Source organism: Callionymus lyra, chromosome 19 (assembly GCF_982586985.1).
Source record: "Callionymus lyra chromosome 19, fCalLyr1.hap1.1, whole genome shotgun sequence".
Lineage (NCBI taxonomy): Eukaryota > Metazoa > Chordata > Actinopteri > Syngnathiformes > Callionymidae > Callionymus > Callionymus lyra.
Genome location: NC_141836.1, coordinates 15,738,275 through 15,880,636, shown reverse-complemented (window position 1 = coordinate 15,880,636; position 142,362 = coordinate 15,738,275). Strand labels below are relative to the sequence as shown.

Here is a 142,362-nt window from a genome sequence, read left to right as displayed (position 1 = left end):
TACTGCAATAAAGCACACGCATATCACCCTTAATTCTGTCCTATTATTATATTATATTGCACATTCCCCCTGTATAATATTGTGGTAAGAGTTTTTTATGGCATTGAGGATGGTTATTGCTGTCGGGTAAATAAACATGACTAACATCGCTAGCATCTGTGCAACCAGGATGGTCTTGTCAAGTCAATTGTAAGTAGCCTGCCGGATGATTAACCTGACAACAAAGTAGATTTTAGTTGATATTCTGACCAGCTTTTAAGATAATAATAAGATATACTAAGTTAACAATCCGTCTTTGAATTAAAGTGAAAAGGCATGTTGAGTGAAATTTCATGGAAAGAAAACCAAAGATGACAGTACAGTACATTTTTAAAAACGTTTTTTAAGCTTTTTGCCTGTTGCTTGATCAAGTTTGACACCACTGGTGTAGTTGATGACAGTCTTTCTTGGCATTGTCCTGGTGTCAGGTGCTAGTTTGTGTATAATATTTGTATTCCACTAGTAAAGACCAGAAATTGAAAGAGAAGTGCAAACGAGCAAGATCGAGTCTAACCCACTGGCTTCATCTGTGACCTCTTAATTATATATTTGCAAAATCCTTTTCAACTCGTATGATTCCGAGCACTCTGGAGTGAGTACGAAAGGATTCCATTTGGCTGTCTCATAAATTCAGCTCAGCGCAGCTCAAGCTGACGAGTTGAGCACTGAAAATGCTTACCTTTCAAAATAAAACCCTGTGTTCTTAAGGCAATGTGATTTTATTTTGCCAATGTTCTTTACCTTTTTGGTTTGTAGTTGCAGTTTTGCTGAGCCAAGATCAAATTGCATCTTTTGGACTGTTTTTCACTGCTATGTGATGAGTTCTTTGTCACCCATGAGATCCAAACTCTTCTTTTTGCCAGTTCGAATCAGTATTGACTTAACTTAAACCATTGGCATGACCTTAAATATGAATTAATATTATTTTCACATACTCTGTTAGCACAATTCTAGAGTAGCGCTCATGCGTGACTCTACAATTCACATCTGCTCAGGAAAAGATAAAATTATCCATAATAAGGCCCACTATGAAAGATGAGGGAAGTGTCTGGAAATTGAGTGACCAGACGTAGTGTACGAACATCCACCATTCAGGAGCGACCTTGTAATCAAAGAGTGTTGAAAAGCAATTAACTAGGACAATTATGGCAGGCTTACTCCAGCAGTCTGTCAGCGAAGGGTGATTAATTGATGGAGAAGTGCTTGGAGGTCCACATTTGCCCTCTAGAAGTTCCATCTCATTGTCACCGAACTGACCCCAATCTTAATATTTATTTCAGCTGATAAGGCCAGTGTTTCTTTGTGGGGGAGAAAAAAGACTGGCCTCTTGATTTCCTTTTTTTTGCACCAGGAAGAAGTTAAAGTGTTGCACCCGAAAGCAGAGGAATGAACAGGCTTTATAGTCCATATTTTTGTTTGTTTTTTTGTCTTTTATCTGGAGCGTGATTTACTTGGTCAACACAATACCAGCTGGCTCGTCTGGCACATGCAGTCACCATGGAGAGACTCAGCACCGCCCCTGCTCAGCTACAAGGATCATCACAGCATGTATTACACATATATAATCGAGTTTTGCACCATATTCAAACACACTTAAGCTCCCTCCCCCCCTTTCTTTCTTTCTTCCTGCATTTCCCCTCATCCATCAATAATTTAAAAAAGATGTAGTCGCTTCTTCTTCATTATGGTGGAGTGAGAGCCAGTGGAAGTAAACAGTTTCTCAATTTGTCTTCCAGTTTTGGATTAATTATTCCAAGTGTTTCCATTCAGAAGTGTGCAGCGCTTTGACTAGTTATCAGCGAGGAGCAGCCCTGCTGCCGTCGCAGTCGGCATCACGCTTAGTCAACAGTGAACAAAACCATGTCAGTCGCACGCACATGAACAGACAGCATGAAGAGACGCCGTTCTCAATTGGGTTACACATGTGACCTAAAAACATTGTGTTCACTCTTTGAATAACTCTTGGTCAGTCAGTGCTTTCTCTGCTATTTGGAACTTGGTATTTGTTTATTTAGCGCTTTCCAAATCTAGGTGCAAACATTTGTTTAATTGTGTAGTTCTGGACTGCCATGTTGAATGTGTTTAGTTTCCTCTGCGAAGGAGGTTATATTTTAGATAAAAATATATAATATTATCTTTGTTTGTATTACTTCTGAAAGCAACAGACTAGCTTGGTGGAATGTGTTAGCCTCCGATTCATGCACAGATTAACCCGAACTAAAGCTGTGTTTCTCATTGGTTCTTACATATTTTGCATACCTGTTTTCAGCCATTTTGTTGATGGTCCTAACGCCAATATGTAGATGTTTTCATGGGGGCTCAGCCACCTTTGCAATTTAATTTTAAAATGAAAAGTTCTGACGAATTAGATTATCGAACTAATTTATTGCTTTAAATGAATCGCTTTATCACTGGACTGTTGCGAAGATTGTAACTGTGTTGCTAACTAGCATTAGCATTCATTTCGTATTCAATAAATTTAGCAGTAGCAAATCATTTCAGAAACGACAATCACATTTGGTAATCTTCCAGAATTGGGATGAATATAAAAAACAAAATGTGTATTTGGGGCTCAAGCCACCATTACCTCGGGCACCTATAGACATCTCTGGGTGAAGGTGGCCCGAAAACAAATGTTTGTAATATCCCTTGTGTTCAGTATTGGGATGAATATATCCACATTTACAGGAATGGAAAATGCCTCATTAAATACTTAATAAATGATCTTATAAATTGAAATTTTTGGCCGAACAAATCCGGTGTCGTTTGATATGGATCAGGACTCTTTCATCCACAGAAATAATAAAGCTTTGAGGGGCCTTGAATTATTATCCAGCAGAAACATCACTTGATCAGAACAAAAGAAAAGGGCAACTAATGTCAAAACTTTAGTCTTCCTCTCCAAGATGCAGTAAGTCTCTCATCATGACGATGTTTTTAACTTATTTATAAACTTTATAAAGTTCTCCCCCGTCTGAAATCTCTCACGTTATAATGGTCTTCAATCCTCATCCATCCAGTTGTAATCACGCCCTGCTTTGTTTACACAACGAGTCCGTTGGAGGTGGAGACTTAAGGGATTGATGACACACGGTGACAAACCCAGACGCTTGATCAATCACAGCAGAGTGGGCGTGGTTATGGTAATCGATATTTAATCCCCATAAAAAACGTTTTCCAGCACTTGTAAATATTTCAATGAAAGGAGAGAGAAAGGAGAGGTCCAAAATCTATTTACACGACACTTAAATCAAAACAGTCTTTGAGATGCATAATTGATCCGTTATTGTCTTAAAACTATATCTCTTATTTTATAACGTAAAGCAACAGTATGATAAATGTGTTCCACAGTTTATAACTTGAGATTGTTACTGTTCGTTTGGAGGTATATTGGGAAATGTAAGTATAATATCTAGGTTAAGACATCGTACAAATCAGGGCCTCATCTTCCGCCATCATTTCTTGATTTGAAAAAAAAAGAAGAAGAGCTGAGCCAAAAGGGCAACCCTCAACCTTTTAAGAACAGGAACGCATTTGTCTTCCAATCTGTCATTTACACACAGTCCTGTTGTTTTCAATTTGGCGATTTCTATCTTGACTTTTCACACCTGATGAAAGTTTCCACGTCGACACGGATCCCTCTCCGACTAATTACACCAATTAACCTCCTCCTGGAACAATCGAAAGCCGCTCGCTCGCTCCTCCGGCTTCAACCCCGGAAGGTGCACGGCGACGGCGGGCGCTTGCACGACTGATCCCTTCCCAGATACCCCGAAAAAAAGGGACACGCGGCGTTTCATACCATTAGCATAAACAAATTAGGGCATCGCTCCCTCGTTAGACGGAATATGTCTCATTAGTGCTCCAGCTGAACAAACCTCCTGATCAGACCTCACCGTCTCCCTTTGAAGCCGGCGAAAAGGAGTCTATTTTTTAATTAAGCGCATTTGCATTTGCTAATCAGAATCTAATTATTCCCGAGCAGAAGATGTTTCGTCGCACTGACTGCAGACATTTTTATTGCTGCATGGGATGTTGTAAAAAAAAGAAGAGGCGACTCTAGAAAGTACTGTGTCCAAAAAAAAAGATTTATTAAAGTGATGGTTCGACCCAAATTCAAATCGTTTTCTATTCTCCCTTATGTCAACTAAGGTTTGGGATTATTTTAATCTGTACATTTTTAGAGGTATAGGCATCCATTTTGATGCAGCAACTGGATTTCAGTCGTCGTATTCGTCAAAAAGGAGACATTTAAAAACGTCAAAATACCTCCATACTGCTCGTCTGTAACGTCCATCTTGTATTGAAGCCTCGACATGAGAAAAATTTCCGGAAAAAAATGAAATAAGTCTATATTTTAAGTTTGTTTGTAGCCGAAGTTCTTTCTTGATTCAAACACATTGCAGGTGATTTAGACTGCTAGCCTAGCTTAGTAGCTTCCCCTAAAAATAAGCTTAAAATACAGATGTATTAAAACAATTTCTGAACAATTCCTATTATCGAGGCTTCAATTACGACATGGACATTACAGACAAATAGTATGGAGGTATTTGGATGTTTTTTAGTTTGTCTTTTTGGACCAAGATGATGACGAACACTGAGCACTCATCGCAACATTACGAGTGCTGTGTCGCAAATTGCGCACTTCTCTAAGTGCACTGCTTTACAGTACACCGTAAGACGGTGCACTTCCTTGTGCAGTTCTCAAATTTCGTCAGGGTAGTACTGTCTCAAATCAAAAACTGTTGCTACACGCTTACCGAAAATGACTCGACAGCTTCTTTTTCTACTACTTACTTTCTTACTTACTTTGCAACCAGCCGATGGAACCCTATCACCGACACTTGACGGCGCTTTTTCGCCAATTGAAACTAGTTATTAAGTTCTCTTTAATTTTGTTATTACTGATGTTGTGTTGTCTTGCGGTAGAATTGCGGAAGTGACTTAGCTTCCGATTAGCGCTACTACGTCACTAAGATGGCAGCCATTCAGGGTGGAAAGTGTCACTCAATTTTCTGGCCATTTGAGTGCTCATTGCGAACTATATTTTCGCAAACTGCTCATCGGGACGCACTTGTTTACTCAAAATATTAAGTGTAAGTGCAAAAGTGTGCAATTTGGGACACACCCATGGACATACTTTTTTTTGCCTATAACTCTGTGAAAGAGAGTGAAATGAACTGAGATTGAAACAGCCCCTCTTTGTTAATCTGTACCTTTGTGAAATTGCCAACTCCAAATAAAGATGAAAAAAAAGAAGCAGTCAGATGCTTGTGTGTAAAAATAAACCTTCCATCTGGTGCTCAGTTGATGACACAGCCTCCTTTTGAGGTGGTGTCCAATGGAAATACTTCAAAATGAAAACAATTACCGGCTTTTTAAAGCATCTTCATTAAGCTATATAGTACATTTAAGTGTGGATGTCAAAATCGAGCGATGAATAGTGAAGAAAATTGAATGTCGTGGCTACCGTTTTGTGATGTATGATTGGTGACGTGACGGTGACACGGCAAATACAGTCCCCCATGTGTACGAGTGCACGAGTGTAAGCTACCGAGGTGTGATATCGTCAATTAAATAACCCTCCCACACGGCATCTGGCGCTTTTTCTCTCAGGCCTTCTGTCTCCTTCCGCAAATGTTGCTCACTCCACGCACGTTTTATTTTATGACAGTCGAATCTATTTTATTCCCCCATGAAAACAATAAAAACTCCTAGTTCCCTCTCTCTCTTCCCCGTCTGCTACTACTTCTTATCGTGAAATGGTGCAGGTGTCAAACTATTTGCTAAGAACTCCATTATAAGATCAAACGGGCTGAAGGAAGTTTTTTTTCTTCTGTGAAGCAGGATCCAATTATAAGTTGGGCCGAAGTGAACTAACTAGAAATCTAATTTGAGCATTTTCAGTTTGATGTGCGGACGAGCGTGACGATGGGGGAAAAAAAAAAAAACACACAGATCGGATCCGGGGCCGTCTTACCTGATTTCCCCGCTTCCGGGATTCTGGCTGGAAAAAAATCTGAATCTAGGTCAGCGTGTGCATAATTAAAAACTACTGCGTGTTGGAATAGAACCCGCCATTTTCTCCATCTTTACTACCGGCAAGTCCTAAAAAACTGATAACTTTAATCCAATTTTAGATGCTATCTGAATATTCCAAAAGATTTGAGGGAAAAATATATTATTATCGGGCGTGTTGACAAAAAAAAAGAAGAAATAAGATGAGCGCCTTCAACAAAATGAGGGCATTTTTTTCCATCACACAGCAGTTCAGCGCAGGAGGATGACGAGCGTGACACCAGTGTGTGGGAAATAAGTCGGGATTTTGACGGGAGTTTGCGCTTTGTTGTCGAAACACTCCCGGATAATGATATGCATCTCTCATCCCTGCTCCCCACCCCGTTCCCTGCGAGCGAAAAGAGACGATAACGAGGGAGTAGACGGCCTCAAACTTCACAGAGAGGAGACGGCAGCGCAATCTCTGTCAAACTGTGTCATCTCACCCCCCCCTCTCTCCGTCTCGTACCCGAGACGCTTCTTCAAACTCACTCGTGCGCTGATCAAGAAGGAGACACTTGGAACTCAAACATGTGTGTGCGCAACCTGGAGTAAAAACAGATTTTTTTTAGAGAAAGGGAAGTTTGTAATTAAAGGCATTGGACGGGGGGGAGTGGAGGGTTGTACAGATTCAACATCAGTTACATGGTGGAATCCAGAGTTTATCTTTTACATGACTCGAGGCTTCCTATATGGAGCATTCTACGAAACTAGCGCCTTTTAGTTTTATTTCATCCTTCACAAAAGTATTTTAAAAGATCTATAAAAGAACTATTCAAGTGTTTAAAATTATATAAAGCACAAGAAAATAATTGAAAATATAAATATTGTATTTCAAAGCAACATAATGTAACATTTGGAGATAAAAATATAACATTTCAAAGCCACATTTTAATACTAATTATTACATTTTTGGGTTTAGGTTTTAACAGCCATGACCCATGTAGTATAACTATCTAGCTATTATTATTTTCAATTCTATAATCTAGGTTTCTGTGCAATATCATTGTATCATACTGTGACAAGCACTTTACAATTTTATTTATTTAGCTTTTTTAACCATTTGCATTAATTGCCTTGTTTTTTTTATGTGTAACCTTTAACACAGGGTCACTGCTAAGTTTTGTTGTACATTGTGCAATGACATAAAAGATTTCTAACTTTACTGAGAGTTCTGTGTCATGTGACCATGTGTCGGAGACAGTTATTTCAAATAAAATACAGAGATACTTTTTCAACTTACAAAAATGAGATCCGTCATCTTGTACACGCAGTAAAATGGCATGATTGAAACGGAGATATCTTTGGCATTGCAGTTACACTTTTCCGACACTAGGGCGGAGATGGAAGCACTATTGATGAACAACAGATTGGGTCTTTAAGTCGTTTAGACGAAAAACATGGAAAATGTATTCATGTCCAGAGAATACACACCATGGCGTTCATTTTAACAAAGTTTTCATCAATTTCTTATCTTTTTTTTTATAAAAGGAGAGTGCGATCTTACCATTTTACATGCCAAACCAGAAACTGTTATTTCTTTGGCTAATTAAAACAGTTTCACTGACAGTGGATGACATCTCTTAACCATCTCAGGAGCCAGGGTCTCAAGCAGGAAACCCACTTCCTTTGTTTGGTAGCCAAGATTACCACCCCTACCACCATATTTCTAAACATACACTAATGGTAACTTTAAACCTAAGTATACACCTGCTAGCTAAGCTTAGTAATAACATTACTAGCTGCTTTTATTCAGATGGTAAAAGTCGTAATGAGTCATAAATATAACAGTTGAGTCAAAATAAATGGGATTATATTAACGTGAATTTCTGCCTGAGTTGAAAATTTTATGTGAGTTAAAAATAAATAAATTAAAATGGAACTGATTTCATAGAATAGGGTGTGAAATATAATCTGATTAATTGTGAAATTGTACTACTTTACTGTTGAATAACTGCGTCATAGTCATCCACAATAATCCTGTATTGCACTGCAAAGATCGAAGCTATTATAAAATAGCCTTTTTTTTATGTTGACGCCTTTATCGTAACCGTATACTCTCTTAGAATCAAAACCTTAAATGGGGTCACGGCAATATTCTTCACGCCATGCAAAATTTCAAGATCCCAAAACGACATCCATCCAACCCTGCACACGTGTGCGTGAGTCGTCCAGCCCTTGCATGGCCTCACACATGTATGTTGCAACGAAGTCCGACAGCAACCCACCACCCTCCAGAGCATCACGCTCTGACGGATGATAATAGGAACTGACGCAGGGGTGTCCCCCGAGGGGTGGTGGTTGGGTGAGGAGGGGGGGAGGGAGTGAGGGGTGACATGGCCAGGAAGGGAGTCGGTAGAAGGGTGTGCATGTGTGTGTTGGAGAGCGGGGAGTCATCATTCTAATCCTCTCGCGGAGCTGAAGTGAAAGAACAGGCACTGAACCACCCAATGAATAAGTAAAGGACTCGGCCCCCTCCGCTCCTTCCTCTCCAGCCCGGAGCTGTGCACAGGAGCACTTAAAACCATTTTAACAAGAGAGTCACTTCATTAAATATGGACTTCCTCTTCAAAAAAGAAGAGCCTAGAGAAGGGAATCTCATACGGTATATGATAAAATACAGAGTGTATGAAAAAGAGGATGAATTAAGAGGGTGTAGCATGAGAAAACAAAAGCATAGAGAGTTGAACAGAAGACACTTAAGGTTAGAACTCAGTTGTAAACCTTGATTATAACTGATCCGGAAACGGCATCTTCAACCTTTTTTTTCCTGATCTTAAATGTTAACTTTCGTCCGTCTTAGATATTAAATTGGTTTTCAAAAATGACTAAATTCAATTGAGATTATGATGCTAAGAAAAAGAGATGAACTGCTCACTTATTCACAAATTGTGATTTATTTTAATCGTCCTGGTTTCGTCTCAGCCATCATTGACAGCAGTTACCTCAACAAGACAGCAGGGGTCAGTAGCTTTCCAGCTCTGGTTCTCAAAAAGTATGCTCGAAGAAGAATTGCACAACAGTTATATGGACAGTGTAAGGAATCCTAAAAAAAATAAAAAACATTTTTAAGTTTATTTGAAATCAGAAGATTACAAAGAAAGGCAGAAACTCTTGTTGCTTTGATAACATGTCTCTAGAGTTTATAATCCATGCATTTGTGTCTTCTCGTTTGGACTATTGCTAGAGTTTTTTTTGTGTCTAAACAAGGGGCTGTCTTGCCTGCAGTTAATACAAATCTCTGCAGCGAGAATTCTGAGCTGCTCTAGTAGGAGAACTCTCATTTCCCCGATCCTTAAAACTCTTCACTGGCTGTCAGTTTCTTTCAGGATCAATTTTAAAATTCTGGTTCTTACTTTCAGATCTATTCATGGTCAGGCTCCTCATTACATCAGTGACCCTGGTCTAGCCATACAGCCCTTTTAAAAAAATATTCTAAATGGAATTATTATATTGTGAATGTTAAACAGGTGATTAACCTTAAACACTTGCAAACATAAAGAGAAACTAGTTTCCCTCCGACCTGCACATATATCTTCCACTGTTACAGATCTAAGATGCATTCATTTTAGTGAAAACTCTGTTGCACCTTTAAGAAGTTAAGACACTTCATACTCATTTTTCTTTTGGTTAATCTGGACTAAGGTTTAAGAGCGGTAAGTGTGATAACATGCAAGATGTAGACAGTAGGCAACATCTGGGTTGGAGTGAAATAGGATAAAATGGCACTTTATATCGCTGAATGGTTGTGTATGGCATTGCAGTTACACTATTCCAACACACATGACAACTCATGTTAGAAAACAATGGATTAGGCCTTTAAGTTGTTTTGACCAAAAACATGGTCAATGTATTCAGAAATTCAAAGTTTTCATCAATTTCTTTTACACTATTCTGCTATTATATTTTTCTTTTCAAACAAAAGTATTATTCCTATTTAAAATCCGCCTTTTAAACCCATCATACCATTTTACATACCACACCTTAACTCTTATGTTTTGGCCAATACAAAGAAACTGTTTCACAGACAATGTTTAACGTCACTTAACCATTGCCGGAGCCAGGGTCTCAAGCAGCAAACCCCCCTCCTCTGCTTGGTAGCCAAGCTTACCACCCCTTAACACATTTAAGGGTAAAGTAAGAGTAACTTTAAGTTTAATGACACACTTGAGCTGGATGTTACCTCCCCATAAATGTCTCTTGGGTCAAATTAAATGGGATCATATTAAATTAATTATTCCACTAAAAGCCATTTTCCTTTTATTTTGCTATTTTATGATCATCATTTGGAAAATTTAGTCTGAAATTCTTTCTGTTGACAAAATGATTTAAAATCAGATGTACATATTTATTGAAGTGTTCTATATAATATTGAGAATAAGACGAGGAAGAGATTTTGCTGGTTTTACACACCTTTATTTAAAATTAAGAAGGTTTTGAAAGTTTGGTTTTTCTCTTGCATGGCTTCTCATTGCTGCTGCTTCCTTCAGAACGAGTTAAAGAAATGAAAAAAATATATATAATACAATCACTAAAACAAACACTGTATACAGTTAACAAAATAATGCAAGTTTTAGGGTTGCTAGCTAAAATTGTCAAAGTGTTTTAAACTGCTAAGCTAACATGGCTCCTTGTCAATTCTCTGGTTAGCTCTCGTCCCAGCTGTCCAGGTTAGAGAAGTTTTTATTTCAGCGAATACAATGTTTAGTTGAAATTGTTTCATTGTTAAGCAAAGTGGAATTAGCTCATTGGTCGTACAGAAGTGCATCTCTCGCAATCACACCACAACTCCTTCTCTGTATGACGCTCATGGAAATGGAGACGAAAATATAAAAAAGACAAAACAACCAAAAGATGGTCCGGGCTGAAAGTTGTAAATTCGTCATTTGAAAGAATTCTAATGATCTATATGCTTGAAGAACATTCCCTGTCGGATGACTCATCTCATGAGATTCGACGGCTCCATATTTCCACGACGATCAACAAGACTCTTATCTTAAGTGAAATAGTTTGAAAACTCGCTGTTGCACATTTTGCGCTCGATCTGCTATGATTTTGATTGAAGATTCTGAGCTGCGGCACCTTTTGAAGGGGCGAAAGAGACTCCAAAATGGGTCAGAGTAAAAATATCTTCAACAATTATTCATAGGACCCCGCCTATCTCCACCATACCTCCACTCAGTGTGGAGGGGGAAAAAATCTGCATTGCACTGCAGTATGAGAGAATCAGTCGATGAGTCTTTTCGCATTGATTCTAATCATTGATTCTAATTAAATGTATGATCATTTATTAGTTTGCTGGTGATAATTCCCCCCCATCTTGGGACACTTTTAACATCCCGTTAAACTGATTAAAACAGCCGACCGCGTCGAGAATCTAGGGATGGACGCCGAGTTCTGATTGGCGGAGCAAGAATCGAGAATCCAGCGAAAGGAGACGAGCATCATGGTTGCCAAGTCCCTCTGGGTCCACACTGTAAATCCACACATTAATCAGAGTCGGCAGCGCGAGATCAAAGAAGTGGGTTCCATCATCTCTCTGAGCAATACTTTGATCTGGGTGTGAGTTTTGCTGCATTGGTGTGTGGATGTGAGAACCAGAATTAGGCATGCTAGTAACAAACCTTAGAGCATCTCCGCACACAAAATAAGTACGATTTCTTTATTTGGTAATAATAATGCAATTAAGAGATAAATGATGACACCAAACAAGAGTCGAACTTACGAAAATAAGCCACACCAGAGGCTTCCTTTTGCTCTAAGTTAAAGATGCAAATATTCTTTTAATTATTTAACTTCTATCACAGGACTAACTAAAATGGGTTTTAATGTAACGGGTGAACCCTGCTAAGAGTTTCCATTCAAAAGACTTCATTCGTGATGCTCTCCCATGTCTCCCATCTCTTGTCAACTTGGCTTTCACCTGTCGTCCCACAAGACAATTCTCTCACCTGCTGTCTTCACCCGAGCGCTCTGTGAAATGAGATTCCATAACGTAACGGCATACATTTGCAAGACTTTTCTCTCAAAACCATACAAAAGTGTACGTAGCACTTGTAGCCCGAGGATGACACATGCAACCTTTCTTCTGTATCTTTCTCCTGCATCCTTTCTCTCAGTACTCACAAGGTTTAAATGAAGAATAAAACTGAACTAATGTGAATTAATTTACAGTTTTATTGAGTTCTTTATATTCACGATTCATTGTTGATTTGGACCTTTGATTTATTTTCCTATTTACCCTTTTAAGTGTTTCTGTATCAACAGTTTAAGTACATTTAAATCCCCTTTTTTTGTGTGTATTTTATGTCGCAAAGAAGAAAAAAAAAAGGAAAACGTATCCTTGATTTTACATCTATGGGCTCTACAGGACAGAATCATTACTTATAACAGACTTGATTTAATTATAATTTAATTCTGTCATTTATAAAACTTTTTTTTTTAGTAAATGCCTGTTGTTCAAACGAGTGAGTGATCAGGTGTGTTCACAAAATAAGAAAGAAAAAAAAAAAAGAGTTTGAACTAAAGTTAAAACGTGTTGTTTTTTCGCACTGATCTTATTCTTAACCGTCCTGTGATGTCACAGATGATACAGTGTCTGTAGTTGATTTTTGACTTAACGACTTATTTTTATTCAATTAAATGCGAGTAAAAAACATATATTCTTACCCAATCATTTAATTTGACGTTGCTTCTTTCCTTTGAAGTGAGGGCGACACAATTGAGCTATAACCGTTATTTTTATATACAGTATATGTGTCGGCATAAAGAACATTATGTTAGAAAAAACTATTGAACCAGCAATATCCAGCTTTTATGTCTCCGGGTAGTAAAATGCAATTTAAGACGTGCCTGTTCATGGTTCAAAAACGGAACGCGACTGACACTTTGTGGGCATATGGTGCCACTGCACCTTCACAAACGCACTTTTAAAAAGCTGCTGTCGCTGAGCCTTTAGTTGCCATGGCGACACGTGTCCTCAGCACAATGTTTCAAAAGCCTCGAGTACCATCAAGTGATATTAAGACACTTGTGTGTTGCTGCTCCATGACATCAGATGTAAAAGAAAACGTTTTTAATCAGAGAGTCTGGAATTGAAGACAGTTTTTGATTTTATAATATGAAAACTTGTTTGAACTTGTTTACTTGGATGTGGAATTAATTACTTTGCACAGATATATCAGTCTGAAAAATAAAAAGATATAAAAATGAAGTATAAAATAAAGTAGATAAAAGCCTTTATATGTAACATTGAACACATTGTTTCTGTCTCCCTCTAGTGTTTTAACAGTGAAACTGCAACGCCATTGCTTCTGGTTTGGCCTTTTTAGATTTTCAGTGGTACTGCTTTACCACCACAGAGGTACTCTCGTCCTTTACCGAGTCCCCTTTTTCCATCAAGTTTCCCCCGATTTAGTTTCACATTTATAACCTAATATCAAGAAAAAACATGACGAACAGCAAAACATCAAAAGGAATCTTCACCGTATTGACATGCAGGTGATTTTTGGATGGCTTAATGTATATATTGATATCAATTTTGAGCCAAGTATATCTACTTATACCTAGTAGTATTACATATTCTGCTTCATCAATCTCTTCCGATGCTTTATCAGTCTTCTACCGTAACTTTTGTGGACACAAAAAGAGAGTTCTGACGAGCCAAAGAGAGCTACAGTGATGCACACTCGAGTCCAGCTTTTGTCGTCGGCTCTCTCTTCACCTTGTCTATTACTGTGGAAACTGCATTCACTCAATACGTGTGATTATCAATATCTACTTTTGCCATGGCAACAGGCTCTTATTTTGTTTTCGTTATAACACGTTCTGTTCAACCAGAGACCCGCACTGCTCTGGACAACAGTCGATATTTGACTACGAGAGCAACACCCTCGGTTCTTCACGATGATGTTTTTGAGTCATCGTAATTGAAACAAGGCTTGTTTGACATGAAAGTGAATATCTTCCATATTCAAGCACTATATGTTATATTTAAAAAAGAACAGTCTACAAAAGAAAACACCTATTTGAGGATTAATTCCACTAAATAATGATAATAAAAGTTAATTTCCTGATTTCAGACTCATCCTTGTTATTGCATGTTGTTTTATAATCTGTTTATATGGTGTCCTGAAAGGCGCTTTATAAATAAAATGAACTATTATTATTATTATTCTCCCATTAATGCTGTGTCATCTGCCAATACAACAGCTCGTCGTGGGATAAAACAAACAAACAAAAACAGCATAATGCTGTATACAAATTGTTTTCAATTTTGTTTAAAATAATAATGGTTACAATTACAGCCAATTCCACTCCAAAAAGTCAAAGACTAAATTTCCAATTTTTCCTTTTTTCAATATATGGAGATATTTTTGCTATAAAACCTTTTTTAATAAATAAAATAAATAATATAAGATAGGGATTGTATCTACTTTAATTGTAGTTTGCCAATTGTAATAGTCATCAACACTAAATCAAATAAAAAATACCATGATAAAATGAGTGGATTTAAAGGAAAATAAATCGATTTCGCTAACAATTTAATAAATAAATAATAATAATAATTATAAAAGATGATTTGAAAGTGCATTGATTTTATTTGGCCGCGTGATGGCGCCATTGCACAAGTAAAACGTCTCCAAGCGTCAACCGTCTTTTGAAAGTGAGCGTTTAGAAAACATTTAGAGTTGTGTTTACAGGGTTATTGAAAGTGTATATTCCTCGAGACAAAGTGGTCAAAATCAGTGTTTCCTGATGATCCACAGATGTTTTTCACGTGGTTCTGCTGGAGAACAAAATCTAGTTTAGTCCAAATACAAATAGTTCGTTGACAAGCAGAATATCTTTGCCTTCGTGTATTTTCATTTTGATCAGATAAACTTAGGAGGGAAACTATAGATTTTCTAGATTGTTTTATTTAAAAAAGGTGATCATCATGTTCTGTGTTACAATCATGAATTATTTATGTACGAGTGGTTTATAGAGCATCAGATAAAAATACTGATTTAAGTTATTTTTCTTATCTAAAGATACTCCGAAGGATGATCAAAAGACAAATTCTGGATAAATAAACACAGAATCAAAAGTCAGTGATAGTATCTTGAATACAGGAATTCTGTTGGAAGCTTGGTCGTCTTTGAGAGACTCGGATCAAAACAAGTTGATCTCGAGCAGGAAATTGTCAGGATGAGGCTGATAGTTACTTGAATGAAGCTCTGAGTGGATCAGACTAGCTCACAAAATAAATTGTCTCATCAATTATAGTTTATTTCATCTACTCTTTGTCCCAGCTAGCAAGTGAGACACTGTACCATCAGAAAACAATCATCCCTTTAAAACCTCTTATATGTAGTTTCTTGATTTTGATGTTAAACCCAGGATTTCTACCTTTACCTGGCTCGATAAATGTCTACCAACACACTTGTCATTTTCATGAGTTCATTAACTTCTAATCTTTCCTTTCTCCAACACATTTTTCATGAGCTGATCCTCTGATAAACTAATTTCTAGATTAGTATTTGTATATTTCCTTCCTATATTTATGACACATATCATGGCAGGGCATCACTCCGACCATATCTGCACTCTCTTCTTCACCTTTTGAAAAAAGTTCATTTTCCCCATCCCTCCTTCAGTCAACATTAATGGGTGCTCCTGTTTTTTTTTTCTCCAATAATAACAATACATAATAAAATGTTCTGCTTGGACATAATAGATTTCACTATACTGTCCTATGACACGATCTGCACTATATTCTTTACCTCTTTGAAGGAGAGTGCAGATAAACAATCTTTTCTCAATGAAAAAACAACCTAAACAACAAAATATAAACAGGATTATCTCATACCTTTGCTCACCTAATGGAATTACAGTGAATTGTTTTTGTAAGAAGAAGATGAAACGTTCCTGATGTTGTTTCTGATTCAAGCTGCTTAACTTTATTATAGTTTTGTTGTTTAAAGGCGTCTGCTTATTTTCTTTGTGGTGCAAACCTTTGCCTGAACTCGTTGTCACATCACTTCAACCATGTGTATGCAGTCTTGAGTGTGTGTGTGTGACACTGACTCTTTGTCTCTATTTTAGTGTTTTCCATCTCCAGGACATCAACGTTCGTCAAAGGTAAGCTATCTTTATTTTTTCCTCTCCCACACGTGGCTGAGTGAGAGATGCAATTTTGTCTAAAAAACGTTGTAACGTGGGTCTATAAAAGTAGTATATAATTGTAATTTTGCTGGTGACACAAACTTAGACCTGCGCTCTCGAACCAGTTAATTAAAAGGCTCCTGTGATTGGACGCCTAGGATAATCCCACTGGGGGCCTCTCTCTGCTACTAACTTGTGAGCTCAACACATCCCAGTCACAATCTGCCCCCAAGGCAAAAAGGGAGGACGGAAGACGCCAGAGGAGGCCGGCTATAGCAGGGAGAGAAGGCTCCTCAAAACCCAGAACAATTACACAAGTGTTTCTGGACGTGGGCTATGTGCGCAACAAGGGGGAGCAGCGAGCAGAGGAGGTGAGCGCTTGTTCAGTTCTTCAAGAGTCAGAGGAAAAAAGGGAGTGAAGGAGACACCACAACAAAAAACAAACTCTCTCATCCCGAGGAAACAAAAAAAAAAGAAGAAAAGTCTTCTGGAAAAATGAATGTCAATGAAGAGAACCTGCTCAAGTCCATCAGCAACGACGCGCTCCTGGACCTGACGCAGCGCTACGGACAGTCCGCGTTCGGGTTCGGCGCTGGCCATGGTCCTGGAGGTCCCGGCCGCTTCCAGCTGACGCCCGCCGCCGACTTCCTCTCCGGACCCACGGCCAAGTCGAACGAGAGCGGCGGGGAGCACACGAGCGACGACGAGGACGGCTTCGACTCGCTGGAGTCCAGGAAACGGGGCTCGTCGTTTGGGGACGACAAGCCCGGGGGCCCCCTGGCCAAGAAGTCCAAGGAGCAGCGCTCCCTGCGGCTCAGCATCAACGCCAGGGAGAGGCGGAGGATGCACGACCTGAACGACGCCCTGGACGGGCTCCGAGCCGTGATCCCGTACGCGCACAGCCCCTCGGTGAGAAAACTCTCTAAAATCGCGACCCTGCTCCTCGCCAAGAACTATATCCTCATGCAGGCGCAGGCTCTGGAGGAGATGAGGCGGCTGGTCGCGTATCTGAACCAGGGACAGACCACCATCACGTCGCCCATCCCGACCGCCCTGGCGCCCTTTGGCCAGGCGGCCGTGTACCCGTTCTCCGGTTCGGCGCTCGCCACCTGCGCCGACAAGTGTTCCACTTACTCCGGGACACCGTCCAGCATCTTCAAACACTGCAACGACAAGCCTTGATTCCACTTCTCACCCGAACTTTTTTTCAAATTTATTTTTATTTTTTCATTTTTAATCCAGCTCTGGTGTCGGTCTCTCTCTCCTTTTACCATCCATCTGTGGAAAATAGACTTATGCGTAAGTTTAAGTTGCGATATTTTGTCAACCAAAATCTTGGGCCATTAAAAAAAAGGAAATTAAGTCAAACTAAGTTTTTTGTTTTGTTTTTTTGCTTGAACATTTATTTAGTTTTAATTTGTTATCTATGCAACATTCAACAACTTAAATTGATGGCTGAAGTCTTGCACATCACACATGATTGTATTGTACAACTTGCTAACAGATTTAAGAATGGCCTGGAAAACAAAACACACAAAAAAAAACCCTGGAGATGTTGCAACGTGGATTTCATATATTGTTTATATGTCTTTATAATTAAAAAACACACATATCTATGCTTCGACTGGCTTTGCTTTATTTATTTATTTTTTAAATCCTTTATCAATATTTTTGCCCTTGTCGCCTTGACTTGTAAAGATGGGTCGGAACAAGCTCGGTGGAGCTGGTGGGGTCAGTTTGGCACGGTTGCTGAGGGGAAGGGCACGCAAGTAACCCCCCCAGGGCAACCCAGGACCTGTCTCTGGGTATTTGGGTGATTGCAGACTCTTACACCCTGGATCTCCATTAACACGATTTCAACCGCTGTCTTTAAAGCTCCTCTAAATTTACTGAACGTTACAAGGCCACTGTTCTTTTTACAGGTTTGATTTTTGTTTTTTAAGGGGACACTTGTTTTTTTTTGTCTGTGTACAAATTAACTGAATATTCAAAACACTAAAAATGTTTGATCAAAAGCTACATTTTAGAGTGAATCTGTTGAAAAAAATGTCCAGCACGCTTTAGTCACAAATGTGATGGTGTAGAAGTGACTGTTTAAAATAAATGAATCTGCAGCATTTGTGATGATTCATAGAATTAAACACATATAATATCCAAATGTAAAGTCTCCTGCATGTTATTATTAATTAACTAATTTCCTTTTTTTTTAATTGGTATTATCAGAGAAACAACAAACAACAATATTTAATTTACTCACTATTTTTCAAGATTTTCTTAACACAAACAATATCAGTGAATGTGTGTTTTATGCAACTTTAAAACAAAAATATTGTCAGCGACGGTTCCAAAAATAACAGATTCTGTCTGCACCTCTTTGTGTTCTATAGTAAAAGGTGGATATAATATGTAATAGCCCTAAACTTAATCTGTATTCTAAGTTATGTGGAGTAATTGTCATTAATTCAAATTTGGAAAAGAGATCCTTACTAGCTGCATTTAAATCAATATTTAAAAAATTTGGACACGTTTAAAAATACAGTGATTTCTGCGACAAAATAAATGATCACGTAAATACAAGCGTTTCATTTTTGGAATTCATATAACCTTAAATGACAATTACAATAATTTGTTAAATCATTTAACATGGAATATCATGATAGAATTTAATCATAGAATCACTTTTCCTTTCAAGAATCTATAAGTTTGATATAAGTGTGTTATAAAAGAAAAAAAAACGAACATATGTTTAGTGTTACACTGGTTAACAATATTATTTAAAACTAATAATAATAGTGTTTTTGAACTCTTTAAATATAATTTATATTGTCGTACCTAACCTGTTGTGTCTTGAGATAACTCTGTTATGATATGACACTTAAAATCAAATCAAAATATGTGTATAAGTCGCTCAAATCTTTAAAGAAATTCCTTAATAGATTTCTTCAGGCACTGATGTCAAACTAATACGCGGCAGACCGTCTAAGAAAGTGGATAAGTGTCTCCCTCTCTTACTATTTAGCCATGTGACACAACAACAGGCCACCCATGGCATCTTAAATGGGTCCTCTGATGATACATGTCTTGTCTGAGACCCCCTGAGACAGTCGGGGCAGTGGGGATGAAATGTGACAAATGCTCCTCATGATGTGAAGGCTGCGGCGCTGTGTTCCATCAGTCTGCGCTGCGCCTAATTGCCATAAATGAGATGGTTGCCTTTTTGCACAGACGGATGGGTGGTCACTCTCCCCTCCCTATAGGGCCCCTAATGTTGAGCTGGTGAAATATATGTTTTATTGTTGCCCCTTATTATCTTAATGGCCATCATGTGCAGGGTGGCACGGTGTCAGTTGTGACTTGGCCGCTCTGATTCTGCTGCGAGTATTTATGGACCTTTTAGCCTACCAGCAGTAACTAATGAATTGTACCGAACGCCATCATTTGTCTTTATCTTTTTAGAATGTTCAGCATTTTATTGCTTGGACGTAGATTAACAAGACAAATGGGGATACATACCCGGATTAAAGTGACTGCAAATACAGATCTTGCTACCATTCAAATATAAAACAAATAAATTAACCTTATATATGAATAAATGTATCGAGCCTCCCATAAACAAGTGCTGGGTTGTGGAATGCTCAACGATATTTTCATTTTTAAATGATAAAACATTATAATTTGAAGTAGTTGCTCCAAAAATGTGTATGTATTTTTAAATGCCAGTCTCACACTTTAACACACCTTCCCACGATCTGGCTTTTACCAAGACACTGTTAACTTAAAGTGACATCAAAGACGGCAGCGTACATCGCTCAAAGTTCAGCCAGAGCCAAGGTCTGATGCAGAGAAGTTTGAATAGAATTTCAATCTCTACTTTTTGTGGTTGGATGATGGCAGTTATGATTGAAAGATCAACCACTTCACACATATTTAGGAAACTTTTTCTAAAATAAAAATTTAAGTTTTATCAAATGTAATATTTACTAGAAGGACATTTAAACTGACTGGTAAACTAGCTTAGCTAGTTTATAATGGTAGTATTTAATAATGTTACACCTTGTAACACTTAACATCGTATATAATAAGATTTAAATTCTGTAAATCTCCAATTCAATAACAAACCTTCTTTTGGTCGTATCTTTCTGATTTTAAATCAAAGGTATTTTTTTTAGTTATAAATAGATACAGTTTTTCTGGAAAAAGGGCTGCATCTCGTCTGTTATGTGGTGAAAAGACAAATTCATCTGCTCTCCTTAAGATGAAATCTGGTCAGAAATGAATATAAATATTTAGTACCTGCTCGTGCAGGTGGCGTTGATGGTACTATTCACCGGGACTATTTTTTCCATCACAAAAGTTCTAATAGAATATCAACTTATTGCACAAAGAGATGAAGACATAAAACCTCTGTGTCGATGCCAACGGAGCTCATCGCTTCACACGTCTCCGCTTTTCGCCTTTAAAGCCATCTGGAAGCTTTTTTCAATTAAAAAACATGCAGGATTGTGCGACGAAAACTGGACCCGATTGTTATTAATGACTAATAATTACAGACGATTCTAATTGATTTCATCTCGTCGTGTGGCTGTTAACACGCTCCGAGGTTGCGGCGGATTTTTCTTAAGAAGGCTCTCACCCTGTGGTTCAGAAGTCTGGACCGACTGTGTGATGTCTGTAAACATTTGTGTTTTCTCTCGGTAGGATACAAAGAGAGTGATTTCATTAGCATGGCTCAGAGCTTTGAGGTATGTTTGTGCGCTTTTTCTTCCAAACCGATGGTATAGTACTAAAACCATATGCCCTTAAGTGCGTACCTCGGCCTAATGCTTCTGACAGCGCTGCTTTCTCTAATTAAGTTCTCTCCGAGTGCGAGCGTTTGTGTCTGATGCACATTGTAGCTCTCCACCTCGCACACAGTCTCTCCGCGCACACGTACTGTACTTACAGAGGCCTGGAAGGAAAATGAACACGCTTCAGCTATGATTAAGTTTACCGCGGGAGACCGAGGGGGCAAAACATTTTTTTTTTATTGTTCAAAATTGCTCACGCAAGCATGCTAGCGACTTTAAGATGCCAGGTGACATAAGACAGGAAGTTGTTTAGATTTGAGATAGAGGGGGGTGTTTCGTACTAAAGGAGCCCCTAAATTTCTCTGCTTTTGATGACATCATAATTCCTCGACCCTGCAGCCCCACCTTGTCAGAAGCAATGAGCTGGTTCGTCAGTCGCTTGCAAGCAGCCATGTGATGCTGTGTGAAGTCGCTGCAAGTGTATTAAAGAGGCTGTCGTGCTCATCAGTGATGAGGAAGGGGAACGACGGAGCACATGGACCACTTATACACATACAAGGAGGCCAAATGGGGTCTTGAAGGAGACTAGTTGATAGTGTTGGAGAACTGGGGACCAGTCTTCTGTTCAAGTGGAGACCAATAGAGGAAAAAATTGTTATAAGAAAAGTATTAAATACATTTCCTAAAATAAAATGTTGCATTTATGTATAAGCATAATTGGTAAAAATATATTTTATTTTATATCTATCGGGGTTCTTAAACTATATACAGTCTTGGTCTCAAATATTCTTCAGTCTTGATAAGGTCTTGGTCTTGCTTGGTTTGTTCTTGACCACAAAATTATGATCTTGTAGAAGAAGGTGGTGCTCTAGTTGTCGTTCTTTAGGGTCTCGGTATAGAATGCATTCATGTTCCTGATTGGACGAACTTGGGATTTCTGTTGAAGAGTCCAGAATAATAGAGAAAACATGGTTCAAAGAAAGTGTTAAATACCTTTCCTAAAACAAAATGTTGCATTAACTTATATATACTGCATATATACCATCTCTGTCTCAATAATACCTCGAGACTGGACAAACGAGATTTCTCTGTCTCCATATCAAATGGATTCATGTCTCGGACTGGGCGGACTTGGGACCAAGACCAGTCGAGACCAATAGAGAACATGGTTCAGAGACAATTATTAAATACCGTTTCTTAAACCAAATGTTGCATTTATGTATCTTGGTTAGGTCTTGACTACAACACTACAGTCTTGTAGAAGAAGGTGAGACGCTAGTCGATAGTGTTGTAGTATTCAAAACATTTTGTAGGGTGTCAGTCTCAGTATTGTAAGCATTAGTGTCTCGGCCCGGACTTCACAGACTCGGACCAGGACCAGGACCAGTCCAGACCATTCGAAAAATAATTAAATAAGTGTTGCTTTTATATAAAAGCATAATTGTTAGATTATATGTTTTTATATGCAGTATTTCTTGAACTATATATACTGTATTTACAGCTTGGTCTTGTCTCGGTCTTGATACTCTCTAGTCTCGATAAGGTCTTCTTTGTTTGATCTAACACTACGTTTTTTTAGAAGTAGGTGGGTAGCTAGTTGATAGTGTAGGACTCAAGTCTCAACAACCTTTTCAGGGTCTCGGTCTTCATATCAAATGGATCCATGTCTCGGTCTCTGGACTGGGCGAACTTGGGACCAAGACCAAATGACCAATAGAAAAAACATGGTTAAAAAAAAGGATTAAATAACATTCCTAGAACCAAATGTTGCTTTAATCTAAAAGCATAAATGTTAAAATATATGTTTTCATATGCAGTAGATCAGATTTCTTGAACTATATATACTGTATACCTCGGTCTCGATACTCGATAAGTAAGTAAGTAAGTAATTTTTATTTGTGTAGCACTTTTCCAGACCAGGGCCACAAAGCACTTCAATCAAAACAATATTCAATAAAGTCTCGCTTAGTTTGGTTGCTTGCTTAGTTTTTAGATTCATGTCTCAGTTTCGGACTTAATGTATTTGGGACCAAGACCAGTCGAGACCAAAAGAGAAAACATGGTTAAAAGAAAAGTGTTAAATACCTTTCCTAAAAAAAACATATATATATAAGCATTCATATACATACACATATGGTCTCTGTCTCAATACGCTCTAGTCTCGATAAGGTCTTGGCCTCGCTTGGTTTGGTCTTTGCGACTGGATGAACTAAGGATTTCTGTTTAAGGCTAGTCGAGCCCAATAAAGAAAAGGTGGTTAAGAGAAGTATTAAATACCGTATATAAAACCAAATGTTGCATTTGCGTAAAAGCACAATTGGTTAATTTTCTTTGATATTTATCAGTGGTGTTAATATATTTACATTTATATACACACTTTGACTTATCCCAGTGTCAATACTATCCAGTCTCGGGTCTTGGTCTCACTTGGTTTGGTCTTGAATATAACACTACGGTCTTGTAGAAAAAGTGTTGTAGTACTCAAGACCAGTCTCCAGACCATTTTTGTACTCTGGAACAAGACCAGTGGAGACCAATAGAAAAACATGGTTAAAAAATAGGATTACATAAAGTTCCTAGAACCAAATGTTGCCTTTATGTAAAAATATTTTTTGTTAAAATATACAGTATATCAGAGGTCTTATACTGAACTATATATATTCGTATATGTCTCGGTCTCTTCACTCTCCAGTCTAAATAATATTGGTCTTGCCTGACTACAACACTACTAGTCGATAAGAATCCTATACCTGATCTTTGTGATTAAGGCACGTTTCTTTTACGCAAAATCTTTTCTTCTCCTTTGCGAGAAAGTCTTTCTCTCATCCTACCATCCCCCAGGTTTCCATCACCATCCCTTTTTTTTTAAGCTTGTAGGTCTTGACGGAGGATACGAGCTGACAAACGGGGGCATCCGTTACTGTAGCGCTGCCTAATCTCTGTAATGGCCTCACAGATACTGGACTGGTGGTGCGCAAACACTCACACGGGCACATTCAGGCGGAGCCGTGACTCCGGTCCCGGGCGGACAAGTGCGCACGCCAGAGACCCCCCCCCCCAACCGCCCTCGGGGGGTCAACTATTATCTCCATGTTCGGCCCTTTTGTGCAAAACCCTCGCCCCGTTTAGAGTCACCCCGTGCTCGTGGCTGTCTATCTCCGGCGTCGGCACCAGCTGAGGAGCACCGTGAATTTGGGGGGTGCAGGGGAAGCTCGTTATCCTCATTAATTAATGACAAAAGCGATGTAATTGGCCATCCATAATCCGCCATGCATGGACGCTGTGACAGGCAGGGTTCGTCCACAACTTCTCCAGAAGAAAAAAAAACCCATCTCTATTTGTTATTGTCCTCCTCTGTGTTTATGAAACAGTTTCCAAGACCGGACATGACCCCCGACCGTAGAGAGGTGCTCCAATTAAATATGTGCCACTTCATTTCATAACTCGCTCGACATCCGGGGGGGGGGCGTGGGAGGGGTCCGCCGGGCCGCAACATGCTCAACCACCCGTCCCCCCCTTCCCGACTCACCCCCTCTTTTTTTTGAATGAAAGGACAAGATTAATGGCAGTTCCTGTCGCAGACTATCTTGCGCTCGTCTAATTAAAGGCATTGGAACATGCGCGTGGCCAAGGATCAGTGGCTTTTAATGAGGAGCTTGTAGGCTGATTTGGGCCTCATTTTCTGCTTAATAAGGCCGGTTTAAAAAGTAATTTTGGGGCCGATGCGACTGCTTCTTAAAACCCGCTCATTATCAATGAGAACACTTCGCTTAAGCACTTCAGGAAATGCTGCGTTTAATTAATATTGTGTCACGTGCGCGGATTAGCTGACAGCCGGGGAACGGTGGACGGTGAGCAAGTGAGCAATGGAGCTCGAATTGATGAAGAACTTTCAAGGGCACTGATTTCATTAAGCAGCTTCATTACGGCCCAAATAACTGCACATCATTCCACAGCACACACACACACACACACACACACACACACGGAAGTAGAAAGATTTGCCAATTGAAGTTAAATTCCAGATAAGATAAAAAAGCTGATTTCTTGGAGTTAAGTGTTTGTTGTTTTCCTTGTTTTCACAAGTCTCTTATGGGGCTTTTTGAGGTCACTCAGTTTAAGGGCTTTGAGGGCGTTCCAACAACTTTCACTGTGCGTGGCAAACACTTGCAGCGACTATGAGGATACAAAGGCTCTTATGGCCTCTTCATCCCATTGTGGTAATCTTCTTAGTCCTTTGACTCCACTGTTCAATATGGAAAGAGCAGAAAAGAGTCGGACTTATGGGGGCTTTCAGTTTCCAGCGGCTCAGTCGCTGGGATTGTCGGCTCTCCAGGACCAATTACCACACAAACAGGCTGAGCACTTTCCACGATGACATGTTTACTGTTTATTCGGAGGAACTGCCATCGAACAGGAGTTACCTGCCTGGATGGTCATTCAATAGCCAGTAAAAGCTTGTAAAAACAAACAAAAGTTAGGTTACAATTGCATTTATATTAAGATTTTCGAGGAAAATAGATAGTTTATAATTCACAAAATGTTATTAACCAACAATGTCCTGAAAATCTGATTTGGTCTCTACTAGCTTTTTGTGGTCCACTATATTGCTGTCTCGCTGTCAAGACAACAAAGGCAAGTTCATATATTCTTGTGTGAAAATGTAATCATGGCATTTGGAAATTATGAATTAACACAACTTAAATAGATTACTCATGAATCCACCTGGTAAAATGACCCCCCCAAAACACATAGAGGCATATAGCATGTGTGTGCGACCGACCTGTCCTGGGTGTCTCCCGCCTCTTGCCCCAATAGGTCCAGATGGTGGAGCACCTTGACCACAGAGTCTGCAGTCTGACGCCACCACTGTGCCCGGCATAGCTTCATAGACGTGTCCCCCTCTTTCATAGGGCGATAGAACAAGGCCCCATGTGAGGAAGTGCAATGTTTAAAAAAGTTCAACCAGAATGTGTAAAAAAAAATTAAAAGAGAAGAACGATTTACAAGTCATGACGATATATATAAGAAAGAAGAGAGTATGAAAGTATGAAGTGGTTGATACTGTAAAAAACTCATTTTCAATTCGCTGTTTAACAGAAAATATACAGAATTTGCTCTCCTTTAAACAAAGGTTGACGTTTTAACTTAAAAAAAAAAAAATCATATACAAGTTTCCTTTTAAAAGTGAGTTACCATTGCATCCCTCTGATTTGAGCAAATGTGATTGGTGAATTTCAAATATGCATTGTTGGATTGTTTCAACAGCTTGTACATTTTATTTACATCCATTTGTTTAGACAAATTGTAAATGTCCATCACAACTCCAATTTTTTTTGTTGCCATCTTTATTAATTTGTGTCGTAAAATGCTTTATTTGTTTCAAAGAATTTAAAATGTTCATCACAACTCAAATGTTATCACCCATTTGTAAATGTGTATTGTAAATTGTTATTTTTTATACAAATTGTAAATGCCCGTCACAACCTAAATAGTTTTCACCCATTTGTTAATGTGTATCTTGAATTGTTAATTGATTTAGACGAATTGTAAATGTCCATCGCAACCTTAATAGTTTTCACCCATTTGTAAATGTGTATCGTGAATTGTTAATTGATTTAGACGAATTGTAAATGTCCATCGCAACTTTAATAGTTTTCACCCATTTGTAAATGTGTATCGTGAATTGTTAATTGGTTTAGACGAATTGTAAATGTCCATTGCAACCTTAATAGTTTTCACCCATTTGTAAATGTGTATCGTGAATTGTTAATTCGTTTAGACAATTTGTAAATGTCCATCACAAACTTTATTGTTTTCAACCATTTGTAAATATGTATCATAAATTGTTAATTTGTAAAAAAAATTCTAAATGTCAATGACAACCTAAATGGTATTCAACAATTTGTAAATGTGTATTGTAAATTGTTAATTTGTTTAGATGAATTCTAAATGTCCATCACAACCTAAATTGTTTCCACCCATTTGTAAATGTGTATCATAAATTGTTAATTTGTTTAGACGAATCGTTAATGTCCATCACAACCTAAATTATTTTCACCAATTTTTAAATGTGTATCGTACATTTTTAATTTGTTTAGATGAATTGTAAATGTCCATCGCAATTGAAATTGTTTTCACCCATTAGTAAATGTGTATCGTACATTTTTAATTTGTTTAGATGAATTGTAAATGTCCATCGCAATTGAAATAGTTTTCACCCATTAGTAAATGTGTATCGTAAATTGTTAATTTGTTTACACAAATGTTATTTTGTTTGGATGAATTGTAAATACCCATCGCAATTTAAATTGTTTTCACCCATTTGTAAATGTGTATCGTACATTTTTAATTTGTTTAGATGAATTGTAAATGTCCATCGCAATTGAAATAGTTTTCACCCATTAGTAAATGTGTATCGTAAATTGTTAATTTGTTTAGACGAATCGTTAATGTCCATCACAACCTAATTTGTTTTCAACCATTTGTAAATGTGTATCTTGAATTGTTAATTGGTTTAGACGAATCGTAAATGTCCATCGCAACCTTAATTTGTAAAGAAAATTCAATTAAATGTCAATGACAACCTAAACGGTATTCAACTATTTGTATATGTTTATCGTAAATTGTTCATTTGTTTAGATGAATTGTAAATGTCCATCACAACCTAAATTGTTTCCACCCATTTGTAAATGTGTATCGTAAATTCTCAATTTGTTTACACGGATGGTTAATGTCTGTCACAACCTAAATTGTTTTCAACCTTTTGTAAATGTATATCGTCAATTGTAAATTTGTCGAAAAATTGTAAATGTCCATCACAACCTAAATTGTTTTCACCCTAGTGTAAATGTGTATCGTAAATTGTTAATTTGTAAACAAATTGTAAACGTCAATCATAACCTAAATAGTTTTCACTCATTTGTAAATATGTATTGTGAATTGTTAATTGGTTTACACAAATTGTAAATGTTCATCACAACCTAAATTGTTTTCAAATATTTGTAAATGTGTATCATAAAAAGTAAAATTGTTTAGATTAATTGTAAATGTCAATTGCAATTTAAATCGTTTTCACCCATTGGTAAATGTGTATCGTAAACTGTGAATTTGTAAACAAATTGTAAATGACCATCACAACCTAAATTGTTTTCACCTATTTGTAAATATATATCATGAATTTTTCATTTGTTTCAACAAATTGAAAAAGTCTATCACAACCTAAATTATTTTCACCCATTTGTAAATGTGTATCAGAATTTGTTAATTTGTTTCAACAAATTGTAAATGAACATCTCGACTGTAATTTAATACAAACCTTTATCTATATTTGTTAATTTGAGCCGCAATTTGTGAGCATGTATTGCAATTAGTCAATTTGTCGAGCGACTGATCATATTTGGCACTTCAGGGCCACCGTAGATGTATATCATCAGGATTATCTGATACAAAATGAAGGCTAAGACCATTGAGAATTATAACAAATTGTAAGATCTTACAATTAATTCCCTAAAAGAGGCAGATGAAGAGACTTCCAATCTTGAATTGGTGTCAAGAGATTCTGTCCGTGAACGGCTTTAAAATGAGATTTTCTTCCTTTCCATAAGTGAAACCACTATCTCAGATTATTTTCCATTAAGGGGAAAAAATAAAATTAACATTTCAAAATGTGCTTTATTTATTCATCTTACATCATCAAAGTCAACCATCGTCCATAATTGTTTGCAGATTAAAAAACAAAAAAAACAATTTGGGAAACGAGTGAAATAAAGAGGTTTATATTTGGGGGGGAAGAGATAAATGAGAAGTGTACTCAACCTAATCTCCACAATGGGGACCTGCTTACACTATTTCCAGCATGTCGCCTGATAATATTCACACTGTACAACATCCTATCAGGTAATATCACAAGTATTTGACGGATTAGCGGAAATAAGAGGGGGGTTTATTCTGTTTTGTCGCAAGGGATAATTCCTTTGAATATTCCGGCGTTTTCATTGTAATATGAAAATGGATTTTGGCTTTTTTTCTCCCCCCCCCCCCTTCGTCTAGTTGGAGTCTTCAGGACACGGCGACAGACGAGGGCATGATTTGATTTGATTGAAAGACACAAACAAATAGACACAGATGAGGCAATGTAAAGAGCGATTGTTTTCCCTCACCCATACGAACCAGCCTCTTTGTTTTGTCGGGACCAACTTTCTTTCTTTTTGTTAAGATGATTATTTTTTTTTTCCGCCCAAGATTGGCTCCCGGCTAATGCTACCATGGTAAACGTCGCCCTAACTCCATAAGCTGGAGCCGCCGCCGCCGTGTTATTCCCTTTCCATGGAAAGACAAATAAGAGGATAATAACACCGGATACGATCCCTGCTGACAGTTATTGTTTTCCCAATTGTTTTGGACTCGAACAACAGAAAAACACCTCATGTTTGCGTCCCCAGGTTCCCCCCCCCCCTGCTGATTTTGTTGTGGGACTAAAAATGAAATCGTATGTTTAACACAATAATCGCTTTTATTAAAAAAGACAATATTGTTTCCCACTTAATTGAGCGTGGCCACCTGCCCGGGTGTGTGCGCAGGATGATGGATCGGCGCCCTTTTCTGACCTCTCCGTTATCGTCCCGTGGTCCGAAATCATAGCGCCCCCCCCTGGTCCTCCCGGGCTCAAGGTTGCGGCGCTCGGACGATGGACGGGAGACGGCTGCCCATCCGTCTCCCCCGACGACGGTGCCATTAGGGTCCGTGTTTGTGTCGAGGTGTTTGTCATTCCCCCCCACTCTTTTAATTAGACGGCGTTGTTAATGGAGGCGATGACTTTGGGGCTCGAATGACACGTCTCGGGTTCCTCTGGACGGTGAGTAAAAAAGTGGAGGGTGAAAGGAGGGTCAGATTATTTATGAATGGATGGAGTGTGTGTTTGCCTGGTGCTTCTTAATGGATCCCTCCATACTGTATCTCTGCGGCTCCTGGTCACCTGCCGGTCCCTCTGTGGTGTTTTAAGGATAATCCCAGGAAGTGAACTGGAGCAACAGTAATGTGAGCCTCGTCTCTTTATTGTAAGACCAGGAGTCTCTTACACACACATATGCACACTCGCCGGGGGGGGGGACGGCATCCCACCGCACTGAAGGAGATCTGTGCAGGTTCATCTTCTGAGCGAGAAGCTGCCAAATACGATTGTCTCAAATGAATCCAATTGATTCAATTCTCAGAGTTTAAAAATGTGTCACCAGAATTATCAGACAATTTTCGGTTATTAACCGAGTTTCTTGAAGACTTTTAGCATTGATGGGTTTCAAAGATGAAGCAGGTGAGGATCCAGACAGCGACAAATAGTGTTTTTCTTTAACCCTTGTGTTATCTCTGGGTCACAACACGATCTAGAGTTTATAATCCATATGTTTGTGTCTTCTCGATTAGACTATTGTCACAGTTTATTTTCGTGTCTAAACAAGAAGGAGCTGTCTCGCCTGCAGTTAATACAAAACTCCTGCTCTAGTAGAAGAACTCGCATTTCCCCGATCCTTCAAAATCTTCACTGGCTTCCAGTTTCTTTCAAGATCAACTTTAAAATTCTGGTTCTTACTTGCAGAGCTATTCATGGTCAGACTCCTCCTTACATCACTGATCTGATCCAGCCTTACACCCCAGCTCGGGCTCTGAGGTCTGTGGATCAGAATCTACTGATGGTTCCTGAACATGCTTCAGGACCAGAGGAGAGAAATCCTTCCAGGCTGTTGCTCCTAAGCTTTGGAACGATCTTCCTCTCCCTCTGTGTTTGATGATCTACTGACTCCTTCAAGAAACATCTTAAGACCTTTTTATTTGTGCAGGATTTTCCCTGATTTTTTGGGACTCCTGTCTTTGTCTTATGCGTCTTGGCTTTTTAAAGTATATATTTTGACTGTGTATTGTTTTTGATTGTTTTCTAGGTAAACACTCATTTATATTAAACAAGGATGGTGTATTACAGATTACAATAGAATAGTTTATAATAATAAAAATACAAGTTTGGATTGAGATTTGAAATAAAAAACATCAGGGGCCAGTAAAAAGTAGTGTGATGTCAAATAAAATGATATATAACATGGAGTGTGTGTGAACAATAATAATAGATTTAAACAATTCATTTTTTTTTAGAGTTGAGTTAATTGAGGAAAGATGGACAAGTAGGATCGCGTTACGTTTTTTCTGACTGTATTGTTTGTTAATAACTCACAACACTGCTTTTGTCACATCTCTAAACTACTGTTTAATGTGTCCATGTAGATTACAATTCATCCAGGTCGAGGTCACTGTGAACCTTCTCAAGTAAGGAAACAGGACTGAAAACATTTTAGAAATATTTACCACTTGCTTAAAAGAAATTTAGATCTGATTGCACCAACTTTGATCAAAAACGGCATTGTTTTTCATCGACTTGTCCTCCATATCAAAACAGCAATAATAAAATAGAACCGGAAAATAAACCCTAAGAGCATAAAAAATACATCATACAAACATATCGCTGAATCGGCAGAATCCCTGGAATAGTTTCTCCACAACAAAATGGTCCCATAAATATTTCTTTTTCACTTATTTTCACAAGTTTACAGGCTTATTTTTTAGCAAACATGACCAAAAACAGGCATATTCATGTATCTAGAGTCAAAAGCTAATTTTACCCTTTTATTATTTTTTCAAAATAAAACGCGTTTCAGTCCGTAATAGTCGATTTAAAATAAATTAAATACATTGTTGTGTCTTTGTGTGCAGACCGGTATCAAATGCCTGAATGTACGGTAGTCGGGGCCCAGTGCTATAATGCTTTGCTAGCTGCTACACTCCGCCTGATTCAACCTGCCTGCACTCACTTCTTAGTCTCTACAAATCCACCCTCGCCTTGAATCGGACATTTCTCCAGTGCACTAGTTTACAGCACACGTTAAGACGGTGCACGTATTTGCGTAGTTCGCAAATATCGACTGGGTAGTACTGTCTCAAATCAAACACTGCCGCTACACACGGAAATGACTCGACACCATCTTCTTCTTCTACTTTTTAACGGTGATTTCAACCAACCGTTGGAACTTTATCGCTGACACTTGACAGTGCTTTTCGCCAATTGTAACAAGTTATTAAGTTTTGTCTCAATTTGTTATAACTGTTGTCGTGTTGTTTTGTGGTAAAATTGGTGTTTTCTCAAGATATTTACGTCAGTATCTGCTCAGAAGACGCGTCGTCAGTGACATAGCTTCAGTTTAGCGTTGTTTATGTCGCTAAGATGGCGGCTATTAAAGGTGGAAAGTATGCTTCGATCCACCCTCAATTTTCTGGCCATTTGAGTGCTCATTGTGCACTACATTTTTGCACAAGTGCTCATTTGGACGCACTTGTGAACTGAAAGTGTACGTGCAGAAGAGCCAGATTTGGAACACCCCCCTTAATCTCTATTGTAAAATAAACTTTGTAAAAGCAGAACAAGTATAATTTAATCTTAGAAAGTTCAATTCGAAGTCATGTTTGTTTTTTAAACTCCACACTGAAATTAATTTTAATAACTTCTTCCTCATCTGTAACATGACATGTTCCTTAAAAGCTTACACAGATTACATGTTGAAACAGGTACACATCTGCACTGACATGAACCAAAAAAAAAAAAAAACATGTTTACCTAGAAAACAAGCAATGAAACAAATTATTTTTTATTTTCTTGGAATACTAAATGTTACTAATCTCACAAATCATAATCTTACCCCTTTTTTTTAATATGACAAAGCATAGAATTTGGATCTATTGCAGGGTATTACACGGTAACCCCCCCCCCCCTCTCCACTGTACACACACACGCACACACACACTCACACATGGATTTATGATTCTTCTTATGAGGTGAACATGGGATTTCTGGTAATGTCCCAGCTCCATTTTCATTTTAATCATGGCAATGGGATCAGACAAGCCGGTGGGGCACGGGCTCGATTGACTCTTCTGATTGAGTTTTCTTTGTTTGCCAGATATGTAATACAGTCTGCTTAAGAGGATTTTATGAAGACATTACTGTGTTATTTAATCACTGGCAAAGGTTAACCTGCACCGGACAACCAGATTGAACCGTGACAGACGGAAAAAACCTTTTAATTACAATGCAATCAATAAAAAAAATGATCAAATATAGCAATACGTTAAATAAATCTTGAGAAAACGGAAATAAAAAGGATGATAATTAATCTTAATTTGTAATTCTATCCCAGTTTGGGACCTAAATATTTACCAGTTTGATTTGTATTTTTAAAAAAATTGACATTTTGCACTTAAAAAAGTGAAGCTATAACTGATTTTCTTTCACTAATGCATGGATTAAAATGTCGGTTTCACACAGTGCCAGTATTTAAAGGGAGTCACTCTGAAAGCAGCCGTCTAAATATGTCTGAATATGTTAATAGATGTCCCTGATACGCCACCGTCTGCCACCGGGAAGGATTAAGAGGGTGGAGGTGAAGGGGTGACCCCCTTTGTGTTTAATGTTCACTCTCCCCATTTTCACTCTTAACTCCTCATTAAAAGGAGTAACAGCAATAATCACCCCCCAGCCCTTCACCCCCCAAAATTAATCATGATACACAATTCCAACGTTTGCATTGTTGTGTGCTGGCATGTGTGTGTCAAAGGGGGTGGAGAGTGTTAAGCCTAGCATTAGCTTTTTGCTCAGTTTGTTGGTTTTTCCTGCATCAGCTGTGGTATTATTTACAGGCTTCTCGGCAGGGAGCCGCGACATAATGACTTCTTCTCACCAGCTTTTTTTAATCGACACAATAGAAAAAATTCAAATTTTTTATTTGAATCTTCCGCTAAATAAATATTGCACTTAAAAAAATAACAATATTGAACAAAACTTTTCATTTCCTTTTGATTTGATAATTGAAAAAAAAAAAAATTCAAATATATTTCTTTTAATTTTTCTTATGTTATATTGATTTAGGGTAATTTATATATATATTTATATATATATATACGTTTTTAAAAAAACATTGACTTAAGTAAAGTGTGGATTTTTTTTAATCTTCCCCTTATATGAGGGATGTTTTCCTCCCCCCCAAATTTTAATTGAATACTCTTTATAATATTTGTATATATGAAACCGCCGGTGTTGCGTACATATATATTTGAAAAATGAACACCGGAAAAAAAAAAAAATCTGAGGGGGGAAGGTATAAGAGATTAAATATAGATGGATTACACTCTTAAAACATATTTAATATTTATTAAATATAGTCTTAAATTTAAAAAATAAATATTTTTTGTGGTGGACTATTGTCACTCTTTCCTCCTCTTCTGGGAGCATGTCTTATGTTTTAAGTCAAAATTTCCTTTAAAACTGGACATATTTGAATTGTCATGGGGGTCTTCTGCCCCCCTTTCTGCCCCTTTTAAATTAACATAAGAAGCTCAAATTCTGGAAATACTGTATATCTTCTGTATTATGTTTAAATATGGATTAAATATCCTAAAAATGTCACTTATTTTATTAGGGTCTTTAACCCTCCTTTCTGCCCCTTTTCAATTAATATAAGAGGCTCAAATTCTTGAAATATGTCTTCTGTATTACGTTTTAATACGGTCTAAAAAAAAATTGATGGTATTTGAATGTGGTCTTCCTCCCTCCTTTACTTTGCCCGGATCCAGATGCCCTCCCCCCTTGAAACCTCCCGTGAGAGGTCAGTAGTCGACATATTTTCAAGCTATTTTCTCGAGCGGATTAGGATTCTATAAGAGGTTACTCTTACATACACAGAAACATTATTTTAGGTATCGATTAGAGTTCCCAATTTCTTCAACGATGCATTGTCTAAATGTGAAATAGAAAAATGTGTGAAAGTATGTTCGACGGCATTATGACACTGTAGTATACCCTGATAATTACTTAATCCTCTTATAATATCCCCTTTTAAATACTAAAAAAAATAGGTTAGTTGGTCGTGTGTGTGTTACACAGTCTAAATCCAACTTCTAGTTAGTTTCTCCAACCCTTTAACTTTCCATTACATTGTATTTTCACTGAATTTACAAGTGGTCCAACTAAAATAATCGACTTTATGAATGTCTTGTCCTGGAAAAAAAAAATGTAACTACAGCTTAACTCCCTAAAACACACCGAAATGATTGTGTATTTTAATATGCTGCACTGTACATTGTAATCTTTTTTTTGAATCAGTCAACCACTACCTATTTAGTATCTATTATAATTACTCTAAAATATTTAAAATGCCTCCCCTCCCCGGGGGTATTTGGGGCCTTATAACTGTACAGAGGCTTTGCAAGTGACTTGCTGGCTGGTCGAGTGTGACTGGTTGGCTTAGCGTCAGCTGTCGGCCCAGCCAGGCTCAACTCAGATTGCTCCAGATTAGGAGATGAGGCACTCTGAGAGGAACTATGATCCATATTAAAGCTGCATAAAATGAAAATTGCAAAGATTTAGAAGCGGATCATAGGCCAGAGAGAATTTAATCACAACCTGGCGGTGTTTGTGCGTGTGCGACGGTGTGTGTGTGTGTGCGCCTCGGCATGTGTGTTTATGCAACACAGAGAAAGCGGTGACATGAGGATTATCATCGTGGGCTGTATTTACTTATCAAGCTAGTGTTCAGAGATGGATCACAAAAGATTTATCGGCCTCGGCTGCATTTCTCAGTCCTGGTCGCCCCAGAGCGTGATGCTGCTCGAAAAAAGTGAGAGGTTTCTGTGTGTGTGTTTTTTTTTTTTTTAAGTTTTGAAGTGTGTTCACAGACAAACTCCGACAGATATGCATTTGTTCGCTCGGTGGTGTCCGGCGTGAGTGGGCGACACAAGTGTGTGCGCTTTATAGTGTGAGCACAGCCGGGATGATACTGTTCCGGTGTCCTCAACACGTGTAATCCCCCTGAAGCCTTAAATACAGTTACTCTGTGCTCCAACAGTCGTCTAGTAATGGATAGCTGCCCCTTTCTATTGACGGTAATTCACTTTAAAACTAGTTTTAATTTACAGATCCTATGTAGAAATGATACCCAATTAATACATAAAAATGTATTTTACATCTAGTATAAATTTTGCATTTTCTTTGCAATACTAATATAAGAAATATCGCATTTATAATTATAATTTATTTGTTAAACCATTAGGAATATTACATATTAAATTGTAGTATGGAATCGTCATCATATATTTAATTGTTTAATTGTTACGATCTCTTTTCTAGTTTTGACGCTGAATTGACTTCCCTTTTCATGTGTCCTGCCCTCCTCTGTTCTCTCGTTTCTTTTCTTCTATGCCTCATTTTCCGAAATCCTCCAAAAGCTGTGTGTGTGTGTGTGTGTGCGTGTGTTTGCACAATTGTCAAATACACAAATATGGACACACACACAGATTGAGCAGATGGTGACCGTATTCATTTTTTTCCCCGACTAACATTAACCATTCATTATAGACGGCGGAGTAAGCCAATCCCACATCCGCCCCCATGCAACATGTACAACACACACACACAATCACAATGTAATATCAGCCCAGTGACGGTCCTGAAGTCCTGCACACCCCTCGGTCAGTGTTGATACTCTCTCCTTCCAGACGGTTCCCAGCTCTGCTTCTGACTCAATCTGTTGACATTTCTGATTCGGTTCCCCGTGACTCAATCTTCTCCTCCCGAACCCACCACAGTACTGAAGGAACATCTGACGATGCCGTCTCCATCCAACCCTGCTTTCTCTTTCTTTGTCCCTTTCCGCCTCACTGTCTGGCTTCTCCTGGCAACTTTCCCCTGCAAGTATCAGACGCCCCCCGGTTCCTTCCATCTCCTCTCTGGTTTCAAATCCTTTTAGGTCTCTCTTTGTCACAAAAAAAAACAAAAACCCTGTTAGTCTGTAAATCGTGTTTAATCTCTGGCTGGAAGAAAAGATGAGCATTAATCCACATCTGTCATACAAATGTTTCTCGCCCATATTTCAGACCTTATTAGACCTCGATGTTAAGCCTCCATCTTCTGTGGTCTTTGTCTGTGACCTGATCTGTGAAGAAGCAAATGTTTTAAAGTCTCTTCAACAGATGAAAGTTGTTGCCGCCCTGAAGGCTGAAGACGTAGCTCGCTTCTTTTGGCTCACCTGGTCTTCTAAGAGTGTTTGTAAAGTATACAGTTGCTTCCGCTTCTCTATTTGATTTTGACCCGGGGTCACTAACTCAACTAGCCAGGGGCCACCAAAGGTCAATTGTGTTTTTCTGAATGTAAAGAAAATTTGATTTATAGTTTATTTAATGTTTTGTAGAGGTTTCAAAGTGGTTTTACTATAAATGTAATGTGTTATTGTTCCATCTTAACCATATTTTCAAATCTGTATAAATGATAACATTTGATGATATGATTTTTTTCTTGCTTCATCTGACATTGAATGAAAATGGAGTCCCCTGCTCTGCCTGCATTTATAGGAACTAACACTAAACGGAGGGCCGGGGAATTGAATCTGAGGGGCCGCAAATGGCGGCCGGTTGCCATTTCGAGACCCCCTTGTTTTGATCATACTTTTGGTAAAGTGGGCACAGGTGTCACATGCAGCCCATCAACTGTATTTATGTGGCCTTCATAACGTAAAACCAATAACCATGAGATGAACTTGACCTAGAGGCAACACAAGGGATACCTCAAACATATTTGTTTTCAGGCTCTCCGGTTCACCTTAACCCTGAGATAACACAAGGGTTAAGAGAGTTTCAGTGGGCTCATTTACAATTTTGTTTTTTACATTGACCATCATTTATTACAATATTATTTATTTATTTTTACATTTTTGTCAAACATATTTAACTAATATTTAAAATTAACTAATATTTTAAAATTAACTTGTATTGTAAAATTAACTAATATTTTGAAATTAATTGAGATAGATGATCTCCTCTCAGCAACTGTCACCAGTGAGTCCAGCTTCAAACACAGAGCCAGCCCTTATGATCAACGTGTCCAACCTGTTGACACTCCTCTTGGACACATTCCCACTCAATTGTATTTTTATTTTTTTTCCATCTTTGCCCCTCCCCCTACTGTTCTTTTTAGAACCAATGTTCTAAACTTGTGGAAATGGATCCCATATCTCAGGTAAAAAAGGTCCGGATTGAATATTTTAAGGCATAAATAACATTTTTAAAATGTATGTAGTGTGAATTTTCTTTTTTAATTGTTAGGATTGTCATTTTTTGAAACAAAATACAACTACACTAGCACACAAAAACTAATTTTAAAATCTTATCTTACTGATGATGGAGCCAAAAGTGTGCTGGCAAAAAAAAGCCACATAGAGGGGCTTCCAAGACTCTCCCAAGCTAGCGTAGAGACCTTTCCATCTGGCTCTGGCCTGACCTCTTCATATTCTCCCAGCTGGACGTAGCTGGGAAACATCCCAAGGAAGGAGGGGAAGTGACAAGGATTTGAGGTCTCAATTGTTCGTCTTCGCCAACCTCCAGTTCTCTCAGTCATGACTCAGCGGTTGTAGGATAGAACTGGGATTGGCGTCTAATGTGTCCGTCAAAAACTTGCTGTGATTAAATACAGTAAATTTAAGTCGTAGAACAATTGAAATCCAGAAAATAAACTTCAATCCAGTGAGATTTACGATTTAATGTTTAGACCAAGTGTCACCACTAGGGCTTGGTATCAAACTTCAGTACTTTTTTAGCACCGCCCGAAATTCTTCAGGTGTACCGAATATTGTAACATGCTTTCGGTGTCAACTTTATCACCTACGCATGATGTTAACTTGACAATTTTTCTGAAGAAAAAGAACAAGTGACAAGTCAGTGAATATCAGATTAATTTGTTACTTGTTAGCAAGTGTTCTTTTGCACTCAAAATGTATTTATTTGTTGTTTTTTTTTGTAAGAAAATAATCTGTAAATCTACTGAAGTTGAAAAAAATAATTTGTACCATGTTAAAGTTTTTATTTGTGTTAGAATTGATTTGATTAAATTGGAATCGAACAAAAGTATAATTCAGGAACTGGTATTGAAGTGAAGGTATCACCTGCTATCGAAAATTTTCGAATGATAGTCCCCCCTAATCACTCCTAAATGAAAAGCCATGCACCAAGAAAACAATGAAGCAATATTTGATTAAATATTTAATAAAGTATTATCTGATAAGATTCACAGTTATAGACAAAAGTTCATACTTAACTTAGAGAACATTATAAGTGGTTAAAAAACATGGTTTTGTAGCTCAAGTAAACAAAACTGAATGATATTGCATTAATAACCAGAGCTGCCAAACAAATACTGAAATAGTATTCTACTTCTAATATATATAGATTAAAGAATTTTACAAATAAATGATGAAAAAAATACATTTAGCTCTAATATATTCTTTCAATCATTCATTCTATTCTGCTTATTCCGGTTTGAGACTAGTGCCGGAGGCAGAGGACACCCTGGACATGTCGCCGTCAAACTTAATCTTAATCTTTTGACAAAAATGTTTTGTATAAATTACAATTTGGTATTTAGCTTCATTTATTCATTTTTGTAGGCTAAAAGGTCAATCTCTGCGCTTTAGCTTAGCTTCATCTTTATATCTCACGATATACACAATTGATTTAGAGCCAAATATCTCGTGGGGCCGGATAAACTAACTTGCCGAGACGGATTTTGGCCCCCGGGCCTAGACTTTGAAGAATTGTAGATTAACAATAGTTCATGCAAACCCACACATTTCATCATCCTTTGTATTCTTTTGGACTGCAGGAGGAAACCGCAGTTCACCAAGTGAGTTGCATTAGGCGGGAATCAAACCCACAACCATCTACCACTATGCTTCCCACATTTAATTAAATATAGCAACATATAAAATAAACATTTTGATTGAAGTTGAGGAATTAAAAAAAAAGGTGAAACAATCCTGTGCTTCATGTCTTAAACGGTTTTCTTATGTTGTCTCCAGACACGTTTGTTTCAGACGCTCATAATCCATTAACGTCAACCTTCCTCTGCCGTTTCCCCACATCTAGGTCCTTCCTTTTCTCCTGGCCTGAAACTGTCCACAATGACTTAATCTACAGGGCGACAGACCTCCGAGAGCCTGGTGAGTGAGGAGTGTAAGGGGATTGCAGTAATTACTGGGATCTGTGCACCGTATTTATCTTTTCAAGGGACGAGTGATCCTGCCATAAAAAGCTCAACATTTGGCAGTTAACTAATGCACACCATTAGATTGATTGTGCTGGATTTGTGTTTGTGTGCAAGCATGTAAGTAAGCGCGCGGCTTTTTATGTGTGTGTGTGTGTTTTGGTGTGTGTGTGTGTGTCCCATATTTCCTGCTCTCATGCTCAGCGATGTCTGTTAAATAATGCTCGCTTGTTCCCTGTAATCCTGATTAAATAGGGTTTAATGTGTGTCTGTTACACTTTCTCACAGAGTCGCCAACCGTGACCTTCGCTGACAAGCGCCACACATCCAGTGGGACGCCATCGGACAGGAAGGAAGGAGAGGCGGAGGAATCAGGTATGAATCCGGATGTTCCGGGGGGAAAAAAAACACACAAAAAAAACCTGATTGAAGTGTGAATTTGATAACAATAAAAGCATTGTCTAATATGTCCTGAATACAAAACCCCGGGCGGCAGCTTTCAATATCTGACATCAGGAGGGAGAAAAAAAACAAAAAAAAACGGAAATAATGAAAAGAAAATGAAATTATCACTCTTCTTGGATGTGGCTGAGAAACAAACAGATTGACCATGCTCTTCTTTCCAAAAATCCTCCCCCGTGCAGGCAACATGTTCCTCACGTCCATCTTGGCTGTTTTTTCAGATATTTGGTGTGAGTCTTTGTGTGTGTGTATGTGTGTGTGTGTGTGTGTGTGTGTGTGTGTCCGTGCAACTGCGTGTGAAGACGGAGGCTGCACCAGGCTGTCCAACCTACACACAAACCGTCCCGTCGTTAAATCACCTTACTGTTCCATCCACCATCCACCGCCCTGAGCGTGTTTTTGATCCGATGTCTGTTTTGGTGGAAATGAAAGACGTTCCCGGGAAAGGAGAGCGAAAATAACAACGCAGGGGTATTGAGAGAGCATGCATAAACATTGGACGCCTCAGACTATTCTTTGTGCTCCAGAAGAAAAGAAAAAAAAAACCCGAACCAACTTTCACCAACTTTGTCACTTCAAAACTCTCTCTTTGTCCTCCTCCTTCTGCCGGTTTCCTTATTAATTTTTATGCTTCTGACCTCGGCGGCGGACATGAGTACACAGATATATTACAGTAATTATCTAATTTTACAGTGCCATTAAACGTCACCCTCGTCCAGAGTTACGGCGTTAATACAATATAAAAGGGTTCCAGCGAGATGGAGGATGTCTTTATTCTGGATCAGAACCAGTTTAATTTAATCAACACTGTCAATGTCTTCCGCAGTTCATTTGACACTGAATACATGTTGGTATTAATGCCCTAATGTTGGATTAAATATGACTTTTATAAGGTGTTAAAAACTGCCGAGTGAAGTGAATGATGTCGTGAAACTCTCATTTATTTTGTTCTTCAAAAAGGACAGTCAGGAGAAAACTTTATCAACAACTGTCTATTTAAAAAGAGCAGTAGAACAAATGGAACAGGAAGTAATTGTAAAAAAAACAAAATACATTAAAAATGTAATACTCAATTTGACTGATTGAATTTGTTTTCACTCTTCAATTATTTCACAGTTACACACTTCACTATCTTGGTTCGTTCCTTTTAGAACAAAGTCTCAATCTCAACTGGCCTGGGGGCCACCAGAGGCCCATTTTTTGTCTAGACCGGGGGTCATTTAGCTGTTTTTTTCTGCAGGTCATTTATCCAAATTGGATTTATATATTATTATTTCATGTTTTGTGTATTTAGAATAAACAAGCTACATAATATGTTTATATCATTTTAAGGAATTATTTTCTTTGATCTATGCTCTTCATATTTGCACTTAATCTATTTGCACTTTGTTCTGATAATGTTTTTATGAAACTTCTGTACCTTCTATTGTCTGCTGTGTACTGGAAATCCAGTTTCCCGAAAAGTCTTATCTAATAAATGTTGACATTGGATATGATAATTTGTTTTCCAATAACCTTCATATTTGACATTGTACAAATATGGAGGCCCTTTGCTAGCTGTGCACTCGTATAAGCGTATAAGCTTAAGTTTGTCGCAGACCTTCCTTTTTTTCTGTAACCCAACAAAAATATACTTTTTTCTACTTTTTGGAATTACTGCTTGCGCACTATTTTGTGTGTCTGCTTTTGTGTGCGACTCTGTGTCCGAACATTTGCTATATAAAAATCACATGTTTTTTACAGTGTTGTGAGATAAGCTCCTTGCAGGAGGTATAAGCGGCCTAAGTGATGGATTTATTTTGAATGAATTTAACCCTTAACAATACAAAAAGTAACATAATCGTACAACACATGTTATATGCATTAAATCAATAAATTCCCACAACATTTTGTATATTATATAAAATAAGATTTGCTCAAATAGTTTCCCCTATGGCATTAGTTAGTGTTAACATCTTTCTTTCTGTTTTCTTCAGTGATACAATTACAAATCTCAATTTTATACTCCACAAGATATTGATATTAAAATGTGTTTAAATTGGCTGCCTAGTGTGTTTATGTAGCCTCATTTAAGGTCAGTTTATTCAAACATTTTAGATGTAATTTTATTAAAAATACAACTTTTAAAAATCTTTACTTTTGCTAAATTTACAAATGATTTATGATCAAGATTAACGTGTTTTTTTAATTCTCAGTCAAGGACAGTTTGTTCCAACTAACCGTTTTCACTTTTTCTATTACTGTATATTCAAAACATAAACTAAGTACAAAATTAACCAAAGAAGTAGTACGTGTGGAAATGAAATTAAATATGATTATTGTGTGTTGCATGTTGCGTAAAATAAATATCTGAATTATTTGAATTAAAAAAAAAAAGTCATGAAAGGTAAAAAAGGGAAAAGTAATTCCAAAACAAAAACAATGGGGGAAAAAAAAATCCATTTCTTTGGCAAAGCAGGCCTTAAGGTAAGTAAGTAAGTAAGCAAGTAATTTTTATTTGTATAGCGCTTTTCCAGAACTGTCAGAAAAATGATCTAGTTTTAAAGTGTAACTCTGACTTGTGAGGTCCACATAAATAGCGGCAGAGGGCTACACTCTACCCAGGTCCACACTAGATCTTCCACAAATAAACAACTTTGGAATGAGGACTGAACCTTGTGGTACACCTGAACTAAATCCATGCTTTCAAAAGTATAATAAGAGTGTTATTATAACTAACAAGTGTCATCTATTCATGGCACCAATAGCTATCAAGAGCAAAACTTCCTCGCAGACGGCAGATAGAAGATGGCGATTTCCAGTTTCTCAGACCTCCGAGGTTGAGTCATCGGGGACAGGAAGTGTGGGCGTATTGAAATGATGTTACCGGTCTGAACAGGTTGTGTGAATGGACGGGCTGATGGTTCCAGTGATGTGTGTGAATTACGCACGCAAAATATTGACAGGTACAAGAGATGAAATATCCTTTTTTCGTGGTTCTTTTTACGTCAGGCTGTCTCAGGTTCTGCATGTTGATTATTCCACTTGAATGAATATATTTGATATTTGATTGAAGTAAAGAAGTGGTGTTTTCCCAGGATAGAGTAGCTGCTTCAATAACGCAAGATAGTCGCTTGTTTGGAATAAAAAAGTTTCAAAAATTGAAGAGTGAATTCAAACATTCTGCGTCAAGCACACTGAAATATTTGGTTTGTTGGGGGAAAACACACTCAGACGGTTGCTGGTTCACTTCCAGCTCGAGGCAACCTGCGTCCTTTCTGTGTGGAGTTTGTATGTTCTCTCTTTGCTTGTGTGGGTTTTTCTCCTGTCGCTCAGGTTTCTGCCAAAGTCGGTCACTGACGGAGGGGAATTGAGTACTCAAAATGTTCACTAGGTTGTTTGAGACACTGACAAACTCTGGTTACCCCCATGCCTCTTGCCCTAAGTAGCTGGGACAGCCCCCCGCAACCCAATACATAAGTGAAAAAATATATTTTAATAGCTTGTACCAATTCTATTTAATCTTTCTTATAGCAAATCCTTGATCTTTAGGATGGGATTTAACACTGAAGATATGATGACACTGGCAGATTGAGACAGTCACGTCTGGAGATGATTGTATTTACCATGCTCACTTGTTTTCCTCAGCAATCACTTTCCCAGCATGCATTAGTGACACTGAGAAGCTCCATCTACAGCATGGTCTATTGACTCCCACTTTAAACTAGATAAAAAGAACAAAAAAGAAAAACATTTTTAGCTACATTAATGTTTAATCACAATATATATATATATTTTTTTTTTAACATTTAAATATTTACAATCTGAATGCTAACGCATAAAGCACCTCCATAGTTAATAGTCCGACACAACGTCAAGTTTTTGTCATTAAAGCACTTCCTGTTGATTATTTTCAAGCATTTCTTTAGTTTTAAATATTCGATGATGAGTTAAATCATTTAACCCTTGTCTCATCTCAGGGTCAAGGTGACCCCGTGGCCTGAAAACAAATGTGTTTGTGGTATCCCTTGTGTTGCCTCTTGGTCAAGGTAACCCGGGCCACCTTAGCCTCCAGAAATACATAGGCAGCGGTGGAGGTCGTTCATCTTGACCTAGTGAAAACACAAGGGACAATAGATTGATAGATAAACTTTATTGATCCCTCTGGAGGTCTCCTTCGGGAAATTGTTTACTACAAACACGTTTGTTTTCGGGCCATCGGGCCACCTTGAGATAACACAATATATGCTACAGAGCAAGCCAGTAATATCGTTTTTCATACACATTTAATTATGGTTTAATTACGTCTTCGCACAACAGTATTATTTCCAAACTCGTACGGGCTGAATTAAATCACTTGGCAGACTTTAGCTGGCCCCAGGGCCAGTTTGACACCTTTGCAGTCCAGTGAGCTACTTGTCTTCGTTCTTGAATGTCTCTTTTAAAACAGCTGGCATCAACTATCTCTTGAGAGCAATATCTGCTGAGCATGAATAGACTTACGTATAGAACAGGCCAACAAAAATTTGGACACACCTCACAGGCTCATTCAAAGTTTTTGCAATTTTCCAGTCTGGCTATCCTTTGTTTCTTAAAGTAATGATGGTCACTCGTTTCTTTTAATTCCGCTTATTGGTTCTTGTCATAGTATGAATTCTAACAGTTGTCCAAAAAGACTGTGTTTGAACCGGACTTCTGCATATCACAACTGATGGACCCAACTTCCACAAAGTCAGGTGACGCCTCTTAAATTCTTCAAGAGCAAGCTAGAAGTAATAAGAAAAAAGTGTTGCTACTTTGAGGAAACTAGACTATAAGACATGTTTTCAGTCGTTTAAAATTTGTTTTAGTTCATAATTAATTTATTCATTCTTAGCTTTGATGCCTTCACCAAAAATCTACAATCTAAAAGGTCATGCAAATAAAGAAAACACATCGAATAACTCGCCCCTCCACATGAATGTTACTGACCTACCATTGAACGGTGAATTAAAAGTCTGCAGATAAAATATCTTATCATTAACTCGTCATTTTTTCGTAAAATAAATAGTAAAAAGTAACTATCTTCTCTTCATACCCATGTTTTTTGACATTTTAATTGGTATGATTTTGTTTTCCTGGCCAGCAGTTGTGTTATAAATTGAGCACTTTTGGGAACAGTCCGATATCAAAGCGATGTTTTCCTTTGTGAACCCTCGCTATCTTCCCCTCATCTCACCGGGCTTCCACTCCTGTCTCCACTTCAGTCCCAGTAGATGTGGCTGTGAAATATTTAAACACACTTTGTTGTTTGGGGACAATGCTCTCCAGCAGATGGGCCATCGCTGCACACACACCCAATGTATGCAAATCTCCATACAAAGCAGCCCAGGATGTTTCCAATATAACACAAGTGCCTCGGGCCCTGTTTTAATCCCTCTTTACCCGCAGCCAACGCGCTGTTTCATCCAGTCAAACGCCTTAAGCGCTAAGTCAACTTGGACATCTGGCCACGTAACTGAACCAAAAAAAAAAAAAGTATGACTGTGTGTACAGGAAGTGGTATGTTCACGAGAGCAGGTGATGAAGTCCTCTTGATGAGCGTGGACTTCATCGGTGACAGGGAGCTTGAAGGGGAAGGATTCGGTGTCTGAGGTAGATCTTGGCCCTCCACACCGGGGGGAAACAGGTGTCAGTGTGGCTTTCTTCAATGTGCCTTAACTTGTTTTGCTGCTTTCTCGCTTGTTTTTCTCACCCTCACCCTCTAGGAACACGCGCACACACACAGCCACGCAACACACACACACACACACGCCGCCGCGAGACTTTCTGGTCAGAGCGCTGATTTCTGTCGTTGTGACGTGTGAAGGGTGCTACACTCAGCCAGACACCTGGATACACATGGCATCATTCACTACCGTGTCAAAGTCCACGTGCGTGTTTTTGTTTGTGTGCGGTGGGGGGAAGGTCATCACAGAAGGAAGCATCTCCTCAGGGGTAACTCATCAGCTTTTCCTGGATGCGCCACAAGTTAAAATGCTTGTGGCAGTGCTGTGTCCTCGCTGACCTGTGAGACAAAGAACCACAAAGTACATTTGATATCTTCTCCTCCTGAACAAGATTCCTCTTTAGAGATTTCGATCTTTATTTATTTAATCAAGAAACTATAAAGATATTTACTCTTAAGTTAAGCTTGAAATTGAATCAAGTACCGTTTGAATTCATAGGATTTACAAAATACATTTTCAACAATAAGATTTGATCATTTTAATCCAGATTTGATCTTAATGTTCTACAATTTTACGAATAGATTAAATAAATGCATTTCCAAACAAAAAATCATTTTATAGCAGAGAAACATGCCTTCAATTCATCTCTATTACGTTTATGACCAAAAGAAAATTTGATTTTTAATATGTTATTATCATTATAACTTTACAGCCACTGAATAAAAAAAGTCTCAACTGAAGTTCTAGAGATTCAGCACCACAGACAGCTCCACTCTGTCAAACACTTTAACACGTTTATAACCCAAAACAAGTTTTAAAATTTGTATTTTAAACAGTCATTTAAACGGAACACACTTGCGCTCTGCAAACTTGTTTAGAAAAAAAGTCATCAACATAAATGTGACGCATGGCTGATACCCAGAATTCACCTGCGGATGTGTCAGCGATCCACTTTAAAAATTAGAACGAAATTAGGTGAACTTGGTGAAATAATTTGTTCACCTAAAAGGATATTTAAATGAACATTTGTAACTAACAAATAATAAAAATAGTAGTTTTGGGCAATGGTTATGGACCATAACTTAAACTGATATAAATGACGACATATATATATTTAACATGCATTCAAAGCCTAATCAATATGGTAGGTAGTCCATATATATATTTTTTTTTCGTGTCATTACATTTTGGGGAATCTGATGCTTCTCCACGACTATCAGGCACGACCACAGGAATGTGGTGTCTGAAGCAGTGATGCTGCAGAGGGCCCGGGGGCCTCTGGTGCAGTCCTGCCTAGGGTGGTCTGAGCCAGGACCCTGGGGCATTTGGTTCCCAGAACAGTTAGCCCCAAGGTCTTATGCTCGGTGGATGCAAAGGAGCCCGAAAGGTTAAAGCTCAAAGTAGGGTGCTTAGAGCCTGCATCACCCAGAATCTGGACACCCATGTCTTCTGGAGGTTGTTACTTGGACCGGGAAGCCTGGAGGCTGACGCCCCCGAGGCCCAGAGCAGGCAGCCTGGGAGATAGTGTACCCTGAGCCTGGAGCACGAAGCTTGGAGGTTGTAGTGCGGTGGACACATTCCGTAAGTGCCCTGGTTGACAAAGACCTGGGCGTGTAGCATGGACACCACTGTCTGGAGCAAGTGGTCTTCAGGGCGTAGACTGGAGAGCCTGGTGGCTGCAGTCCAGAGCGAGTACACCAAGCGTACCTAGGACCTTTGACGCCCCAGCCAAGAACCTCGGGAGCCTTAGAATGGGCGGCCCCTGACGCCCGCGAGCAAACCTCACATGCCCCTAGGACGAAAAAACTGGATACCACGAAGGCTGGACCCAAGGTATAGGCACCCTCAACCACTGAGAAACCCACGCGGGCCCGAGACACCGCCGCCAATGCCAGAGACGAATACTACCAAATATCAAACTAAGGCTAGTTTGGAAGCGAACAGTTTGCCTTACATACAAACACTAGGGAACAAAGCACATTCTTTGTGTATTCTTTACATTTTCGTTTGTGTAGAAGTATTTAGGATAACAACATTCTCGAGACCGTGTGCGCTCCTGTAAGTAAATTTGGGTGAGGTGGTTGTTTGTAGCGAGAGTGTGAGTGCCTGCAGCTCGTGTGTGTGGATGTGGGGCAGGGGGGGAGTTAGCATGTGCATGTGTGCTTAAACCTAAGGCCATGGTAGTGCCTATTTGTGTGTCTCATTATGTGTGTACGTGTGTGTGCAGCTGAAGAAAGCGTGTAGGTGAGTGCCGGAGACAAACCTGTCAGTTTCGCAGCTGGTTACCGTGGCTGGAGGGCTCAGGCTGGACCAGGGTGACACTCGGCATCACAGCACCGCACAACAGAGCCCGAGGAAAACACACCATCATATACTGTAGCCTGACGTACCAACAAACTCGCGCGCGCACACACACACACACACATACCTCAGTTGGCGGCTCTTGTAAGACCAAGAGACCAGTGAATCACACCACCTGGGCAAGTCATTGTATCTTGTCATGGGTTTTTTTTTTTTTCTTCCTTCTTCCTTTTTGGCTCAATCGAGGTGTGAACAACATCACAGAACAGATTGCTTGGCAATGGACTGACCATCATGTTGTAAGGAAGCGGCGAGAGGGGGGGGGGGGGAGGTTAAGAGAAGCGGTGGAACGAACAAGAGCAAAAGTATAAGAGAAAGAATAAAAGGCTTCTTTGTATCAACTTTGGTCGAGTTGAACAGTGGGGCCGGGATAAGCGTCCCACTTCAAATGGAGACGACATCACTGTCCCTTTGGTCTCATCTCGGGACGGTGTTCATAGTGTGTTCTCGAGTGAAGCGCACTCTGTGGAGAGAAGCGCCTCGGGGCATCTACCCACACCCCACATCCATCCCCGCGCATTTCCATCCCGGTCGAAGATGGAAGTGATGCTTATCTCTGTAGCCAGCGATGATGGCCTTTTATGAGATATCTTTTTAATAAGTGCGTTTGTCATCCAGGCGGGTGAAAAAAAAAAACAGGTGCGGGCACAAAACTTGTTGAAATAATTACAATGGAAAGATGATGAGAGCGAAATTCCGGGGTGGAATTTGGTTGACAGGGAGAGACCATGAGTGAATTCAATTATAGAAACAAAAGTAAGCCTGTTGACACGTGGAATGAAACTGTGTTATGACTGCTGCTGTCCAGGGAGGTTCCTCCTGTCTAAAGTTTACACAGGAAATGATCATGCGGCGTGACTTGACCGCGCACGTGTGTGTGTGTGTGTGTGTGATCAACTTCTGCTAAATACTAATTACTGAATACTTAGTGTGGATGCCCTTTCTATTGGGTCCCTTTAGTATAAACATTCATTATAACTCCTTTTCTCCTTTGTAGTGGCATCATCATTATTCCGCTGCTTCCCCCGGGGGGGCGGGGGGCCGCGACGGAGCCGAGGCCGGGGCCGTGGCCAGACCGGGCTGGGGGAGAAAACAGTGCAGAACCAGAGCAATGCACACAAGTGATATTTGTGTGCCGAGATAAAACGCATTTACCTTTAGATGTTCGCTGATATGAATATTCAACGTCCTTATTGAAATCTAATTTGGGTCTCCTTGTCTCAGGGGCCTTTTCATCAGTGCCTGTTGCCCGAGGCCACTGCTGATTGACAGCCAAACTTTAGTAAAGAGCAAGCCGGGAAAAAAAAAGGGGGGAAATCTGGTAGTGATGGAGATGTGAGCCACTCGAAGCTGGGGAGAACTGAAACAGATGAGAGAGGGAGGGGGGTGCGGAGGGGTGAGCGCTGGAGGGTGGGGTATTTAACCTCCTCACACACAAACACAATGCCGCACATCATTAAAACTATTGACTAACATTTAAATCCCTTCAGGTTATTTCCTTTTTTTTTTCTTCCAAATCCTTGTCATTGCGACTGCATTTTAATTGTGTCATCCCTTTTCTCTTAATAGATCAATTCACAAATACCTGATGAATTGGTTCTTTTAAAGGTTGATTTAGATGTGCATATTACAAATTCTAGTTGTTTTCATGCTATAGGTTGTTATTATTCAGAATTAGAAACTTTTATTGTCACAACAGAGGTGGTGTTGGTGGTTTCAGTACAAAATAAAAGAATGAAATGAGAAATGGGAAAAACAGAACCAAGCTCTAAGGGAGCGATTCTACTATTATTGTTATTATTATTATTATTATTATAATCAGTAGTAATGTTATTAGTATTAGGAAGAATTTAAATAGATTTAAGTGAAAGGCCTCGTTTGTTGTTTAAAAAAAATAAATCAATATTTTTTCTGGCTCCCCCTTATGTCGGAATGGCGTAATCGCATTAACATAAATTCAGCTTTTTGCCGCAAATTTCCTGAATTAAAATTCGTTTACAAAATTAAAGGAAGTGTTTAGCTATGTTTCCTTAAAGAGACTAATATTTAGGAGAAGATCAATAAAAGGCAAAGACGTTGTACTCATGTTAGTAGGTGCGTAATAGCCACTTAAGATCTTTTTTTTTATTTATCAGTGGAAATTGTAGACAAAGATGATCCAATTGGTTGTCAATCTTTTGTTTGTAGATGTGTTACTTCGTTGCACATTTGCAAAAACAACATCCAAGTAAAAGTGAGCAGCTGGTGCCCTTCGTTTCAAAGCTAAATAACGGATTTTCTTTCCAAAAAAAATCTGTTAATTTATTATTTTTTGCAGAACTACTGAAACCTAAAACCTTTTAATACAACATATCAGATATTAGGTCATAACTCCAGGGGTATGGTTACTCGCTCACAAATCAGTCTAAATGTTGAAACCCAGTATTGTCTGCAGAGCTCCACTGTCAGCCCCACAGTGTTGCCCTCATCTGGCCAGGGAGTCCGGCTCTATGTTATCAGCGCGCAGGTGTGTGTCACGTCCCTCTGGGTTCTATTAAAATATTGCCCCGCTCAATAGCTGCTCCATTTGGTCTTTAGATTTAACACGGGCCATATGTCGAGCATGAGGCAAACAGCTGATGGGGTTTAATTGACAAAAATCAACATATTCAGTCCTGACGTTGGGGTGTGTGTGTTGCTGAGCGTGTGATAACGGGGCGTTGGGAGTTTGTTTTAAATGGCACCTGTAACGTTTTGATTTCTGAAAGGGGAGTTTAATATTGAGGACACACGTCTTGCAAGTGAATACAGGGGTTTCAATTTCGACTTAAGACTGAGATGTACCTTAGAATGTGTGTCAAACTTGCATTTTTTTTAACTCATTCTTGGTGATGCCAGTACCCATGATTCCATAGTGTTCAACAGACTGTGTTTTGAAAAAGCAACAATGGATTTGAGTTTAAAAATAGGTTGTATGGGACATTGTGTGTCCATTAAAGTGGAAAATTAGTAACATTTGTGTATTTTAATGCTAACCACAAATACACTAAATTGAAAGATTGACAAGAAACTAAATTTAAAGCGTTATTAAAGACTTTTAAATACATATACAGGGAGTCCATACAGTATTTTTACTATTTAGAAATGTATTTCAAAGGCGATTGATTGTGATTTTATTCATTTTTTTGGCTTTTGCACATAAAAATAAATGCGTGTAAATTGATAGTCCTATCTGTGATTGAGATTGAAACCCTGTAAAAACAGGTTCTTTCTCTGAACAAAGGAATTGCGGTAGACGAAGTAAGGCGTAAACTGGAGACTGGAATCAGCGATATTAGTGTTTTAAAAAAATCATAAAACAATCAAAGCTTTGGACACATCAACGAGAAGCGTCACCTTTGTGTCTTCCCCGCAGAAGTGCTAAAGGACGTTATCTGTCGCCGTTCTTACATACTCTTTTGGAGGTCGTTTTTAACCACCCAGCTTGTACACAGTTTTCCTAGTCATCTTCACCCAGACCCGGATATATTCATGCCCGAAAATGATGAGAACAGAGAAGGCCCGTAGAGATGCTTCATATTTGGAGGCTTATCACTTCTTCAAGGTTGTTAATATTTGTGTGTTCTTACAAAGTGTTCTGGTGATGACGGACCTGCACTCTCTGTGAGCCTTGAACTGGACACGAAGTTATCATTCATCTTTTAGCAGAGTAAAACAAGAAAAATAATATATTATAACCCCTTGTTAGAAATTGAATGATTACTTCGCTTATGAGGGAGGCGAAGACGAGAGTGCAGTCGGGGTGGAATGTGCGAAGATGAATGATCTGGTTGGTTTCCTGTCACACATCTGTGATTTCCACGTTGTCACAACAACTTTGATCTTCGCTCGCAATTATGCTTTTTTAAATATCTTTATTTGTATTTGAAATTTTCAATTCAAACTGAATTCTTCTAGTGTGAAAGTTCTTCAGGTACTTTTTTTCCCCCAAAAAAATGGCGTCCCTAGTGATAGGCGCGATAACTCAAAAACCCCCGGAACAGAATTATAGCACTGATACATTCTTGAAGATGTGGCTTCTTTAAAGTACTTAAATTCTCGTGGGATTGCCGAACGTTAACAGGCGCAGCGCAATTAGCACATAAAGCCTGTCACCGGCCCTCACTGCCACAACTCTCTGAGGGTGGGCATTTCTCATAAAGCCTCCTGATCTATTACTACAAAGTGATTAATCCTCCCCACACAATGACCACTCTTTAACTGGGCCTCTATATTATTAGGTGGCCCTATATGGCAGTTTAGTTCTGGACTAATTAGCATTCAGATCAGGTGCCGGGGAGACAGAAGAAGGACGTAAGATGAGATGGCGACACAGTGAAATGTCATTAACTTGATGTTAATTACTAATTAATGAGGCTATTTCGTTTACATGTATCTTTTGCTCTCTGATGAAGCTTGCTTTTACTGGGTTATTCCAGTGGACAAGCTGGGGGAGGTGCAGCTCCTCCACAATCCCTTCTTTTTTTTTTTACTGCTTTTCATCTCTGCTAATTAAATACAGCAAGCTCCTCATGTCCACTCCTGGTTCACATGATTTGATGTCGCGGTGAATCCACAGATCCGCCGCTTTATTTTATCTGGACCCTGGATCAAAAAGAACCACCAAAAACTTTCGCTTTACTTTTTTAGATCAATTTCGGACACCCTTCCTTTTCATCCATTGAGCCGTCCGTTTCCATGGCGACCGGAGCTGTTCTGTCCCACGAGAACGAGTGGGATGGGTTGACTAGCGTCTGTCCGTTCACACGTGGGCAGTGCCAAATAGCCAACATGGCACACAGCGTCCTGCCATATGGTGCCACCAAATACGTCTTGCTGGTCATGACTGGAGATGTGGGGCCTATAGAGAGACCACAAGTGTTCACCTCGTCTTCGGGCTATAGGGAGGAAAGGCCGTGTTGTAGAGGCGTACGTTTTTGTTCCACGACCTGGCTTCACGTTTGTCATTAATAGCTCAGTAAATAATGTAGCTTTCTGACTAGTTTAAGCAGAACAAAATAAATATACATTATTTTAAATAAAATCTTTGAAAAATGTCCATCTTCTTGTCAATAAAAAAGAAGAATATAAGTGCGTCTTCACTTTTAGATTAATCGTTTTATCGTCATTAGTGGCTCAATAAATAATGTAGCTTTAAAGCTCGCTTAAGCAAAACAAAATAAAGATTCATTGTAACCAAAATAAAATCTCAATAAAAACCCATTCTCATGTTAACCGGAGCTCTAAAATAAATAATAATAATTCCAGACTTAATACAAATGTTGGATGAAAAGCTTGACCTGATCTTATTTTATTATAGATATTACGTTGTTTTTTTTTTTCATCTTAACAATATTCAAAATATGAAAAAGTTCAATATTTATTTAAATAAAGATCCATGAAATGATTATACATTGAAAATATTTGATTATGTGTGTACGCATCCTTTTTCTTATACTCATATAATTTTTTTTTTACAATTTCACAATTGAATATTCATTTGTTTTAGCATTTGAAAATGTGACAAGCATGATAAGCCCTTTAGGACAGAGCAGTAGTTTCTATATAGAAAGTGACAAATGTGAGTTTTTCACTTTTCACACCCACCACATAAATCATTTGCCCCTTTCCTCATTATTAACATATCTTTAAATTCATCTTAAAATCCCTTTTGCAAAACCAGGGATTAATAAAAACGGATACAAATATACTTTCCTCCTTAATTATTACCTCACTTTCATTTAATCGTAATATGTCAGATTGAATGAATGACATTTTTTGGAGATTGAATTCAAACTACAACGACGATTTCGTTAAAAAGTCTGTGTTATTATACGTTTTAGTGCGTTTCTGTTCCCTTTCTAAAGCCTCATAGTCACGACACAGTGCTGCCACCATGTGGCCACCTACCAAATGTGCATTTACACAACTCACCAGTGCTGTCAAAATATATATTTTATTCTAAAGCAGGCTTTTAAATACAAACTGGTATATCAAAAAAAAGAAAAAAAAAGTTTGCATACAGACCATCCAGTCGTTTTTCGGAATCATAAAAATATGTACATTTTGAAGAAAAAAAACGAAAAAGCAAGTACACAAAACTGTACACATGCTTCATCGTAACATAAATTAAATGAGGTCAAACCTGTATTTGCCTGCACTACTGTAAACCGATGATCGTGTCAAATCTGACAGAAGAAATGTGAACTCTTTGATAACATCTGTTGAACGAAGCCCCAAAAATAAAGCATTCTCAGATAAATAAAAATAAAATAAAAAGATGTAGTTAAAGCTTTAGAGGGCTACAACTTCAAAAGTTTCTCTACAAAGTCTTGAACTTCTATTGACGTTTAAACATGTGTAACATCAGTGTCAAAAATAAAACTTAATCACAAAAGACATATTGAATTAAAAATGAAACATTGTGACCCATATACGTTGAGGCAACATATAAACCTGCGACCTCTCGGCTTGTAACAGATGTCGCCATGGCGACGAGGTCTGGAGAGGGTAAATGTACAGGACATGGCGACTACATCCAGGTAATTAGAGGGAGGCTAATGATGCGTCATTCAGCCGAGTGAGTGCAAATCACTTCCTTAAGTCCCGGCTCATTCTACGCACACAAAAAAACAAAAACAACCTTTGGCATACCATGATCGAGAACCGCCGCGGAAGATCAGGGACCACTTTGTGCTTCTCCGTCCAGAGAACGATGAATTAGAGTCTTCAGATGTGGATGTTATGATGCCGGAGCTTGTGAGGGTCTATGTCGACCCGGCGGGCTTCGGCGAAGGCCAGGAAGATGAGGAGGCCCAGGAGGTTGATGGTGGTGATGAGGGCGAACACCGACGACCACGAGTTGGTGGACTCGATGAGGTACCCGGAGAAGTAGACCAGGAGGACCCCTGAGAGTGGAGGCACAAGCAGGTATTGTTGTTACTTTTTTTGTACATTTTTTTCCCTTTATTTTGCAGTCCGTTAAGCAAAACACAAAAAAGAAAAAAAAAGGGTTACGATATGATGTCATGTCCATCTTCTTGTCAACGTAAACTTTTATGTATAAAATCAAATGCATATATATATATATATGTGTATATATATATATACAGCAAACAACATAATATAAATGTATTTACTTTGATGGTTATTATTGATGAGAGAAAATCATACAAGGGCTAAAAAGATTTTTTTAATTTTAACTTAAAAAACACTCGGGGTCAAGATGACCCGAAGGCCTTAAAAAAACCCAAATGTGTTCGTGGTATCCCTTGTGTTGCCTCTGGGTCATCCTCGGGTCATCTTGACCCTGAGATAACACAAGGGTTAAAATCAGCTTACATTTTATAATAAAAAGCATTTATAAACATTATTAAAAGTAAAAAATTTTCTAGATGAAGGAAAAGACCTTATCCATTGTGGTATTTTTGATAAAATTGGGGAATTTTGGGGATTTTTTCACTGAATAAAGCTTGTTTCAATGGCAGAAATATATATTTTCTGTTGCACTAAATGGCTTTTGTTTAGATAATACATTTGAATAACGGAGCGTTGCACAAACATACCAGGAAATTACACTTTTTAACCTTAAACAAAGCATGAATAACATGAATTTTAAAATATCTAAATGATGAATTAACATCCATTTGCAATTTAACCGTCAAAAACTTTTTTTTTTCCCCATCTTCCTACAAAGTTCCACAGCCTGGTTTAGATGAATAATCCATTGCACTGGGGAAACGCGATGATTGGCGGTTCGCGTCCGCCGAAATCCACAACGGCGTTTTTAATGAATTCACCAAATAGTTTGTCAAAAACCGAAGTGATTTTTTCCGCGGTTAAAGATTCATGGCAGATGTTTAGCGTTTGAAGTTCCCGACGACTTACCTGAGAAGGCTCCGCACGTGTTCATGACACCTGGAGTGGAGACAGAACATATTAAATTTAGGAGCGACGTGAATTATTGAGCGCAGCTTCAGTGAGCGATAAATTAGTGACAGGCTTCTGTATTGATGATTATTTGATGATGTTTTTTTTGTTTTTTTTACTCACCGAATAAAGCTCCAGCGCAAGACGGAGCTAGATCTTGGACGTTGGTAGAAACACCACTGCAGTGGAAAAAAAGCATTTATTAAAATACACAACTGACTCGCATAGATGACGTTTTCAAAGTTGACTGTTATTTAAAAAAAAATACTGTTGTTGCAGCTGAAATGCATTACGCTGGAGACAACATGGTGACTGTGGTTTTAAAGAGCAAACTGACATCACAGCCACACAAACTGCTTCATCATCTTCTGACACATTTACAGCCACAGCTTTGCAAAACATAACATGGGAGGGAGATACACTTAACCCTCTTGATCACATCATGATTTCTGGAAAAGAATAACTTTATTCAAATGTAAGTGAGTCAAGATGTCAACATGCTAACTTACGGTAGGCTTTATAAGCTTCATGAAGCAGTGTCATTATTTTCAGCGTACACTAGATGGCGACCTCTGTGCTATTATCCTTTGTTTTGAACAACTCAATCAAATTTTTAAACAGATGGCGCCACCTACTGACCTCTAAACAACATGACACTGCTTCATGAAGCTTCATCACTAATGTTTATCGCAACCTTTTTGAACATATTAACTATTACACTATTTACTAGTGTGACCAGATATTTAGACTAAGAAAGTGTGTTTTAAGGGTGTGGCCCTCAACCTTACCACAGACGATATAACGTAATCAAATATGCAAACTTGTGTTTTTAAAACCGTCTTGCATTCACTTGAGTTCACTCTGAGACTTGATCAAACATTTGACATATTTCTGTGACCTTTATTTACACTGTTTTTTTTGGGTGTAGTTATAATGTTAACTGTCACCATTTTTTAAGTTTCTAATTGTAAGGATCAGTGAGAACTGGAATTAGTCACTATAAATGTAATTCATGAAACTAATACATAAGTGAGTTTTATTATGTATTTTCACAACTTAGAAAATCACAAGTCGGTTCTAGTAGTGTTACACAGTTGTGTGTTTTGAAACCGCACATGCACATTCTGACGAACAACAGAATTTCGAACACAACGGAGCGAAAAGATCTTAAGGTAAGTTGTCATGTTGACAGATATATTCAGTCCATTTTTTTTTGTTTTTATATTGGCAGAACAATGTTAGTTTGAAGATGCTGAACTTTTTATATACATGACCTTTGATCCTGAAGGACATCAAAAATGTTTTTTTATAGAACAAATATCATGTTTTCAGTAGCAAAAAAAGGTGTTAAATTAAACAGTTTCCGATTTTTTAAGCAATTGTTTCAAAAAAGAACATTTTAGAACATACAACAACAGAAATTATGTAAAATATGGTGTACATTTTTCTTTAATTAATATAAGTTAGAAAAATTATTAAAAAATGACCTTAAAAGGCCATTGTTTTTAGGTAAGATTGTCAGTCTTTAATTAAACTTTAACAGGAGAGAGTAAAACTCAAAGACCATATTAGACTCTCTTCGGTAAATTACCTGAGGTTTGCCAGTAAAAGTAAGTTGTATCCAAAAGTAGAGTTTACTTCAATGAGTAAGTGGAAGTTTTTCTCAAGTAAATAACTCATTTATTTTATTTTTGACATTTATAAAAAAATGTTTAATCCCCATATAGGGCTGTGAGTAAGAAGAGGAGCTGCTGGATCGACCAGTTCTTTTTTTGTATTCATTTTCATAGTTATTTGTCTGTTCACCTTTTTGTGTAACCGTGAAACAATAAATGTATATTGGACTGAGTTTAAAATCAATGAATTTTTCCATTTGTTCCACTTAAATTATGAGTAACAAAATGTCAACATTTGTCACAGGAGGTCAGGGAGGACTTTGTACCTGTGACTGAAGGTGGTGAGGCCCATGACGGCGGACACGAACGCCACGGCCCACGGGAAGGTTATGTTGCCACACAGGAGGAGGGTAAACACGCTGCACACACCCATGGAAAAGAACTAAAGGGACGAATGAAGTATTGAGTAAACATGTCGTAACTCGACGACAGATGAAAGAAGCAGCCGCTGAGATTATCACCTGCATTAGCTTCCTCACGAAGGCGGTGTCGTAGCCTTGCAGGAGAGGGAAACGAATGGTTAGACGGTGATGTACTCTCTTGCCGGTGAGACATTAGCGATCATCGTACCTTGGCTGATGAGGTGGTCGGACAAGCAGCCGCTGAAGAGGGACGAGGGAATGGCCACCAGCCAGGGGATGACGTTAAACACCCAACCCTGGAGGAATTTGAACACGTTGAACATGCTAACTAGCAGAGTCAGGTGTCACCATGTTATCCACAGAGGAATATAAATTCTCGTTCAAGAACTAATAACACTTGTACGACAAGTCCCATAGTGCACTGCAGCAGCTCTTGTTTAGACAGTTTAAATAATACCTGACCCCTCTGGTGGTATTTATGTGACTCTTGGGTTTTAACTATAAAACCGTAGAAATGTCAACATAAAATATGACTATAAAGTGACTCCATTATTATAGAGTTAGAGTTATATTTACAATAAATATCTACATAATCAAATGAGAACTAACATTTTTATTATTTTATTTAGACAATATAATGGTTTGGTTACATCTCATGTTTCATATAAAAGCTTGGTTTCATTGGCCAGTTTTTCTTTTGGCTTTAATGACCCCTGTTGGATAAATAAAGTGTGAATACTTAATTTCCTAAGGTGGGCTTTTAGAAAGAATGTTAAGACTTTCACTTAAATTGGGCATACATTTGACGTTTTTATACACAATTAGTTTTTTTTTTGCTTTTGTTTAACAAAACATATTTTTAGAATCAGATCAGAAACCTTTATTGTCAAAATATGATTTTAATGTCACTAGAACACAGGATTTTATTATTTATTGGCTTTAAAATTACATTTATTTACCAATGCCAGTAAAATAATAGTTTAATAAAGTCCAAATAAAGTTTAAATAGGAGGAAGGTGTTTAAATATTTTAACTGTTGAAAAAGTTTGGAACACGATACTCGGTTTAAAACAATTATTTTTTTAATCCATAAATTTGACACTTTCTTCCCAAATATATATATATTTTTATTTTATTTAATAAAACATACAATGTCGCTAGATCACAGGATTGTATTATTTATTGTCCTTAAAATTAAATTTCATAGCAATGTGAATAAAATAATCATCAAATAAGGTCCAGATAAATAGGAGGAAGAAGCCTTCTCATTGCAGCACCCGAAGAAGAGGCATTCAGAGTTTAACCATGTAGCTAACTGTTGCTACGCATAATATTCCATCTGTTTAAACAGTGCGGAAAAGGCTTCTGATTCAACTGCCACAGGTTAATCTGTTCATCTGAGGTCCGATCATCCGTAGTTCTGCGAGAGTGAAAAGACTACCTTGGCGTCAGGGAACGTGTCCTTAAAGAACGTGGGCAGCCACGACAGGAGGGTGAAGAACGTACTCGCTGTGCAAAGATGTGTGACGATGACGGCGCTAGCGTGGAACAGAAACATTGATTTTACAACTTCATGAAAGAAAAAAAATGGGTCTTGAACTCACCAGACGGCCGGTTGTTTGAGCAGCCGGAGCCAGTGTCTTTTGGTGAGTTTGGACTGCCCTGCAGCGCCCCCTAGTGACTCCAGGGTAATGATCGGTCCTGCACACACGTGAACTCACTGTCAACAGAGTGACGCATATGGGTGACATTGTTGTTTTATTCAAAACCTTACCTTCGCCTTTGAGCAAGTATTTCCACATGAAGTAAGCCCACAGGACGGAGAGGACGCCGGGAACGTAGAAAACGCTCTCCCAGCCGTACAGGTCCAGCATGAGGGAGCCAGCCCCCCCAATCACGAGCGTTCTAGGAGGACGCCTCATTTTATTAATCATGAAATGACTGGAGGAGAGATTCCATTGACAGAAATAACATAAGACTCACCCGAGATAAGAGCCACTGCCCACCGTGCTCATGAGGAAGCCTCGCTCGCTCTCCACCACCTTCTGAGAGCACAGGCTGGCTAGAGAGGGATAATGAACTCCTGCCGATGAGAGACACAAAAGTCGTGCTTTCCATGAGCAAACACTCATTTAGAGAAGTGTGTGTTGGAGATCTGAAGGTGCACTTTGAGTATTTTCATTTCTTTGAATCAACAAGACTTTTTTGATGTCGGTGAAGATCACTGGTGTCAAACTCTATCACACAAGTGCTTTTGTTTGATAAATAAAATATATAATTCATACATTTATTCATAGTCTATATTTATTGGACTGTCTATGTTTTAAAAAATAAGATTATTTAATTTAATTAAATTAAAGATAAGTTCATTAACAACTCTTAAATTATTTATTTATTTTTCAATTATTCATATTTAGGGTACTGTCTCTTATTTCATTGAATTATTGGGTTGAATCGATATGATACCAATCACGATACAGGGGCAACGATACGATATATTGTGATAATGTAGGAACAAGTTTATATTTGTAGTATTGTCGAGTACTTGACATGTCCAAATATCCGCTTTAAAAGCTGGAGTTGACTGTATCCTCTCGTCCTCAGTCATCGCCGGGATCTCGCAGGATTTCAATGTTCATGTAGCTGTGTAGCTTTAATTGAATTTATTGGGTTGAATCGATATGATACGAATCACGATACAGGGGCAATGATACGATATATTATGATACTACAGGAACAAGGATATATTTGTAGTATTTTCGAGTACTTGAGTTCGGTGTTGCAGTATTTACAGACCACATGACTGTTGACGAAGTCATAACTCATTTAATTTGTTTTGAAACCAAAATATGTCCAAATATCCGTTTTAAAGCTTGAGTCGACAGTATCCTCTCGTCCTCAGTCATCGCCAAGATCTCGCAGGAATTTAATGTTCATGTAGCTGTAATATTATTTATTGTGTTGAACCTGACAATATGATACGAATCACAATACAGGGGCAACGATACAATATATTGTGATACTGTAGTAACAAGGATATATTTGTAGTATTGTCTAGTACTTGAGTTCGGTGTTGCAGTATTTACAGACCACACGACTGTTGATGAAGTCATTACTCATTTAATTTGTTTTTAACCATAATTATGTTCAAACATCCGTTTTAAAAGCTGCTGGAGTCGACTGGAGTCGACTGTATCCTCTCGCCCTTAGTCATCGCCGGGATCTCGCAGGATTTCAATGATTATGTTGTTTTGTAGCTTTAATTCAATTGGAACTAAACAGAAAACTGTCCTTTAATTGAAAGGTTTTTTTTTGTGACTTTATTACTATATATTATTTTTTATCTTGAGTAGGATGGGCACTGCACCCACTCTAACAAAAGCAATGCATTTTTTTCCTTTAATAGTTTTCCTCAATTAAGTGATTTATCTATAATACAACAGAAAAAAAAGTATATAGTCATCAAAATATAGAACGAGTGATTGACAGGATCCAAAAAAAACATTTCCTCTTACTCACAAAACTTGTAAATAATAATAATAATAAATATGACAGTTCTAATGGAAGTCGGTTGAAGGATCAATTGTACTTTATCGAACAATTTAGAATGCTTTTATTAACATAAAAAAAAGGAAAAAACAACAAGCTACACTAATAAAGTGATGTTTAAGATCCACAAGGAGTGTAATTACACATTCATAGTGTTGTTAAATCAAATATAAATAAATTAAAATATGTATATATATATATATATATATATATATAAATATATATATATAAATATTATTTTTCTTTTGTTTGTGTGCAAGATTCCAGTTGTACCGTCAATTGTACCATTTAATGAGAGGTGCACCTTTATTTAATTTGATTTTTAAACCTTAAAATAAACTTTGTGGGACAGGATTTGGTCCCCTGGATTGAGTTTGACACAAAAAAAGAAGTAAAGAATAAAAGAAAGAGAGGAAGGAGGAAATAATCGTCAGCGCACCTTGCAAGAGGCCCATGAGAAAGCGGGCCAGGGTCATGGAGATGATCGGATCCGAACAGAAATGGGCCAAGATGGGAGTGAAGGCAGTCATGGACCCCCAGGCCGCCGCAGACAGCAAGAGAACCTTCTCGCCCCCCACTCTAAAAAAAAAAAAAAAACAGGTTGCAGGTGTAAACATGAAGGGACGTTGACTCATGCTTTCCTGCGGTGACCACCTTATCTCGTGACCTCTAAGCCAGTGTTTACATTAGTAGGGATGACATTAAAACACCCTTGACACTGAATTACACGAGAACACTGGACTCCTCACCGGTCACTGACGTAGCCTCCAAGTACTTGGGTGAAGCAGTAACCCCAGAAGAAGCTGCCCAGCACCATCCCGGATTCTTTCTTGTTCCATCCGAACTGCTCGGCCAGACTGACGGCGCAGATGGGCATCGCCACGCGGGCACAGTAGAGCAGGCAGGTCCCGAGGAGAAGCACCAAAGTCCATACTCTCGCCACAGGTCTGAAAACAAACGTGTCGGATCCTTGAATTGATGAAGTCATGGATCATTCTAGTATTCAATAGTGAGGACAGTTTTCAGTTTAATCACTAAATATTTCAAGTTTAAATTTAGACAAAGAGTGACCTGAAAATTAAAAGGATAATATTTCAACAAATCCCTTACATAATGAATGTCTTCTCTATTATTTAAAATAAGGGAGAAATGGCAGTGGTTTCAAACAATGACCTTTATGTTTTTCACTTGCAACTTCCTAACCTCAGCTTCCTCTTTGCGATACCGAAACCTTTTTTTTTATTCATTGGCCTGATACTTTATCATTTCATCTATACACCTAGACCACTAATCTTACGATATGATTCGAAATATTTGGTTACACGGAAAATCAGTCACACATCTTAGCCCAAAAATAATAATGACAAAATGTGACAGTTTTAATGGAAGTGGGTTATCGAACAATTTTGAAACTATGCTTTTATTAACAAAAACTAATAAAGGGATGTTTAAGATCCACAAGGAGTGTAATTACATAGTGTTGTTAAATATATATATATATATGTTCTCTTTTTTTTATGTGTGTAAGATTCCAGATCAATATTACTTGTTAATGAGAGGTGCACGTTTATTTAATTTGATTTTTAAAACTTAAAATAAACTTTGTGGGACAGGATTTGGTCCCCAGGATTCAGTTTGTCAATGTAAACAAAGAAGTAAAGCGATATACTTTCAAAGAATAGTTAATTCACTTAACTTCTTTGTTTTAAGACACCTAGTGAATGTTATGCCCTCTTTTGGTTTTATTAATAGAACTGCAAATATGTCCAAATATCAGCTTTGAAAGCTGCCAAAGTCAACTGTATCCTCTCGTCCTCAGTTATTCTCGCGGGATTATGTTGTTCCTCTGGTTTTGCAGAATTTACAGACCGACTCTTGATGAAGTTGTCACTGATTTATTTGTATTAAAACCAAAATATGTACAAACATCAGGTTTAAAGCTACTTGAGCCGACTGTATCCTCTCGTCCTCAGATCTCGTAGGATTTCAATGTTCATTTAGCTGCGGAAGGATGTAACGACTGCTGCCATCTTGTGGCCAGAAAACACTGAAATGAGTGATGTGTATATTTACTTGGTATTTGTGTATATAAAAGACTTACTTTATTTTACACACATTTGATTTAAATACAGAACATAGAAGAACTATGATAAAATAAAAAAACTAAAAAAAATACAAAGAAATAATATTTAGTTTGGTGTACCCGACCGCCTCTGGCTGCAGTCGTTACGTTCCTCCGCAGCTACATGAACATTAAAATCCATGCATGATGACTGAGGACGAGAGGATACATTCGACCCCAGCAGCTTTTAAAGCGGATGTTTGGCTATATCTTGGGTTTAAAACGATTGAAGGCCAAATTCATAGAGAGTCATAGTGGTCTGTAAGTTCTGCAACACCAGAGTCAAGTACCCGGACAATACTACAAATATATATACTTGTTCCTATAGTATCGCAATATATTGTATCGTTGCCCCTGTATCGTGATACATACCGTTTCGCCAGATTCCTACTAATACACGGCCCTAATATATAAATATATACATATATACACACATATATATGATTATTTGAGATATAACAAAATGAATCATAACAACAAATTAAAACTTCAACAAAGAAGTATCTTAACAAGTCATATTGATAGTTGAACTGGCAATAAAGAATACAAATAAATACTAAACTAAATTGTGATTTATCCTCCAGAAATATCTCTACATGATCAGTAGTTTTAGGGCCACACAGTCAAAGGGCCTGAGCATGTGGCCCCCCCTAATGATCGCTCAGAAAACTTTCCCCCTTTTTTAAAAGCTTCTCAACTGTAGTTTTTTTCAGTTTCAAACCGAAACTTCCGGGTTCTCACCTCGTCCAGTTGGTGTCGTGACACTTCTTGTCCGGCGGATGGTTGTCCTTGTGACCCACCAAGTCAGGGCTGAAGCTCTTGCCATATTTTTGGATCACTGCCATTCAACGAGGGTAAAAAAAACGACTTCTTCTCCTTCTTCTTCTCCTCTTTCTCTTCGCCTTCTTCAATTTCCTTTTTTCTGATCCTCAGAGCGACGCGTCCGACAACACCCGTGGAAGACTTTCAACAACCATGGCTCGGAACCCACGGGGCGAGTGGAGGAGGAGGAAAAAGGAAAAAAAAAGAAAGGGATGAACCGGCCGGATCACGGGTGTCAGTATCGGGCGCAGCAGCAGCAGCAGCTGGAAGAGCCAGTCGTTTGTGTCCCGATGTTAAAAAGGAGGAGTTAATCCACGTGTCAGTTTCTGTCTCCGAGCAGTTCTGTCTCCGGTCGCTAGGGGAAACCAGGAAGTGATCGGTGTTTTTCTCTCCGAACCGGGTCTCAAGAGTCAAGTCAGCTGATCCCCCCCCCACCACCCCCCATCACCACCCCATCACCCACCAACCTCACCCACCCCCTTCTCTAGCGCATCACAGCAGACGTGCTTCATCCCCACAGTCATGACTCTGCAATATGCTGCAAGAGCATCCTCTCCTCCTTCCCGCCCCGGGATGTGAAAACTTTGTCACATACATGATAATAACATGGTAACACATGCTGGTGATATGAAGCAGATCATGTGTGATCGGGCCTTCAAAACATGTCTGTGACCTCCAGTCCTGGATCCCTTCAAGGTGAGGTGTGTGCTTGTCTGGGGTTTACTCCACACACTCCAGTTTTACTCCAAACACTTTAAACACTGTGTGTGTGTCACAAACATGCATCATGAGTAAGAAGAAGCAGAAAGAATGAAAGTATTTGCAAGACAAACAGGAGATCGGATTTCTGGCTTGTTTGGTTTTTCTTTCTTGGAAGGAAAATAAAAAGCTGATGATGAGAAATTTGAGGCTCAAACAAGAGACTTTTGCACTAGTGTCACTGAATGATCTGGCCCTTCAAATAGTCTAGTCTATATATATTAATTTACATATATATATGTATATATGTACATATATACATATCTATATATATATAGATATATATATATATAGATATGTATATATGTATATATGTATGTTTGGTTGGGTGTGTGTGTGTGGTATATATGTATATATATATATATATATATATATATGTATATATATATATATATATATATATATATATATATATATATATATATATACAGTACATATATATGTTTTTTGTAATAACATCAATGCCATTGTACAATTACAGTTTTAATGGTTTAATAACAGTTGACAATTGTTTTATTACAGTTTTAAATGGTTTTATTACAGTTGAAAATGTTTTGATTAAAGTTGAAAATTGTTTAATAACAGTTTTAAATGGTTTTATTACACTTGAAAATTGTTTGATAACAGTTGAAAATGTTTTGATTATAGTTGAAAATTGTTTAATAACAGTTTTAAATGGTTTTATTACGATTGAAAATTGTTTAATGACAGTTGACAATTGTTTGATTACAGTTGAAAATTGTTTGATAACAGTTTTAATGGTTTTATTACAGTTGAAAATTGTTTGATTACAGTTTTAATAATAGTGGAAAATTGTTTGATAACAGTTTTAAATGGTTTTATTAAAGTTGAAAATGTTTTGATTAAAGTTGAAAATTGTTTAATAACAGTTTTAAATGGTTTTATTAGAGTTGAAAATTGTTTGATAACAGTTGAAAATTGTTTAATAACGGTTTTAAATGATTTTATTACAGTTGTAAATGGTTTGATTACAGTTTTAATGGTTTAATAACAGTTGAAAATTGTTTGATAACAGTTGAACATTGTTTGATTACAGTTGAAAATTGTTAGATTACAGTTTTAATGGAAAATTACAGTTGAAAATTGTTTGATTACAGTTGAAAATTGTTTGATAACATTTTTAATGGTTTTATTACAGTTGAAAATTGTTTGATTACAGTTTTTAAATTGTTTTTATTACAGTTGAAAATGTTTTGATTATAGTTGAACATTTTTTGATAACAGTTTTAAATGGTTTTATTACACTTGACAATTGTTTGATTACAGTTTTAATGGTTTGATTACAGTTCAATTTGTTTTAAAGTTTTATTATAGTTGAAAATTGTTTGATTACAGTTGAAAAGTTGTATTAGTTTTAAATGGTTTTATTACACTTAAGAATTGTTTGATTACAGTTAAAATAATTTGATAACAGTTGAAAATTGTTTGATTACAGTTTTAAATGGTTTGATTACAGTTTTAAATGGTTTAACAGATAAAACCGTTTAATTACAGTTAAAAAAGATTTGATTACAGTTGAAGGTGTTTGATTGAATAAATTACAGTATACAATTTGTTGATTGCAGTTTAAAAGAGAAAAGTGTGTACAATTGTAAAAAAACTACAAATATTCTGTAAAATGATGTAAAGGACAATAGAAGATTCATCGAATTTGAATAAATTAACAGTCTATTGAAAGGGAGAAGAGAAATACTTTTTTTTTTGTATCTAAACTGATGTTAACATAGTTATGTAATTTTATTATGGATGTATTAGTTTAGGAGAAAAACAGACACCAAACAAGCGTGTAAATGGTTGGAGTTCCCAGGTTTAAAATAATTTTATTGTAAAATCAGGAAAAACAAACATCCAATTTTCGCGAAGGTTTCCTGCTGATTTCCTTACATGAAAATACTCTCACCAGAGTGTCCGTGAATATAGATGTATATTATTAACATTTATGATATTGTTGACTTTTAAGCGTATACAGTCACAGCACACGTTCTCTAAATCTTGCCGTTTCACTTTTTTTGTTTACCGTCATATATGACATGATGAACTTCACAGTAGTTGAAACATTCCGAGTTATTTTATTTGACTACCACGCAAAGTACAAGCTCATGACATTTAGCTGAAACAAGGAATCCGTTTTCTCCGTGAGCGATGAGTTTAAATAGAAGCAGTGCAGACTTTCCCTGGACAGCATTCCCGAGCCCATTCAAAGTGGTCACACAAAAAGTAGCCTAATTTAGGCTTAATTCACATGTTCCTAAGCCAACGTTCCCTGCCAACAGACAGAAAAACTAGTGAATCTGAAATATGCCAAAAAGAAAAATAATACAAATTTACACATACAATAGCAAAATTGAGAAGGAAGGTCTGCAATTGAATCTAGTGTGAAAGATATTTGTTTTTGAAATGCCATCAGTCCAGTTCGCACATCCTAAACCCCCAAGTATCAAAAAACAACCCTTACAAAAAAAGGTTGTACTATCTATATACGAGTCAGTTTGTTGGGATATAAATAGATAAAGGAAATGTGTCCATTTTTTGTAACACTCTGCTCTCTCTCTCTCTTTCTTTCTTTCTCTTTCTCTCTCTGTTTCACCGCTGGTCTTATTTGGGGTCTTCGATAGTTCCCTTGCTCAGGTCGGTCATTTTGGGATACTTCACTTTCTTTTGGTCGAGTTCGTTTTGAGCCCAAAGCAGGAGTTTCAGGAGTTTGGCCAGCTTGGGGGTGGATTCTCTGTTTTCGTAGTCCAACACAGACTGGTTCACCTCGCTCCATACCTGCGACAGAAGAGACCGATAATTGATTTAGAGCTCGACTTAGCCGCCATCAGTTTCTCCCAAATAAAGTTTAGGAGAAGTTTAAAAAAAAACCTTCGTACCTTCTGCCGTTGCATCATGTTGAGCAGATCCCCAAACGGGGACTCTTCAGGGTTGTCGAACGCCAGCAGCGCCAGCGTTCGCTCCATCTCGGTGAGACACTCTCGGCTCTCTTCCCCCTGCTCTGCCAGCTGAGACTGGGCGAACTCGAGAGCCGCCTCAGTCTCCCTCAAACGAATCAGCTCGATGAGATGCTGTTGCTGAAAAAGACGAGACATTCACAGATTTATGGATAATGTTGTCTTTGAGTTTATAGGGTAGATTCACCCTCATGTAGACTAAGGCTTGAGATTATTTTCAGAGTAATCTTTTTTTTTTAGAGTTATATGCAAAAATGTATCTTGTATTGAAGCCTCCACATTGAACTCCTGTTGTGTTATCAGTTTTATCTTGTTCTTTAAAATATATACTTTATTGAATATTGTTTTGATTGTTTAAGCGCTTTGTGACCCTGGTCTGGAAAAGCGCTATACAAATAAAAATTACTTAATAACATACATTAATAAATATTCTCTTGTCGAGGCTTCAATACAAGATGGACATTAAAGACGAGCAGTACGGAGGCATTTAGATGTTTTTAAGTTGGTCTTTCCAGAGCTCCAGTCGCTACATTAAAATAAACATACATTTTTGCCTGTAACTCTGAAAAGGAACAGATTACTCTGAAAATAATCTCAACCCTTAGTTTAACATGTGAAGATAAATCACTGTTTTACACAACAAAACTTTTTTTTTTTTTTTTTTTTTTACTTCATCGCACACGATCGATAACTATTTGATTACGCTGGATTTTCAAATGTTTACCTGGAGGTGAAAATAGAGATAACGGTTGGTGTCGAGCAGCTCCGGGTGAAGACTGTTGATCAGAGCGATGGCATCTTGGATCTGACCCTTCAGGATCATCTCTCGGATTTTAATTCGCTCGTCGAGTGAATCCAGGTCCACGCTGGGCTCGATCCCAGACTCCATCCTGAACTTTTCCGCAGCCTCTTTGAATCCCTCTGGTGGGTAACAAATGTGATTTGGCGTTAAAGAGAGATCATGGAGACACAAAAAAGCGTGGATCCTCACCTGTGACGAGGTAATTCATGATGAGCCTGTTCATGTCAGCCCTCTGGATGTGCACATTGTTCAGTTTGTCCATCCACTCCTCCCTCGTTATGTCGTCCGGCTTCTCTGCATAACTCATGTTGATCCTGGAGGAGAGCCGGGATACGATTTCATGTGAAAAAAAGCATAAAACATCCTCAAATTCTTCTAAAATCCACAGTATGATCAACACGCTAGCCGGGAAAACGGTGCGGCCTGTGATGAAAACACAACACTGAGGCCTGACTCTCAATCAGGAGGAACCAAAACAAACACATCGTCATATTATTTCGCACGATCTTAGCGATCTAAACGCCCCGCGGAACGTTAAGGTGGAGACTATTTCGTCTTATGTCGTTTCGATCGACGACCTTTCGTGGAAATTAAGGCATTTTTCATGACAAACCTGTTTTTTAGTCGCTACTTCCCAGCAGTAGCTAGCAAGCGGAGAAGAGGTACTCTTCTTCTTTGATGGCAACGTCGCTTGCTTACAGACTCATGCGCTTGCTGCCCCCTGCAGCCCGTTAGAGGAGCTGCGGGCAATGTTCAGCATTGATTAAGATGATAAATATATAAGTATATATATACTGTAAGTATAAGTATTTTTTTGCTTAAAGTATTTCTTTTTTCAAAAGAATTCTTAAATATATGAGGGTCTCACTTATTTGCGTTCAAACCTTTTTAAATGAGACTCCTTCCAAAACAATTCACTGCAAACATTTAAAGATGATGCTCAAGCTCTAAAATAAACAAAAACACACAATTTGATGGTCATTTCGGGTTAAGAATCATATTTATTTGGTAAAAAAAAAGTTTTAGGGATTTGCTCAAAGTATATTATGCAAAAGTATATTACAGTATATTATATAAACTCAAGCAGGTTCCTGTTGTCTGTACTTTGTATCGACTATATATATATAGATATATATATATATGCACTGAATACATTTGAAAATGGTTTGATCTTCTTGCCAAAAATGCCCTAATATACCAATGAAATACCAAGTTTTTTCTTCTTGTATGGATATTGTTTTTGTTTTCATTCTTATTTCTATAATTCACGTATAGTTATTTGTTTTTGTTTTTCGATTTATGTGCTCTAAAGTTGTTCTCCATTTAATAGTAATTGTCTTTGATGTGATTTTTCAGTCATATGAGGTGAGCTCGAATTTCAAAGGATGAAAGGACTGTCTTTACAATCAAGGGTAAAAGTAGAGCAGCATTTAATATCCAACTCTAAGGGTTCAGAAAAAAAAGGAACACCAGTAAGGTAAATGCTGCAAATATATACTCTAGTAAATTAACATTGTGGGTGTCGCATGCCAATAAAAACTAACATTTTTAACTCCAACACAGTTGTTTTATACTAACACATTAATAATAATAAAGCTATATTATAAAAAAAGGAATATTAACTTGGAGTCAATATCTAACGTTTAAATCTTCTTAAATTAAATTAATCTTGAAAAATACTTGCACAGTGTAGTAGAGAGTAGTTCTATTCATTTAATCTGATATGAGTTCAAGCATTCCTAAGATATTCTGTGAAGATCATCTGCTCAGCTACTGACTTATTTGGACCCTGATTTGTTTAGGGCCCCAGAGAACAAGGTCCTGTCATCATGGAAAAGGCGAAACAGTCTGGGTCGCCGCCAAAAGATGGCAGAGACGAGGCGAGCACCGCAGCGATAGACGAGGAGGAGATGCGGAGGCAGAGGCTGATCACGCACCAGAGGAGTAGCGAGGAGCAGCGTCGACTACACATGCAAATGTAGGTTTCACATTCAAATAAAAACACCCCCCCCCCTCTATAGTGTTTATTAATATCTAGTATTTAAAATACACATAACCTACTTATTTTTTATAATAAGTAAATATACCTTGTTGATATGAGTCAGTTAATGTGATGCTTAGTTTATTGTAATTAAATAAAAAGATAACAAACATTTCATTGTTTCAATAATATTCTTACACAGCTGTACCTTGAAATCTGTTCGAACACAGACGATTAATTGTGTAACACATGCTTATAAAATGAATCACTCTTATCAATAAAGGTGATCGAACAACGTTGATAAATGATTCGTTCATTCCGCCAGGGTGTCTGGTGCAATGGATTACTACAGACACAGCATTGAGAAGGGCCACGTGAGCTGCCAGTGGGCCGAGCCAGTGTTTCCATTTTCAGTGAGTGGATCGATCCATTAAAAATCATCTTATTTTCATGATACAGTTTCCAAATAAAAAGTAATTTATTGAGTGACATCGCTTTGCAGATGCTGAGCGATGAACGCACAAGACGGGTGAGTTATTTTCATTCACTCTTGAAGCCAGTCTGAACACATTGTATATTCCTGAACATGTAGATGAACTGGATGTCACTGAAGCACTTCATGGAGAGTCGCCCGCTCTCGCCCATCCCGGACCGCTGGTTGGATTCCATCGTTGCCCGGGTTCCAACAAAGCTTAAAGACAACTTTGCGATGTATTCCCTTCTCCAAGAGCTCTGCACGGAAGTCAGCGAAATGTTTTTCGACGTGATCATGGAGCACATAGGTACAACAACAAGTTTCCTCTGCTTCCAGCTTTATCTATTCATAGGTTGCAACAGCTAGTTAGCTATCTTTATCTTTCTCAAGGTGTGCCCCCTACAGTCTCCGAAAGATGTATTTTACTCTAGCTGTTACTGTGAATTTACTAATCCTATCTTAAGCTGATGAAATCGGTGATGTTCCGAAGCTCCATCTGGATCTAGGAAGGTTTTCATTAGTCACTTGTATGGCTTCATACCCGTGCTGCTCCATTCAGAACTAGCATCAAAACTTTTAAAACTTGACTTTATTAAATGCAGGACAAAGTTGGACCACTAAAAGAAATCAACTTTAATTTGATATAAGTGATGTCATCTGTTACGATAACACATTGGGCGCTAGCCAAGATAGCTATCTTTGGAAATGAGTTGTTAAGACATAATCCAGCCAACATGAATGAATGCATCCTCTTTATCTTTAAGTCATGTTGTCGGAGGTATGTGCCGTCTCAGTGCTTCTTCTAGTTTACATTTTAAATTTAAAAAAGTACGATTAGTTAGATGCTCATTCTGTTACTCTCTCTCTTTCCAGTGGACACGATACTGAAGAACCCAGAGACCGAAGGAACCATCATAGCCAAACAGACGTCGGTCACGCTAAAGTAGGAATTCATTGCTTTGATTACATTACATTAGAAGTTTCATATCATATCAACAGTTATGTCAAGACACTTTACAGTTTATATAAGACTACATTGGAGAAAAGAAAAACAAATCCTAGCAACTCAACAATAAGTGAATCCTAGCATCATATTGGCGATGAAAAACTATCTTCTAGAAGGCAGAAACCTTGAACAGAACCAGACTCGGTGTTGATGGCCTCCTTTTCATTTCCTCATCTATTTTTCTAGGATTCTGGAGTATTCCTTTTTATGGATGAGCAGCTTTATCGACAACCGTAAGATGATCCGAAAGAATCTTTATGTCCTCCATCCAGTCATGCAAACTCTTTTGGATCTTTGTTACTCGACATTCACACCTATAGTGCTCGTCAACTTTCCTGCGTACAAGTAAGACACAGCAAAAGAAAGTCTCACTTTTATGTGCTTTAATTCATTTATTTTTTTCTTTTTTTTTTGTAGAGTTGCAGGTCCTTTTGATTGCAAAGACCTTCTAAAGAAAGTAGCAGAAGATTGTCGGAGAGTAGAGAACCGTGTTATGAACTCCTGGTTTCCTAAAGTTATACACTTATTAACCAACGAAGAAACCTTAGAAGGTGTCAGAGAAGAAAAAATAGATTCCTTCTTCAACTGTGCACAGACGCTTCTTTCGAACCAGGTGATCATTTTTACAGAAAACACTACAAAAAAGAGTTTCTGTGTTTTTAACAATTTTTGATTTCCCCAGCTGAAATCTCTTCTTCAGAGAAGCGTAGAAGAGTTTGTCGATTTGTTTGAGCCATTTGATGATTTCTGCACGCCCTTGTACTGTATGGCGCTGACGTTTAAGCAGGAAAAGATGGATATTTTTCCCACATTGAAGGACCTGGAAGCGGCCATATTTGAGATCCTTAACTATATCACTAACACGCTACAGGTGAAACACATTTTGAACATTAAATGTTCTTGATTATGGAATGTTTGATTTTGTTTTTCTTTTGTTCCCCACAGAAAGTGAAGACGGTTCAGTCCTGGCTAACTCCGATCTCTCTTAGATATGTGGATGCTAAAGTTGCCGATCACGTCCTGGCTTGGGCTCAGGAGACTGTAAAACGCGTAGTGGGGAGGAATCTAGAGAACCCGGATCGACATTTTAAGACATTTGGTAAAAACGTCATTAATTCTATGCTCATCGAGAACTAGAGAAGCTCTCAAATAGCAAATAACTCCACTATAAGTCCCATATTATGATTTAATTTCCTATTTTTACACAATTGTTTATCTCTTATTATCCATGTATATAATTGGATTTTAAGAATTCTGTATATTGTTGACAGGAATGATCTCTCTGTTTAGATTCTTACTCTCTATACTCATCAATTATTGTAAATAATGCTTGTCTAAAATACTTTTTTTTCATTCTGATTCACATTTTAGTCAAAAAATATAGCTGGTTAGTTAATGGAAAGGCAAAAGCCAGAGTGGAAAAGTTCATCAAAGGAAATCACTCCTTCGACGAATACATTAAGGTACTTTCTTTTTTTGAAACTTGTATCCTTGTAGTTTTCCTTTCTGTAACTGGGTGTGTATTTTGCAGCAAGTAGAAAAATTCATCAAACTGTCTAAAGAAATCCTGAACCTGTCTGATAAAGTCGACTTTCCAATGGTCCATTTGGACTGCGAGGAGCTAAAGGAGGGCCTGGTCAACAAAGCTCAGCACTTTGCTCTGATACTTCTGAATAAAATGATGGACGATCACCGGGATCATAATTTACAGTAGGGATCAGGTTTTTCAAAGTCCGACTCTAGTTAACTGTTGTTTGTTTGGAAAGGATCTGCTCTGACTTCGAAACGATCAAAGAAACTGCTCTGATGGTTCCGGAAACGACAGAGGAAATAACCCAGATGTTGGAATATATAGAATTCACCAAAACCAAAACTATCCCGCAACTTAAGGAACACATAACGGTAATACATTTTCTGGTCACTTTTAAGATATTATTGAGTACCTTCTAATAATGATTATTTCCATGTTATGCTAGGACGCTTCGTACAGACTGATCTACTTACTTGACTTCCACGTCATGGATCCGGATGACCCTGAATTAAACACCACGGTCTTCCTCTGGCTGCAGAAAATGTTGGATATCTTTGACAACAATTTGGAGGTAAATACAGCTTTTAGTATTTAACAACAGATTTGTGATGTTATTACAAGTCATTTGTCTGTCTTTTGTAGCTTGTCCAGAAGTCCAAGAATAAAGAACAGAAGTCACTCCTGGATAGGCGAACGAAATTGGTCGAACATTTGGAGAAGTTGGGAAAGAGCATTGAAATTTTGCCTTATTACTCTGAGCTTAATATGATGGAACAGGTACCTTTTAATTTAATTGGTAGATAGTTTTCACAAGTTTGTGCCGTGTGGTAATAAATGCTGCTTTTGACAGTACATGGCTGAAGTCAGGACATTCAAGAAGCTTGTTGAAGAAGCGGAGGAGGAGATCATCTTCATCAACAAAGAAGAGAAGTTCTTTGAATTTGAGGAAACGGAATACCCAGAGGCTCAAGTGATCCAAGAAACGGTTGACCCATACCAGAATCTATTCAAATTTGTTCTCAACTGGCAGTGTCTGGAGCAAAAGTATTCAGTTTTACATTGTGGTTTATGCTTAAAATATATTTTATTAAACTGTTTTCTTTGTGTAGGTGGATGGATGGGGCCTTTGATGACCTTGATGGGGAAAGCATGGCAGGAAGGGTGGACGAATGCTTCCGGGAAATGTTCAAGATGATGAAGTTCTTCCAGCAGAAGCCGTTCAAACCTGATGAAGAGACGGAGAAGAAGATGGCTCGGCGCCGACCAGATGAGGATCCGTCCAAACAGCTAAGCCCCACAATGCAATTGTGCACCAATGTGATGGATAAGATCAAAGAATTTAGGGTATTTGTCTACAAGTCGAATCAAATGTTAGTGGATTATTCTCACCACTAATGTTTTGGTTTTGTATCAACAGGAATTCATCCCCATTGTGTGTGTACTCTGCAACCAAGGCATGAGACCACGCCACTGGGAAAAAATGTCCGAAATCGTGGGATTTGACCTCACCCCAAACGAAAACACTACATTACGCTTAATTCTAGAAAAGAATCTAACATGTCACTTGGAACCATTGGAGTCTATCAGTGCTGCAGCTACTAAAGTAAAAACTATATCAGAATTATACATTTGAAACTAAAGATTTAATCAATGTTGTATTTCTTGTTTCGCAGGAGTTTTCCCTGGAGAAGGCGATGGAAACTATGCTCACCATTTGGAATAACATATCCTTCCACCATCAACCCTATAGAGAAACTGGGGTGTCGATCCTGACCGCGGTGGATGAGATTCAGACGATGCTGGATGACCAGATCGTGAAGACTCAAACCATGAGGAGCTCTCCCTTCATCAAGCCTTTTGAGAAGGAAATCAGAGTAAGTTAAAACCAAATTAATCCACTGTATGTCAACAAGACTTTCTCATTTGGATTCATTATCTTCTTGTCAGGAGTGGGAAGCTCGTCTTCTCCATATTCAAGAAACGATAGATGAGTGGCTGAAGGTGCAGGCTCAGTGGCTTTACCTGGAGCCTATATTCTCCTCTCAGGACATCATGCAGCAAATTCCAGAGGAGGGGAAACTCTTTCAGATCGTGGACAAGAACTGGAGGGATATCATGAAGCACTGCATTAACAACTCAATGGTTGTTTACAAGCTGAATAATAACATAAGGAAACATTTCCGACGCCTAAATAATAGTTCTAATTTCCTGTAGATTCTACCGGCGACAGCGATGCCTGGCTTGTTGGAAAAACTGCTGCAGTCAAACTTGCATTTGGATACTATCATGAAGGGACTGAATGCGTATCTGGAAAAGAAACGACTCTTCTTCCCAAGGTAACAGATTTAATTAAAAAGTGTTGAAGTCATTGCCTTTTAAATCTTGCTTTTTTCCGCCTTCAGGTTCTTCTTTTTGTCCAACGATGAGATGTTGGAAATTCTGTCCGAGACAAAGGATCCATTGCGAGTACAACCCCATCTGAAAAAATGCTTTGAGGGCATCTCAAAACTGGACTTCCTGCCTAATCTGGACATACAGGCAAGACATCTGAAGACGTATGATTCCTTTTTAATGACGTCTAAAAAGCCTCCCTGTGCTTTTTCAGGCCATGTATAGTGGTGAAGGCGAGCGTGTCGAGCTGATTGAACTCATCTCTACATCCAAGGCCAAAGGAGCCGTGGAGAAGTGGCTGGTGCAGGTGGAAGACCTGATGCTTCGCAGTGTCAGAGATGTCATTGCACGCTCAAGACTGGTGAGGTCACTTCATAAACTTCCCTGACATGCCTAATTGAAAAGGACCCGTTACATACAATGACCCACAAAGGTTAAGGATTAGTGGTAGAGTTGCTAGGGTTGCTATGGTTGGGGTTGAGGTTAGGGTAAGTGTTAAGATTAAAGTTAAGTTTAGGTTTAAAGTTAGGGTTAAGGGAGCTGATTTAGGGTTATGGTTCCCCATTTATACGTGTGCATGTTTCAATTATTTGGGTGGTTCACAGGCCTATGCTGAGACTCAAAGAAGCCAGTGGGTGAAAGAGTGGCCCGGGCAGGTGGTTTTATGCACCTCGCAGATCTTTTGGACCACAGAAGTGCATGAAGCTATTCGATCTGGCACTGGTGTGAGTTTGACATCTTCTCTTTTTGTTGCTTGTGGACTTAAGGAAGCCAATCCTGATTTTATACTTTCCGTCTCTAGGGTCTAGACAACTACTATGAGCAGCTCCAGAAGCAGTTGACAGATATCGTAGAACTTGTGAGAGGAAAACTGGCCAAGCAGACGCGGACCACGCTCGGAGCTCTGGTCACAATCGATGTCCACGCCAGAGACGTAGTCATGGACCTTATCGAGAAAGGTTTGTCTAATAAAGGATCTAAAAAAACGTTTCTCCATCAATCAGAAAGCAACCATATCTGTCTATTTTCCATCAGGTATTTCCTCGGATGCAGACTTCCAGTGGCTGGCCCAGCTCCGGTATTACTGGAGCACTGATAACGTCCGTGTCCGCATCATTAACTGTGATGTGAAGTATGCTTATGAGTATTTGGGGAACTCTCCACGTTTGGTCATCACCCCACTGACGGACAGATGCTACAGAACACTGGTAACACAGACTATTGCATTAAAACCTTGAAATAGATTTACATTAAAAAAAATGTTTTTGTTGAAGATTGGGGCGTTTTTCCTGAACCTGGGGGGTGCTCCTGAGGGTCCCGCTGGAACTGGAAAGACTGAGACCACAAAGGATCTTGCCAAAGCGCTGGCTGTGCAGTGTGTGGTTTTCAACTGTTCCGATGGGTTGGACTACCTTGCCATGGGAAAAGTATGATAGGCACAAAAACATTCCTATTATTTAAACACACATGTTAACCTTGATGTCATTATCTCAGTTCTTCAAAGGTCTGGCTTCGTCCGGTGCGTGGGCCTGCTTTGACGAATTCAACCGGATCGAGCTGGAGGTGTTGTCTGTGGTGGCGCAGCAGGTGCTCTGCATCCAGAGAGCAGTCGAGCTGAAGTTGATTCAGTTTGACTTTGAAGGGACGATGCTTAAACTAAACCCCAACTGTTTTGTATCGATCACGATGAATCCCGGCTACGCAGGACGATCAGAACTTCCTGACAATCTTAAGGTAAAACATCACATTTTTTATTAATTTACTTTCCATTAAAAAGCATCTTCACTCCTTAGGTGTTGTTCCGAACGGTCGCCATGATGGTCCCTAACTATGCTTTGATCGCCGAGATCTCGCTGTATTCGTACGGATTCATAAACGCCAAGCCTCTCTCCGTCAAGATCGTGATGACCTACAGACTTTGTTCAGAGCAGCTCTCTTCCCAGTTCCACTACGATTACGGCATGAGGGCTGTGAAAGCTGTTCTTGTGGCTGCTGGAAACCTGAAGCTCAGTTTTCCTGACGAAAATGAAGACATATTGGTATTCAGGATTATTGATAAAACAAGTAATTTATTTATTTTCTAATATTTCTTCTCTCGTCACTTTCAGCTCTTGAGGTCCATAACAGACGTTAACGAGCCCAAGTTTCTCTCACATGACATCCCTTTGTTTAATGGAATCACAAGTGATTTGTTTCCTGGAATTACACTTCCTGTGGCCGACTACAGGGTCAGATATGAAGGAATAAATAATGGTTATATGTATTGTTACCACAGTACTAATACGCTGCCGTCTTGTTTCTTCCTAGTTGTTTTTGGAAGCCACTGAACTATGCTGTAAAAACCACAATGTTCAGCCCACGGACGTCTTTATACAGAAGATGATTCAGACGTACGAGATGATGATCGTCAGACATGGGTAGGTGATAATGTTCTTATTAAACACCTGTATTATCTACATATAGTGGGGCAAAAAAGATTTAGCCAGTCACCAATCCTGCAAGTTCTCCCACTTAAAAAGATGAGCGAGGCCTGTCATTTTCATCATAGGTATACCTCAACTATAAAAAAAAAATACTCCAGTAAATCATTTTCTGATTTTTAAAGAATTTATTTGCAAATTATGGTGGAAAATAAGTATTTGGTCACCTACGAACAAGCAAGATTTCTGGCTTGCACACACCTGTAGAAAATGGAAGACATACAAAACCAATGATAATCCCCGATCTGACGCTCCACGCAAGAGCTCACCCCATGAGGTCAAAATGATCACAACAACGGTGAGTGAAATCCCAGAATCACACAGGGGGAATTGTGGGATTTTTAAATCAGACATTGATTTTCTGGATTTCTTTTTCTCATTTTGTCTCTCAAAGTTCACGTATACCTATGATGAAATGAATCGTCCCCTCTCATCTCTTTAAGTGGGAGAACTTGCACTAAATACTTTTTTGCCCCGCTGTATTTATTCTCTGCTGCAGACAAGTTTAAGAAAATGAGTCAGGTTTGAGTGTCATGACACGCTGGATTAAAAATAATAATCGCTAGATGTTCCCTTATATTAGGCTCAGAGTAAAAAAGGCCTTTAACAAAAATGTTGACCGTCAATGTTTTGTAAGATGTCACAAAACATAAACAATGCAAACTGTTGCACTTTGATTTTGAGTGATGTTAATATAAAGTGTGTCTTTTTTCAATATTAGATTTATGCTGGTTGGAGAACCATTTGCAGGGAAGACTAAGGTGCTGCAAGTGCTCGCTGATGCGTTGACATATATGAATAAAAAAGGATACGGTGAAGAAGAGAAGGTCATCTATAGAACGTTGAATCCGAAGTCCATCACCATGGGACAGCTTTTTGGACAATTTGATCTGGTTTCTCATGAGGTAGGCCAATACTGTCAATTGTTAAACAAGAAAAATCAAACATGAAATCTTGTTAACAGTGGACGGATGGGATCGTGGCCAACACCTTTCGTGAGTACGCCTCAGCGGAGACTCCAGAGCGAAAATGGGTGGTGTTCGATGGTCCCATCGACACATTGTGGATTGAGAGCATGAACACTGTGCTGGATGACAACAAAAAGGTAAGAAAAAACCCCCTCAAATATTTCAGAATCAATGATAAATGATTTGTACCTCAACAGTTATGCTTAATGAGTGGCGAGATCATGCAAATGTCCAATCAGATGAGTCTCATTTTTGAGGCTATGGATCTGTCACAGGCTTCGGTAAATAATTTCAAATGACAGATTTATTTAAACACAATTTGACCCACATTTATGTTCCCCGTCCAGCCAGCCACAGTCAGTCGATGCGGTATGATCTACATGGAGCCATCTCAGTTAGGCTGGGAGCCGTTAGTGATATCATGGATGAACACCCTTCCTGAAGCCCTAAAAGTGCCGGAGTGCACAACGCTGATAATGGAGCTATTCAAGTGGTTATTTCCACCTTCTGCCCGAATGGTTAATAAAAACTGTAGAGTAAGTATGATCAAAAGAGAAACCTTCAAATGCCAAATCTGTTTTATTTTTTTATGTTATTTTTTCGGATTTTAAGGAGGTTGTTCCATCCAGTCCTAGTAATACAGCAGTGTCCTTATGCCGCTTGATTGAAATGCTGCTGACGGAACCAATAAAGACGGAGCCAGATGATAAAACCCTCCGTATTTGGATCCAGGTGAATATATATTTGTACACAGAATTGATCTTAGATAGTGATTTTTTAAATGCTAAACGTTCGGATGCATTCAGTGTGAAATACAACTAAAAATTTTAGGCAATTTCCGTATTTTCTGAACTATAAGATTCACTTAAAAGCAGAGTTTCTTTTAAACGACGTGCCTAATAATCCAGTGTGCATTATATAACACATAAGCGTCTTATATTGTATTGTCCAATATAGTGCATAATGTATGGTATTCCGCCTTTGTGGTATGTCTTCTTTAATAATCGGTAATAATTATTAAATCCTGACTTTTGCTCGTTCAATTTTCACCTCTTAAGCTTCCAGGAAAATTAGAAATTTAGCAGATATGATGTTGCAGATAATTTACTGTGAAAAACAAAAATTGACAAATTGTGTAATAGGATAGAATCAGAAAATGTATATTTCCCAAAAACAAAGAATCACAATCATGGCTTCTCACTGACATCTGTTTAATGTAATTTTAATTTAAAATTGATCATAAAAATATTCACTTATACAAAATATATATATATATATTAAAAATTGTGAATAAAGACCTTTTCTAGACTTTAACCATTGTGTTATCTTCGCGTTGTGGCTCAAAGCCTGTTCACCTGGTCTGGAAAAGCGCTATACAAATAAAAATGACTTACTTACTTACTTACTTACCTTGACCCAGAGACAAAACAAGGGATACCCCAAACTCGTTTGTTTTCGGACCACCGGGTCAACTTGACCCTTAGATAACATAAGGATTAAAAGACCGATGTGGCACAGAAGAAGCACATGAACCATGGCCATCGCCAATCCTCACCAGAAACGGAGCGATATGGTTATTTATTATTTTACTCAATAATAAGAGGACATGTTAACATTGGACAAAGCTTTATTGGGACTAATGAAGCAGGAAAGGTGTTTTGAATCCCACTGGTTATAGAGGTGTCTGCACACAATTTTTGCACTGCATAACTCAGGTCATAAATGAGGTAGATCCTACGTTTCACACTGTCATTTACCTCTGCTATAGTTGGATAATCAATCTTGTCTTTACGCCGTTACAATGTTTTAATCAAGATTTTATGCATACATACATGCAGATTTTTGTTTTACCAACCAAAATAATTCCTCTAAATGTCTACACGCTGTTTTTAAAATCACAGGCGGCATTTGCTTTCTCGCTGGTGTGGTCTGTTGGTGCCAGCTGTGACTCAAATAGCAGGGAGAAGTTCAGCGAATTCGTGAAGGACATTCTGATGGGAAAGTCGGAAAACCATCCGATCCCTGAAACTGTGGGGAAATGGGAGTGTCCGCTGGAAGACAAAGGCCTTGCTTACGATTACAGCTATGAGGTAGAATGCACATTATATAACCATTTGGGGTTTCGTCAGAGCCTGATGCTGTGCTCAGTTTAAGGGACGAGGAAGGTGGGTTAATTGGAATGAATCCATCCAGGATGCCGATCTGGGAGACAAGAACGCTAAAGTGCAGGACATCATAGTGCCGACAATCGATACAGTTCGGTACACCTACCTGATGCATCTTTGTCTGACATATGCAATGTAGGTAGACTATTGATCAAGCGCCTGTACTTTTAAAACAACTTCTTAAACGACTTGTCATTCTTTGAAGGCCAATTCTCTTTGTGGGTCCAACTGGTACCGGGAAGTCAGTTTATGTTAAGGAGAAGCTGATGAACAATCTAGACAAAGATCGTTATGTACCTTTTTTCATCAATTTTTCCGCTCGAACAAGTGCTAACCAGACACAGGTAAGCTTACAGCAGCAGTTTTAGGAGTCAATCTGTCTGTAACTTGACACATGTATTGAATGTTTAAGAATATCATGATGTCATGGTTGGATAAAAGAAGAAAAGGGGTCTTCGGACCCCCGATGGGAAAGAAGTGTGTCATCTTCGTCGACGATATGAGCATGCCTGCTCTGGAGACGTTTGGAGCACAACCACCTGTGGAGCTTCTACGACAGTTTATAGATCATGGGAACTGGTAAGAACAACCATTCAACTACATTTCCGTGTGAGAATACCAAGAGAAATAATATTTTGTCTTATAGGTACGATCTTAAGGACACCACTAGAATTACCCTTGTGGACCTCCAGCTCATTGCAGCCATGGGTCCCCCTGGTGGAGGACGTAACGCTGTTACATCTCGATTGCTGCGACACTTCAACATTGTCAGTATAAACGCCTTCAGTGACGAAACGATGGTTCGCATCTTTTCAAACGTGGTGGCCTTTTATCTTAAAAATAATGCCTTCCCTCCTGAGTACTTCACTGTGGGCAACCAGATAGTAACGGCAACAATGGAGGTAAGACGTCTTGATTCTTCTGCGCGGTTTCAAATTCTGCTTTAAATAAACTTATTTTTATGTCTGAAGGTTTACAAGAAGGCAATGGAACACTTGCTTCCCACTCCAGCAAAGTCTCACTACACTTTCAACCTCAGAGACTTCTCTCGAGTTATTCAAGGCTGTTTGCTCTTGAAAAAACAGTCACTGGAGAACAAGCGCACCATGATCCGCCTGTTTGTCCATGAGGTCTTCAGAGTTTATTATGACCGCCTCGTGGACGACGACGATCGGGCGTGGCTCTACGAGCTTATGCAAGGCATCCTGAAGGAACATTTCAAAGAATCATTTGACCAAGTGTTTGAACACCTGAAAAAAGGAAGTAAAGTAAGTGTTGTTGTTCCTCGTAAGATTCGAGACTAGAACACTATTTGGCAAACAATTTTTTTTTTCTATCATCAGTTGGTGGAGTCAGACTTGCTTAATCTGCTGTTCGGTGACTACATGGAGCCGGACCTGGAGGACGATGCTCGCTTATACACTGAGATTCCTTCTATAGAGAGTTTTGCTGAAATCGTAGAAGGTTGTCTCGATGAATTTAATCTAACTCAGAGAAATCGGATGTATCTCGTTATTTTCCGGTAATTCTGGACTCATTTTCTTACCATTGGAACGAATCGCTTAGAAAATAATTAATGTATACTTTGAACATCAGCTATTCCCCTCCCAACCTGTAACTTATAAGATGCACTGCATCTTAAAAATGGCACAATTATGTGTTCTTTCAATGGTATTCTCCCCTAAATGCATTATGAAAAATGACGGTGTTAGAACTTGCCTGCTTGTCCACTTGACAGCAAGCTTGATCTGCTTCCTGACATGTCATTTAAAGATATAGTGTTTCTGTAACAGCAAACCCCTTTTTTTTTACCATATACTTTAGTATCAAAGGCAAAATACAATTCAAACAAATGTTTAGATTTGTATGTGCTTATATTGTGCTATATTAATTTAGTACAATTCAGATGTGGTTTTTGAAATTGCCCAATTAATGTACATTTATATTTACAATAATAATGATAATTGTAATTCTCATGAATCATATATTTATCTGCAACTGGTAGGTACGTACTGGAGCATCTGTCACGTATCAGCCGTGTATTGAAGCAGCCAGGTGGAAACGCTCTTCTTGTTGGAGTGGGAGGCAGCGGGCGACAGTCCATCACTCGCTTGGCCACTTTCATGGCCCACATGACGGTTTTTCAGCCGCAAATCTCTAAGAGCTACGGCATTCCAGAGTGGAGAGACGATCTTAAGGTTGGTTTAAGAATCCATTCCCTTGTAAGCACTAAAGAAAATCCATTCATTGATTTTTTTTTTTTTTCGTTTTTTCAGATGCTGCTAAAAAATGCAGGTGTTAAAGGCCAAAAAACAGTGTTCTTGCTGACCGATGCTCAAATTAAAGATGAGGCTTTTCTGGAAGACGTGGACAGCGTTTTGAATACAGGAGAGGTGCCTAATCTGTTTGCCAATGACGAGAAACAAGAGATAATGGAGGTAAGATGAAGTGTTGTCTTGACATTCCAAACCGAATCATAGGAAGGGTTCACTAAGTAAAAAACTGGTTGAGACTCCCTGATTAAATCTGACATTTTGTTCCAGGCAGTTCGTCCTTTCGCTCAGGCAGGAAACAAGAATCTGGAGTTAAGTCCTTTGAGTCTTTTCGCCTACTATGTGACCCGCTGCAGAGAAAACCTACACATCATCGTCGCCTTCAGTCCGATTGGAGATGCTTTTCGAAATCGCTTGAGACAGTTTCCATCTTTGATCAACTGCTGCACCATCGACTGGTTCCAGGTAGCTAGTGGATTTTTGCAATGGTTTGCAGTTCTTCATGTATCTTTATGTCGACAGCCGTGGCCTGAGGAAGCTTTGGAGCGGGTCGCCTATTCTTTCCTGGAGTCCATAGAAATGGGGGACAAAGAGAGACAAGATGTTGTGTCAATCTGCAAGACATTCCATACAACTGCAAAAGATCTTTCAACAAAGTAAGGCTTGCCTATAATCCTCCTATTTTTGCTAAAAGCCTTTGCTACACATGTAACCTTTTTTTCCAGATTCCTGGTGGATCTAGGCCGACATAATTATGTGACACCTACGTCCTATCTGGAGTTAATTGCAGCTTTTCGTCTGTTGCTGACTCAGCAAAGAGAGACTGTAATGAAAGCGAAACAAAGATACACAGGTGGTTTGGACAAGCTTGCCTTTGCAGAATCTCAGGTAAAGTCGCTTTGAGACTCAAATTGAGGAAAGGTTGTTGCAGAAAGTATATAGAAACTTTTTTTGCGTCCAGGTTGGAGAAATGAAGAAAGAGCTGATCGATTTACAGCCCAAACTGGAGGTGGCAAAAATTGAAAACAAAAAAATGATGGAGGTACTTTCATTGCTGTATTGGGAAGCGATATTTTTATTGCCTTATCAGTAAACCTTGATATCCTCAGTCAATTTGTTTCACTTTCTTGGACATCCTTATGCCTCTTGACTCTTGACCATCATCTCTACCAGATAATCCAAGTGGAGTCAGTGGCGGTGGAGGCGAAGAGTAAGATTGTAGGGGAGGATGAAGAAGCGGCTACAAAGAAGGCAGCTAGTGCTCAGGCTCTTAAGGATGAATGTGAGAGTGAACTAGCTGAGGCTATTCCTGTTCTGGAAGCTGCTCTTGGCGCCCTGAACACAGTGACCGTAAGCACACTTTCTCCTTAAAAAAAAAAATTGTATGAACTGTTCTATAACTTAAGATGTTCCCTCTTTTTCAGTCGTCTGATGTCACGATTGTGAAGTCGATGAAAAACCCTCCTTCTGGTGTCAAGCTGGTGATGTCGGCTGTCTGCGTCATGAAGGAGATCAAACCGGACAGAGTCGCTGACCCAAACACGCCAGGGAAAAAGGTTTCTGATGCAACATCATGAAATTATACCACTTTACTGAAACACGTTTGCTTCTCTAGATTATGGACTACTGGGGTCCAAGCAAGAAGCTACTTAGTGATATGAACTTTTTGAGGGATCTTAAGGAATATGACAAGGATAATATTCCGGTAAGTCTTGAAAATGTGTGTTCATGTAGTCAGACAACCATATAAAGATTTTTCTTTTGTGATTATAAGGTTTCTGTGATGCAAAAAATAAGAAGTGAGTTTATAGTCGACGAAAACTTTGACCCCGTTGTTGTGGCCAAAGCCTCTTCTGCAGCTGCTGGACTTTGCAAGTGGATCAAGGCGATGGAATCTTATGATAGGGTGGCGAAGGTAAGATTATTTCCTTGTTTTTAAATCCTGCTTCCTTCCATCTTCTAGTTATTCATCATTTGCATTCTCTTGTAGGTTGTGGCTCCTAAAAAGATAAAGCTTGCAGAGGCGGAGGAGTCCCTGGCTGCCACCATGGCTGTTCTGGAGGAGAAGAGAGGAGAACTCAAAGAGGTGATGGACCGTTTAGCTGACCTGGAGAATACCTTTCAGGAGAAAACGGAAGAGAAAGCACAGCTGGAGCATCAGGTGGACATGTGTGCCAAGAAGTTGGACAGAGCTGAAAAGCTCATTGGTGGTCTGGGTGGAGAGAAGACAAGGTCACACAATTTTTCTGCTTTATCGTAGCAAATTATTGTTTATGTTTAACTTTAATTTAACTGAATGATATTAACTGATTTCTCTAGATGGTCGAAAGCAGCAGATGATCTGCAGAACACATATGACAACCTGACAGGAGATGTTCTGATCTCTGCTGGGGTCATATCCTACCTGGGGGCCTTCACTGTTGGATTCAGACAAGACATCACAAAGACGTGGACCAAGTTGTGCCAGGTAAATATGTTTTTCTAAAAATAAAAACCTAGCATTTTTTAGGGTGAAACATTTATATTTTGATCTCTATATTTAGTCCAAGAACATTCCATCATCCGATGACTTCTCGCTTAGTAAGACTTTGGGAGATGCCATCAAAATACGAGCCTGGAACATCGCTGGTCTTCCTAGTGATTCTTTCTCAGTTGACAATGGAGTCGTTGTTAGTAATTCACGCAGATGGTATGAGTCTCCATTGAGAACAATACAATTGACTTCAAGATTTAACATCTAGATCTGCTCCTCAGGCCCTTGATGATTGACCCTCAAGGTCAGGCCAACAAGTGGGTGAAGAACTCTGAGAAGGAGAACAACTTGAACGTGATCAAACTGACTGATGGAGACTACATGAGGACACTGGAGAATGCTATTCAATTTGGCACGCCATTGCTGCTGGAGAATGTTTTAGAGGAGCTGGATCCTTCCCTTGAGCCTCTGCTGCTCAAACAGACTTTTAAACAAGGTAGGGAAGATGTCAGGTGGTATGTCAACGTCTTATATCCTAAATTAAAACATGTCTTAATCCACTAAGGTGGTGTTGAGTGCATCCGGTTGGGGGAAAATGTGATCGAGTACTCCCCCAACTTCCGCTTCTATGTCACCACCAAGCTGAGGAACCCCCATTATCTCCCAGAACTGGCCACCAAAGTGACCCTACTCAACTTCATGATCACCCCAGAAGGTTTGGAGGATCAGCTGCTGGGAATCGTAGTAGCGAAAGAGAGGTAACATCAATGTTATTTGATTCTGTCTGTTAAGTTGAGCGTGTGTTTAATTCGCTGCACAGACCAGAGCTGGAGGAGGAGAGAAACGCTCTCATCTTGCAGTCGGCAGAAAACAAAAGGCAGTTGAAGGAAATTGAGGACAAGATTCTGATGACACTCTCATCATCTGAGGGAAACATCCTTGAAGATGAGAGTGCCATTCAGATCTTAGACTCGGCAAAGATCATGTCCAATGAGATCAGTCAGAAACAACAGGTGAGTGGACATAAAACAACATCTTTATCTGGAATCTAAATGTCTAACAAAGATGTTTTTATTCTCAGATCGCGGAGAAAACAGAGATCAAGATCGCAGAATCCAGAGAAGGTTACAGATCAGTTGCCAATCACTCGTCTATTCTGTTCTTCACCATCGCTGATCTCACCAACATTGATCCCATGTATCAATATTCTCTCACCTGGTTTGTCAACCTCTTCATCAAATCAATCCAAGACAGGTAATTCACGCGAGTATTCTTTTTTTTAAAGTTTTAAACACATCTGTTATATACCTTCGAGGTTATGCTTCTTGTTAGCCAGCAAGCTTTTCAAACTTTTTTGCTGACTTTGTAAAAGTAACTAACACTTGAAAAAATGTTTAGATTCTTCTAAAGGCAGAAGATAATGTAAAGAAAATTTCTTAAAAATATGAGAGCAATACCTTTTCAAAAGAATGTTAGTTGAAAAAAAGGCACTACATGTTACACAACATATTTCAGTTATATCAAATATGAACTAAAAATAAATATGATATTAAAAAAAAAACCTTCACAAGTGACCTTTGTAATTGTTCCAAATTTAAGAAAAGAGACCCAGGAGCAGAAGACAATGCACTCGCAACATATAAATTATGAAATATACAATTTATTTCACAAAACACACAGTCCACTTATCACAATGTGCAGAACAAAAAATGTCCACAAGATTGGGACTAAGTCGCAATAAATCAAAATAATCAAATATGAGAAGGTCCTGTACAGATTGACCGCCGGACACACAGGTCACCAAAAATTTTGCCAGGGAAAATGAAATCTCAAATCCAAAAAGGTCAACCAATGAACATAGTAGCGAGAGAAAGTCAGAGTCAGACCAGACAGAACTGTAAAACAAGCTGATGCAGGTCTGCGGAAAGTATGGCATATAAGAAGGCAGGATCATTTGCAGATTGCCGCACCCCATGTGTTTCAAAATCGTCCGGTCCAAAACTGCCTGGGAGAGCCACGCTAAAGGCTGACAAATAATAAGAAAAGTTATTGTGACGGCAGAGGATTGTAACACATTGATGTCATGAAACATTTACAATTTGGGCAATAAATGAAAATAATAACATTTGAAGTTTGGGCAGCTTTCAACAGAAGTAACCTTTTTTTTTGTTGGTCTAGTGAAAAGTCTGAGTCCCTGGAAACGAGGCTTGAGTTGCTCACAGATTACTTCACCTACAATCTGTACAGCAACGTCTGTCGATCTCTGTTTGAGAAGGATAAACTGCTGTTTTCCTTCCTCCTCTGCTGTAATCTGCTATTGTAAGTGATCACGACAGTTGCCTCAAGATTCTGAGCATTTGATGAATGTTACGCTTTATTTTAATTCAGGGCAAAAGATGACATCGAGTACACCGACCTCATGTTCTTTCTGACGGGAGGAGTGGGCCTACAGAACACACTAGCGAACCCCGATCCAAGCTGGCTACAGGAGAAAAGCTGGGATGAAATATGTCGAGCCAGCGATCTACCTGGATTAAACGGAGTCAAGTAAGAAATTCATTTCTGAATATGAGACGAGAATCTATGGTGAGTCTGAAATGTATTCCACAGGCAATCATTCATGGAGACTCCGGGAGACTTCAGACCCATTTATGAAAGCAAAGACCCCTGTAATGCCCCTGTGCCTTCCCCGTGGTGTACCAAACTCAATGAGCTGCAGCAGATGATCTTGGTTCGCTGCCTCAGGCCTGACAAAATAGTCCCTGCTGTGGTCAAATTTGTCACCATCAAACTTGGGAAGAAGTTTGTACAGCCGCCTCCTTTTGACCTGACGAAGAGCTACCTGGATTCTGACGCCACCATCCCACTCGTGTTTGTGTTGTCTCCTGGAGCTGATCCCATGGCGAGTAAGTTGTGAACCTTTATCTTCTTATGACCAAGATCAACCAAAAACATTCCATACCTACCACTAATATTCTCAAATCTTCCCTCAGGCTTATTAAAGTTTGCTAATGATAAGGAAATGGGTGGTAATAAGTTCCAGTCCATCTCCCTGGGTCAGGGTCAAGGACCGATTGCGGCAAAAATGATTTTCTCCGCCATGCAGGACGGTACATGGGTGTGTTTGCAGAACTGTCACTTGGCCGTTTCCTGGATGACAAGTTTGGAAAAGATTTGTGAGGAATTGCACCCAGATTCGTGCAACCCGAGTTTCCGTCTTTGGCTCACAAGCTACCCTTCGCCCAAGGTGAGGACGTTTGTCAGAAGCGTCTCTATTAATAAAGCTTTCCTTGACTGTTGTCTCTCCTTTTCTCTTCTGCTATCAGTTTCCAGTGACAATCCTGCAGAATGGGGTCAAAATGACAAATGAGCCTCCGACCGGGCTTCGTCTTAACTTGCTCCAATCCTATGTGACGGATCCTCTGTCCGATACAAACTTTTTCCACAACTGCAAAGCGAAAGAGTTGGTGAGTCAGGATTCTATTTACATGTGAACACACACACGTGGCATTCATGGATTATCTTTCCTTAGGTTTGGGAGAAGCTTCTGTATGGTTTGTGCTTCTTTCATGCTCTTGTTCAAGAAAGGAAAAAGTTTGGTCCCCTTGGCTGGAATATTCCTTACGGCTTCAACGAATCTGACCTACATATCAGTATCAGGCAGCTACAGGTAACTTTAGCAATTAAAACAGATTATATTGTTGTATTACTCACTTTATTTTGTGTTGCAGTTGTTTGTGAATGAATACGATGAGGTTCCGTTTGATGCCATAAGTTATCTGACTGGGGAGTGTAACTACGGAGGCCGTGTGACGGACGACTGGGACAGACGGCTGCTCTTAACCATGTTGGCTAACTTCTACAACCAGGATGTGATTGATAAATCGTGTCACAATTTCTCTCCCAGTGGTGACTACTATTCTCCTCCTAAATCGAAATATAATGAGTACCTCCAATTTATCAAGGTAAAGCTAATATGATATCATTTTCAGATGTTTTTTTTAAATTCACTCTTGCAAACTTGTTTCTTTTTTTATTCATGAAGGGACTTCCTCTTAGTCAACAACCGGAGGTTTTTGGGATGCATGAAAATGCGGATATTTCCAAAGACATCCAGCAAACAAAACTGCTGTTTGACTCGCTGCTTCTCACACAAGGAGGAGGTAGTAAAGGAGGATCGGGCTCGGGGGGTGACAGCGCCCTCTATGAAATAGCCAATGACATTTTGACCAAGGTATTTATCATTGCAGTTAGATCATTTTTGTTGTCATATGATGTTGATGTGCAAGAGAAAAGCAGTCAGCCCTGGCAAAATCTGTCTTTTTAATCTTATTTTGGTAACTCATTGTCGTAAGAGCAACACCTCAAGTTACTTTGACCTCACTAAAAGTATTCATGTGCTTCGACGAGGCGATTAACTGTCTTCGCAATCTGGCCCAAAACAGGTGATTGCTAAGAAAGTCATATTGTCCACTACCAAAAAATACATACATTTAAGTGCAACTATAGGATCAAGATTGGAATTTCGTTTCGAATATTGTTCCAGATTACCATTAAATAAGATGACAGAATAGATCGAGAAATAATACATCCGACAACCTCCTCAGATCCACGTACACTGGAAGCATTTCCTACATTCACTTCCAATTAAAACTTCCTTTTTTTATATAGATGCCAGCCAACTTTGACACAGAGGCAGTTCTTGCAAAGTACCCCGTACTATACGAGGAGAGTATGAACACTGTCCTTGTACAAGAGATGGAGCGCTACAACACGTAAGAAACTCCTTGATGTTTAGTCCCGAGAGAAAATGTTTAAATTACGATGTGCTCCTCTAGGCTGTGCAGCACACTTCGTGTTAGTCTGCAGAACCTGCTGAAGGCCATCAAGGGTCTGGTGGTTATGGATGCAGAGCTGGAAGCGGTCGCTGGCGCATTGCTCATAGGGAAAGTTCCAGAGAGATGGGCCAAGCGCTCTTATCCGAGTCTCAAACCGTTGGGAAGCTACATCAATGACTTCCTTCTTAGACTTAAGTTTTTACAGGTAACTTTTTACTATTCACATATCGGTGTTTGATCAATTAAATGTCTTGTTTCTCATGAGTCTTTCTGTTCTTGCCCATAGGATTGGTTTGACAGTAATAAGCCTAACGTGTTCTGGCTGTCAGGCTTCTTCTTCACTCAGGCCTTTCTTACTGGAGCTATGCAGAACTACGCCAGGAAATATCAGATCCCCATCGATCTATTAATCTTTGATTTCGAGGTTTAACCTTAACAGACTTTTCACTAACATGGGCTGGGACTAAACTATTATTTTTTAAATCTTATTGCACAGGTTCTTCCCATTGACGAGTCGGACAACTGTCCTGATGATGGGGTCTACACCAATGGATTGTTTTTGGATGGAGCACGTTGGGACAAAGAAAGGTATGATTCATTCTGTAATGCTAGCTCTCGATAATTGACTATCGCCCTCTAAAACAGCGGCTTTCTGGGTGAGCAGTATCCCAAGATTCTATTTGACACAATGCCCATCATTTGGATTAAACCAAGTAAGTATGGAACTGGATTAGAGTGAGTAATTTTCCATCACCTCGATTTTTCACCTTCATTTCTCTCCGTCAGGTAAGAAACTTAGCAATGCTCAGCAGGCTGTGCTTTACATGTGTCCACTGTACAAGACCAGCGAGAGGAAGGGAACCCTCTCCACCACAGGCCACTCCACCAACTACATTATTTCAATGACGCTGCCCACCGACAAACCTCCTCAACACTGGATCAAGAGAGGCGTAGCTTTGCTTTCTCAGCTTGATGACTGAGGAGAAATCATGATGGTCGTACAATTCTTGCCATCATTGAATGAACGTATGATGATCCAAATGTGTCTAGCGTCTATGAAATAAATTATATTTTTATGATTTTTTTAGTTTATTTTATTAATCTCTAGAATTTAATAAAATATATAAATGTACTCTGGCTGTTCTATTTATTCTTTACTAAAGTTGTTGATGTTTTGCTCCGTTTTTGGATACAAGGATACTCTCTATCTATTAAAAAAAAGTCTTTCAAAGGAATAAAATATCACTTAATGCATTTTTCAATGGGAATGTCCCTGGCACATGAACAATTTACCATGTCTGCGAATTCTCCTAGAAAACTTGAATTAAACATTTCTTCTTTAAAGTGAAGCCGGTACCTGAATGATCATGTTGTTCAGGAGCTCAGTGTGTCAAAATAAGTCTTGGGCTGGGCTGGCCTTGTGAGCTGCTATTTATAGCAGGAGAGATATAAATACCAGCAGCATGTGTGGCACCTAAAAGCACTGTTGCTGCAGAGAAGGATCGCACCGAGCGATACAAGGTAAAAGCTGGTCAAAATACACAAATAATTCAAAATAGTTTAACGTTCCTAGATCGTGCCCTGAGTCGTTGTTCTGTGCTGATTTGCATCGTTCTGTGCTGATTTGCAAAAAATAGTATCCGTATTAAACTTAAAACACACACATATATTAAGTTTTAAGGACATTTTGAAAAAAAAAAATGTAACTACTCAAGAGCTGTTGTTTCGTACCAGCCACTAAAGTGTTGACAGATGACCTCCGACAAAGAAGAAGGCTTTTACCTGTCAGATGACGACTTCGATGACGATGAAGCAACACAGTATATCATTGAACAAAGCCTGATTCAGTACCGGAAGCTAAAGGGATTGAATCCAAGGTCTGTCTGTCTTTTACTGTCTCTTATATAATTAATTCATTTTCTAAACCCAATTTCGTTTTCTAAAGTGATGAGAATGTGAGTGACAATCCGGATGAGATTTTTAAAGCAATCAAGGAAGGTGTGATTTTTGTTAAATAGTTTCCATATTACAATATATATTTACATATTATACCTATTTCAAATGTATTGCTTTTACCTGTTTTTTACAGGTGATGTGGATTTGATCAACACTTTGGCAGAACAGCCAGAATCCTTGTCCAGAGTTGATGAAAATGGATGGATTCCTCTGCACAAAGCTGCTGTTCACGGAAGCAAAGAGATCATGGGACTCATCTTCTCAGGTTTTATATACAACTTTCTTTTTATTTAGACCTTTTTGGACGTTAAAACGGGTCATTCTATGAAACTAATGTGGTAAATAATCCAGAACGAGTCTTTTTTTAGATATTGAGAATATTTGCCGACTCATACATAAATCCTTATTAACATGATCTATCTTGAAGTATTTATTTTATAACAATTACACTTTTTACCGATTCATAACACAGAGCCCCCTAACTATAGCCCATGCCCCGTCCATGAGGTTTGTAACAGAGAAGGTAATCTCGCTAAATATTTGTACAATTCAAACTAAACCACTCTAGGGCTCTTTTTAAGCTTTGTATGACATGTTACATGTATTTTCCAATGGTTTCATTTTAGCTTTTTTCTTCTGAAAGGGCAACTAATGTGTTTATTTAAATGTCTCTCAAATTGTTCGTTTATTTAAGTCCTAGAGCAAGCTAGCGAGTAACACACAAGATCAATTCCATAATTGAATCATGACCTCAAAAAATAATTAATATTTTTTATGGATTATTTAGGTGCAAAATCTTTTGGCTTTTGGGACTAACTCTTATAGGTGAAAATGTAAAAAACAAAAAGATGTTTTTTGTTAATGTTAAAAATGTTTTAATTTTCATTCACAAATATTTAAAATAAATTGACCCATATACGATTTGACTGTGTTGCAGCTTCACCACCCGGGGCTGCCCAGTGCCGCTCGCTGAAAGGGGAGACGCCTCTATTTCTTGCTGTGGTTTATGGACGTCGAGAAAATGCAACGTTTCTTTTACAGAACGGCTGCAGTCCTGATCTTCAGAACGATGAGCAGGATTCACCTTTAGTTGCAGGTATGAATAACGATGAGTCGAACTTGAAACAAAAGAGTTCTATAACTTCTATATCGGTCCGCAGCTCTTTTGAATGACCAGTACGATCTGGCAACTTTGTTGCTGCGATATGGCGCAGAGGTGGATCAAAAGGGACCACTGGAGAGGACAGCCCTACACGAGTGTGCCTTCTTAGGGCTGGAGAATTTCGTCTACCTGCTCCTGGAGTCCGGTGCCGACCCGAACGCACCTGACATCAGACAGAAAACTCCGTTAGCTTTGGCGGCACAGAACGGACATCTGAATGTGGTTGAGGTTCTGTTGAGCAAAGGTACATGCGACACACACAGTACCAGGCTAAAAAAAAATGACGATATTAAGGCACTGTTATATGAAGATAATGTCAGGGTTTGAAGTTCCACTTTTGTGGTTTTTCTTCGTTTTGTTTTGGTTTCTTCTGGGAGGAAGGCAAAGGTTTCATTATGTCTCCTTTCAAACTCTTAAAAGGGGTCATAAAAACGGTGTTACCTGATACTAAAAGTTCTTGGACTTGAGAAGATTGTTCAAGAGCAGCAACAACTCAAAATCGAAATTCATGACTCCTGATAAGTCGCATTTTTTTTTCCTTTCCAGGAGCAAAAGTTAACCGTGAATCGGAATCCGGTACTGTCTTGTTCGATGCAGCATCTTCTGGGAATCCGGATGTCATATCTATGCTGTTGGATCATGGCGCAGACCCAAATATACCTCTTTACAGTGGTCACCTACCCATTCACCGTGTGGCGTACCATGGTCATATACTGTGAGAAAGGTGGGTTTAATGTCTCGGGTGACTCTTAATCATGTTTCTTTGGTCAGGGCGTTGGAGCACCTCGTCCCTGTGACGAGCCTTAACGTCGTGAAGGACAGTGGAATGAGTCCTCTTCATTCTGCCGCAGCTGGAGGTCACGCAAACTGTGTGGAGCTTCTGTTGAAAGCTGGCCACGACCCGAACTTCATGCTGCACCCAAGGGTGCGTCGGAACTACGACGATCAGCGGAGATCCGCCCTGTTCTTCGCCGTGTCCAACAACGACCTCCAGTGCAGCCGCTTGCTACTAGAAGCCGGGGCGATGGTGAACCAGGACCCGATCTGTTGTCTCCAGGTGGCCCTCCGACATGGGAATTATGAACTGATTAACACCTTATTGAAGTTTGGAGCGAACGTCAACTACTACTCCCGGGTCAACACCACTCACTTTCCCTCGGCGATACAGAATGCCTTAAAAGACGAAGTCATGTTGAGAATGATCCTGAACCACGGCTACGATGTTAAGCGCTGCTTCGACTGTCCGTACGGCGACAACTCTCACGGCCCGTGGACGACCTCGGTCATCAAAGACATGGTGGTGAGACGAGTGGGCGGCACAACGCAGGGGGTCGAACGAGACGGAATATAAAAAAATATTCCTGTTTTCCTTTCTAGTTCTGTGAGGTGATATCCGTGTCTTGGCTGCAACACCTGTCGGCTCAGGTAGTTCGGATCATGTTGGACTACACCGACCACGTCAACTTCTGCACGAAGCTAAAGGAGACATTAATGGACCAGAAACAATGGCCGGAGATTTGTGAAATACAGCGTAAGAGTTTTCTATTTTTTTGGTGAATATGATCCAACAATTGAATTGTGATGCTTTGCTAGTGTTAGCTTAAGGCTATATTAGTCAGTAAACATTGAAAATCATTAATTAGTGTATTAGCAGCTTAATAACCAGTAAATAATTATTACGAAGAATATATAGCATAGTGGGTGTATCTCACACTAGGATCGTAACTTTATATTTATGTAAGCAATTATTACACCAAGCCATGGGTGACCCCTCAACTTCAAGTTCTGCTGAACAAGAAGAAGAGGGTGTTTGCTTCAGGGAGCAGAGAGGAGCTTAAGGAGGTCCAGCGTGAACTCAAGAAGGCGATCAGGATGGCCAAGGACGAATACAAGGGGAAACTGGAGGAGCAACTGGCGCAGGGCAACACAAGGGATGTGTGGAAAGGCCTGAAGAACATCTCAGGTCATGGCCAGAGTGGAGCCAGAGCCACAGCAGGGGGAGACCAAAGATGGGCCACTGAACTGAACCAGTATTTCAACCGGTTTGATCAGGGCCCCCCTCCCCCCTCCACCTCTGCCCCTCACTCTTCACAAAGCTGTTTTTCCCCTGCTTCAGCCCCCTCCCCCCAACTGTTCTCACCTCCAAGCCACCTTTCTCCACCCCAACAAGCCCTACTGCCTCAGCTGCCCAACCCCCCACAGCCACCTCTCTTTGTTACATCGGAACAGGTGAGGAGAGAATTAAGGCGACTGAAGATCAGGAAAGCTGCTGGACCAGATGGACTCAGCCCCAGACTGCTCAGGGACTGTGCTGATCAACTTTGTGAGTTGGTCACACACATCTTCAACCTGAGCCTCAAACTGGAGAAGGTCCCGGTCCAGTGGAAGACCTCCTGTGTGGTTCCGGTTCCCAAGGCGGTACACGCGAAGGAGCCGAGCCACTTCAGACCAGTCGCCCTGACCTCCCATCTGATGAAGACCTTGGAGAGGCTGGTACTCCGCGAGCTACGCACGACGGTGAGCTCTGCGTTGGATCCGCTGCAGTTCGCCTACAGGCCAAAGATGGGGGTGGATGACGCCGTCATCTACCTGCAGCACCGGGCACTGTCTCATCTGGAAGCCGCCGGTAGCACTGTGAGAGTCATGTTTTTTGACTTCTCAAGTGCTTTCAACACCATCCAGCCGGCGCTGCTAAGGAAGAAGATGGAGGACGCAGGAGTTGGGACACAGCTGGCAGCATGGACGATGGACTACCTCACCAACAGGCCGCAGTATGTGAGGCTGCAGGACTGCAGGTCTGAGGTGACCATCTGCAGCACCGGGGTGCCTCAAGGGACAGTGCTGTCACCTTTCCTTTTTTCCCTCTACACGGCGGACTTTACCTATGACTCCAGCAGCTGTCACCTCCAGAAGTTTTCTGACGACTCGGCCATTGTGGGCTGCGTGTCTGGGGGGGGCGAGCTGGAGTATAGGTCAGTCATCAAGGACTTTGTTGACTGGTGTGAGAGCAACTACCTTTGCTTAAACACCGGTAAGACAAGGGAGATGGTGATTGACTTCAGGAAAAAGTCCCCACCATATCAACCGGTGAGCATCCAGGGTTCGGACATTGAGCTGGTGGACAGCTTCAAATACCTGGGTGTTCACCTCAACAATAAACTGAACTGGTCCACACACATCAACGCCGTGTACAAGAAGGGCCGAAGTCGCCTCCACCTCCTGGGGAGACTGAGGTCCTTCGGAGTGTGCAGACCACTTTTAAGGACCTTTTATGACTCCGTGGTAGCCTCTGCTATCCACTACGCTGTGGTCTGCTGGGGAGCAGGCAGCACGGACCGGGACAGGAAGAGACTGAACAGGCTGGTCACGAGGGCCGGCTCTGTCCTGGGCCGCTCGCTGGACTCGGTGGAGGAGGTGGGAGAGAGGAGGACACTCTCCAGACTCTCCTCCATCAGGGACAACGCTCTCCACCCACTGCACCTGACCGTGGAGGAGCTGGCCAGCTCCTTCAGTGGCAGGCTCAGGCACCCCCAGTGTAGGACGGAGCGTTATAGAAGGTCCTTCATCCCAACTGGTGTCAGGATATTTAACTCTCTACTTTAAATATCCTGATGCTAATCCGTAGCGTGTTTTTCTTCTTGTGTGCTTTTTATTTTATTTTTTTTCCTTTTTTTATTTCTATTTTATTTTATTTTTTATTCTATTTTATTTTGTTAATAGTGTCAATTTCTAATTTTGTAAATAATTTGTATATTTTTAAGATCGTTTTTATTTTATTTTGTATTATCTCTTGTACTATTTCTTTCTCCTTGCACTTTATTTTCTTCCAACTGCGCTGTTGTGAAAGTGTGTTTCCCCTCTGGGGATGAATAAAGCCTTTCTATTCTATTCTATTCTATTAGTTGCCTCCTTTCATCAGACTCTCCCCAAGCCACGCCCTCTAACTGGGCACATTCATGCCAGCTCAATGTGAGCCGCAGCAAGCATGACTACATGTTTATTGTGATAAGACTATACAGTATATTATTACTACTATAAAAGCAACATACATTCTTTAACAGTATCAGTCAATCATTTTGATGGGTCGGCATAATTAAGCAGCAAATTCTTTTTTTGTATGCTATGTAAATAGTTTAACAATTTCATCATAATTATATATAAACATTTTGAATAATATATATATATTTTTTTTTTTCAGAGAACACTAGGAGCCTCAAACATTTATGTCGACTGCGACTAAGAGATCATCTTAATGGCCTGAAGTTAAGGGCGCCTCTCTTCATCAACTTCCTTCCTCTTCCTCCGAGGCTGAAGGATTACCTTCGCTTCAAGGAGTACGACATCTACAACAGGGGGAGCCTTCCTTCACAGTTTTGAAGAAGTATTTAGAAATCGCAAATATCTGTCTTTCGTAAATGTTTTGTACTTCTTCAGCTAAAGGTTCAGGTTTATTATTAACATTATTTGTTCTTTGATGTTCATGGTTCATTGAAACAGAGGAATGTAGATGATTGTATTGTTTGCTTGAGGATGAAATTGTATTTCTTTATTTTTCTTGTGTAATGTTTTGTGGATTTCTGTCGATTAAACTGTCTTATTCTAAATGTTTTTCTTTTCAATAAATCCTCCTTTAACATTATATTAAAAGTTATATAAATGATAACAGTCTTAATAAATATCCATATTTTATATATATGTTAATTCCATCTCATTGCCAATTTCCAACTGTTTAAACATCTAAATAGAGGTGTAGGATGTGTTTTCAAATTTGTCAGATTAAAACCGTTGTGTTGTCTCTGGGTCAAGGTGACCCGAATGCCTGAAAACATATGTTGGTTTTATCCCTTTGTGTTGTCTCTGGGTGAAGAAGAACGGCCTCCCTGTCTTCCAGAGACAACACAAGGGATACCACAAACACATTTGTTTTTCAGGGTTAACAAGATTCATATTAATGAAATGCTCCTGAAATGAAAAGATCCTCCTTGAGTTTGATTAGTTGTTCATTTATCTAGTCTGTCCTTCTGAAATGTATGATCTTAATGAAAAGGTGTTTTTAATGTCTTTACACCTTTGATCACTTGATCATGTTTAATGTTCCTTTGTTTGCTCATTTCATCGTTGGTTTGTTCCCTTTTTGTCGTGGCGGATTCACAAGTATATAAAAGCCTTTGATTCAATTAAGGGATCAGATTTTTATTTTCAGATTAGTTTTTATGTGATCATTTTAAAACTTGTATTGCCTTTCTGCTCAATGGCTGCCATGTCACTCGCCGAGGTTAATCCGGTGTTGGATCGAGTGGAAAACTCAGATGCAGAAATGGACAGGAGGCAGCAGAGACTTAAGAAGCCGAAGCGAAGTGAAGTGGAGATGCAAGAGCTTCACAATACTCGGTAGGTTAGCGTTGGTGATGTCGAACCATTAACTGTATACAGTATGGACCTAGTATCTGACTCTTACTGGACCACGATTATGGAGCCAATAAACATTGGCGGCCATCTTGGAATTCTTGGACTCTTTTTTTTAAAATCAGACTGTTGCAGTTTTTTATTCCGTAAAGGACAATTTCAGAATTCAGTGAATGCATAAAATGGCACTAGTCTAAAGGATGATATTTCTTGCTCACTATTTCAGCGTCTTCAAGGCCATGGATATGTACAAGCAGAGCGTCGAGATGGAAGGCATGCAATGTGTCTCTCCCGAGCCCGAGTTCCCAAAAACGGTACGACTCATCAGTTTTAACTAATCTCAACTGAAATAACACAAGGTTTGAATGTCTTACAGATGTTAAGCGAGCGAAGGAAGCGGAAGGTTGGTCAAAATGATCTTCATAATGAAAACAAATTGAGCGTTAATAATACTTTGGCTTCAATTCCAGATGAATTACATGAGCTTGAGGAAGTTTGTGGAGCGACGTCCACTTCCGCCAATCCCGCAACACTGGCTGGACTCCATAGTTGGAAGTCTTCCTCTGAAGCTAAAAGACAGTCCTATGAAAAAGGCTGTCCTTGAACACCTTTGTATGGAGGTTAGCAAAAACTTTCTGGATGTGGTGAAGCAGAACACAGGTATTTTTTTTTTCAAACTTTATTTGCTGAATTAATGTCCATGAGAAGAAGTTAATTTTGAATGATCTTATTTCCTTTTCTCTTTAGTGGACACGATACTAAATGACCCTGAACTATCCATCTCGGATTTAGATTGTTTGGCTGAACTTAAGTAAGACTCTTCAAAGAAAAAATTGAAATTAATTGCCAATATTTTATCATAATGTGTTTTTTTTCTCTTTTAAGAATTCTTTTTTTCTCAAAAGCCCGGTATGACAGCTTCAATAAAGCTCGAAAATTAATCGAAAAGTATCTCCACATCCTTCATCCGGTCATGCTGGAGCTCCTGGATATTTGTCAAACAACCTTCTCATCCACAGTATTAGTTAAGTTTTCCATTTACAGGTGAGACCACACTAGAGTACCACACTAAATTCATTTGTCGACTCACATTATCATCCATTTCTTTTAGAGCTTCAGGACCTTTTGATTCGATTGAACTTCTTAATAAAATCAAGAAAGATTGTAAAAAGGAGGAGGATCATATTATGCACACGTGGTTTCCCAAAGTGATTCACTCGTTAACGAGTAAAGAAACGTTAAATGGCGTGCCTGAAGACCAAATAGACTCGCTATACAATTGCGCGTCGACTCTTCTCTCTAATCAGGTGAGACGTTTTTGAAATAAGGGAATTTGCTTGATTTGACGAACTCATCTTAACAATTTTTTGAACCTAGTTTAACTATTCTTATCTAACCTCTTCTTGACATCAATTCACAGTATAATTTACAATGAAATACAGTATATTTTTAAAAATTATTTTTTTTTTCTTTTGTACACTTTATAAACATACAATTGTGCAATCTTAAACTAAAGTAAAACATTTAAAATTATTTTTTTAGCTGTAATAAAACTATTTTTAATTTTAAGAAAACTTTTTTTTTTTTTTAGAGATTAAAATAAAAAACTGAAAGAAGAACAGGTCTTATTATGTCTACTTCCTCTTCATACTTTTCTTCAGTTATTCATTTTGTTTCTTTTACAATTGTTACAAAATGTCATTTTGGCAAATGTTTTAAGTTTGATTAAGTTTGTAACAAGGAAATAAATTCAGCTTCTCACCATAACACAACTTAATAAAAGCATACAGACCTATTAAAACAAGAGTATATTAATAACATCGACGATGAATCGATAAACTCCAGAAATAGGTTAAGAAATTAAATACATTTGTAAGTAAAATCATGATTGTCGAATAATTGATTTCCTGACAAGGTAATAGCGATCATACAATTTACTTACAACTAATTAGGAGATAATAGAATTAAAAATACGGTAATCAATCAGATTTTAGTTTTAAACTATGGTTAATTATGTTAGTTGTCAGTGTTCTTTCCCTCTTTTGCTGCATCTCAGACTTAAGTCATGCCTTTTCTAAGATGTTTTTGTCGATCACTCTTTATGTTCCATGAATGTTTGATTCCTCCATAAACTAATGGACTGTAGAATGACCCAAAACCTTTTTCTCTTATTCATCTTTAGCTAAAATCGCTTCTTGAGAGGAACGTGGAGGAGTTTGTCAATTTATTCAAGTCAACCAACGACTGCTGTCCGCCTCTGTATCACATGGCTCTGACTTTCAAGGAGGAGGTGATGAACATTCATCCAACCCTGCAAGAGCTGGAGGCGGCTGTGTTTGAGATTCTCAACGCCATCACCAACAGCCTACAGGTGAGGTTAGAAAACCACGGATTACCTCTGATAGCTACCTCATGAATGGCTCTGAAAATAAGAACCAGAATTTTAAAATGGATCCTGAAAGACACTGGCAGCCAGTGAATTTTAAGGATCAGGTAAATGTGAGTTCTCCTACTACAGCAGCTCAGAATTCTCGCTGCAGGGTTTTGTATTTACTGCAGGTGAGACAACTCCTTCTTGTTTAGACAGGAAAATAAACTGTTACAATAGTCTGAACGAGAAGTCACAAACGCATGGATAACAAGCTCCAGATCATGTTGTGACTTTCAGTTTTGCATTGTAGTACTAGAGACATGTCTGATGTCAGATTGTTCATTGTATTTTAAAAAATGTTCTGTTTACATCTTTTTTCTGCAGAAAGTACAGACAGTTCAATCATGGCTGGCACCAGCATCAATCATGTATGTCGATGCCAAAGTTGCAGATCACATCCTTGCCTGGGCAACAGACACCGTACGTAGAATAGTACGTAGGAATCTGGAGAAACCGAATAAGCAATTTCAAAATTATGGTAGGAAAAACAGTTATTAAAAAGTGTATAGAAATGCATCTCAGGTGATTTTCAATGTGTGTTTCAGTTAAAAAATACAGCTGGTTGGTCAATGGAAGTGCACAAGAACAAGTCAAAATCTTTATCGAGGAAGATCACTCTTTCGATGAATACATCGAGGTATGCGTCAGACTATTACATTTATTTATAGCAAACAGTGTGAAACGATTGTTCTTTTGCAGCAAGTGAAAAAGTTCTGCGTCTTATCAAAGAAGATACTGATCCGTCCTGACAAAATAAACTATGCCATGGTGCATCTGAACTGTGAGGAGCTCAAGCAGGGTCTGGTAAACAAGGCCAAGTTCTTTGCCAAGACACTTCTAACGCAAATGCTGTGCACTCACCAGGAGATGAGTTTACTGTAGGTGATGCAAAATCAAGGCTTTTCTTTTCCAATTTATTCAAATATATTTTCTTTTCTTTGTGAAAAGTATCTGCTCTGAATTCGAAACCATCCGAGAGACGGCGTTAAAGGTACCAGAAAATACAGACGACATTATCGACCTTATTGATTTCACAGAACGCACCAAGACAGAAACCATTGCTTTGCTCAAGGATAAACTAACGGTAAAAAAAAAAAAAAAAGTGTTTGAAATTTGTACGAACAATTTATTATTGTGTTGCTATCTGTGTTCATATAGGATGCCTCATACCGAGTGGTTTATCTGCTTGACTTCCACATCATGGAGTCAGAAGATCTGAAACTTAACTCGACTGTTTTTCTCTGGCCGTTGAAAATGCCTGAGATTTTTGACTGTAATTTGGAGGTAAGTGTTGAGTTGAGTCGTCAATACTATGACTGGCGTATTTTTATTGTTACAAAGGTCGTTTTTTGATGTTGTTTATGTATTGCTTCCGACTACTTTTGTTCACGTGCCCTGTTAGGAAAACTTGACTTTATAAAGCCAAGCATACAATACATCACTTAAATACATTCTTATTCTGAAGTGCTCTAGAAACCAGCCTTAACTTAACTCAAAATCAATCATTGCTCTCCTTAGCTTTTGTGTAAAATTAGTGGTAGTTTTCCATCGTTCCTCAGAAACGACTTCTTATTTTTTTCTACCATAGTAAAATACTTCTTTGAAGTCGTTTCAGTGATTTGATTGCATAATGTGTTTTAATTAAAGTGATAGTTCACCCAAAATTGAAATTTCACTCATTTTCTACTCTCCCTCATGTCGTCTAAGGGTTGGGATTATTGTATGTATTTATGAGTAATACATTCTTTTTTAGAGTTTTAAATGACACATTTAAAATCATCCAAATACCTCAATATTGTGCTTGTCTGTTACGCTCATCTTGTATTAAAGCCTGGACAAGAGGAAATTATTCGGAAAATCATTAAAAAAATCTATAATTAAGCTTGTTTTAGCAGGAGATCCCTGGCCATCAGAATACATGATATTTGCAATGTGTTTCAATGACACCGAGCTGAGCGAGAACTGGAGATTCCGCTACAAACAAACCTAAAATATACTGATTTATTTAAAATATTTCATAAAAATTCCGAATGTTGAGGCTTCAAAACAAGATGGACAGAAGAGCAGTGAGGAGGTATTTGTTTAAATTTTTGTCTTTAACTCTAAAAGGGAACAAATTACTTTGATAATAATACCTAACTTTAATCGACACGAGGGCGAGTAGCAAATTAGTACTTTATGGTGAACTATCACTTTAAGTAAAGTGACTTGAGCTGCTTGGCAGAGGTATCCAATGTTGGTCTTTTTTTAGTTTTTAACCATGAATGATCCGACAGGTCGTGCGAAGGGCCAAAGAGAAAGCGAAGAAGGATTTGCTTGAAAGAAGGCAGGCGTTTGTTGCACATTTGAAGAAGTTGGGCGAGAGCATTCAAGTGTTACCGTATTACTCTGACCTGAATTTAATGAAGCAGGTACTTCCTCAATCTTCATAGAGGTACTTCCTTCCCTACCCTCTAACTGACCGGAGACTTTTTCAATGTTCACAGTACATGGCAGAAGCCACAACCTTTCAGAGAGTTGTCGACGAGGCTGAAGAGGAAATCATCTACATCAATAAGGAAGAGCAGTTTTATGAGTTTGAGCAAACATTTTACCCAGAAACTCAAACCATCAAGGAAACTATTGAGCCCTATCATAAGCTTTTTGGATTCATTCTAAACTGGCAGGCTACAGAGAAAAGGTGCTACAGTTTTTTTTTTAAAGCAGATTTAAAAAATCCACAAAAGCAATATTAACAGTTATTGTTCTTTTTTTGTGTAGATGGATGGACGGGTCTTTTGACCAACTGGACGGGGAATCCATGGCAACAAAAGTCGACGAGTTTTTCCGAGAAATGTTCAAGATGATAAAGTTTCATCAACAGAAACCATGGCCTCCAGAGGGAGAGAAGGATAAGAAGGATAAGAAGGGAGCAAAGCCACGATCAGATGAAGTTAAAAGCAAGAAACTAAGTCCCACCATGCAGCTGTGCAACACAGTTATGGACCAGATCAAGGCGTTTAAGGTTGGATATTATGATACATCACTTGTTGGAACCAATTTGAACGACATGTGTTCTGTTCATTTTAGGAATATATCCCAGTTGTGTGCATCCTTTGCAATCAAGGCATGAGACCACGCCACTGGCAAAAAATGTCAGAGATTGTAGAGTTTGACCTCACTCCAGATGAAAGTACTACACTCCGCTCAGTTCTTGAGAAGAATCTGACGTCTCATTTAGAGCCGCTAGAGTCCATCAGTGCCGCTGCTACTAAAGTAGGATCAGTCAACATTTGAAACCCAACTATACTGGATCGTTCCTTAACATTCCTCATTTGGCTCTGTAGGAGTTTTCACTGGAGAAGGCAATGCAAGTGATGCTAACCGTATGGAATGATGTATCCTTCCACCATCAACCCTATAGAGAAACTGGGGTGTCGATCCTGATCGGGGTGGATGAGATTCAGACGATGCTGGATGACCAGATCGTGAAGACTCAAACCATGAGGAGCTCTCCCTTCATCAAGCCTTTCGAAACGGAAATCAAAGTAAGTGACCCATGGGTCCAAAACAAAACAAAAGTGCCATTTAAAAAACCATTCAACCAAATTAAAATTTTCTACTCACCCTCTTGTCGACTATGGGTTGGGATACGTTTTTTATAGTAATACGATCTTTTTTTAGAGTTATACGGAAAAAGGTAAATGTATTTTACCACAGTGACTAGTGCTCAAAATCTTCGTCCAAAAAGACAAACTTTAAAACATCCAAACACCACCATATTGCTCGTCTGTAAAGTGCATCTTGTATTGAAGCCATGAGTAATTGTTCAGGAAAAGATCAATTAAGTATATTTAATTTTTTTTGTAGCCAAATTGATCAATCTCTCAGCTGCTGCCTGAAGTTTTGCTTATTGAAAATACACAAGTGGTGTAGGAAGATGGCCAAGATCTCAAGATGGTCATTACAGGCGAGCACCACGGTGGTATTTGGATGTTTTAAAGTGAATAATTGGGGGCAGAGATGAAGATGATGAAAACTGATGAACTCGTTAAAATTGACTTACATTTAACTCTACAAAGAAACAGATTACTCTATAAATAATCCCACCCCTTAATCGATATGAAGTTTAGTAGAAAATTGGTGTTGAATTTTGGGTGAACTATCACTTTAACATCATGGAAGACACATGCGACTTTCTAAACATGACTGGGGGGACCAACATTTTGTGTTTGTTTTTTTCTCTGCAGGAGTGGGAAGCACGCTTTCTGTATATGCAAGAAACAATTGACGAATGGTTAAAGATGCAGGCTCAGTGGCTATACCTGGAGCCTATATTTTCCTCTCAGGACATCATGCAGCAAATTCCAGAAGAGGGGAAACTCTTTCAAACTGTGGACAAGAACTGGAAAGAGATCATGAAGCACTGTCTTAAAGACTCCCAGGTTCGCAATAGAGCATGATTGGTGTGGCCAGGAACTGACTGATAATATCTAATATGGTTATCTAGATTCTGGAAGCAACGGCGATGCCTGGTTTGTTAGATAAAATAATACATTCAAACGGACTCCTCGATATTATCATGAAAGGACTAAACGCTTACCTAGAGAAAAAGCGTCTCTTCTTCCCAAGGTACACATCATCATTCTTTTGTTTTTCTGTTTTCTTAATGCTTTCTGTGCCACCATCAGGTTCTTCTTCTTGTCCAACGATGAGATGTTGGAAATTCTGTCCGAGACAAAGGATCCTTTGCGAGTACAACCCCATCTGAAAAAATGCTTTGAGGGCATCTCAAAACTGGACTTCCTGCCTAATCTGGACATACAAGTGAGACATTACTTTGCGTTTTACAGATTTATTTGCATGAAATTAATTTCTGTGTTTGTTCAGGCAATGTATAGTAGTGAAGGAGAGCGTGTCGCACTTATTGACCTCATATCGACATCTGAGGCGAAGGGGGCCGTGGAGAAGTGGCTGGTGCAGGTTGAAGACCTGATGCTCCGAAGTGTCAGAGATGTCATTGCACGCTCAAGACTGGTGAGCTATTTTAACCTAAGTCTTTAACATATGTCTTTTCTATGAATGAAATCTTTTTTTTTTTTTAATCATCAACAGGCCTATGCTGAGACTCAAAGAAGCCAGTGGGTGAAAGAGTGGCCTGGACAGGTGGTTCTCTGCACCTCGCAGATTTACTGGACCACAGAAGTGCATGAAGCTATAAGATTTGGTCCTGGTGTAAGTATTTAACCTTGTATTGTCAGTGTGATAATTGTCATCTTTTCCCCCTTGAACTCCATCTGGACAAAACCAAGCTTTAAGGGGGTATTGGAAATGTGGTGTTATTTTGCCATGTTATATATATATATATATATATATAAAACATTTAATGGTGTATAGTTCATAAACAGTTGTGTAAGATAAAAAAAATCTACTTTTTACAATGAACAGGCAAATATTAACGCAATTTTCTTCTAAATTTTTATGTTGCAACTAAACTTCTGGACGCTAGATAGTAGCCGTCATTCTGTCCTTTGCAGCTAACTGAGGATGAGAGGATATAGCCAACTCCAAAAGCTTTTAAGTTTATGTTTGATTTTAAAACAAATTAATTCAATTTTTACTTTGTAAAGAGTCATGCGGTCCTTACTACTGGGGGCCTGAGAGGAAAGTACTTGGACAACACAACAAATATATCCCTTTTAATACAGTATTGCAATATAACACAATATATTGTGACCCCTGTTGCAAGTACAATACCCTACAAGCTACTGTGTCTGTCCACATTTCAAAATTGGAATTTTAAAATGAGTGATCTATCATGACAGGTGTGTAAAAAATACAAGCCTCACCACAGCGCATATTATTACAATGTAATCTTGAATACTGTCTAAATTTAAGATGTAGTGGACAAGATTGGAAAAATAAAGTTCTCATCAACATGACTGAGATTTACTAAAACTTGATAACAATACAAAAGAGATCAAGAGAAAATAATACCTCAGACAAATGAATTTTTTAAATCATGAATGTATTGCTCAATGACGTCTCACCTTCATAGTTGAACTTTTGATTCCAGACACAATAAAAAAATATCCATATCCTTCTAATTCTAGGGTCTAGAAAACTACTATGAGCAGCTCCAGAAGCAGTTGACTGATATTGTAGAACTTGTGAGGGGAAAACTGGCCAAGCAGACACGGACCACGCTCGGAGCTCTGGTCACAATCGATGTCCACGCCAGAGACGTAGTCATGGAGCTTATCGAGAAAGGTGAGTTATGAATGAAAGGCGAGGTATTCAATGTAAAGTTTAAAACTGAAGTGTCTTTTTTTTCCTTCAGGTGTTTCCTCGGATGCAGACTTCCAGTGGCTGGCACAGCTCCGGTATTACTGGAGCACTGATAACGTCCGAGTCCGTATCATTAACTGTGATGTGAAGTACGCTTATGAGTATTTGGGGAACTCTCCACGCTTGGTCATCACCCCACTGACGGACAGATGCTACAGAACACTGGTAACACAGACTAATGCATTAAAACCTTGAATAAATTGAACACAAAAAAAATTTTTTGTTGAAGATTGGGGCATTTTACCTGAACCTGGGGGGTGCTCCTGAGGGTCCTGCTGGAACTGGAAAGACTGAGACCACAAAGGATCTTGCCAAAGCACTGGCTGTGCAGTGTGTGGTCTTCAACTGTTCGGATGGGTTGGACTACCTTGCTATGGGCAAAGTATGATAGGCACAAAAACATTCCTATTATTTAAACACACATGTTAACCTTAATGTCATTATCTCAGTTCTTCAAAGGTCTGGCTTCATCCGGTGCGTGGGCCTGCTTTGACGAATTCAACCGGATCGAGCTGGAGGTGTTGTCTGTGGTGGCGCAGCAGGTGCTCTGCATCCAGAGAGCAGTAGAGCTGAAGTTGGATTACTTTGACTTTGAAGGGACCATGCTTAAACTAAACCCCAACTGTTTTGTGTCAATCACGATGAATCCAGGCTACGCAGGACGATCAGAACTTCCTGACAATCTTAAGGTAAAACAAAAGATAAATTCACTTTCTTTTAAATCTCTTTTCATTTAAAACTTCTTCTCTCCTTAGGTGTTGTTCCGAACTGTCGCCATGATGGTCCCTAACTATGCATTGATCGCTGAGATCTCGCTGTATTCGTACGGATTCATAAACGCCAAGCCTCTTTCCATCAAGATCGTGATGACCTACAGACTTTGTTCTGAGCAGCTCTCTTCCCAGTTCCACTACGATTACGGCATGAGGGCTGTGAAAGCTGTTCTTGTGGCTGCTGGAAACCTGAAGCTCAGTTTTCCTGACGAAAATGAAGACATATTGGTATTAAGGATTTCTGGATACTTACCGGTTGAACTTTCTTTTAATTACCTTCTCATTCCTTTCTTAAACACAGCTCTTGAGATCCATAAAAGATGTCAATGAACCAAAGTTTCTTGCCCATGACATTCCATTGTTTAATGGTATCACAAGTGATCTGTTTCCAGGAATCTCTCTTCCAGAGGCTGACTACAGGGTAAGATATTTATTCACCGATATTTCTATTCAGGTCAGATTAATAATGTGAAGTACATTTTTTTTTCTTCAGTTGTTTTTGGAAGCCGCTGAATTTTGCTGTAAAAACCACAACGTTCAGCCCACTGAGGTTTTCTTGCAGAAGATGATCCAGACGTATGAGATGATGATCGTCAGACACGGGTAGGAAGTGTTAAAGCAGTTGGTGTGTCTTGTAGAAAAAGATGTATTAATGTGAATATAAAAATAACTCAACAGGTTCATGCTGGTTGGGGAACCATTTGCAGGGAAGACAATGGTACTGCATGTTTTAGCTGATACATTGACTCTAATGAATGAAAAGGGGCACGGTGAGGAAGAGAAGATCGTCTATATGACATTAAATCCAAAGTCTATCACGATGGGACAGCTTTTCGGACAGTTTGATCTGGTATCCCACGAGGTAGGCACATAGACCGCTTCTGTATTTCCTGGTGAAAATGGTTTTAAATACCTTCTTTGTCATCAGTGGACAGATGGAATTGTGGCAAACACATTTCGTGAGTTTGCCTCGTCTGAGACACCGGATCGTAAATGGGTTGTTTTCGATGGGCCTATTGACACATTGTGGATTGAGAGCATGAATACTGTGCTGGATGATAACAAGAAGGTGAATTTTGTTTGTGTTTGTTATACCTCAGTCTTTCTAGTTTTTTACTTGGGCACTCTAGAACCTTAGCCCTTCATTACATGTCATTGTTAAACTGACTATTATTATTATTTTAATTCATAACAATTTCTATTTTCATGCAGTTATGCTTGATGAGTGGAGAAATAATCCAAATGTCCAATCAAATGAGTTTGATTTTTGAAGCTATGGATCTGTCACAGGCCTCTGTAAGTCACATTCTTATTTTCCCCAATGCTTTTACCCAAAAATATGATTTTAATTTACGTCACTTTGCAGCCTGCAACAGTAAGTCGATGTGGCATGATCTATATGGAACCATCTCAGTTGGGTTGGGAGCCCTTAGTGATCTCCTGGATCAACAAGCTGCCAAATATCCTCAAGAAAAAAGACAACCCCAAACTGCTGATGGATCTTTTCCACTGGTTACTACCACCAGCATTTAGGGTGTTGAGTAAAAGCTGTAAGGTATGTTTCATCAGCCGAGTAGAGGAAAGAGTGATTCAGAGTGTATGGAATAAAAAGTATTTTCTCTACAGGAGGTTGTGTCGGCTGGCACTAGTAATACAGCGACGTCTCTATGTCGACTGTTTGAGATGCTTCTCACTGAACCTTTGCAAACAGAGCCTGATATCAAGACTTTACGCGTTTGGATTATGGTACTAAAAAAAACCCTAATTTTTCCTGCTTTTCAAACGTTCTAAATAACATTTTCTCATATTTGCAGGCGGCGTTTGCTTTCTCGCTGGTGTGGTCTGTTGGTGGCAGCTGTGATGCACAAGGCAGAGAGAAATTCAGTGATTTTATAAAAGAGATTCTGGCGGGAAATTCGGAAAAGTATCCCATCCCAGCTAACGTAAATAAATGGGAATGTCCGCTGGAAGACAAAGGCTTGGCATATGATTACTTCTTTGAGGTAACATTTAATCTTTAACTGGAAACTCTTATTTTTTTAATATCATTTTTTAAATCACTATAATAAGAGTCAACCTCAAGAAGACAATCATTTTACATGTAGTTACGTAGAAAGTAAAATGTACTATATTACCTGCAACACTATTATGCCTATAAAGCTGCATATTTTGACCCAGTAAAGTATGTTACTTAAATATCCCCAATACTGTTGTTTTTCTTAGTTCAAAGGTAAAGGCAGGTGGGCGCACTGGAATGAAGCCATTTCAGATGGCGAACTCGGAGACAAGAACGCCAAAGTGCAGGAGATCATTGTTCCCACAATTGACACAGTTCGTTACACCTACCTGATGGACCTCTGTCTTAGATACGGCGTGTAAGTATTGATATCTTTTCAAAAAGGCAACTATGAAGCTCTGTTTGATAAAACATATTTCTATTCAAGACCTATTCTATTTGTGGGCCCCACTGGGACGGGAAAGTCTGTCTATGTTAAGGAGAAGCTGATGAACCATCTGGACAGGGAGCTTTATATACCATTCTTTATAAACTTTTCCGCAAGAACAAGTGCAAACCAAACACAGGTCAGAACGCATTACATTGCTTATGGTTCTTTTAAATTAACATTATAATTACATGCCTCTGACAGAATATCATGATGTCATGGTTGGATAAAAGAAGAAAAGGGATCTTTGGACCCCCGATGGGAAAGAAGTGTGTCATCTTCGTGGATGATATGAGCATGCCTGCTCTTGAGACGTTTGGAGCACAACCTCCTGTGGAACTTCTACGACAGTTTTTAGATCATGGGAACTGGTACAAACAACCATTCAATTAAATTGATGTTTAACAGTCACAAGAGGGAAAATGTGTTTCATCTTAATAGGTACGACCTTAAAGATACCACCAAAATCACCCTAATGGACCTCCAGCTCATTGCAGCCATGGGTCCCCCTGGTGGAGGACGTAACGCTGTTACATCTCGATTGCTGCGACACTTCAACATTGTCAGTATAAACGCCTTCAGTGACGATACAATGGTTCGCATCTTTTCAAACGTGGTGGCCTTTTATCTTAAAAATAATGCCTTCCCTCCTGAGTACTTCACTGTGGGCAACCAGATAGTAACGGCAACAATGGAGGTAAGACGTCTTGATTCTTCTGCATGGTTTCAAATTCTTCTTTAAATAAACTTCTTTTTATGTCCGAAGGTTTACAAGAAGGCAATGGAACACTTGCTTCCCACTCCAGCAAAGTCTCACTACACTTTCAACCTCAGAGACTTCTCTCGAGTTATTCAAGGCTGTTTGCTCTTGACAAAACAGTCACTGGAGAACAAGCGCACCATGATCCGCCTATTTGTCCATGAGGTCTTCAGAGTTTATTACGACCGCCTCGTGGACGATGACGACCGGGCGTGGCTCTACGAGCTTATGCAAGGCATCCTGAAGGATCATTTCAAAGAATCGTTTGACCAAGTGTTTGAACACCTGAAGACAGGAAGTAAAGTAAGTGTTGATGTTCCTGGTAAGATGAGAGACTAGAACACTATGTCACTTTTGGCAACAAATTGTTTCTTTTCTATCATCAGTTGATAGAGGCAGACTTGCTTAATCTGCTGTTCGGTGACTACATGGAGCCGGACCTGGAGGACGATGCTCGCTTGTACACTGAGATTCCTTCCATGGACAGTTTTGCTGAAATCGTAGAAGGTTGTCTCGATGAATTCAATCTAACCCAGAGAAATCGGATGTATCTTGTAATATTTCGGTAAGTTGGACCCATTAAAGAAAAATGCTTTGCTTTTATTTACTGCGTGATATCAATATGTAGGTACGTACTGGAGCATCTGTCACGTATCAGCCGTGTATTGAAGCAGCCAGGTGGAAACGCTCTTCTTGTTGGAGTGGGAGGCAGCGGGCGACAGTCCATCACTCGCTTGGCCACTTTCATGGCACACATGACCATTTTTCAGCCGCAAATCTCAAAGAGCTACGGCATTCCAGAGTGGAGAGATGACCTTAAGGTCAGTTTTCTCTTGGCATTTGCTTTTGATGCATTCAGTAGCGTGACAGATATACAACAAGAAAGCCACTTTGCCTCTGCCAAGCCATTAATTTATACCTACAGTGAACATTTCTAATAACGCAAATAGTGATGAGCTCATATCCAGAATACTTTGATTTGATTTGATTAATAATATTTCATTGTTTTACTCTTTACTGATACAAAAACACCTGCAATAATCATTGATTTTGATATCGCAGATGCTGCTTAAAAATGCAGGGGTGAAAGGTCAAAAAACAGTGTTCTTGCTGACTGATGCTCAAATTAAAGATGAGGCATTTCTGGAAGACGTGGACAGCGTTCTGAATACCGGAGAGGTGCCTAATCTGTTTGCCAATGACGAAAAACAAGAGATAATGGAGGTAGAATTTGGGATATATTTCAAAATCAACACCTAGTGTCAGTGAAGAATAATGGAATCTGTCATTTCAGAATGTACGTCCTCTTGCTCAGGCCGGTAACAAGACTTTGGAGTTAAGTCCATTGACATTATTCGCATTCTTCGTGGCCCGCTGCAGAGCAAACCTACATATCATTGTGGCCTTTAGTCCAATTGGGGATGCTTTCCGAAATCGCTTGAGACAGTTTCCATCTTTAATCAACTGCTGCACCATCGACTGGTTCCAGGTTAAGAAAATAATTCAATAATAATATGATATGCGTTGATTTTGATGATTATTTTTGTCGTTGTGCCTAAAGCCATGGCCTGAGGAGGCTCTTGAGCGAGTGGCAAACTCGTTCCTTGAGTCATTGGAGATGAGTGACAATGAAAGACGGGAAGTTGTCTTTATCTGTAAAACATTCCATACAACTGCCAAAGACCTTTCGGCAAAGTAAGTCATTCATCAGAGATCTTTGATTTCCGTGACAGATTTTCAATAGAGTCTATTTTTGCAGATTCCTGATTGATCTAGGTCGACATAATTACGTGACGCCAACATCTTATTTGGAGCTGATCGCAGCGTTTCGCCAGCTGCTCACCGAGAAAAGAAACGAGGTCTTAAAGGCAAAACAGAGGTACACCAATGGCCTGGACAAGCTTGCTTTCGCTGAATCTCAGGTACAAATTGTAGGAGTGCTTGCCAAAGGAAAGAAAGCATTGTAATATTCATATTTTATGTTTGAAGGTTGGTGAAATGAAAAAGGAACTGATAGACTTACAGCCAAAACTGGAAGTTGCCAAAATAGAAAACACCAACATGATGAAGGTAAAGCATACGTTAGGTAAAGGACAAGGACTTTAAATTAGGAATAATTCTATTGAATTAAAAATGTAGGTGATTGAAGTGGAGTCAGTGGAGGTGGAGGCAAAAAGTAAAATAGTGCTGGTGGATGAAGAAGCGGCGACAAAGAAGGCAGCTAGTGCTCAGGCTCTTAAGGATGAATGTGAGGGTGAACTAGCTGAGGCTATTCCTGTTCTGGAAGCTGCTCTTGGCGCCCTGAACACAGTGACTGTAAGCACCTTTTTTCTTAAAAAAATTAATTGTATGAACGGTTCTATAACTTAAGATGTTCCCTCTTTTTCAGTCGTCTGATGTCACGATTGTGAAGTCAATGAAAAACCCTCCTTCTGGTGTCAAGCTGGTGATGTCGGCTGTCTGCGTCATGAAGGAAATCAAACCGGACAGAGTAGCTGATCCAAACACGCCAGGAAAAAAGGTTTCAAATTAAACTTTATGAAATGATACCACTTTACTGAAACATGTTTGCTTCTCTAGATTATGGACTACTGGGGTCCAAGCAAGAAGCTACTTAGTGATATGAACTTTTTGAGGGATCTTAAGGAATATGACAAGGATAATATTCCGGTAAGTCTTGAAAATGTGTGTTCATGAAGTCAGACAACCATATAAGGATTTGTTTTTTGTGATTATAAGGTTTCTGTGATGCAAAAAATAAGAAGTGAGTTCATAGTCGACGAAAACTTTGACCCCGTTGTTGTGGCCAAAGCCTCATCTGCAGCTGCTGGACTTTGCAAGTGGATCAAGGCGATGGAATCTTATGATAGAGTGGCAAAGGTAAGATTATTTCCTTGTTTTTAAGTCTCGTTTCTTTCGATCTTCTAGTTATTTATCATTTGCATTCTCTTGTAGGTTGTGGCTCCTAAAAAGATAAAGCTTGCAGAGGCGGAGGAGTCCCTGGCTGCCACCATGGCTGTTCTGGAGGAGAAGAGAGGAGAACTCAAAGAGGTGATGGACCGTTTAGCTGACCTGGAGAAAACCTTTCAGGAGAAAACGGAAGAGAAAGCACAGCTGGAGCATCAGGTGGACATGTGTGCCAAGAAGTTGGACAGAGCTGAAAAGCTCATTGGTGGTCTGGGTGGAGAGAAGACAAGGTCACACACGTTTTGTTGTTTAACAAAAGTAACCGATTTAGTTCAAGGAAATGAGTTTGAATATTGTCTCTAGGTGGTCCAAAGCAGCAGATGATCTGCAGAACACATATGACAACCTGACAGGTGATGTTCTGATCTCTGCTGGGGTCATATCCTACCTGGGAGCCTTCACTGCTGGATTCAGACAAGACATCACAAAGACGTGGACCAAGTTGTGCCAGGTAAAGATGTCATTTTTAAAAGATACTGCTAGAATTGGAATGTTAAAACATGTTTATCTGTATCCCTATATTTAGTCCAAGAACATTCCTTCATCCGATGACTTCTCGCTCAGTAAGACTTTGGGAGATCCCATCAAAATCCGAGCTTGGAACATCGCTGGTCTTCCCAGTGATTCTTTCTCGGTTGACAACGGAGTCGTTGTTAGTAATTCCCGCAGATGGTGAGACTCTTCATCAACTCATGTCAAAAGCCAACCTGACTTACTCACATGTTTTAAAGTTGAATTCTTCCTCTCCATTCTGAAATCTCTCGGGATCGAGAGGACACAAGAGTGAAGCCCATTATCACGTATTAATGTTGCTGTAATCACGGCCATGTCTTTACATTAGTGTACATTAAATCCAAGATCCTCTGTCATACTGGATGAAGTTGGGCAGAACTTTTTCCATTGTGACTTGATTGAAATCCCCCAAGATGGCAATGACTGCATTCGGGGGCTGAGGCTGTAACCGAGATATGGTGGAGTGGATTACGTCCCACAAGTTCATTGGGTCATTTATCGTAAGCAGTCATCATAATTCCTTGGGAAAACTGGCGTGGGGAATCAAATGAGCCAATTCCAACAGACAAGAGTTTACATAGATACACTCCTTGATTGTAATGTGATCCAGGTTACACCACCGGTCTTTTAACCCCTTCTACTTTCATTTTACCACTCCCGGTGAATCTCTTCAGTGTGAAATCCCTCAATGGAAATAACAGAAGACCCCGGACCAGTCACAGGAGTCTGAGAAAAAGTCAAACTGTCTTTAACCACAATCCAATAAATAATTCCTAAATGTATTTAGTCAACAAATCCAAAATGTAATCCAGACAGGAAAGAATAGCAAGGAAGCACTCAGACTGGAGGCAGGATTCTTCCGGGTACAATTGCTCTTTATCAATTAGAAGGAACCACCACTTAATCATCTCCAAACATGCCTGAGTCTGTCAATGGATCAATACACCAAAAAATCAGAAACATACAAGCTAAATAAAACCATAACATGGAGAACATGACAGGTTATGAGTTGTTGGGGTCAATCATAGCTGGGTGGTTGAGAAAAACAAGATTTGATTAGCCGCGTAACCAATCGTTTTCAGTTGGGCAGGGCTTAATCACATTTTCTAATGTAAATATTCAAATGAAAATAGAGTTTTGTACAAAAAGACGCATATTGATGATACAATAGAGGTCTAAGATCAATTTAAGAGAAACTTGATTCAACTCATTAGTTTCCCTTTGAGAAAAAAAAACAATTGACTTCAAGATTTAACATCTAGATCTGCTCCTCAGGCCCTTGATGATTGACCCTCAGGGTCAGGCCAACAAGTGGGTGAAGAACTCTGAGAAGGAGAACAACTTGAACGTGATCAAACTGACTGATGGAGACTACATGAGGACACTGGAGAATGCTATTCAGTTTGGATCACCGTTGCTGCTGGAGAATGTTTTAGAGGAGCTGGATCCTTCCCTTGAGCCTCTGCTGCTCAAACAGACTTTCAAACAAGGTAGGGAAGGTGTCAGGTGGTATGTCAACGTCTAATATTAAATTATGTCTTAATCCACTAAGGTGGTGTTGAGTGCATCCGGTTGGGGGAGAATGTGATCGAGTACTCCCCAAACTTCCGCTTCTACGTCACCACCAAGTTGAGGAACCCCCATTATCTCCCAGAACTGGCGACCAAAGTGACCCTACTCAATTTCATGATCACCCCAGAAGGTTTGGAGGATCAGCTGCTGGGAATCGTAGTAGCAAAAGAGAGGTAACATCATTATTGTTTGATTCTGTCTGTTAAGTTGAGCGTGTGTTTAATTCGCTGCACAGACCAGAGCTGGAGGAGGAGAGAAACGCTCTCATCTTGCAGTCGGCAGAAAACAAAAGGCAGTTGAAGGAAATTGAGGACAAGATTCTGATGACACTCTCATCATCTGAGGGAAACATCCTTGAAGATGAGAGTGCCATTCAGATCTTAGACTCGGCAAAGATCATGTCCAATGAGATCAGTAAAAAACAACAGGCGAGTAGACATAAAACAACATCTTTATCTGTAATCTAAATGTCTAACGAAGATGGTTTTATTCTCAGATCGCAGAGAAAACGGAGATCAAGATCGCAGAATCCAGAGAAGGTTACAGATCAGTTGCCAATCACTCATCTATTCTGTTCTTCACCATTGCTGATCTCACCAACATTGATCCCATGTATCAATATTCTCTCACGTGGTTTGTCAACCTCTTCATCAAGTCCATTAAAGAGAGGTACGATCAAAGAGTTACATACCAATACTTTAGAACAAGACATCCCTGTTTACTCCCAGTTTTCTGATTTTTAATCATTTTTGCAACGACCAACATTATCTCAGTTTATTGTTAGTATTGTATTGTTTTGTCCATTTGTTCCGAGTACATGGTTTAATGTCCCGATATTTCAGCTTGTATTGTGGAACTTCTTACAGTTTTGTTTTTTTACAGCATAAACTTTTAATTTCTTTAACTAAATATATAAAATATTTTGGTTTGCATAGATCTAACACATACATTTGCACATTCTTAACTGCAATCAAACACTTTTTCAACCATAGAAATCAGGTTTTGAAGTGTTATCAAACATTTTTTTAGAGATTGAAAAGGAGCAGAGAGAAGAGCTGAAATTTCATCCTCTTTTCAATACTTTTCTATTTCACTGAACTTCAAACATAATGATGTTATAAACATAAAGATGTTACATGAACAACAACTCTTAAAATGCTAATGCAATCTTTTCTAACTATGGAAAACGAATGAGCTAAAGTATGTTATCGCATGACCTTGTATTATTAGTGAAGCATCATTGCTTGTATTAAATCATTCAATGTCGGGGTATGTCTCCAAATGACTCAGATAAGACATCAGGAAGAAAACTAACCACCCTGTCCAGCTGTAATTAATTCCAGTCTTGGTTTTTTCCGGTTGCGACCCATGTTCTTGTCTCTCGGATAATCAATAACTCACGATGGGGCATAAAGATGCAACCAAAACATTTCTTGCTTCAGAGTGAAATTGGACGGACACAAGTATGTGCGTTCTGTATTTGCTCTCTCCTTGTACAAGTACAATTGGTGTTATTTAAAACGAGCACCAATATCTGTTCTTGTAGTTTCAGCTATAAGGTATATTTACCATGAAACTAATCCATTCACAATTCACTCTTCCAACTCGTGTGTCTTGCTCATTCTTAATGAACTCACTCCCGTTGACCAGTAATGCATGTGTTTAATAGGTTTTGAATGTTTTTTGTTTTTTTTTCAGTAAAAAGTCGAAGCACCTTGATAAAAGACTGAGGATACTGACGGACTACTTCACCTACAATCTGTACTGCAACGTCTGTCGATCACTTTTTGAGAAGGATAAACTACTGTTTTCCTTCCTCCTCTGCTGTAATCTGCTATTGTGAGTGTTAAGGTTTATAGTAGGAATCCTTCTGACAGAAAACATTGTATTCATCAGTTATCTTTCTTTTTAAGGGCAAAGCACGATATTGATTACGGTGACTTCATGTTCTTTCTGACTGGAGGAGTGGGCCTACAGAACACACTCGCGAACCCTGATCCCAGCTGGCTTCAGGAGAAAAGCTGGGATGAAATATGTCGAGCCAGTGATCTACCTGGGTTACAGGGAGTCAAGTAAGGAATTCATTTCAGAATGTGAGACGAGAATCTATGGTGAGTCTCAAATGTATTCCACAGGGAATCATACATGAAGAGTCCGGGAGACTTCAGACCCATTTATGAAAGCAAAGACCCCTGTAATGCCCCTGTGCCTTCCCCGTGGTGTACCAAACTCAATGAGCTGCAGCAGATGATCTTGGTTCGCTGCCTCAGGCCTGACAAAATAGTCCCTGCTGTGGTCAAATTCGTCACCATCAAACTTGGAAAGAAGTTTGTACAGCCGCCTCCGTTTGACCTGACGAAGAGCTACCTGGATTCTGACGCCACCATCCCACTCGTGTTTGTGTTGTCTCCTGGAGCTGATCCCATGGCGAGTAAGTTGAGAACCTTTATCTGTTCATTACCAAGATCAACCAGACACATTCCATACATACCACTCATATTCTTACATCTTCCCTCAGGCTTATTAAAGTTTGCCAATGATAAGAGCATGGGAGAATCCAAGTTCCAGTCCATCTCCCTGGGTCAGGGTCAAGGACCGATTGCAGCAAAAATGATCAACGCTGCCATGCAGGACGGAACATGGGTGTGTTTGCAGAACTGCCACTTGGCCGTTTCCTGGATGACAAAGCTGGAAAAAATATGCGAAGATTTTAGCCCGTCGTCGTGCCATCCAGATTTCCGTCTCTGGCTTACCAGCTACCCATCACCAAAGGTAAACTTTAACGCCAGTAAATACGCCTACTTATCCCCAAATCTCACTTTTCTTGACATCAGTTTCCAGTGACCATCCTCCAAAATGGGGTGAAAATGACGAATGAGCCACCGACCGGTCTGCGGCTCAATTTGCTCCAGTCTTACGTGACCGATCCTCTGTCCGACCCAATCTTTTTCAGCAACTGCCCAGAGAAGGTTTTGGTAAGTAGACGAAAACACTATATGAATAAAGTTTCAAGTTATATGGTGAATTACTTAAACTCAATGGTCCAAATTCAGCACGGCTTTTTTGGTTGAAGAAACAAGCTTAGTCCATGGGGATGTCAACAAAACTTCTAGAGTACTGAGACCTTTCCACATTTTCAGAAAGATTCATGCAGAGTAAAATCTCTGATTTCATATACCATTACATTTTGATAACATTTTGGAAAAAATAATAATAAGTTAAAGTAAAAAGCTCACGCATAAAAACAGAAACTTTTCATCTATGTTGCTATTATGACCCATGAAGAAAACAATATTCAAGCATCAAAAGGTTTTCTTACTAGCAGTTATATGAATCAAACTTGATAAATATCTATATATATATATACATCTATATATCTATATATCTATATATCTATAAATATATGTATGTATTTAATTATACAGATGATTAGGCATATACCTGGGTTCCTGTTGTGAACTACTGTACATGAATCAATACATTATGTAAATTATAACAATATTTTATTCCTTCTAGATTTGGGAGAAGCTTCTGTACGGCTTATGCTTTTTCCATGCAATCGTTCAAGAGAGGAAGAAGTTTGGTCCACTGGGTTGGAATATTCCTTACGGCTTCAACGAGTCCGACCTTCGCATAAGTATCAGACAGCTGCAGGTAGACGTGTTTTCTTTTGAAGGAAAAGATGCAAATATTGACTTATTTATTTTGGCACTTTGAATTCCAGTTGTTTGTGAATGAATACGACGATGTCCCGTTTGAGGCCATAAGTTATCTGACTGGGGAGTGTAACTACGGAGGCCGTGTGACAGACGACTGGGACAGGCGGCTGCTCTTGACCATGTTGGCTAACTTCTACAACCAGGATGTGATTGACAAACAGAAATATAAATTCTCACCAAGCGGTGACTACTATTCTCCTCCTAAGTGTGAATATGATGATTACATCAAATTTATCAAGGTAACTATTTAACACTTTAATTCTGTGGAATGCCCTGACCGCCATAATTAGGAACTAATACGGCGATTGGAAGTAGAAACATTGAAGAGAAAGAAAAGTTAAATATACATCCCTAAATATTTAAATGTTATCTAATGTGAAAACTCAACTTTCTTGACTCACTAACATGTTGAATCTTCCTCTCCAAGATGGAGTAAATCTCTCATCATGACCATGTTTTGAACTTTTTACTTTATAAAGTTCTCCTCCGTCGGAAATCTCGGCGAACGAGAAAGAGATTACGAGAGCGGAGTCCATTATGATGTAACATAGTCTTTGCTCCTCCTCCAGCTAGCTGAAATCATGCCCCACTTTGTTTATAAAACGAGTCCCTTGGAGGTGGTAAACAAGATTTAATCTCCAGAAAAAAAGGTGTTTTCAGTGGGTGGGGCTTAAGCACATTTTCTAATAAAAATATATTTTAGCCTACTCATATACACATTTCCATGTGTATTTTCCCCATAGCCATGTAGATGACTGTATTCATATTGATTTAAACTCGTTTCAATATATGTTTTGACTTTTTTTTAATCCATTGCCTTTTTATTTCTTTATCATGGCACTTCTGGCATTTCATAGGATTCATTCATACCTAAACCCTTATTCTAACCTCAAAACTGCTTTCATCAATCTCCAGGGACTTCCTCTTGGTCAACAACCGGAGGTTTTTGGGATGCATGAAAATGCAGATATTTCCAAAGACATCCAGCAAACCAAAATGCTGTTTGACTCGCTGCTTCTCACACAAGGAGGAGGTAGTAAAGGAGGATCGGGCTCAGGTGGAGACAACGCCCTCTATGAAATTGCCAATGACATCTTGACGAAGGTAGGATGTCCTCAGGAAATAAATGCACTCATACCAAGTAATCCAAATGAAACTTCTGAATTAAAATAATATCATATCCTTTTGCTACAACATTTTTATTGTAGCCCAATAGTTGTATATCCCATATTAAGAAAGGTTGTCTAACATGTTAACGTACACAGCTTAATAAACGCATATTTGAAGAAAAGCAAAATCAAACATTAGTTAAAGCGATCCGTTTCAAAACATTGCGTCTTGCACTACCTAGTGTCTGAAAAGTGTAACTGCAATAACGTAAAATGTTCAACCATTGACAGTTGCAGCATTTTAATTTGTTTTGATTAACTATTTTAATCAGTCTTTATATTAATTCAAAATCTGTTGTACTGCCGTTTTAACGACAAAAATATTGAGCAAAGAACGTGTTGATTGACAGGTAGTCTTGCTGTGTATAAATAAAAAAAATATTATTATTTATTTTTCCAGACTCTTTTTGATACTTTGCCCTTCTTCTTGTATAGTTGCCACCAAATTTTGACACAGAAGCAGCTCTGGGAAAGTTTCCTGTACTGTACGAAGAAAGCATGAACACCGTACTTGTTCAAGAAATGGAACGCTACAATACGTAAGAGCCACATAATGAGAATCTCTATGTTTACCACGATCCTCAATGTTTGACATGTTTGGTTGGGGTTTATTTTTTAGGCTGTGCAGCACACTTCGTGTTAGTGTGCAGAACCTGCTGAAGGCCATCAAGGGTCTGGTGGTTATGGATGCAGAGCTGGAAGCGGTCGCTGGTGCATTGCTCGTAGGGAAAGTTCCAGAGAGATGGGCCAAGCGCTCTTATCCGAGTCTCAAACCGTTGGGCAGCTACATCAATGACTTCCTTGTCAGGCTCAAGTTTTTACAGGTAACGTTTTACATTTAATTTATAGGTGTTTAATCAATTTAATGTTTTGAGTCTCATGAGTCTTTCTGTTCTTGCCCATAGGATTGGTTTGACAGTAATAAGCCTAACGTGTTCTGGCTGTCAGGCTTCTTCTTCACTCAGGCCTTTCTTACTGGTGCTATGCAGAACTACGCCAGGAAATATCAGATCCCCATCGATCTATTAATCTTTGATTTCGAGGTTTAATCTTAACAGATTTTTTACCAACATGGGCTTGATGTTAAAATGTTTTTCAAAATCTTTCCAAAGGTTCTTCCCATTGACGAGTCGGACACCTGTCCTGATGATGGGGTCTACACCAATGGATTGTTTTTGGATGGAGCACGATGGGACAAAGAAAAGTATGATTCATCTTATAATTCTAGCTCTCGATAATTGACTATCGCCCTCTAAAACAGCGGCTTTCTGGGTGAGCAGTATCCCAAGATTCTATTTGACACAATGCCCATCATTTGGATTAAACCAAGTAAGTTCCATACTAAGGTTATTCCAATAATTTGTTTGCATCTTTTAACGCTTTTTCGGCTTCTTCCTACTCCAAGGTCAGAAATCCAGCAGCGACCAACCTCAGATGCTTTACATGTGTCCTCTGTACAAGACCAGCGAGAGGAAGGGAACCCTCTCCACCACAGGCCACTCCACCAACTACATTATTTCAATGACGCTGCCCACCGACAAACCTCCTCAACACTGGATCAAGAGAGGCGTAGCTTTGCTTTCTCAGCTTGATGACTGAGAAGGAGCACCAGCCATTTTCTGACTTCAGTTCTTAACTAACCTCACTTATGGCCTTCATTGGATTCCATTGGTTTGTGCTAATTAAGCGGTTTTTAATTATTTACATTGAAAACAAAATAACGTTTACAATTTATTTATTTTTTTGCAATGTTTTTATTCTTAACATCCCATTTAGTAGCATTCATGTGGAAAATTCCAATCTGAATCTTTTTTTAAAGATAAACATCATTGATTGTTGATTGTTTTGCATGTGTTGTTAATCCATACGATATACATTTCTAATTATAACTAACTCTATAAATACATAATTATTGTTGCGTTTTATTGGACACGTGTACTAGTTTTTGGCACCATCTAGTGGCGATTTTGTTGACGGATAATTTAAAAATATATATATATAAAAAAAGTACTACTACTAAACTATTGACTTCTTCTAGTGTTTCCAGAGTTCTTTCCGGTGAACTTGAGGCAAAAATCCGAATATCTTAGCTTCTGAACTTGAAAATGATAGTTAAATACTACTTTTATTTTTATGAGATTATTGTACATTAAAACACAGATTCTTTTTAAAAATGTTTTCATTCAGGAACGCCCCTTGGTGGAGCCGCCTCTTTTCTTAGTAAAATTGAAAAAAACATATGTAACCTGTTTTATCTAATGATATTTACATTTTTGTTTTATCATATCTAATATCATCATCATCAAAATATTACTGTTATTAAAATAAATGCATTATTAGAGTATTTATTGCGTCTAGAAGTTTTTGGCACCATCTAGTGGGGATTCTTTTGCAGGACCATCTGCGTGTGCAACAAAAATGTTTAAATAGAATCATATGTTTTAGGGGTTCTTGGGTTTTCCCCGGCGAATGTGAAGGGTTAAAAATATCGTATTTCTTGAACTTGTGAACTTTGTATATATAATGATTTTTACAAGTTTTAATTCAATAAAAAAATGTTCAGAGTCGGGGTTGTATGGAATTATTTAAAAAAAAGCTTGAACAAATCATTCAAATATTATTATTAAGTTTTATATATATTTTATAAACTGTTGATAACATGCCGTTGTAGTGCGCCAGTCTGCCGCTAGGGGTCGTTGATGTGTGTAAACACGGTGACGACTGCGTCTGCACTGGGAAGAACATGTACGTCATTTTCACAATGGCGGAGGCTGGCTGAGGAGCAGACTGTATGTCCATATGATAGTCAAGTAGCGCCGCAATCGTCGCACCGTTACCGCCCGTATCACGTGCACGGTGTCCCCACCATGGCCCTGAACCCCAGCGTGGCGGGGAAGAGGGACCCGGAAGGCATCGGGACAGGCGAAACCCACCGGGAGGCTGTTGAATCGCACAAGAGTTCCACCGCCGCCTCGTCCACGGCCAACCAAAATGGCGGTCAGCCTGGATGTGGGGACGGGGTAATGCCCGAGACGGAGGCTTCCGACCGGCGCAGGAGCGTCCAGGCGGACGCCCGGAGCTTCGCCGGCTCCCCGCTACCGAACCCGCGGCGAAGCGAGGAGCTGCCGCGGATCCCGAGGAAGATACGAGAACGGAAAGGTGGTGCCATGTCGCTGCTATCTCTCCCTTGGCTTTTGCCATTTTTAGGTGTTGCTATTCTGCGAGCACTTTTTTTTCAACCCCTCTGCTAGCTTGACAGTTACGGGTGTGTTTATTGTGACAGATGGGGTGAGACACCCGGGGTTAGCATTAGCTGCTTTTGCCAGTGACCCAAGTTGCCCCCCTGGTCGTCTGGAAGTGAAAGAAAAGTCAACACTGGCAACTTTTCTCACGTGTATAGAATACTTATATAACCGTTTTTTCTGCGTCAAAACGCATCTTTTTCTGATGGTCACCGACCTAGATCGACGCATCTCCAGTTAAACAACTGACCTCAGTGAAGGACACAAAAATAATAAACCCAAGAGTGAGTCTTGACATCCATTAACCTTCCCCTTTCATCCAGCTGCCATCACTTTCTGTTCTCCCAACATTATTCCACTCATCTTTAAAACCTGTTCCTCTTGAATCAAGTGTATCAATGAACTAGTCAAACAAAAGGTTGCACTTAATAACTTGCGTGTTCAGTTATTAACTAGTTTGAATCACGCCTTAACATCTTCTTTAATGTTGTTACTCTGACATAATTGAGGTTATTTACGATATCTTTCTTCCGTTCGCAGGCCTGTACCAGTTCCTGCCTCCCGACAGTCGGGAGTTTGACGACCTGGTGAAGATCGTTTCCTCCTTCTACCTGGACCCGTCGTCCCGGGGAACTTTTTCTTATTCCAAAGCCAGACTCATTTACAACGAGCTGCTCGAGAAGGAGGTAAAGTATCCGGCGGTTACGTCTCTCGGCATTTTTTTTTAACACTTCTCTGTCCTGTTCCAGTTCATCGAGAAGCGGCGGGAGATGAAGCAGGATGGACGGACCGATCAAGAGCTGACCGAGTCGTACTGCTTCCTCTATCCAGACAAATCTAAAGTTCGTGCTGCAAAACTTTCCTTTAAGACAAAATCATTAGTTGGGGGGGAAAATTCCCTTCGGTGCTATTTCTAACTGTTTTCGATCTTCTGTGTTTAGCTTCAGTGGATCTGTGAGAAGGGTTTGTCGGTCGGCCACTCCAAGATAATGACAATGGGGAACCCATCAACGGGTAAGCAGTGGCGAAGATGTTCCTTTTTACCTTTTTAGGAATTTGTTCGTCTTTATTTTCGAACCTGTGTAAAACATACGGCAGCACATGTAACCGAATAAAAGTATTTTTAGCAGCATGTCTGTTTAATATACGACTAAATATAGCGTCTGTCTTCGCCGTTGTAACAGTGCAGCACTAGTATAAGAAAAGCACCTTCTGAGTTAGCTGTTGAAAATCTGTCTCGGCAAATTGTTAACATTTGTTTTAACATTTTTTACACTCAAACCAGTACAGTTTGTGTTAAAGAGGATCTTTTAAATATTGTTATGGCCCTTTTGACAGTTTCTTTTCTCACAACTATCAAGTTTTTTTCATTCAAATTAATTGAAGTATGTGATGATATATTTAACCTTGTTTGTCATTTTGATACAAACAGATAGCTACTATTGTTTTATCCTTTAGACTTTTGTTACAGTTTATTTTCGTGTCTAAACAAGGAGCTGTCTCGCCTGTAGTTAATACAAAACTCTGCAGCGAGAATTCTGACCTGCTCTAGTAGAAGAACTCGCATTTCCCTGATCCTTAAAACTCTTCACTGGCTGCCAGTTTCTTTAAGGATCCTTTTCAAAATTCTGGTTCTTACTTTCAGATCTATTCATGGTCAGACCTTACATCAGTGATCTGATCCAGCCTTACACCCCAGCTCGGGCCCTTTAGGTCTGTGGATCAGAATCTACTGATGGTTCATGAACACGGTTTAGGACCAGAGGAGAGAAATCCTTCCAGGCTGTTGCTCCTAAGCTTTGGAACGATCTTCCTCTCCCTCTGTGTTTGATGATCTACTGACTCCTTTAAGAAACATCTTAAGACATTTTTATTTGTGCAGGTTTTTCCCTGATTTTCTGGGACTCCTGTGTTTGTCTTATGTGTCTTGAACTTTTATAGCTTACTTAAATATTGAAGAATGGAAAGCAGGAAACTACCCGGTTCAGATATCTCTTCACATTAAAAAATTATGGTTGAAGTCAATTTAAAACATGACGTAAAGTTGTCTGACAAGATCAACTTTTTTTTTATTTCTGTAAAAATTTTTTTACACTGCTGTTCTCTTCATTCTAGGTGTCTATCTTTCAAAGTTTTCTGATTTATTGCAAATCAATCCTTTCGAAGCGGGATCGTCCGGAGATATGATTGTTTTTAAAGTGATGCGGGTAAGACCTATTTCAAAATAAATAAATGTTCAGCGTAACAATTCATGCAACTGTTGTTTTCTTATTCTCTCAGGGGAAAATAAAGCACATCCATGAGAACATGCCTAAAAACGCAAAGGAACCAACACCCAAATTTGACTGTCATATCTCCAAAAATGCCAACAGGGTCACGTCCCTGCTGTCTTATCGGGCTTTTGAGCTCACCCAGGTAATTCATTTTTTTCCACTTTCAATGTGCGAGTGCTTGTCGCTCATGACTTTATCACGGCTTGTGTTTTTATTCCAGCAATATTTCTTTGAGTTTGCCTTCGATGAGATCAAGGCAAGGCCGCGGCACCTTTGTCCCTACGCTGTGCTTTCCTTTCATTACAAGGGCAAGGACACAGCGACGTCATCAATGGCCTCTTACAGGTGATTATTCACGATTCACGATCTACCCGCTCCTGATGCTGCCAAAACTTTTCCTGAAACCACTTTTCTCTCTTTCCTTGGCAGGTTCAACACAGTTTCTCCCACAGGAGGAAAAGGTAAACTTTCCTAGCTTGACCAACATTTTTGAATCCGTTCACATTTGTTGGGTCTCCTTTGTCATTTTCACATAAATGCTTACGTTTTTTGTATCGTTGCAGCCAAGAGTTACAACTTGTGGAGAGGTTCACTTGTCAACAAAGGCCAGGACTTGTTTCCCATCTCTTTACGATCCTCCTCAAGGCCTTACCTCCCCTTCAAGTTGTAAGTAGGACTTTGGCACCTTAGGCGCCACAAACTAGAAGTGTTACAGTTGTTTTCTTCTGTCTTTTGGGCACACAAGTCCCTTGAAATCAAGTCACAAAATGGTTCATCCCATGCAAGGATGAAAACTGGAAAGAAAATTTGATTTAATTGAAACATTCTGGTAGATTATATACTACCAATGAACTGAAACCAACCCCTAAAAACCAAACCTTTTGGTCATTAGAATGAAGTAAGTAAAAGGAAAAAAGATTGGGTTTAGGTAAAAACAATCTCAGCAAGATGAAAATCAGCGTGGTAGTCATACACTAATATATAAAGTATATTCCAGGTGTAATCTACTTTAAATAATATATACTAAGAACTATACATTTGCATTATAGTTATTTTAAATTTTATTGTCAAATATTCTACACATGACAAATTTTGGGAACGTTTTGATGTTGATTTTTCAAAAATAATGTGCCGTTAAAATAAAAACTGTTCCAAGATAGTTCAAGGATGTTTATTAGTCATAACCAAGGCTAAAGCATGTCGACAAATTATTTTCTGTCACAAATGTTTTTTTTATTAACTACAGTGAAATACTTAAAAAACAAACCTTTTCTTTATTTAGCCTTGTGGGTTCTGTTGAGATTGACATCTCTTTTATAAAGTAGTTGGCCAAGAAGGCAAATAACCTCATCCAACATCAACATAATAGACAAAGAGTTGAATAGATCAACTTTATTGAACCCTTTAATTATAAATATATCCCTTAAGTCATTAAAATACAGAACAAACTGTACGATCTCAAGATTGTGTTTTAATTGCGATTAAGCTAAGAGAAGGATAAATCGCTCAGCACTCGTGCACACAGTTGCTTTAGTCACCCTGTGTAGCCATCTTTGTTTTAAAAAGCCTTCAATGATGTTCATCCTCAAACAGGCCTGATAAGCTGGAGTTTGACCAAGGTATGCAGCTGGAGCAGGTGAAGAGGAAGCTCCCTCCACACCTCTTCTCTTTAACCACCTACATGCCCTCCAGAGAAGGTCAGCCACGTGTCCTGTGATATTTTTGTGTATGTTTAAAAAGTTCTCTAACCGACGTTTCTCTTTGCAAGCAGTGATGAAGTATGGAATGTCCTGCAGCCTTTTCGATCTAGTTGAGGGGAAAGGCAAACCAACCAACGGCACAATGGCAGCACTCATTAACAAGTTGGAGCGGGACAAAATGGTCAGTCGCACACTTACCTGCCCTTTCCTATAGTTCTGCAACGATGTAAAATTTTCCTTATGCCTTTTTAAATTTAGTTTTCCCAGGTATAAAATAGTGTTATGGAATAAGGTAGTTTAAACAGTTATAACACTGCATCAGTGACACAACACTTTATTAGATAAAGATTATATTGAGAAATAAGGGTTACCAGCCAGTGTTCCGCCTTAATAAAGTGGTATTGTGAGTTGTGGCGTTGACGGGGCGTGTGCGCATATGTTTTATATATGTTTTGTTATTGTGAAGAGGCGATCGAAGCAGCAGCATGTGTTCGTGGGTTTGAGAAGTCCGGTGGTCCTGCTTCCTAAATAAACCAGTCAAGCCAAAAGGAAGGACTTGTTGTTAATCCTAAAACTCCTGTGACGAGTTTTATAGATGGATAGATAAAACTCTATTGATCCCTCTGGAAGTCTCCTTCGGGAAATTGTTTTTCCAGCACACGGCAACAAAGACGATAGATTGATAAAAAACAAGAACAAAGTTTCTATAAAAAAAGTGCAAGATGACGCAATTTAAGTCGAAAGATAAAGAACATGGATCAAAGAAAAGATAACAAAGACTAAGGATACAAAGATTAACATGGAATATCATCATCTTTTCGCTCCGCTCCTGCCCCCAAACTCAGAATTATAAAAAGTATATGTATATCGTGTGCCCTCTATAGAAAGAGAAAAGTGTATAAAAGTGGTTTCCGGCCTTAAAACATCAGTATAATAATTGTAAAAAATAAAGCCAATTACTTTGCGGATTTCGTCTATTGCGTGACCACTGTAATTTAGTTTGAGCAACTAACCTTGCACCATGTTTCCCTCACTGCAAAATAAATAGAAATGTTTCTAATGTCTGCATTGTCTCCTTGTTTATCTAGGTGCTGGTGAAGACGTTATTCGATCGCGGCTTCCTCTTCATACTTTCCTCAACTCAGATGTCCGAATCCAAAGGTACCAGGAATGACCTCTTTTGTTTCCCCATTGCTTTCAGGGAACCATCATACTTATTTGCTTATTTGCAGAGTGGAAGGGACGGCCTGAGAAGCACCTTCAAGCACTCTTCATTTTTCAGGAGTCAAGGGTGGTTATCAGCCACGGTAAGTTTTTTTTAATTTCAGCCCAATCGAGGACTTCCTTTCTCTTTCTTAAATGTTGATTTTTGAGGCGCCAACTACAGCTAAATACATTTTAATATTGCATGAGTCAGGTAGTATCGAGTTCAGATTATCCTACTTAGACTTTCCCCAAGTATTTTAGATACTTTTATATGTCCCTCTTACACCCGACACATTTTTAAAGGAGTTGTCGACACGTTTGGTCAAATAAAACTTCATAAAATATATATTTTTAATATTATCAACAGTATTACTCAATGAAATAAACATAGTAGAAGAGGGTCGTCATGTCTGCCTCTATTTTCTTTCATCAGTCATGTTGCTTTTGTTGTTAATATTTTCTATGACAACAGTTGGCCAGTGGGTGGCAGTGTGCTGCATGACATTTTAGTTGACAGCACATGAAGGGTTTTATTTTGCTGCAGAATATACATTTAAACTCGTTCTTGATGTTTTAAATTTTGTTATTTTTCTGTCTGCTGTTCTCTTAGCATCCAGACGTCTGGAACAAGGTGAACGAAAAGCCGAGCAGCAGCACGAGAACTTTTCCGCCGTGCAACCCTTCCTCCCTGCACTGCACTATGCCTTTTTCAAGTTGAGATCCAATCCATGCAAGGAAATCAGCACCGGGGTCGAGCGCCAGGCTACGGACTATTTGACCCGAATTGACTCAGGAACATTAAGACCTTTCATTTTGCCCCATTACAAACACAACACGGACGAACGAGCCAACCTGAACCTTGGACCCAAACCCAAATTTAACATGGAGTCCATTCTGCGATCTTATACGCACAATCCTGCCAACTACACTTTACAGCTTAACGTTATGAAGGACATTATTGAAAAGCTGAGGGCCCCTGTACCTGCTCCTGTACCAGCTCCTGTACCTGCTCCTGTGACAGCCCCTGTAACAGCCCCTGTTCCCACCCCGTCCCCAGGAACTACCCCAGCGCTGGTTCCACTTCTCCCTGGATCCCAAGCTCCGGTGGAATACAGTCCCGTTTCTGATTGGGGGGGCTCCGACAGAAGCTCTGATCGAGCGGAGAGAGTTCCAGAACGGTTACCTCAAGACAAGTCACAAGTGGAGAGCACCTCCCAAATGCAAAGTCTGACTCAGTCAAACGGAGGCCAACCTCAGCACAAGTCTCACATCGACTACCAGTCCCAGTCCCAGAAGTGTCTATTATCGCAGAACGAGTATGATAAAGACAAAATGAGCCAGTTACTGAAATTGATCCAGTCTCGTAAGAAAGCTCTGGTGAAGGAACCCGGCGGCGAGAGAGTTGAAGATGGAACCTGGGAGAGCAGCAGTTTGAAGAGGAAATTCGAGGAAAACGAAAGTGAAATTGTGAACAAACACCAACGCACTGAGCAGCAGAGAAACGGTGAATCCAGTCGAGGTGAGGAGGCGTGCATCCACTTGTCCTTTGGACTTCTAGTTTTGCATGTAAATGATTGAAACGAGTACATGATGCTGGTTTTCTGTTGTTCAATCAAACATCTTGATTGACTTATACTAATGGATTTTGTTTTGTGGGTTAATGTACTCCCTCGGCTGTGGTAGTCTTTTCTTCACGCTTTGACCTTAAATGTTTCCCCAACAGGCAGCAGATTTAGCATATGTTGCTGTGCATTATGAGTGAAATTTGTAGGTAATGTAAGTTACATTCTCTGTGTGTAATTTAGGAATCAGAGAAATATGCTTGCAATGGTGTCAAAAGGTTCAAACCAAAATCTTACCTTAGAGAGTGACACGGCATTTGAAAAAATGTTTTTCTGTCCTCACTAAATTGTGTTACATTTTCATTCAAGTCCTCTCCAGCGTTTAAATCTGAACATTTTTCATCTGCTGTTGAGGCTAAGAAAAGAGGTTAGCTGCCTGTGCAGACGCTGAATGTCACCCAGCGGGGCTGCTTGAAATCAAATGTTTGTGCGCATTATAAGTCAGAGTCCTGTAGTCTCCCTTTTGTAAATGTTGTTTTCATCCTTAACACGATTGACAAGTCCGCATTTGCTCACACATTGTTCCTGATTTTTCACCCAACAGATGCGCGGGACGGGATCCAGGAAGAAGGTGGGCAGAGCGACAATCTAACGGCAGTGATGGAAAGCATGGGCCTGTACGACACGGATTTAAGGAACTGTGGGAATAGCTCTTCCTCAACTGAAAATGACACGCAGCGCCTTTTGAACGTTTTAATATCCACCCTCACCAAAGCCATGAATCAGGGATCAGCTCCCGGTCAAATGAATGCGGGGGTGGCGTCTCAAGGAGGAGGACAGCCCAGCCTGTGTGATACTGATTGCAGGAAACAGAATGAGCCGCATTTGCAAACAAACTACGCACAGGTTTGATGATTCTTCTCGATGCTTTTATATGCTGCGGCTTTTTATGTGTGGTAAACACTATCCCTGTCATTGCAGGAGGACATGGACTGTAGCCCTGGAAGTCCGTTCACAGAAGACCTGCCTCCACAACCTGCAGACACAACCTGGGCAACATCAGAAGGTACATAAAAAAACCCACAAACACTTAAACACCCTTTAACTGGCTTTCTTCATTGTCTGTTTTAGAACACCAACAGCCTCTCGAGCAGAAGCCACAGCAGGTGTCAGACAGTGTGACAGTGGCTCAGTCCGCAAGTGTGTCAGAGCCAAAGAACCCTGGAGTCAGTGAAGAAAGAACTCCCGTTGCACAGGCAATTTTTCCACTCCTGGTGGAGTCTCCCTCCAGGCCAACGATCAGCTTGGACACAATAGTGATCCAGGAAATCCGCAGCATGACTTCAGATGTTAAGAAAATCATGCGCAGTCACCATATGCCCTACATTTCACAGCTACCTCCTCGGTTACCTGGACCCAAATCCTGGCTGCCTAACAGATGCTTCTCAAACTTTGTTGTCCCTTTTGTTACTCCAGCCCCTTTTCAGGGGCACGTCAGAGAACTATGTGACAAAATGGACAAGTTGATCCCAGTTTTTCCTACTTCTGAAGTCACCTCTGCAGCAACACCATCAGCATTAATCGCCGCGAAATCCCCCTCCTGTGGTCAGTTCGTCACGACTAGGGAAGAGCAACCGCTGACTAATACAACCAGCTGTCAACTAGGAGCCGTAAAAAGAACTTCTGAAGATGCGCCGTCGGAAGCGGGGAAATACTCGCCATCTTTCGCCACCCCGGGTTCCCCAGGGAACGTCTCTCAGAATCAGGATCCCAACGCCGGCCTTTTATCCAACAATCTCATTAGTCAGCTGAAGCCCGAAGTTTTCAGCAGTCTGGTGGAGATTTTCAAAGACGTCACCAAGAACACGGTCAAGTTCTTCATCTACTCTGCGGAGGAGGGAGATGAAAGAAGCATCTTCAAGGAGATAAAGGTATGACACGCACTGATGTCATGTTCATGCTATGAACATGATTGAATATAAATTCTAACACCCTGTGTTTAATTAATCATTAGTCCAGCTGGAAGTTACATTTTGCTAATCCCGAGATGCATTATACATTAGAATATATTTTTTTAATTACTAATAATGCTTTTGTTGAGGGACAATCTGTTTCTTCGCATGTATTCAATGTACCTGCGTGAGGAAAAAGACTTGAGTGTCTTTCATAATCTTCTCTTCTGTCTGTCAAAAACAGGAGTACTTGAAGAGTCTTGGCAACAGCGAGTGCAGCCCACAGACCTTTCTGGAAAACAGTAGCAGTTTAGATAAACTGCTTATCATCATCCAAAACGAGGACATTGCTGCACATGTGCACAAGGTGAGATTACTCTCTGTCAATCACCGCACTGCTCCCTTATCCATCCCTTCCTTTTTATCTTCCTCATTCTCCAATCCTCAGATCCGGCGACGTAATTATAAGTCGGCATTTGAATCATGGAGCTAATTGTGCTAATCTATATCTGCAGAACGACCACGTTAATTGAAATGATATCTACCTGTGTTTCAGATCCCAGCATTAGTGTCTTTGAAGAAGCTGCCCGCGGTCAGTTTCGCCGGCGTGGACTCGCTGGATGACGTGAAGAACCACACGTACAACGAGCTGTTTGTGAGCGGAGGCTTCATCGTGTCCGACGAGTTCCTGCTGAACCCTGACCTCCTCACACAAGGTGAGTCGTACATGAGGATTCGTTAGGAAAACAAATACTGCTCAAATCATACTTGGTTAGTTAATTAACAGTAATATGAATTTCTACTGTGTAATAACAGTTTAAATGTCAAGGAAGACTAAAACAAAATAAGATTTTTCATCTTTATAACCTCAAACTAAATATAAAAGTGATTTGAATTAGCAATACGTTTAATCGTTGACCAATTTGAAATAATTGCAAGACAATTTTTTACCTTCTGTTGTAGAGTTTACGATGGCACTTATCTTGAGTTGTTAACACTAATCTCACGATATGATTTATTCAGCTCACGATACGATTCCATATGTTATGATACACTTGCATACATTTCATAATGATTTAATGGGACACTATTTTAGAAACATCTTTTGGTTGAATTAATAAAGCCAAAATATGTCAAACATTCTCCTAAATGTTGCTGGAGTTGAAGGTATCCTCTCAGCATCCTCTGCAAGATTATATCATTCCTTTAGCTGAGGAGGACATATTGACTGCCATCTAGCGGCCGGGAGTTTAATTGCAAAGCCAAAATGCTGTGAATATTTTTTATAGATTGATAAAACTTTATTGATCCACACTTTATTGAGAATAAAATAAACCCAAAAATACCTACCATAAACATTTAATATGATTTCCAAGAGGGAAAAAACATAATGGATACAGTGTTGCTGAATATCGCTATAATATTGTGAAAATGTATATACAGACACATTTATAAACATGTATACAGTTGTTTTTATCTCACATCCCTACTTGCTATGCACTCGCCCATCTGTCGCAACAGTGTTGTCAAAAAGGGGCCAGTTAAGCTAACATTTCACTCGTAAAGATAAAGGCCTGTAAAGAACGTCTCAATCACTCCCAAGTCTCAGGCTGAACTCATTTACATCTGTTGTCATAAATGATTGATTCCTGCACCGGTGTCCAATCTGAATCCCCGACTCTTGCCGACCTCTCAACTCCATCAAACACTCCACCAGTGAAAGATTCTTGATCGCATCAAAAAAACAGTGTTAATGATGCCAATCCAGTCTCCATGACAGCTGTGATGAGGGGAACCCCGGGTGCCACTGATGTTCAGTTCAAAGCCCCAGCTTTCATTTTGACATCAATCGCTAGAACGGGACATATTAGGAAAAAAACTGAGGTGAATAAATTGATAAAGATGTGTTTGATATAAGATGGTTCTGTTTTTGTCCTTCACAAGTATAGAATCAATCACCTGGCTCGTCACATCCTCCTCCCTAGCCACTATTAAACTCCAAAATTCAAGAGTTGAAGTCGACTTATGATTCAAATTGCAACTGTTGAAAGTGTTGAATGACATATTGATGCAACAGGAATGACGAAAGCTTCTTCTTTAGAACACCTGCAATCTTTACTGAAGTTCCTGGAGGATCAGAGTACCCCCGAACACCCGTGGCAGTGGAAAGTACACTGTAAATCCCAGAAGAAACTCAAAGAGCTCGCAAGGTGAGAATGAACACGCATGACATGTGGTGAAAGTTCAATAAGCAGTTTGTAAATAACAATAATCACTGAAGGTCATTTATTATAAGTAAGTAAGTAATAGTTATTTGTAAAGTAGTTTCTAGACCAGGGTCACAAAGCACTTTAAACAATACACAGTTAAAATATATACTCAAAATATCAAGACACATAAGACTAGGAGAAAGTCCCAGAAAGTCATGGGAATGACTGATCAAATAAGAATGTCTTCAGATGTTCAAAGTTTGATGCATGAACCGTGTTCAGGAACCATCAGTAGATTCTGATCCACAGACCTCAGAGCCCGAGCTGGGGTGTAAGTCTGGATCAGATCACTGATGTAAGGAGGAGCCTGACCATGAATAGATCTGAAAGTAAGAACCAGTAAGAAAGAAACTGGCAGCCAATGAAGAGTTATAAGGATCGGGGAAATGTGAGTTCTTCTACTAGAGCGGCTCAGAGTTTTGTATTAGCTGCAGGTGAGACAACTCCTTGTTATTTGGATTCTGTTTAGCAAAAGGAGTACAAGACGAATTTATTCGCATAAACATTTGTGTTGGATGGATCCACTATCTTTTAAACCAAGAGTTGCCAAATACATTTTTCTAGGGTCATATATTGTTGTGGACAGGAAAGACCTATTAACCAATAAGTGAAAGGCTTTTTTCATTTTAATTTAGGATTATACAGTTGTCATAAAAGTTTATTTATTTCAAAAAATGCATAGATTTAATTTAATTGATGTAACTTAATTTATACATAATTAACATGAGTTAAAACAAAGGGAGAGGAGAAGGAAGTCCCATATAACCTTTTCAATTTATAGAATATTTAAGGAGAACTATCAGTTATTTCCAACTCTTTCTTTTGACTACAGAAGGGCCGAATAATTCCAAAGAAAACGGGTCATATGTGGTCCCCCGGGTCACACTTTACCCAGGTCTAATTAAGCTATAAAAAGATGTAAAAAAAATGTAGTTTGAAAGGCGTTATCTTTTTGAACTAGTTTTTAAATGAATGTCACAACTTTATTAACGCTTTATTGCTTTTGTTAAAAACAGAAAACCTGTTGCTGTTCCTGTTGCTTCTTATTATTTTCAAAATCTGTAGCTGGGAGCAAAGACTTTGGTCTTGTTTTAAAATAAACTTTTCAACTTTCTATATAGTTGTCAATGCTTATTAAACGCCGTCTCTCGCAGGCTGAACGGCAAAGCCATGGCTCTACTGAACCTCCTGACCAGCTATCAGAAGAAACACCTGGTCGAGTTCCTTCCCTATCACGAGTGCGACACGCCGTCCCGGCAGGCTCCAGATCTGGAGTGCCTGATCCGGCTCCAAGCACATCACACGCAGCAGCGCCACCTCATCTTCCTCACCGGTGAGTCCTGAAGCACACACTCGGCGTGTAAAAGCTGCTTTAAAAAAACAAATGCTCCCGTTGTCTTTTCGCAGAGAGACCGTTTGAGATGTTCCTTCAGTATTCGCGGAACGGAATAGTGATCGCGAGCATTGATGACATCCTGACGGGTTTCCACAGCCTGATTGGCTCCATCAGTCAAAGTGAGCTTCCAACGCCGCCCTCGACTGGTTCGTATCCTTTTTTCTTTTTTTTTTTGTTATTGGAATTCAAATACACATTTCTCACTTGTTTTCTTGCTCTACTAGTAGTGAACGATGAGTGTGTCGGGGAGGAGGACATGTCGTTAGACTCTGATGATGGCGAGCCGCCCACCGCATCGGACCAGGCGGGGCAGAGCGGCAGCGACGACGGGAAGGAAAAGTCATCTCAGCCGCCCCCTCACAATCCGGACGACTCCCGGCCCGCGCCCACGGAGCTGTCGAGCACACCCGACGCCGCCGCAGCATTAGTGGACTACGGCACGCTCAAGAGCGTCATCTCCAATTTCAAGGCGGCGGCGCAGATGGGCGGTGGCGGCGGCGCGTCGGACCTGGGCAGCATGTCCCCGGGGGGCTTCCACGTGAACCCGCACCAGAGCTTCCTGTGTCCGTCGGGAAGCTCGTGGATGAACTTCGCCGCCTCGTCCAGCTACCCCGCCTCGCCCTGCAGCAGCACCCAGGATCAAGAGAGCCGACCCTCCACCGCGCCGCCGACCCCGCCCGTCACCACCACCACCAAAGTCCTCCCCATCCCTTGCAATCTCCCGCTGGAGGTGAAGCCCCCGCCTCCGCCCCACCTCATGAACGAGCCCACGTATGGATCGGAACCCGCAGGTGCCGCTGGCACCGACCGGACAAACTGCTTGACCGGAAACAAACAACAAGAAGACTCGACGCCCGGCGGGACCCAGGACGGCGTTTGGGGGGCGACGGGGTCGTCGGCATCAAACACAGAGTCGGGTGGACTTCCGAGCGGCAGGACTCAGGGGAAAAGCCAGGATAGTTACCCTGCGAGAGGGGGCCACGGCAGATCGTTGTTACCTCCGCCCCCGCTAATGTGCATGCTGGGTTACGGACAAATGAATCACGGACCACAAGTGGCGCCCGGTTCTTTTAGGGGCTACCAACAGAGGGGGCCCACGCCTGCAAGACCTTGGCCGCGGCCGGGCCGCGGACATGACAGGATAGTCAGGACTGGAGGGCCCAACGCGTGGGGCTACCAAGGAGGACGCGGGGGGCAGGGCTATTATTCAGACTACAACTATTCTCACAATTATGCCCCAGATTAGACAATCGGGGACCATCAGAGCTGGTTGAATGTATATAAATATATATTTCCTTGTCATAAACTAAGTTGTAACTGAGGATCCAGTTGTTTTTTTTGTTTTTTTTTACATGAAATGAGCAGAGTGTCCTTAAGTGCACTCTCTCTCCCGCAAGACCCTGATCAAACCACTATATTTATATTTGCCCGCGCTATCGTCGACGGCCTTCCAGCCTTTCCAAAACAAATCACAATTTTTGTCCTGCATTCGAGACGGTCCGTGAACAAGGGGGGAGGAGGGTGGGGGATGATCTTTTTTTTTTTTAAGGATTAAAAAAAAAAAAATACAAGCGTGAATAAATATTCACTGTGGCTGTTTGTTTTTCTTATTTTATCATTTGCCCACATTTGGTTGTTTAAAAAAATAAAAAATAAAAAAAAAGAATCCATGAGATGAAACATTTCAAATATTGTTTGATGGAGGTGCTGACAAACATTAAAGATGTAATACACTTCTGACTACACTGTTGTTGTGTTGACACAATGTCACGAGACTCGACCATTGAATTTCAAATTAGTGGTTTTATTTTTTTGGACTTGTGTTCATAACAAGTGACGCACTTGTCTTTTTTTTAATGACGTTGCTTTTCCTGGCACGTTTGATGTCGTTGCAGAGGGAAGTCGTTGAGACACCAGGGGGCGCTGTTTTACTTCAATCTGAAAATAGGTTAGCGTCTAATCTCCAGAGCCCAACTCTTGCTTTTTACAGCAAGGAAATAAAGCATGAATGCAGTACAACGACACGTGTTGGAGGAGGGTTAGTAGTTTGAAAATGAATGGTTAGTATTTTACTCTGACACAGTTTCTAGTTAATGAGTTAATTTTCAGCTTGAAACAAAACAATTGAGTGACATGACAAATTAGAAAGAAAAAAAAAAACGTTATTTAGAAGCTATTACAATAATAATACACTGGGAAAATGAGTTATAATAAAATACTTGCTGAAGGAAACTCCAGACAAAAACAAGAAAATCGGTCAAATGGTAATGCAATAGAAACATTTGTTTTTAGGGCTAACACACGCATCAAGAAGAAATGTGGCACCAGAGACGCCTAAAATCAAATGAGAAAAAAGGAAGCAGATCTGAGCTGTAAATCGAACTTTTACGGTCCTCAAAGGCAGAGCAGTTGGTGTGTATCATCACTCATGTTCGAGTCAAAAGTGCTTCATAGAGGCAAAGAATTACACTTGAATAAGGGACTTCAAAGTATAAATCAAGGATAATAAATCATTACTGTGTTTTATTATTTGTAGGTATTTTTATTTGAAGACTAACAATAAAACTCACTTAAGATCTATGAACAAAATATGGTATACAATATATTAATTCAGACACAATTTACTTTTGTTTTATTGAAACACAAAAAAAAGAACAAAAAGAAAACAAACAGTTATTTCTTATAACACATTTGTACAAAATTAGTTTGATAGTATTAACCTGAATTCACAAGAATCCCAAAAGTGACCTCAGGCACAAACAACCGTCTACTTTTTCCCGCTTGTTGTTTCTCCCTTTCGCAAATTAACGGAACATCAAAAAAGTGTGTAAAGATTCACTATCTTTAGCTTCTAATTAATCACAGCCGAAATCACATGTTTTGTTCTTTTTCATCTGGTTTAAAAGCAAAGCATGAATAATTCATCCAGATTCATTTCGGGGAAACGCTGCTTTAAAAGAGTCCCAGCCTCCCAGGTGACTCCCTTACAAGCCTGTTAAGTGTTTGAGACCAGGAGCAAGCTTTACTATCGACTTCCCGTCTCTGTTTCAGTGACCTCGGGTTATCAGATGATACTGTGGCTTCATCCAGTGCGACGCCCTTCTTTGCTTTGCCTGCTGCCTCCGCAACCCTGACCTCAACGAAATGACTTGTTGTATCACATATTGTTTGTTTTTATTTTTTGCAACACATCCTGTTTTCCCCTCCTCTAATGTGTGACCCAGTTTTTAAACATTACTGCGTCTCCTCATATTTCAAAGTTTGGAGCCACCCCCCCTCCTACAAAGTGTATCCCTGACTCGCTCGGATCA

General features: G+C 39.3%; 7 protein-coding genes across 9 annotated transcripts; 5 read left to right on the top strand and 2 right to left on the bottom strand.

Moving 5' to 3' along the window:
• The first annotated feature begins 16,499 nt into the window (after positions 1–16,499).
• bhlhe23 (basic helix-loop-helix family, member e23) lies at positions 16,500–17,866 on the top strand. The gene has a single exon (XM_087782291.1). It carries the CDS (start codon positions 16,738–16,740, stop codon positions 17,422–17,424), a length of 687 nt encoding a protein of 228 aa, XP_087638417.1. The 5' UTR covers positions 16,500–16,737; the 3' UTR covers positions 17,425–17,866.
• Positions 17,867–54,617: 36,751 nt separating this feature from the next.
• LOC148059717 (voltage-gated purine nucleotide uniporter SLC17A9-like) lies at positions 54,618–65,253 on the bottom strand. The gene is made up of 13 exons (XM_087782142.1): positions 65,060–65,253; positions 62,946–63,143; positions 62,636–62,775; positions 60,631–60,730; positions 60,422–60,552; positions 60,252–60,348; positions 60,089–60,185; positions 58,856–58,943; positions 58,747–58,781; positions 58,552–58,667; positions 56,733–56,788; positions 56,568–56,597; positions 54,618–55,588 (listed from the first exon to the last, which is right to left on the bottom strand). Exons 1-13 carry the CDS (start codon positions 65,161–65,163, stop codon positions 55,410–55,412), a joined length of 1,371 nt encoding a protein of 456 aa, XP_087638268.1. The 5' UTR covers positions 65,164–65,253; the 3' UTR covers positions 54,618–55,409.
• Positions 65,254–67,707: 2,454 nt separating this feature from the next.
• Positions 67,708–70,390, bottom strand: LOC148059716 (glucose-induced degradation protein 8-B homolog). Of its 2 annotated transcripts, none has more exons than XM_087782136.1 (5): positions 70,284–70,390; positions 69,860–69,984; positions 69,593–69,789; positions 68,791–68,988; positions 67,708–68,689 (listed from the first exon to the last, which is right to left on the bottom strand). In XM_087782136.1, exons 2-5 carry the CDS (start codon positions 69,975–69,977, stop codon positions 68,516–68,518), a joined length of 687 nt encoding a protein of 228 aa, XP_087638262.1. In that variant the 5' UTR covers positions 69,978–69,984; positions 70,284–70,390; the 3' UTR covers positions 67,708–68,515. The 2 variants fall into 2 exon arrangements, with proteins under 2 accessions (XP_087638262.1, XP_087638261.1); XM_087782135.1 differs by having other exon boundaries at positions 70,280–70,345.
• Positions 70,391–71,499: 1,109 nt separating this feature from the next.
• Positions 71,500–93,254, top strand: LOC148059715 (dynein axonemal heavy chain 12-like). The gene is made up of 73 exons (XM_087781564.1): positions 71,500–71,648; positions 71,977–72,064; positions 72,154–72,180; positions 72,244–72,433; positions 73,000–73,069; positions 73,319–73,477; positions 73,550–73,745; positions 73,815–74,003; positions 74,078–74,231; positions 74,504–74,595; positions 74,664–74,842; positions 74,899–75,034; positions 75,109–75,234; positions 75,306–75,440; positions 75,514–75,707; positions 75,773–76,007; positions 76,081–76,266; positions 76,337–76,537; positions 76,611–76,805; positions 76,878–76,999; positions 77,066–77,201; positions 77,269–77,415; positions 77,660–77,779; positions 77,857–78,013; positions 78,090–78,262; positions 78,329–78,481; positions 78,549–78,788; positions 78,848–79,093; positions 79,163–79,282; positions 79,362–79,471; positions 80,256–80,439; positions 80,499–80,639; positions 80,700–80,783; positions 80,850–81,038; positions 81,115–81,234; positions 82,404–82,592; positions 82,651–82,802; positions 82,873–83,011; positions 83,080–83,246; positions 83,314–83,569; positions 83,639–83,935; positions 84,011–84,189; positions 84,673–84,865; positions 84,944–85,105; positions 85,211–85,405; positions 85,463–85,596; positions 85,666–85,828; positions 85,902–85,982; positions 86,114–86,290; positions 86,365–86,496; positions 86,556–86,645; positions 86,715–86,855; positions 86,931–87,172; positions 87,260–87,407; positions 87,484–87,629; positions 87,695–87,909; positions 87,979–88,171; positions 88,234–88,426; positions 88,495–88,667; positions 89,592–89,732; positions 89,802–89,960; positions 90,024–90,319; positions 90,407–90,660; positions 90,740–90,880; positions 90,946–91,083; positions 91,145–91,378; positions 91,459–91,647; positions 92,085–92,188; positions 92,252–92,456; positions 92,538–92,675; positions 92,748–92,839; positions 92,897–92,964; positions 93,038–93,254. Exons 1-73 carry the CDS (start codon positions 71,500–71,502, stop codon positions 93,229–93,231), a joined length of 11,853 nt encoding a protein of 3,950 aa, XP_087637690.1. The 3' UTR covers positions 93,232–93,254.
• Positions 93,255–94,003: 749 nt separating this feature from the next.
• asb14b (ankyrin repeat and SOCS box containing 14b) lies at positions 94,004–99,746 on the top strand. Its single transcript, XM_087781563.1, has 9 exons — positions 94,004–94,128; positions 94,197–94,249; positions 94,341–94,472; positions 95,145–95,303; positions 95,368–95,613; positions 95,916–96,084; positions 96,141–96,669; positions 96,747–96,900; positions 99,568–99,746. Exons 1-9 carry the CDS (start codon positions 94,004–94,006, stop codon positions 99,744–99,746), a joined length of 1,746 nt encoding a protein of 581 aa, XP_087637689.1.
• Positions 99,747–100,620: 874 nt separating this feature from the next.
• LOC148059713 (dynein axonemal heavy chain 12-like) lies at positions 100,621–125,215 on the top strand. Its single transcript, XM_087781562.1, has 73 exons — positions 100,621–100,760; positions 101,002–101,089; positions 101,152–101,178; positions 101,246–101,435; positions 101,523–101,586; positions 101,661–101,819; positions 101,887–102,082; positions 102,958–103,146; positions 103,531–103,684; positions 103,752–103,843; positions 103,906–104,084; positions 104,155–104,290; positions 104,365–104,490; positions 105,483–105,617; positions 105,693–105,886; positions 105,967–106,210; positions 106,276–106,461; positions 106,533–106,733; positions 107,436–107,630; positions 107,696–107,817; positions 107,877–108,012; positions 108,076–108,222; positions 108,301–108,420; positions 109,299–109,455; positions 109,526–109,698; positions 109,763–109,915; positions 109,983–110,222; positions 110,289–110,534; positions 110,608–110,727; positions 110,800–110,909; positions 110,985–111,168; positions 111,235–111,375; positions 111,519–111,602; positions 111,673–111,861; positions 111,933–112,052; positions 112,121–112,309; positions 112,530–112,681; positions 112,751–112,889; positions 112,955–113,121; positions 113,192–113,447; positions 113,517–113,813; positions 113,897–114,075; positions 114,139–114,331; positions 114,573–114,734; positions 114,805–114,999; positions 115,072–115,205; positions 115,270–115,432; positions 115,500–115,580; positions 115,650–115,826; positions 115,900–116,031; positions 116,091–116,180; positions 116,250–116,390; positions 116,466–116,707; positions 116,781–116,928; positions 117,004–117,149; positions 118,266–118,480; positions 118,543–118,735; positions 118,798–118,990; positions 119,059–119,231; positions 120,261–120,401; positions 120,476–120,634; positions 120,698–120,993; positions 121,081–121,334; positions 121,397–121,537; positions 122,079–122,216; positions 122,287–122,520; positions 123,197–123,385; positions 123,886–123,989; positions 124,070–124,274; positions 124,356–124,493; positions 124,563–124,654; positions 124,712–124,779; positions 124,856–125,215. The coding sequence occupies exons 1-73, from the start codon at positions 100,621–100,623 to the stop codon at positions 125,047–125,049; spliced, it is 11,847 nt and encodes a 3,948-aa protein (XP_087637688.1). The 3' UTR covers positions 125,050–125,215.
• Positions 125,216–126,157: 942 nt separating this feature from the next.
• On the top strand, positions 126,158–140,715 carry tasorb (transcription activation suppressor b). 2 transcript variants are annotated; one of them, XM_087781379.1, is made up of 23 exons: positions 126,158–126,609; positions 127,233–127,378; positions 127,442–127,534; positions 127,634–127,706; positions 128,808–128,899; positions 128,973–129,107; positions 129,186–129,310; positions 129,395–129,426; positions 129,529–129,631; positions 130,559–130,662; positions 130,737–130,846; positions 131,754–131,826; positions 131,898–131,972; positions 132,482–133,390; positions 134,038–134,339; positions 134,415–134,499; positions 134,565–135,364; positions 135,630–135,752; positions 135,942–136,101; positions 137,487–137,595; positions 138,810–138,988; positions 139,063–139,197; positions 139,279–140,715. In XM_087781379.1, the coding sequence occupies exons 1-23, from the start codon at positions 126,318–126,320 to the stop codon at positions 140,295–140,297; spliced, it is 5,274 nt and encodes a 1,757-aa protein (XP_087637505.1). In that variant the 5' UTR covers positions 126,158–126,317; the 3' UTR covers positions 140,298–140,715. The 2 variants fall into 2 exon arrangements, with proteins under 2 accessions (XP_087637505.1, XP_087637504.1); XM_087781378.1 differs by having other exon boundaries at positions 139,276–140,714.
• The last annotated feature ends 1,647 nt before the right edge of the window (positions 140,716–142,362 follow it).

Excerpts from the sequence above, each read along its gene's own strand:
- LOC148059717 (XM_087782142.1), bottom strand. The coding sequence starts at position 65,163 with ATGGCAGTGATCCAAAAATATGGCAAGAGCTTCAGCCCTGACTTGGTG. Across the intron at positions 60,731-62,635 it reads TCTCATGGGCCTCTTGCAAG|GAGTTCATTATCCCTCTCTA; the intron begins GTGCGCTGACGA and ends TCTCATCGGCAG. Across the intron at positions 58,668-58,746 it reads TCGTGAGGAAGCTAATGCAG|TTCTTTTCCATGGGTGTGTG; the intron begins GTGATAATCTCA and ends TCGTCCCTTTAG.
- asb14b (XM_087781563.1), top strand. The coding sequence starts at position 94,004 with ATGACCTCCGACAAAGAAGAAGGCTTTTACCTGTCAGATGACGACTTC. Across the intron at positions 94,250-94,340 it reads TTTTAAAGCAATCAAGGAAG|GTGATGTGGATTTGATCAAC; the intron begins GTGTGATTTTTG and ends TGTTTTTTACAG. Across the intron at positions 95,614-95,915 it reads TGAGGTTCTGTTGAGCAAAG|GAGCAAAAGTTAACCGTGAA; the intron begins GTACATGCGACA and ends TTTCCTTTCCAG.
- LOC148059713 (XM_087781562.1), top strand. The coding sequence starts at position 100,621 with ATGGCTGCCATGTCACTCGCCGAGGTTAATCCGGTGTTGGATCGAGTG. Across the intron at positions 101,587-101,660 it reads GATTGTTTGGCTGAACTTAA|AATTCTTTTTTTCTCAAAAG; the intron begins GTAAGACTCTTC and ends TTCTCTTTTAAG. Across the intron at positions 101,820-101,886 it reads GTTAAGTTTTCCATTTACAG|AGCTTCAGGACCTTTTGATT; the intron begins GTGAGACCACAC and ends CATTTCTTTTAG.
- LOC148059715 (XM_087781564.1), top strand. The coding sequence starts at position 71,500 with ATGGAAAAGGCGAAACAGTCTGGGTCGCCGCCAAAAGATGGCAGAGAC. Across the intron at positions 73,478-73,549 it reads GTCAACTTTCCTGCGTACAA|AGTTGCAGGTCCTTTTGATT; the intron begins GTAAGACACAGC and ends TTTTTTTTGTAG. Across the intron at positions 83,012-83,079 it reads CAAGTGCTAACCAGACACAG|AATATCATGATGTCATGGTT; the intron begins GTAAGCTTACAG and ends TGAATGTTTAAG.
- LOC148059716 (XM_087782136.1), bottom strand. The coding sequence starts at position 69,977 with ATGAGTTATGCAGAGAAGCCGGACGACATAACGAGGGAGGAGTGGATG. Across the intron at positions 69,790-69,859 it reads CATGAATTACCTCGTCACAG|AGGGATTCAAAGAGGCTGCG; the intron begins GTGAGGATCCAC and ends GTTACCCACCAG. Across the intron at positions 68,690-68,790 it reads ACATGATGCAACGGCAGAAG|GTATGGAGCGAGGTGAACCA; the intron begins GTACGAAGGTTT and ends CTTCTGTCGCAG.
- bhlhe23 (XM_087782291.1), top strand. The coding sequence starts at position 16,738 with ATGAATGTCAATGAAGAGAACCTGCTCAAGTCCATCAGCAACGACGCG.
- tasorb (XM_087781378.1), top strand. The coding sequence starts at position 126,318 with ATGGCCCTGAACCCCAGCGTGGCGGGGAAGAGGGACCCGGAAGGCATC. Across the intron at positions 133,391-134,037 it reads AAACGGTGAATCCAGTCGAG|ATGCGCGGGACGGGATCCAG; the intron begins GTGAGGAGGCGT and ends TTCACCCAACAG. Across the intron at positions 137,596-138,809 it reads AAACTCAAAGAGCTCGCAAG|GCTGAACGGCAAAGCCATGG; the intron begins GTGAGAATGAAC and ends CGTCTCTCGCAG.